Below are 144,179 nucleotides of genomic sequence, written 5' to 3' on the forward strand. Positions count from 1 at the left end.
ATACACAATTTAATTCGATTTGATTTGTGCATTCATATCAAGAAGAAGTAATTCTGCTAAACTGAGATAACACAAAATCTGTTTTACTTCAAATTTGGCTCCATAAAAACAATTTCAATTATTTCAATGATGCAGGTTTTTGCATTGGAATAGACTTAATTTTCAAATTCAAGGAATAAAATTTTTCAAAACTTCTTCTGTAGTAAGACATACATGGTACCTTTAATTGCATTTAATGGAATAGTTACAAGCAACAGACAAAGCATAAAAAACTAAATTTAGCTCAAGAGGCTGTTTAAATTATTAAACTTAACATGGTCTCTTACCTTGTGGTGCCTGGTAACCATACCCTTTTTGCAAGGGATAAAAGGGCAAAAGGAATTCAAGTATAAGCACAGACTTTTGTTTTGATGACTTTCATGTTTTTCAGAAGGTTTTTCTGTGAAATTGAATCTGTCTGTATTTTAGCAGACAAAAAAAAAAAGTCAAATTATTCACAGAGGGCTTAAAAATATTAGAAGATTTTAGCATAGTGTCATACTACTTTTTTGAGAGGCTGTTCAATGTGTAGTGAATCTGGATACCTTTCTGCTGCACAGCCACATCAGTGATTCGATTGCACTTAAAACATTCAGATTTTGCAAACAGCTGGTTTGTCTTTTCTTTATGGAAAGCTTAAGCCACAAGAAGTAGTTAAAGTACCTGTCACAGCAAATAAGTTTTTTTAGGACCAGATTCTGTATGTATTACAAGAACAAAACCAAGCATATACATCACTAAGCAAGGACTCTATCGCAGTGATACAGGGCTGCAGACGTGCCAATGGCTGTACAACTGGGGCCTTCAGTTCAGCATCATGGCAGAGCATTGGTCCCTCCCCTTTGGAAAAGGAAAATGCTCAGCAGAATCTGCCAGAATGAGGTTAAAAAAATTAGAAGCTATTCCCTTCAGACTTCAGTTCACTATAAAAAATCATAGAAATGGCACAGCTAAGAATTTTTGCTAGGATTTCTGTTTCACCTTTGTTTTGGCACTCAGGAAGACTGCAACATTGTGGAGATACGCAGATAGAAAATCTGAAAGGCCAAAGTCCAGCTAAAAACTAAAAAGGATAATTAATCTTATTCAAAGAAAGGAACTTACCCAAATCTCTAACATTCAGTTGGAGGGTAACGTTCAGTGGGAGAGCATAACTGGGGAAAAATGCTTAATTCTGTTTTTATCAAAGTTCTTTGTTCCATCAAAGTGGAATGAAAGGAAATACTGGTTTCAGGAAAACCTACTGATACAATTCAAACTTGTCAATAGAATTCTCCACCTCTAGTACTAATTTCTCAAGATGTGGTTAATTGCAACTATTGACCGTGATAAATAAAGAGTTGTATTGAGACACCTGACTCCACATATACAATGGTAGCATGATTTTGGCACCAACAAGGAGAGTGGAGTATAATCAAGGGCAAGAGCTGTGTCTCTCAGCCTGCCAGGAACTGAGAAAAATAAAACAGAGCAGTTAACACTGGAGCATAGAATCATTGTTGGTTTGCTTGATCTGGTTTTGGTAAGCCAAAGAACATCTTGAGTCATCATTAAGTAATTTGCAATTCACCATGCAGCAACAACTATAGGGGGAAAAATCTAGACATAGCAGCACCCCCATCGAAGAGAGATTAAAACCCAAATGTATCACTTTCCAGAAGTTTGCTGACCCATCACCATCAATTTGAACACCCTCCTCTTCTTCCCCCCAGTATTTTGTGCATAATGGTCTCTAGTCTGTTTCACTGCCATTCTGCTTTGCATAAGATAATTAAATATTTACCGCAGCGACAAATGGAATCCAGATTTTCTAACAAATGAATGTCCTAACTAATACGTTATGAACTCATCTCTGCTCACTGGTTGAATGAATATGCAGGCAGAGCAGACTCAATATGACACAGTGGTTCATCACAAAAAACTCGCTAGGAGAGTCCCTGGGACACCACCAACAGAGGCCCAGCTCTTCCCAGGGCAGGGAAGTGGCTCAGAGCTCACATTGTGGTTCTGAGTATTGAACTCATGAACAAGAATGAGACAGGAGTGTTATTGGTTTATGTGAGGAATACCAGGACTAATTTTGGCTGCTTTATCCAAAAGACAGATGATTTTTTCTTGGTTCTCCACTTCAGCAAAAATAATATTTTCAATTTGAAAAAAACTGGTTTTCAAAAAAAAGAAAAAAAAGAAAAAAAAGAAAAAAAAGAAAAAAAAGAAAAAAAAAAAAAAAAAGCTATTTGTTCCTTTCTTCCTACCTAGTTATTCCTGCTGTCTTTGGCATTTAAGTCTTTGAACCTTATTCCACTTCATTATTGTAAACTGTGCCCTTCCTTTGTTCATTTCTTGATTTTGCTCCTCTTCCCTCTCAAGTAAAAGGTAATTTTTCTTACTGTGGTTAAAAAAATAAAAATAAAATTACTTCTAAATTCATCTTCTGTGTTTCCCAGTAGATGTTGTCCGTTTTATTTCTGTTAGCTGCAGCCTAATTAGAATTTCTCTTACTTAAAGCATGTAAAAGTACTTGAGAGTTTGTTGGTTGTGGTTTTTTTTAAATAGTATTGTATTATTTCTAATGTGCCAATATTCGGATGTTTCTAATAATTTGAAGAAAAGTGATCAGCAAAAGTCAACAGAAGAATATTAAGCATTGTTGTGATCACAACTCAGAGGAGACAGTTCAAAAGCCATTTCATAAAGTGAGTTCTTAGCAGAAGCATAACACAATAATCCAAGCTAAGAAAATAAATATAATTTTAAAAGAACAACCAGACAATAGGTTAAGTTCTTCATTTCCCAGCATTGAACAGTGTTGCTCTGACAGGATCACCAAGACAGCATTTAAATCAAGATAAAACCTTGAAGCTCGCAGGTTGGTAATTAGAGCATTGTGCTGTCTTAGAAAGTTCTTTCCTTCAGACAAAACAGATTCCAGAGCAAAAAGCCCATGCAAGTCTGGCATATGTAATTTTTCTGGCAAATTCAGACTTAGAGCTAGATAGTGAATTCTTCATCTCCACTGTGGTAAGTCACAGCCCTTCTTGAATGTACCACCTTAAGATCTGAAGTATGAAAGATAAAAAAATATGAGTTATTAATTGGGATTACTACTTAGAATCAAACATTAAGGCATTACAATTACTATCCAGTTTTACAATTGCACATTCAGGAAAACATTTTATCCTCTAGCTTTCAGACAGGCTGAAGTTTGCTATTCATAAGGGCCTGAATTTCAGGTAGAACTACAGCATCTGTTTGGTCCAGTTCAGCTTTCATAGTATAGTAGAAATTGTTGGCATAATTGGCAGAAATTAATACGCACTCATGGTCTGTCATTTCTTCTTGACTAGCATTCTGCCATCAACTCAGTCTTACCAGAATTAACTTCTTACTTTTCTTCCAAAGCCTCTGGTCTCTATTCTTTCTCTACTAATAAAAATTTTGTGCTCTCCCACTCAGACTATAAAGGTTTACAGTATTAGCAGAAAATTTTTCTTTTGCTTCTCCTATTCCCACACTTCCTTCCTGAACACACTGTAAATGATTGCAGGTGTCCAGTTCACACAGTAGATATCTAAGCCTATCTAAAATACTTTGTTCTTTAATATACCTTAAATACTTTTGTGATTCACAGATACCTCAAAATTCTGATTCTTGCATGTTTTCTTCCAGATTGTATCCTCTATTTTAAGTCATAGATACTTTTCCTTTTAAAAGTTGTGGTTTCTTATTACTCTTCTCTTGCCTTCACCTTTTTATTCAACTTATTTTTTCTCAGCCTATCCCAGATTACAAAACATAATTTACAAGTGTCTACTAATCCATTTTGTTACATCTCTCTCACGATTTTTTTACATTTATATAAATACCTGTATACATTAAGATAACCATAAATTAGGAATATACGACATCTTCATTCAGCTACCTTTTTATTTTGAAGGACTCATGCCTGCTGCATTCCAGCCTGTGTACTGTGCTACAAAGCATGGTGTAATTGGATTCACACGGTCCATAGCAGTAAGTATGCATTTTCCAAAAGGGTGTCAGCAACTCCCTGGGAACATGCTTGAGTTTTTCATGTTCCTTCTCTATAGCCACACAACTGGAACTAATTTTAGAAAAAAAACAAGTCTGTGAAGCAGTGGAGGTCCCCTCCTTTCACAAAGGGAATCCAAAGATGGATATGTATGGCATCTGTGTGTTTATGACTGATTTGAAGTTTGAAGAACATGGAAGGAAGATATTGTAGAGTAATTTAAACACAGTAGGAGGAATCCAAAAGCTAAATTCTAATCCAAGTTTTAAAAATGTTATTCAGAACCCTGTGCCAGTCATTTAACATTTTGGTTTCCTACTTTATTAGTCAGGTCAGTGAATTTTTTATGATAAACAGCCACTGAAGTGTAAAAAGTGGCTTGAACACATCATTATTTATTCTTACCAACTCTTAATACTCTGAAAATGAAAAATTACACATTTTCGATGGGGCATGTAAAATGACCATATTATAAGTCTCAGCCTCTAACTCCAAAACTTTCTACTTAAATTGAACAAGCAGTGTAATAGAACAACTTGGGGGAGAAAATACAATTACACTTTAATAGATTAATCTTGAAGATACTCTACTCACATAAGATTTCCAATCTGATTTCCAGAATTAAACACCTGAAATTATACTATCAATTTAATTACACTAATTACACTCTATCCATATTTTATGTCCCCCTCCCCATACAAATAATTCATTTTTCAGATTAACTTGAAGAGAACAATGTAGATAAGCGTTGCATATATCATATTATACACATCAAGAAGATGGCACCTAGTTTTCTGGGTTTGTTTTCTCATTAGAAATATAAATATCACCAGCTAAGCACAAAAGTAAATTAGAGGAAGTGCTATCTTAAGGAACACGAGAGTGCCAAAGAAAAAAAAAGAATTATAAACTTAGTGAACTTCAGTATTTGCCAGGAAAGGCAGTTCAGCCTGATGTTGGGCAGGTCTGATACCTTACATCTAGTACTCCATTTTCTTGTCTCCCCAGACCAGAAGTACAGGCTACCATACAATGAAAATGACATGTGCCTTACATAATACCCAAAAGGAGGCCATTAAATGTTAAAATAAACAGAACTCAGTGTTTAACAGATACGGTTATTCTTGGATATACCATGCATAGTTCATCAGTTCTGTGCTATTGCGAAGAAAGTTCATCCAGCATTTAACACATACCTGAATGTTGATCAGACTTCTTTGCTACATGCACACTTTGGTAGAACGACAAACAAGGGATTCTACCTCTCCCAGAACAACTTGGGCTTCTTTCTTTCTTCATGTTCCTGAGTGGCTTACTGAGAAAAAATCAGTTCACTGGAACTTTCCAGTGGAGATGCTCAGTGATAGATTCATACCTTGGCAGTGACATCAGAACAAATAGAAAGTTTTAGCATTACAATCGTAGGGATAGGCAACATACTGTACTTCTGTTGATGTGAGAAATACTTATGTGAGAAATATCTTAATACAGTATCTAAAGATAGTTTTATGTATTTCAGAGTTTTCTTTTAATAAAAAAGCTCCTATAAGATTGTAAGCATACATTTGGGAGAACTTTTTCTTGTTTTTCCTTAGAAGAGTTATATCATCACCCTAGAATACTGTTAATGACATGCTAAAGAGCACTAAGAACAAAAAGGTATTAGAAAAAAACAGCTTAATGGAAAGAGTTCTGATTTCTTGTAGAATTGTTCTCTTAACAAAAGCAATGTGGGTTTTTTTCTAGTGCTTCAAACTTAGCTGTTAAAACAATCAGTAGTAACAAAATCTCCTTTCTTAGAAAGGCTGAAAAGTAGTTTGTGGTAAATCTCATTCTTTAAAAATTTGCTTACACAACACTGTCTTGAAATGTTGATGACAAATGCCTACCCCTTTCTGTTTTCTAGTTAGCTGCTAATATGGAAAACTATGGTGTGAGACTCAACACAATTTGTCCAGGATTTGTCAACACACCAATTCTTCAGTCAATAGATAAAGAAGAGAATATGGGACAATACTATTTATATAAGGATGAGATAAAAAATATGATGCAGTTCTACGGCGTGATGGAGTAAGTCAAGTCAGATACAGTGTGGGTTTTGCACTTTGTTGATGAAGAGCAAAGACACACTTTCAGCAAAAGTGTTTAAAATAAAAGGGAAATGCTGCCTCTGATAAAAGACTATCAAATACGTTATCTGTATAGGAAGAAAAAATAGCAGATATCTATGCCTATTTGAGAGCACTACCTGCACAGTGATATATCCCTTTATGCATTTGCATTTCCCAGCAAAGTCCAAATAAGGAAGTTAAATATAGTGATTTTAGTTTTTAATAGCCTTTGGTATTCCCTCGTGAATTTATTTAATCAAACTTGTTGTGAGATACAGGGTATATAATTTGCACTGAATTTTCACAAAATTTTCAAGTGAACCAAGATAGAAATCAGACATTACAGTCTTGCCAACAAAGGCCAAAAGCAGACAGCTTGGACAGACTGTGAGAACACGACAAGCATAAAGTGATGTTTTTTAACTTTCTTAGCTTCTAACAATTCGCTTCCACGATGCTTCTGCACAAAGGAAATTGTATGACTATGTTGTTTCACCCATATTTTTCTTTATGTAAAATGTTTTGCACCTAGTGACCACAGCAAACTGCATGTGAAATTATCCTTTATGATAATTTATATGTCAGCTCTGCTACAGAAGCAGGATAAATCAACAGCAAAGAGCTGCAGAGGATTGTTTAAGGATTACTTCTGTCCATTTCCCTGACAGAGGGAAAACTTTGATAGGAAGCCCAGTGGCAGCTGGATGTCCACAGGCATTCATCAGAAACTAGAGCAAACAAATGATGATTTGTAAATTAGCCACTTTAGATGTATGTTGTGATTGAGGAGAATATATCTCTCCTGAAACACCCATGCCACCTCTGCCTTTCCTCAAAATAAATTTGTTCAAATGCCATTTTAATTTTCAGATATATACATTTACATTAAGTTTCTTGTCCTTTTTACATGTCTGAAATAACTTTTTTTTCAGCCCATCAATAATTGCTGAGGGATTGATAACAATAATTGAAGATGATACTCTAAATGGAGAAGTTATGAAGATCACAGCGTCCCAAGGAATTCATTTTCAACAGTATGGCCAAACACCTTTTACATCAACAAAGAGATAAATAATTGCTTTTTGTTAATTACTTTTAGCTTTTCTTAAATCAAAAAATTTTTGAAAAGAGTAATTTTGGGGAAAAATATATTAGTGTTGTTTCTAGATGACTGGCAGTGTTCAAGCATTTGCATCCTAATAACAAAGAGATAACTGATAAAATCTGTTGTGGGAAGATGCTACCACCCTATTCTAACTCTATAAGCACTAGTAACAGTATTTATTTAGTAGAATAAACACAGTGCCAAGAAGTATTTTTTATTATCATTTAGTAGTAGGGACCACTTTTTTTCATTTTGGTTGTTCTGATCTACTTACTCCAAGCATAGTTTAGTTGATCTGAGTTTGATCTGACTTACTTTGTTATAACTCTTTTCACTGTCGTGCCTGCTTATTTACATCTTGAATTCTTCAGACCAGGAATTCAGTTCAGAAATCTAGATCACAAATGTAGCCATAAAGAGTTAAGAATTCACTTTCTCTTATGAAATGTTAAATATGTGCAACTTAACATGCTGTATATCATATAAGGAAGTACAGATTTTTAACGTCTTGGATTTTAGATATTTATAAAATATTTCAGAAATATTTTTGTTTTCTTTTATAGATATATATATATGTTAATTTTCTCACTGTATATACAAGGATAAATATTTTGGCATTGATTGAAATGTCTGCTTGTCTATTAAAGCTGATTTTCTAAACATTCAATTTCTTGCTTTCATTGAGTAAAATCTCAATTCAATCCTGAATAATCTGGTTTTTATCATGTTTAAACATGTGCCTTTTGGTTTCACAGTACATATTTTCAAATGTAGCATGTCATATAATAGCAATGAAAATAAAAATTGAGCTCCCTGCCTTCTGAGCACTACTGGACCTTCTGAATCCAGGTCAATCTTCAGCTACATTTATGCAAAATTCTTCATATTTCATGGGTCACATGCCTAACAAAAAAAATTTTTTGCATGTTAATTTAATTTGGCTCATAGCATAAGAATATTTAATGGCTTCTGGGAAAGCTGTAAAGTTAATATTTACCCTTCTTAGGAGTACTGACTTTAATTTCTCTGATTTTGTTACTGAATGATTGGAAACAATCTGTGTGGAAGTCAGGGAGTAATATGTCTGTGGGGAGAAGAAACAGAAACACATGCTTTGAATTACTCATCATTCTTCCAATGTCTCCATTATGTTAATACTATTTTAAAGCCCTTTTTGAACACACACAGGATGCTAACCACACCTTTAGCATCCCTGACAGCTTCTGTATATCCCTCTGTATTAAAAACTACTATCTGATTTGATAGTTTCTGTGTTTGTCTCCTTAAAATCAGAGCATTTTCCAATACATGGCAGAATAGTGTAAAAAGATGTGATGAAAACTTGAAGTCAGCATGTGTTAGTTAGGTCGCAAAGCTAATAATCATCTACCTCCGTGTCTCCTTGTTAAGCCAGATTTCAGGGTAGTCTAGAAACTAGGGAAGATTTAATAGTAATGATTGTACATGCAAAACATGAAAGCACCAGACATCACACTAGGACAGTAACTCAGCAGCTTCTCTTAGTAGCACACTTCAAATAACAATAGGAATATTGTTGATGGTACATTGCTGGCTTGATTGCTTTTGCTCATCTATGCTGCTTGATAGACCAAAAGAAATTTCTGTCAAACAGGGTGGGCTGACTTTCCCAGGGAATCAATGAAAGAGTAAACAATTTAATAATGTTAGTAATAAAAGACCAGGAGACCAATGTATGCTCCCTGAGGAAGAAAACCAGAAAGAAAGGTAAAGCTAATTACAGCTAATCATTTTAGTCATTGCTCAATTAACTTGTGATATTTCACTTCTATAAGACTCCAATTCTATGAATTGGCATTATTCAAAAATTCCATTTATGTGGTATATCAAGAGTCACACAAGAAAAAATTAGATTCATAAAACATGAAATTAGACTCCAGGACACCAGAAAAATCTAAACCTATATCTGGGAAAGAATTTAAATTATATCTTACATGTATAGGTCTTTTTTTCTGGATTAGTTTTGTAACTCGAAAGACAGATGTTTTCAAATCGAAGCCGTACACAAAGCTTCATGAAAGGTGTATAGATTTCCATCTGATAATCTGATAAGGAAGCCTCAGAATCAAATAAACATTTAAACCAAGATAAATCTCAAATTATTAGCACACCTGGAACCTTCTGGAAGAAATATGTACAGTGAAGCAAAATTCTTGATGCAAATCATAATGTGAAAAATAACCATCAAAATTCTACCTTTTAATTAATAAGTACCCCAAACCAATTACAGCTTTCCAGTCTCAGATAGTCTGAATTTAAACACATCTAAGGGTTTTATCTGCACAGGAAGAACAAGTTTACATATGTTTTGGAAGGGTTTCCTGTAAGACTTCCCAAAAAAACTGGAAGTTTTCCAGTCAGAAACAAAGACTGTTTCCATATGTTTGATTTAAAGAAAGAAACACCAGAGAAGCAGTAGGTAGAAAGATGAGTTGAAGGGGGAAAGGGAGTCTCATTTTTTGCACAAAGACTGTTTTGAAACTTCAGTTTAAAGTCTTGGCATAATTCCAAGACTTAATTTATTTTCCCTGAGAGACCATAATTTTTAAGACAACTGTTCCAGTGGTGTAGAGAAACTCAGCCAAAAGGAAAAATAGATATTTTAAATGAGTTACACTAATTGCCAAGAACATAAAATAACAAACAATATTCTAGACTCGTGTAATGATCATTCATTTGGAATGAACACTCAACCCCATGTGACACAAGTTCACTTTTCAGTGGGTCCTTAGCATTTCAAATAGAATTTTTCTTAGGGGTAAAGAATAAATATTACCATTGAGTGCCATTTATGCTTATGATCCAACACAAAAGCCCAAATCATAAGGCATTTCATAAGACTTTCTTGCATGACAGTGTTAATTTGTATCATTTAATGCCTTAATTCAAGGATCTTAAGAAGTACACAGTCTACATAATTATGTGGATTGTTCATTGCATTTTCTAGAGTTCAGAATTACCTGGAATTAATTTGTATTATGAGTGCCAGAAAATCATATATGTATCAATTTTGTTATTTATGGGGTGACCCTTGGAATAACAAATCCTTCTTGTAGTTTCCTTAAATTAACAAAGTCCAGATATGAGGGACTAGACCTTTTCCTCTTGTTTGGAACATAAGCTTTGCAAAGAGTAATCCAAAAATAAACTTCAATAAAACCAAAATCTGATTTCCACTGAAATTGTGAATATGAAACTAATCTTTAAAGGAACAGCATTAGATATCCAAAGCTATGGCTTTGGGGCAGGATGGGGCTCTTCTGACAGATGATGATTTCCTTCCTCCAGTGCTGAACTGCTCTAAACTTTCTACAGGATGATTCTCCAGCTTGAACTTTCCTTTTAGCTAAGTCTATTTGCTTTGCATCAAGACATGCTGACAGTTTTCAGCTCCAGCTCCAGGAATCCAAATGGTGCAATGAGAGTGAAGGATAATACCATATGACTTAGATTTTTTCCCCCTCCAGTACATAAAGGAACAGCTTAATGTCAGGTCAAGTTTAAAATTAAAATAGAAAGAGACAGTAAACAAGAAGAGTTATGCTCTTACTCTTATGGGGACAGTAAACAGGAAGAGAACAGATCAGGCAAAAATAAGGCGCAAAGAGGTTAAACCTGGCACATCTTTAAAATAAATAAGTTAAACCTCACTGCATAAATGAAAGGCCATTATTATGCACTGTGTCCCAAATTTAAAGCTGAATGTTCTCTGGTTTGTATAAAGTCAGTCTAACATATGATTCTCTCAGGCATTCAGAAGACAAAATCAGGATCTTTACAGTAAAAATTAATAAAAAAGCTGATCTATTTCAAGCAATCAGCAGTCAGCAGTGAAGCATTTGAAACAGCTGTATATTCACGTCTTTTTCTTTTTCACAAGCTCTGCGTTAATTCACTGCTGGCATCTGCTGGGCAAACTTAACAGAGATTATTACTACTGCAGAGGTGGAATTAATTTCTTGCTACAAGAATTGCATCTTTTTAGCTTTCACTTATTCAGAGGGTTCTTATCGCTCCTTCTTTCACACAGAAGAGGGGTTGCACAGGACAGGATGATCATCTGGTGACAGGTCTGACATCTGGTCCAGGAATTCTGAATGGTTGAAGGTTCTAGATTTAGCCTCATCAAGCAGAGGTTTATGGTAGTGACATCCAAGCAGAATGCAAAGACCTAATCCCTTCTTTTTCACCCTGACCCTGACAACTCCTTCTCTTCATCTTTACATTGGACTACCTTAAACACAAGCATTTCAGAGGGGAACTACACTCCAGCTACAGCAAAATAGTTATGCTTCTTCAGCAGGCACTGAGAACATAGTCACTTAAGACATCACTCATTTCACTGATTTCAGAGAAACAGTAAGGCAGATTTATTAGTTCACATCATGCTCTATATCAAAGAAACAAAGGCCCAAGGTGTCTCAGCAGATTTCTTTTCGCAATGGAACCTTTCCTCAGCGGCCACAATCTTGAGAAAGGAAAGAAAGAATAGGAAGTCAGGCTCTCAGTCACAGAGCTTTGAACTCTTTACTACAGGACATGAGAATGAGCACACTTCTGCTTGCTTGCAGAAAAAAACCCAAAACATAACATAACAAAACAAAACAAAAAAATCACAACAACACATAGATAACTTTCATTGCACTTTCCCACAATTGCAAACACCCACAGAAGTGAAGAGGAAACAATTTTGGAATACAGGAATGAAAACTCTTCAGAAAAAACCCGTATTTTAGCTCATCTAGCAATTTGGATTTACTTCATTTAAATTACTAATGCTTCAGAATCTTGCACAGCATTTGACCTTGAAGCATAATTTCAGCAATTAAAAATATGGGCAGCTAACGTCATATACACATGAGTGTAGTTCTCAAGACCCAGATGGGCAGAGAATACTGAATTCTCTACTACTTATTCTGGAACAGCTCTTACAAAAATGAAAGACCTTCCTTGTACAAAATACTTCCAGCAATTTCACTTCAAAAAGATACAGTGTTCCTTTATGAAGCTTTTATCCTTCTCTGCATTTGATGCAGCAAATTATTGCTGTTGTTTTGATTTAAGAGCATTTCAACACTTAGTACAAATTAATGCAAGACTAGACAAAATGCAGCTAGCATTTTTTTACATATCTATATATATGTATATATAGATAGATATATCTTCACATATATGTACCTATTACACACTCACAATCTACATATACAGAAGAATATTTTGCTTTAGAGCAATAGTCACTATTTCTGAATGTCCCTGGAGACAGTAACTTTTATAAAAGTTGTGAAGCATTATTTTTTAGTGATGTTTATCTGGTGTCTTAAGATCATGAAATAACCTTAAATCTGTATAAATTACATTTTACTGAGAATTTTTTACCCAGTTGAATTTACAGTTCCATTTTTCTTCTCAGTTCCTGAGATATATCAGAATTAGATTTGGTCTTCAATTTAAACAATCATACATTAGCTGATGTATAACCTTTGACATATTATGGATCCCTCAAATTCCGCCTGCTGAGGTAAATCTATTCACTTATCTATTATAATTTCCTAGATATTATTTTATATACTATCATAGATAATCACAGTCCCTGGAAGGTTTGTGATGCTATACATTGGACACTTCCCAAATATTTCATGACAGAGTCTTTAAAATCGTAGAATCACTTAGGTTGAAAAAGATATTTAAGACCATTTAGACCACCCTTGTGGCAGGACAAGTTTACATTTTTCATATGGATTTTTCTTATTTTTTATGCTGCTAGCATTATAAATTTTTGCTTGCAGAAGGGGCAAAGAAAATGAAACAATAATGCCAAAACTCAAAAATGGCATAAAAGACCATACATTGCCGTTTTATTTATTGAACAGAACTGTGCACTGAATACAACATGGGTTCTGCTTAAAAAGAATAATTAGCTGAATAAGCTATGCTGTTGCCAAAACAAAAAATATGGTCTCTAGGCCGACCTCTGGGACTGTGTTCCTTGAAAAATCAAATATATCATCTGAGTAGTCTCATTTTTCCTTCCCCCATTTCCCATTATGTCTACTATGTCAAACATTAAAAAAAAAGCCAAGAAAAAAGCACAAACATAGAACAAAATGTTCCTATAAAGTACAAAGCTTGTGCTACTCAACTGAACTGAAGATAAGTAATTGTATCTTACATTGTCTATGACATGTACATGGTGCAAACTCTGAAAGAGTAAGGTTCATTCCTATGAACAACAAAGACCCTGTATAAATATTAGTATGGATTGTAAGTTTCCTATTGGCCTCTGTTTTTCCCTCAATTTGTCATTGTACTATACTGTTAGGAAAAAAATTATTTAAACAGCTTAAGGAAGAAAAATTATTCAGTTCTCACTCTACACATTGGAGTGAAATTCAAACTTCATTTCCAATGAGTTTCTTAAAACATTTGGCCCTGAAAACACATTTGTAGCATAAATTAAAATACTCCAGGGTGACAACAAAGATCTGTAGAGTCTGTTTAACAGACATAAGGACTAAAACCTTATTAAACATTGGTTTTGGCCTCTTCAATTAGGAACCGCTTGAAAAGCAACCATATTCATTTTAAATAAACTAAATGTGTTTAATTTCTGTAAATTTTAAGCCTTAGTGCTTCATTTATAACAAAGCACTTTTGTTCTCAAGTTAAATGACACGTCAGCACTGAAACATTTGTCATGCTGGGGAAACATCTGTATTTAAAGCAGGATTTGCATGCTAAGCTTCAGGGAAATGCTAAGATGTCATCAACTTCAGTGAGCCTGAACCAGTCTGCAAGTCAGCTGAATCTGTGTTCAAGTCTCTGTACTAGACAAAAAATAATGGCATAGCATATAGCACTGAGGCATTCACTGCATTAACTGCAAATTGGTCCTGATGGAGTCTTCCTTCTTTGCCCAATCTTTCTGTGGAGACAAGGAATTTTGGACAGCCTTTGTAGCCAGGGAAAATGAAAACTATGCAAGAATCCCCCAAAGAAGATGGAATTTTCTGCCTCTCTCCAAGACCTGTCTCCTACATGGGATTGTTCTCCACCTTCTGGATAAAAGTGAGCTGCATCAGCTGTCTTACCTTGTTAGATCCTTGCTTCCAGTATCCCTAAATTTCTTGATTTCCAAGAAACATTCAGTTAAAAGTCTTTTTGGCCTATCCCAGAAAACTAAAATTCAGCTCCTTCTGAGCTGCAGAATTCTGGAGAAAATGCAGAGGAAATTAATTTACATGGACTTAGGAACTATCCAACAGTAAATGCTGCTCCAGAGCATGAGACAAACTGTGAAGATTTGTTAAGAGTAGTTGAAAATATGCATAAACTGAGTTTTCACTCAATTCTAAATGTAATGTTAATATCTAGCCAAATTGACCACAAAGAGTTTTCCCTCCCCTCTAGGCAGAGGTGATTGAGTCCTCAGTTCTGAAAGTCAAAAGAACAGCATTCCAGAAGAATTGAAAAGAGAAAGAAAGATGAGACTTTGCAGTCACAGGTGCAGATTAGCATAAATCTACCTATAAAGACTGTAGCATTAGAGTATACTAATCTTTCTAAATTTTCAATACTGGGATCTTCTAATGGGAGCTTGCGATCCAGCAAAGATATCCTCAACAATGGTTAATGCTTAATACTCATTGTCCTTGAACTGTGGAGTATAAATACATTTTACACTTCTAGAAACTGGCAAATAACTGTTGATCAGCAGCATGACTACCCTGTCTTGGAACTGGGCTACCTCTATAGTAATACAACTTTGAGGAAAGATCTGACCTGCAGAATCATAGCTATTGGTTTCTAATTCTTTACTTTTTTCTCTTCACATTCCAGTAGTTTTTGAATATTTAAAGCACTCAGAATATATAAGCAGGACTCTAATCACCTTTAAAGCAACTATGACTACTGGATCCTCAATATTTACCTGATATTCAAAAATTTTTCAGGTGATCAGAAACTCTGGCATTGGTGTTTGGCTGACTCTCAAAGCAGAAATGGAAGTTACTAAGAGAGTGAATTTTGATCTGCAAATCTTTGGTTTAGATTTAATATGTATTTATATCCGATTAAAACTCAGAGATTGAAATACAACTGTTATAATTGGATTTCTAAAGCCTAGTCTAATTTTCCAAATCATTAGTAATTCATGCATTTTTGATCAAAATTTCACTCTCTAGTAATTCTTTACAATGTATCTTTGAAAGTGAGCTGCATAAAAGGTTTTATGATCAGACAGATTCAACCAATTCAGTAGCTTTGTTTATAGGGCAGCTGCCAAGATGTGAGTCACCAAGTCAGCCTGTGACATGCCCGCTTGTATAACTTGTATTCTTTGGCAGCTTTTGAGGGGTTTGCATATCTCTTATTGGATACATAACTCCACTCACATATCAAAAAAATAAATAGAGTGATAAATTTGTATAAAATTAGTTTTGAAACTGTACTCATTAAATCCAGTGGAGTTCAGTGTATTTTTTTACATCCTGCACCACCCTCTAACTTGGCGGTCAAAGAAAAGGCAAGAACTTGAAGCTGGTAAAACACAAACTTCTCACCTTACATCAGACTTTTGATTAAAAGAACAGATATAAAATCCATAAAGATAGTGTATCTTTGAGCAGAAGCTGGGAGATATACCAAGCAAAAGGGCAAATTTAATCATTTTTTCACAAGAACCATCGACTTCAGCCTGCTGTATATCAATAGCCAGCCCTATGTGGAGAGAGAAATCACATTATCTCTTTTTCTCTTCATCTACTTAATATAATTAGGGAAAGGGCAGTGCAAAGGGTAATAAACATCAAGCACATCTGTTTGCTCTTTAAGCTTAAGTTGGATGCAATATCAAAAAAATTGGTTTCCACCATTCAGAGATCTGTTCTGCTATTTTCATGCAGTTTCTATGCTCTGAGAGTTGTTTCCTGACTAAATGGCTCAAACAGTAAACACTTTGAGAGATCAGTTGCTTTGCTTGCTCTAACATGTAGAAAATGGTTAGGCTTTTTAAACTTCTGATACATCACAGTTTAGCTCTGAATTGAAAGAGTTCCTGGTCACCAACTTTTTTGCTCCTAAATACGGTTTATCTTGTGGAACAACCAACTCTCAACAACTCTGGCGTCCTGTTTAGGTGGTATAATACAATTGAATTTCATATCAGATTTTAAAGCTTGTCAGATATCCCTATTTATCTTTCTCTGGAAAAGAAAGGAAATGTTTTGTTTGCTTTCTCATATCATTTTGCCTTGGAGGATTCCATTAGGCCAGTTTGAAATCCAGAATATTAATTACCTTATATACACCATTACGTCAACATGATCTGGAGGAAACATATTTTTCTGGGTTTCCTGTTCTAAATGATGTGGTTTCAGATAGAACATTTGATAGTTGAGGACCAGGGCCTCTCTACATGCAGTAAGTTCTTCCTTATCAAGTAAAGCACTGTTTTTAATTTCATGTTGTGTTAGTGACAGGCTGAAATGAAAGTACACTATTTTTCATATTTGACCTTTCCACACCTAAAACTTCATCTTCTTACATTTTGAGGTAGGGCATCTGATGGCCAAGGATGAGAAGGTGAAGTCAAGGAAGCCATCAAGGAAGAGACTCTGTAGAGCCTGAGATCACCTTAGAGGACACAGAATCAGAGTGTTTCCCCTGCTCTTTAGAATCAGACTGATACTGGGTAAGTTTGACTTGAATTCTGGTGAAACACAGATGACTAAACAGAGAAGAACTTGAAAACAAATTTGTCACCCTCTGGCTGTAGATTACTCCACAGCCTGAGAGGTGAAGTGTCAAAATTCTAATGATGTTCTAGAGTATTTGATAACCTCATCTGTGCTTCATTTCCAGCTAAAGGTTGGATCAGACGATTTTGTCCCTTCCAACCTGGCCTGTTCTGTTGTTCTGCACATTGCTTTTTTAATACCCTCTACATGGGCTACATGATGGTGCTTCTGGGACTGCTCATTTTCAGGCCACCATAACACCAACCAATCTGAACAAATCTGTTGACAAATAGCTCATGTCAAAGGGTGGCAAGCAATGGCATAAAGATCCACCGTACAGAGACAGTGTACGGCTAGGAATTTGTCCTAAAGAGAAATCAAGTTTTATCCTTTTTTCCCTCCCTTTTTTTTAATTTCTCTTGTATTCACTGATTATATGCAGCTGCATAGTTCTACTTTCCATGACCTGATCCAGAGGTTTAGAAATTATACCCAGAAGAATGGGCTGCAGGATTTTATCTTGTAATGAGTAACTGATAATACTGTTAACTGTAGTGTAATGGGAAGGAAAAAATACACAGAAACCTGAAACTGTTTGTGAGGTCAGCCTCTGCCTGAAACAGCAGAGATTCTACTTCCATGTGCACATCCTGATGAAAGAAGGGAAATTTCTGTTTACAGTAGAAAAAACCCCAGTGCTGTTAGCAGCATGAGGGCACCACACACAACGTTTTCATTGCTTCTGAGTTACCCTTGGTGAACAGAAAAAAACACATCTAGCCTAGTCTGAGAAAAGGAGGGGTTTGTCTTACATTGGCCTGGAAACTGTTGTGGAGAGGAGGTATCCAACATATCAGAGGGCTTCCTAGGCCACGATCTGCTGCTGCATTAAGGAAACTCTAGACTTGTCAGACAGGGACGGAATAAAATAATCTGAATGCTTGTGTATCCCTTCGACATCAATTCTGCCCAGAAGGAGCTTTGGGGATTTTACTGTACCTGCCCTCCTGACTCCCTTTCTTGGCCTAGGTACAGCAGCAATTGTTCAGCTGATCTGGACTATGAAGCAAATGCATTCCTAGGTGGTCTTAATTATACAGCTTGCAAATCGTACCAAAACCCACATTTCCAGGCTTGGAAAGCAAGTGGGCAAAATGGACTGGAAAGCCAAGGAAAGAACTTACACTCAGAGGACACTGCTGCAGAATTTATGGAGATGCAGCATTTTTTGTGCTTGCAAAAGCAGACAATTTTCAAAATGGAAGGCAAATTACAGAATCATAAAATTATTAAGGTAAGAAAAGTCCATTAGATCACCAAGTCTAACTGTCAACCCAGCTACATCACCATATTCACATTAAACCATGCCCTCAGATGCCAGACCCACATATTGTTTGAACACTTTCAGGGATGGTGACTCCACTACACTCCTGGACAGCCTGTTCCAGTGCTTAAAAATCCTTTCAGTGAAGAAATTAAATGAGATTCCTTTACTAAGGCAGAATTCCTCACACTAAAACACCAAATTCTAAATTAATTAAATACTTTCATACCTCTGATTTCCCTGTGATTTCTAAGAAAATATTGTTTTCTGTGCTAGCATCATGTTGAAAAAGCTTTTATAATTTTTTTTAGCATTGAGGGGAAACCCAGAACACTTCATATGGAAATTTTATTTTCAGTGATAGACACAGTCCTGAATCTTCTTAATCTGTTTCAGACCAGTAGTATTACATGCAATTACTAACTTTTATTTTCTTTTGCAGATGGGAGCTCAGGCCAAAATACTTCTATTTTAATGGTAATGTATGCTGTTTCATCATAGAAAGCATTTCTACCATTATGGCCCTGAACATATATTGATTTTTTCTCAAGAATCCATGACCTCTTTGGAACTGAAACTCACTTTAACCCTGCACAACAAAATGCTGCGACTACCCTATTGTGCAGGGGTAGCAATTTTTTAACTAGTAACTGATACTGAAATACAATTTCTATTTTTTCATATACACTAGTTGTCGTACAAATATCATACTACATTGCAAACAGATCAGGCTTCAAAGTACAATACATTCTAGAAGGAAAGAAACTGATTGGGTAAAGAGTTGAAAGATACTTTCTTTCTATTAATATTTAAAGACATGTATATAACAGCATGTCATACCTTCCCTACCCTCTTGTAAACACTTGAAGCAGCCAGACAGGTTTTTGAAGGTCACATTGCATTACTATGAATGAAGATTCATAAAAAGGCTGAATTACCAAGTTTCTGCTGTCATTTGTGGCAACGTGTAGTAATAAACATGTGACCTGTAGCACCTGTGATTCCTAAGCTTTTTCAAAAATAAACATTAGATAGAGCAATATGTGCGCATGTTTGTTCGGGGTTTCTTTCAGCTCACAGATAATCACTTTTACTACATAGGCTCCATGAGAAAAATGCAACAAAAGTATACCACCTTCTGTTTCTTGTGTAAAAAAAAGAAAAAAGCAACAAAAGTGGGCTTATTGAAAAGTCACTGCTTTGGGGGACATGCTTAAATACACAGGTAATATTGAAATTTAAGATATTGGGTTAAAAGGGAAGAGACAGTGGAATCAAGAACTTGCCTATACCCATGCTGCCCCTTTTCCTTCACTGCCAGATCCTCATCCCATTTGGTCCTGTTACAGGCTTCCTCTCTCAGTCGTTCCTCTACACAAGCCAGCTGCTGGCAAAGTGCCACAGTAATCCAACAGTCTTTGTACCTCACAACATGAGTGAAAACTTTCAGAGGGTTGAGCCAGTTCATATCGCTAGGGAACACTGACATCACCACTGGTGCGGGTCATGGAGGCTCAAGGATGACTAGCAAACCCACATCCTGATCTTGCAGAAAGATGTTTGTAAGTACATGACCAAGCTTGCATTTTCTGCTTCTCTTTCATACATGGCCTGAGGAGAAAAGCCTATTGTATTAACTAAATATTTCATTTCCAAACCATAGATGACATTTGCTGGTTTATGGCTGCTGAAATTTTGAGGGAATGAAATTGTACACTTATATTTTTTTTCTCCTTCAGCCTCAGGTTTTTTTCTCTGCCTTTTAGCTGTTAGTTTGTTACAAAAAAAATCTTTCATTTCTCTGCACTTGTGTGTTCCAAATCAAAGGATTCCATGTATCATTAATTTCCAAAAATTTGCTGGTTTCTGGTACACTATGAAACCATTTTTTAACAAATATGAATGTTGTCTCTCTCACTAGAAACCTTGTCTCAGCCAATGCTACAGAAGAATATGAAAGATCTATGAACCAACTAAAGAAAATATGAAGAGAAAGATTGCAAGCAAAATGCATTGTGAATACTTTACGTTCTGAGATATTTCCATGTGAAATTTATTCTCAGAAGAAACAGTACAGTGTAAAATAAGTAGCCCTAGTTTGAGTAAAAAAGTTTGCTTCAGAAAAATTGCATTCATTATCACTTCTGACTTCCTGTTATAAATTGGCAGAAATTACCTTCTTCGAGTGTGTATGGAAAACCAAAGAAAATTGATGAAGTACTATGTGGTCTTTAGGCAGTGGCAGCCTGTCCTCTCTTTGTTTTCTACCAACAAGTTCTTCTTAGCCAAAGACACAACTAGAGCATGAAAAATGGAGCAGGCAACCTCATTCCTTCTCCTAATTCTTTGCTACACCACACTCAATCCAGGAACATGTTGGAGCCTTTTACTCTGTCCTTGGGTCTATCAAACCACTGGCATTGATCCTAAGCTGCTTTCTCAAAATGCCCTTACTGAAGGAGAGGAACTTGCAGAGGTTAGTACCAGCAGCTTCTGTCTGGGACTGGCAAAGAGATTTAAAAATCTAACTGGAAAACAGAGTGAAAAATGGAGGTCAAAATAAATAAAACAGAAATTCCAAATAACACCAGAAGTTATAATAGAAATATTACACAATGTTTTCTGGTTTCATCTCTTACTCAGCTTGTTTTGACATAGCCCCTAAACCTTTACATGACTAATACCACAACAAAACCAAAACTCTTTCTCTTAACAAGAAAACACTTACCAAGAACGTCTTTATCAGAAACACAGTTTTTTCTGACTATGAGTTATGTAGTTGACCTTCTTCTAGGAAAAGCAGCCTAGAGTCAGAGACACTGAAGCAACTTTCCATCCTTCTAATGTGCATCAAACCACAGAATCATCTGAGTGGGAAGGGACCCATAAGGATGACTGAGTTGAACTCTTCTGTGAATGGATCATACTAATTTTACTTCTTAATTCAACTGATTCAACTTAAACATTTTTCTTCACTTGAATTAAAAATTAACTGCCAACTTTTGTTTATATACTGATCAACACAACTTCTAACCCCCAATGAAATGAAATATGCATTACTTAATTTGCTTGCGTGCTTTCCCCCAGAGTCCACTGTAGGATTTCTGGGATGCTAATTACATCATGATTTTTCTTTTTACTATCCATAATTTTTTGGGGGATCCAGAGAGAGAAATTTAAGGAAAATTAAATACATTGCAGAAAACTCAGTCTCGTAATCACATTCTGCACTGTTGTGTTATGTTTTATTACAGTACCTATTCTCACAAGAATGAAGCACACCCTTTACAATCAATGCTTGATTGTACAGAAATGAATGACTATAATTTACAATGGAGTACTTGAAGCAGGAAGACATTAAAGATTAAGTCCCACCTTCAAGAAGTCTATGAGCTTTCACAATTTTCTTTAAAGGAGATAGTATTTTGTATGGACAAGTGCATATGGGCACTTGGTGGCTATGGAGCATTGTATGAAACTTCTGGGTAGCTCTTTAACCACTTTAACTGTCCTCTTTATACAAACCAGTGCTGCTCTTTGCACCTAGCAAGCAGTTAATTAGTGGAGGAAAACAAAATAGCACTTTCTTTAGGAAACACTGAGAAATGAAACAACCTTAAGATAACCACAAATATCAACCCCTTTCCCAGCTAGACAGAAGATTATTTAACTCTAAGTGTTGTGATTACATATACTAAGAACTTCAATTTGCAGATTGAATTTTACAGAAAGAATTCCTGTAATGTGTAAACTGTTAATGTCACCAGAATTTCACTCCTGTTTGTTTTGGAAGATGCTTTTCTGAATTTAAAATTAAGGCAATTGGTTTGCCCTCAGGGTTTAGTTATTAAATTAATTATTTCCAACAAATAAATATGTGGGAAATAATTAATTTAAAAGACAGAATAAATAGTAAGGGAAAAATGTTTACAGATAAAATACAATTAAAAAAAAAATCAAGAAAAATCAGTGAACTTCAGGAAATATGCAACTGGAAAATTAGATGGCCAGATAAGCAATAGACTATATTTTTTTTGCCTAACATGATGCCAATTTTAATTTGCAAGAATTAACTGTGAAATACAACTGAAAAATGTAGTTGAGTTAAAAAAACAATAGCAAGACTTGCAACTAAATTTTAGCACCAAAAAAAGTCCTTCTAAAGAACATATTTATGGAGAGATTAAAGCATATGCACATAATCTACAAACACAAATGTTAACAAGTGCTTATAAGAAAGCAGTGACAGTACTGTTGGTTTCACTGTAAATAAAAAATTGCCTATTAATCATAGAAAAAATTACCTATTAATCATAGAAAAAACCTTCATAGAGATAAACATAAAATGTACATGTAGAGAGAAACATATATACTATTTTATCTGCACTAAAGAAGAAGGTAGTGTTCTGGATTTTTTTCATTCATTTATTTTCTCAGCAGGGTTAATTTGTTTCACATACATGGTGTTTGTCAGGGATTTTTAATCAATCCTGACAGTTCTTCAGTTAATTATTAAAATGCCTAAAGCTTCTGAATGTAGTTCTTGTAGCTGACATAATAGAAACAGAATTGAAGAGTTTTTCTAAGCAATTTTGTGAACATACTGTTTAGAGCATAGGAACATGGACATCCTACCACATTATTTTACTGTTAAGAAAGGAAATGCTAATAAAAAGTTATGTAATTTCATCACAGATGCTGGTGGAATAGTGTAACATCCTAAAGTTACATCCTAGGTAACATCCTAAAAAATTTAACAGTTAGGAGTTACAAATTCATAACATGCACTTTCATCCTATTGTCCAGATATTTATATGACCTTTCACTATCCCACATGCACTATACTTGCAATCATCAGACTTTTATTTTGTTCCAATATTTAAAAAGGATCCAGGAGGAAAATTACTTCCTGCAATTATGGCCTTAAGTCAGAATAGCCCTGAGCTATATTCCTAATGACATTCCTTATCTGTTGTAATCTTGGCTTCTTGTTGTACACTGGGATTTTTGGGAACACTCTGTATAGTAGTTACTCTAATCTTGTTCTTTTTCCTAAAACATTTCCACATTAAAAAAAAAAAAAAAAAAAGCCGCAATGCAATACAATGCAGAGAAATAAATTTATACTGAAAAAAATCCAATAAATTTGGCAAATTTATCCATTTCAGTCACTGTAAACAGCGCAGATCCTAAGCACCAAAACTGACTACAGTTGGGCAGAGTACACTAGTGGGAATATTCAGCAGCTATTCTACTGTGTTTGGATATTTTTAAACAGAAAAACAGAGATAAAAATTGTTATGAAATCCCTGAAATTGGGACAGCAAAGTTTTTTGTGTTCCATCCTCCTACAGCATGAGGAAAGAAAAAATTAGTAAAAAAGTTCCATGTCTGAAATGCATGCAGCTTCTCCTGCACGTCTAATGAAGCACTCTTCTGGCACACAGGCTTTTCATTTAGTCTCTTTGGATCTTTTCTGCATTAAAACTACAAGCAAGGCAGAGTGAAAGTATTTCCCTCTGATTTATGTAAACAGTGGATGTATGAGAGTACACAGGAATTGTCAAACTTCCATATCCTGTTTCTGATAGCAGTCACTATCACTGTCAGAAGAAAGCAGACAACAGTAACAAGATACTCCTATCAACATGGACAGCTGTTCCCACCCTCTGAAACTGGCTCATGTCTAGAAGATAACTAACATCAAAACAACTGTAAAAAAATACAAATAATCTTGTTACCTCTATAAAGCAGCAGCCTGTTCTTTAGTCCTTTGGCTTTGATGTTACATGAAAATTCTTGACCTCCTAGTGTATTTCCAAAAGAACATCTCATTTCTCCAGCACATCACAAGACCCCATCTCTTACTCAATTTTATTGCCTAACAATAGAAGACTGTTCTTTTTCCCAGGCAAAAGGCACACTTCTAGTGCAGGATTGGCAGTGGCAGCATACAGAAACTGTGCCAGGTTTCTACTCTATAACCAACCTCAAGATATATCAGTGATGTTCAAATTATGCAATGTATTTGGCCATGATAAAAAAACTCAGAATTTATTAGATGTTATTACGCAGCTTTCTATGGAAATGTACTAGCAATATCAAAGTAGATTCCCTCACACTCTCTACTTTCTTAGTGAACCTGGTGCTGATTCCCAGCATCAGACAACACAATTTGGAAAAGTCTGAGGCCTTCTGAAAATGCATATAATTCTTAAGGCATGTGGTGAAACCAACCAAAAGAACAATTTAACTTTTTTCCACAACCCCAGTAGTCTGTTTACCTGTAAGAAGTCATGACTTTTTCAAAGTAATCTCAAATGTGATTTGGAAAAAAAAATTGAAAAAAGAGCTTTTTCAATGTGAATGTTGAGTATTTCCACTGGGAAATCTGAAAAGAAAATTAAGCATAAAATAAGTTTAAATAAGCTTTATACTAACATCATATTTTGCAAATTCATATCGCTTTCTCCATCAAAAGCTTAAAAAATGTTATTCACCGATACCTCATGTTACATGAACAAAATTTCTGGTGAAAAAGTCATCATTTCCTAAAAAGCTTAGGAAAATTTATAGTGAAAAAGTGTTCTTGTATTGAGTGAGAAATAAGAAACCCAGTAGAAGGATTTAGGTGAAACTTTGGAGAGACTTTTAATTTAGTAGTTCACCTTAATACCAGTTTATGTTCCTCTTCTTCCTGGGTATTATCATATCAGATGATAAAACAGCAATATAGGATTTCAAAGTTAACTTTTCTCCTTATCTGCTGCATCCAGTCCTTCTATGCCATTCCAAAAAACCCTAGACAGACCCTGCTGGGTTAGATCATCCAGCTTATCTCCATACAGACAGGGCTTTCCAGACAAGATTGTTCTACAAAAATCTACCATGTTGGGATTTCCACAACTTATATCAAATGTCCCTGTCTTCATAGATATCACTCTCAAGAAGATTTCATAACTTTAAATCTGAATTTTATTTTAGAGACTTCATCCTGTTGTACTGGACTCCAATTCAGTGGATTATACTAAATAATTCCTCATTGTTGCATCTAAACTAATAGCATCAGGACAGAGATGCGGGCCATGTCACAGCTGAGTGTCAAAAATAGAGAGACAGAAAAGAGAGAGGCCACCAAGTGCTCTAAAAGTGAAGGAAAATTTCTCAGAGTTAGTGTGAGATACTCTGGCAACCAACACAGCCATGCAAACTTCCAAAATAACTGACACTGCCAACTCTTCTGTTTAATAAATAATTAGTAACTGACTAATGTACTTTAAATTTCAAAACTAAGAGCAATTTGAAGACTTATTTGCCAATAGAAGGAGGGGGAGTATAATGTTTATATCCTTTTCATGTGGCAGTATCATTTTATACAGAACTTGCTGAATGAAAGTAGATCATAAAAAGAATTTGAGCAGCACAGTTCAGTCTTACAGGATGCTGGATATCTACATTATTTTCTCCGTAAGTATTTTTATTTATTCAGGATTCCCAGAAAGGAGAATCTTACTATGAATCACCTCAAGTCTGTCTTTCAAAAGGCCACAGGAATGTTCCCACTCTGAAATGTACATTTAATTGGAAGGTATTAGTCTACTGTTTAGAGTAGGAAAAAAAAATATTCCATCTGCCCCAATATTAAATTGTCTCGCAATTTTCTGATCCTTTCTCTACCTTGCTAGGAATCTGATATATCTTCAGCATAAAGAAAACTGGATTCTCATTTCTCTCACCTGTTCTTCTTTCATTAATTTCTGACTCCACGTTTAACAACATGAACTTTGTTGTGTTCATGTTGTTAAATATAGGTGTTGTTAATTATTGTCTGAGAACTCTTTATCCAGAAATCCTAAAATGGTTACAGTTTTCCCTAGTAAATTATTCAAGCTGTAACCTTTCCACAAAGGAAGGTTTCCACCCCTACACAGAAGTGTAGTGATACCTGGCAAACCCCGTTATTTCCAGAACATGAATGGGTTAAACTTTAATTTGTTATGATGGAGGCCAGCAGTGCAGAGTCATCCCACAATGAAAAGAAACACCACATTGCAACACAAAGATCTCTGAACACTCTGTACGATCATCAGTGGATATCACGTCAATGCTAATTAATAGAGTTGAGCTCATTTGTAAGAAGGCATGGGGAAGATGCCTCAGCCTGGGAAAAATGCACAGTTTTCTTGGGTAACATACAGTTAACACTTACCAGTTCTACCTGGGAAAAAGAGAAGTGTTATGTCTGTGTACTCAAATCTGAAAGGGAAAGAAAGTTAATCTGCTTGAATGCCACTGAAGTAACATGTAACAAGTAGACAGTGTGAGAAATAAAATTAAAGCACTTGTACAAAGTCATTCAGCTTCCAAGGTAGAAGGATTCCTAGTGCTAGCAGTGGATAGAAATTCACTAATATTACATGATATATTTTATTATTTACAATAATAAAACTCTTTCCTGAAAAGTTGTTAGGACAAAACTATTGATTTCATAAAATCTGCAGCACAACAAAAAGGTAGTAATCACTGATCACAAAAGTATTTACTTTACATATTTTTTTTTTTACAAAATAATATTTTCATGCTCTTAGTTCCTTCTAGCTTACAGATAATTCCACTGGGCTATTTTATGTGGTAGCTACTGAAATACGCTGTCTGAAAATTTTCCATGCAAACAGGTTATTCATTGAAGCCAAAGAGTACCCACTTTTGAATAGGTAAGAAGGGCAGATCAATAAACTCTTCTCATGCAGCACAGTACTTCCAAGTTAATTAGGACAGAAATAGAAAAGACCTTGACTCTGGGTAAGCACTGCTCAGCAATAATGAAAACAATCCTGTGTTATCAACACTGTTTTGGTCACAAATACTAAACATAGCACCGTGCCAGCTACTGTGAAGAACATTAACTCTATCCCAGCCTAAACCACTACACTCACAATCAACAAAGAAGTGATCATAACATATAAAAATTTGTGACAAGATATAGGTCAAATATGCAACAGAGTCAGCTCAAATCCATTTGTAAAGAAGGTGTTATAAGCCATGAAAAGAGGAAAAAAATCTAAGAGGAGTGGTAAACACAGTCTCTGAAATCACTATCTATTCAACATTTTCACTTAAATAAAGTCAAATATTATCAAATTCTAAAGGCAGGCATATACTTCACAGTACTTTTAAATGATATTTTCATGTGAAAGTAGGCATATACAGACACAACCCAAACAGCCATCTCAAGGTTTCAAGACAAACTAATTTTTTTTTGAGAGAAGAGAACTAATGAACATTTAACAGTGCACATGTTGAATTTGAGATATTTGAGCACTGAAAGAGACGACAAATTGCAAAATTATTTCTGAGTATTTTCACCTTTGTACAAGAGAATTCTGTTCAAGAAGACAAATAGGAAAGCTGAGAATAATATTGGATGTTTTTGTGTGTGAATGGTAATCTCAAAGGAGCTACAAGGTCAGTGAGAAACCAATGATGCAGAAGAGAAATGGGAATGAAAACTACAGGTTTTTTTCTTCTTGATTAAAAAAACATCAAACCCACAGCTTAAGAGCACGTATTGAAAAGATTAATTTTGCAGACACCCAGATGACAGGAGCGTATTTTTGTTAAGGAAAGTGTCTGTCATATCTTATTTTGTGCAGTAGGTGTTGGCCAACTTAAATGCCTGATATTAAAAAAAAATTAATAAATAATTTTCAAGGACATGGACAAGCATGACCATAAAAGTACCATCAGTGTTTTCTCTCCTGTTTTTGTTTCTAAAAGATAAGCTGTTGGTTTACAAGATGAAACTATTTTGGCTGGACAAAGAGGAGTGGCCGCCATGGTCTGAGGCACCTCACAGGCAACAGAAGCAGCAGTTGTATGTTCATTAAATATTACAGGAAAAGATGACAGCTTGTGACACATCAGACTAGCTCCCACTCTGAGCAATGTGTAGGGGGAATGAAATTCCTGAGGGCAGAAAGCTCTATCACACTGGATACCAATCGGAGTTTATCACGATACTCTCAAGTCTGACTCTGACCTACTTCTCTCCTTTGACCAGATAAAACCAGTCCAAACACATGCAGTGACTAGAAAACATAAAATCTCTCTGGCATGTGGCCACACCAGCAAGGAAGTCAAAAACATTGCCTGACAGCTGAGCAAAGTAAGCGTCACACTGTTTTTCACCCGAAGCAAGCAAGTTCTCCATGAGCTGGGAGCATGTGGTCAACAGTCAGGTACAGTTCAGCATTTTGTTGTGAGGATGGCTTCAGGGCAGCAGGGGCCTCAAGAGTGTCACAACAAGGAAGTAGGGGGTTCAGAGTGACTGTCACAGAAGGCAGAGTAGCATGAGGTCCTAATTAAAATGATGTGGCAGAGATGCAAAGAGGAGGAGCAAACACATCCACTCTCTGGAGAACAAATTCATTCTACTGTCCAGTGAATCTCCATCAGAGAGACTTCCTTGCTATCTATCTTAAATACTATAAATTAGTGTAGCTGTTATTGATATCCACTTATTCGATATTCACTTATTGATATCCACAAATTCGAGGAAACACCCAGCAAATTTCAAGTGCAAAGAACAGTACTAAAGACTGTGAAAAAAACGCTGCTGCAGTAGCAAAATCAGTAAGGTTTTTTGCTGTATCTTGACAGTAGAGAGTGCCAATATCTACAGCAGTGGCAAATCAACATGCATAAGTCATTGATTATAAAACTGCTGCTAGTATGACATTCTCAGTTCCTTATGTTTCTTCCTCAGGATCTACAGTGAATGCTGGTATGCTGCAAACAAATCTGAAAATGTCTAATAATGTTTATTAGCATCTTCTCTTTATTTCAAAGGATGAATCATCTCTTGGCTCCCTGAAACTCTAAGTTAATCTTAGCCACTCCTGCAATGACTCATACTCACTACTACTACTACTACTATTATCATTGTTATTGTTATTGTTATCATTAATACTATAGGGAGTCCAGTGAGATACTCCAGTCCATATTGCTCATGCCATAACACAGATGATTCATCCCAAAGAGTATATTGCTTGTGAACACTGTATGATGCCAGGATGTATGGGAAAATGGAAACATACAATCAGAAATATGAAATACATTTGTTAAAAGATTAACAACTAGACAAGACCCTTGGTAGCTCCCAACAATATATGGCTGTTGAGTGATTGAGATTGAATTAGAAAATAAGGGCCCTATCGAATTCCAAGGAAATAGAAAAGGAAATCATTACTTGCAAGCAGAACATCATCAGCCAAGAGCTTCCTCATTTGTTCTCTTGCTTTAAGGAAAACAAGGGGAAATGCACTGGGACTTTTAGAGACTAGATTAGTGATTCCATTTTCTCCAGAATTTTGAAGGACATATTGTAAATGTGTGCATACCTGGTAATAAAGGATGATGCTTATGAGCCTACTCTGCTACATATGAGAGGTGCTTATAATAAGACCAAATCAGGATTGGCAGGGCTCCACCACGAGTCTTTACAACTCCAGAACAACTTTACTAGAAACATGTAAAATAAAGGGTGCTATTCCTTAGACCTATGAGTTAAACACCCCTTTGCTTAGGATTTCAGGAACCACAGAAGCAGAAAAATGCCGTAGCATGATCCCTTAATGAACTATTTAGCTTCAGGTTACAAATCTCCTGCTGTGACTCTCATCAAAGTACAGCACTCTCAACAGGTACAAAATATCCATGGCACAGATAATACAGCCACAACACCTACCCAGCTCTAATGACTATATGGTCTACTGCTTCTGCTCTAAACTAACATCCCACTCCTGCAGAGATGGTTTCTTGGGTTTGCTGAATTTTTTTTGTGTTGGGATTTTTTAATTTTTTTTTTAATTCAAGTGACGTCACATTGAATTTCCTCACAGTAAATTTTGCCACTAGGAAACTGAAAAGGAGAATAATGTGTGGGTCCAGCAGTCCACAAGGTGGGGAGATCGTCTGAATTAAAGCTTACTCCTAAGTTTGATTAGACTGCAATGCACAAACCCCTCGGAAGCACTATTCTAATTGAAGTAAGCAGAATATGAAAAATAATTAAATAAAATAACATAATTCTATTCTATTGGACATGGAACTGGAAAGGATAAGAAAAAGTGAAGAAATAAGTTATTCCTGATTCTTAAAAAAAAATCAGGTACTTTTCACTGCTTCTCACATTTCCTTTAGTAAATGAAAAGTAAAAAATTTGCTACTGAATTTAACTCAATTACCAGACCCGATGGTTTGCCTGCATTATTACATTCAATATTTACAAACATAGCTATTGTAGAGGATAAACCTAATTGCTAGTAATTATCCCTCTTCCCTCTCACAGTGAAAAGCAAAGTTTATTTTATTTCAAGAAATTAGCTTCATTAGGTCTGATGTCCTGTCCTGTGCAAGGACCATATGCATATTCTCTCAAGCTCTGCATCACTCAGTAACCACAGAATCATTTAGGTTGGAGAAGACCTTTAAGAACATCTTTTCAAATCCTTGAACTAGCGCTTCCAAGTCTACTACTAAACCTTGACCCCCAGCACCACATCTGTATCTCTTTTAAATATCTCTGGGGATGGTGACTCCATCATTTCCCTGGGAAGCCTGCTCCAAAGCTTGAGAGTCTTTTTGGTGAGGAAATTTTTCCTCATATCCAATCTAAACCTTCCCTGGCACAACTTGAGGCCATTTCCTCTTGTACTACAGCTTGTTACCTGGGAGAAGAGAATAACTCCCATCTGGCTACAGCCTCCCTTCAGGTAATTGTAGAGACGGATGTATTTTTCCTCTACCCCATACACCATGTCCCCTTTTTGAAAAGGCTCTCTGAGTCTTCCTTCTTATCATTTTGTTCCAGTGCCTACTTTTTTTCCAGTTTTGTTGGCTCTTCCTTCTACTTACCAGTGTTTACAAGTGATTTGATTTTGCCGTTTGAAATTCATGTCACCAAAGCTCCTGGAGCTACTTGTCTGGGTTTTGTAATCTAAAATTCCTTTTACAAGCTCTTGAGATTGAAAAGATTCTTTCCTTATAGCACATAGCTTCCCCTTCAAATTTTTTCTCTCTTCAGATGCTTTTGTCATCTGAACAAATGAGAGCATTTGAAGATGAATGAGGCAAATCTGGATTTACTCTATTTATCTTCCTTATTAATCTTCAAGTTTGAAAATAAAGAAAAAAAATATTTCTTGTGTTTTGTTTATCTTTTCCATCTAACTGCACAAAGCCAATATAAATCTGTTCAGCAAAACTGAGCAAGAATTGAGGTGACCTTGACAATGGCTCTGTAACAATTTTGTTACATAGATAACAATGGTTTTACTGATAAGACATTCAATTCTTGTATAGTAATTCTCTGTAAGTGATAAAATACATCACTATCAGTGTTGCATCAGATACAAAAGGACAGCTTTAAGTCTGATTAAAATTCAATGGGCTATTTCAGTACACATAACTATGAGGGACTCGCACTTGAATGCTCTGCGAAGTACTGACACTGATGTGATGAAGTAGTATGTTCTGAAATAGAGAAAACTGAGAATCAAGCAGGCTGGCATTGAGCTTGCCAAGAAATTGGCACCCTTTGTGATTCCGCTCCAGGATGGGGCCTGAACCAATAAACTAAATGAGACAAATTGCTTTCAGTAAAAAAGGTGTATTCTGAAGGCAATCAAAAAAGTAATTTCCCACACAAAGTTCATATCAGTGTTTTCATCAAAATGGTGAGGAATAACTGAAAATCTCCTAGTATTAAACATTAATTCTCTCATCCTGACTTTTAGACACAGTACTGAAGCTCAACCCTTTCTGGGCCACTTCTCTATGTAAACAGTTTGCTCTGAATAATAAATAATCCTGTCTCCAACTTTTTATAATTTTTTAATATAAAATCTCCTTTAAAAGCTTTCACTGGGCAGTGAAAGCTACCTCATTTTCCACAGTATTCCTCCAGTCTTAATTCTAATTTAATTTTTCCTGTATTTAATTTATAAATTTGAATTATTTTCTCTGGCTTACTAACACTGGAATGCAAGGTATATGCTATCTGTCATGCTTGATGTGTCATGTTTGGTTTGGCTAACAATTTTCACCAAGTAAACTCAATGTGGGTTTGTTATCTCTACCTATCTCTGATTGTAAATTCTTCAGGGCAGTGACTGAGACCTCAACAAGGTACTGAAATCTATTAAACAAACATCAGTAGTTAACCTGTACAGTAAATTTCCATGACTTCACTGACAAACATATTACCAAATACTTTTCAGTACAATAATTGTCAGTCAACTAGTGAAATTCCTGAACATCAGAAGATGATATAAATGGACGAAGCATATCAAACCTGTACGATAACCTAGGTAACATAACACAAATCCCACTGGACACCAAAATAATAAACATTTTTGCACAAAGTCACTGGTTCTTGGGATAAATCAAACACATTCTATCTTCCATACTCTGTCAGGTTGTTCTTTCCATCCTCACTACATTTGTGGAGACATATAATACACAAAACATCTGTATTGCTAATCAGTAACATACCTATGTAAAGCACTAAAAGCCTCAACACTTCCCTGAAACCCAACAGATTTGGCTGTGCCAGCTAGATAAGAAATAGGCCAAAAGGACAAAGATAAACTTGTGTAGGCCTCCAAGATTGTAGAATAGATTTTGTGCACAGCTACAACATGGCTAGGTATTCAACAGAGATAAAAACACCATTACATTTTATGTGGTGATGAAAGATGGTTCCTGCTTACTGAAGAACCCCCTCAATTTTTTTTTTTCACGTTCCCATGGCTGTAATCAAATCAAGTTGTAGGAAGCCTAAGTCTTCACAATCTGGCCTTTCATTATTGCTACCCTCAACTTGGAGAAAACCAGCTTAACAGCAAATGAATGGGATTTTAAAACACTATTGAGCTTGTTACACTCTCAGATTGCATTGTGTAGCAATCATCTGGTACTCACACATTCCTCAAAACAAAATCCAAGAAACTTTCTATCACTTCTACTTCAATGATAATTTTACAAACTGAAACCAACAGAAATTGTACAATAGAGATTGAACACACTCTTAATGCTCTATTTGGACAAGGAATACAGACCGTGGTTTGACCTTTACTCTTTTCCAGCCTTTTCAAGTACTTGGGAAAACAGGTGGGGGGAGCTTACTTTATTTAAATTCCAGAAAATTAAATAGCTTACATTTTAAAAATAACATCACTTAACCTTAACAGTAAATGCTCAAGCACTGTGTGCAAAAGCCAGCTGGATCACTTATCAGCAAAGAATTTTTATTATACTGAACAGAGAAAGATATCACCAAATTAACTCCAGGCATTTAGTAAAAATTAAAAAAAAAACCCAACTCCCCAAGTAACACGTAGGGAATTGTTTCAAATCACGGTTTCTATTATTTGAGAGCATTGTACCTTGCTTTTAAGCTTGTAACATAGACAGCAGTTAATAACAAGCTGAGCACTGAATGCATCATGAGGCCTTTAAGAATTCACACACAGATAAATGAGTATCCAAGGAAAGGACCACAGGTCTACATACATAGAAATTCTGACTATACAGTAATGCACAGAAGTCTGTTTTCAAACATTTGGTGAAACAAATTCAGCAAAGAAGTATCATTAACTGTCCAGCTTGCAAGATTCGACTTTATCAGATATTTTCAAAATATAATATGCTCCTTTTTTAGAGTGGTTATATCTTCTAACTACAAAATAAATAGCAAGAAAACAGTTATATTTTAAACAAAGGATACTAAAACCCAGTGGCAATGGAAGTTCTGAAATTCTGTATCACCCAGGATCTGATAAATACTAATAACTACACTAATAAAACATTTAGTAATTATTTTGTAGTCATAAATAGTTAACTTATCACTAATCCTCTTTTGGGTTTTGCAGAACTATTTATTTTAGCTCAGGAAAGTTTTAAAAAAATGCACTTACACTGCCATCTTGTGGAAAGAATCCATTTTCCATTGATTAGCTTTCCTGGATGAAACCCATTCAAAAGGAAATTTCCTTTTCTTTTAGTACACTGCTCTCACCTATCAAACAGGTAACTATTTTTTTTAAATAGGACAGTATCAGTTTAACTTCAACTAATTTTTTCTATATAACATAAAAGTGATAGATTCTGCACCAAATTAGTACTTCAAAGATCAACTCAGATAAAACCAGCAACTCAGAGAGAAAAATATCATATTACACTGAATGCAGCTGTGACCAACTGGAATTTTCTCATTTTCCAGAACCATATTTGTAAAATCCTCCTTTCAAACATATTCTCTCACCTACAAGTTAAACAGCACCTGCTCAGCATCTCAAATAATGCCCCAAATAACACCTGTAAAACATTTCTCACCCTTGGAGGAGCTGTCACTGAGCAGAATTCATGGCCAGAGTGGGAATAGCTCCACTGCAAACATGAAGGAAGCACTTCATCACCCTTTACAGGTTAAAACACACTTCCAGTCCACTGTAGGCTGTGAGAACCACAAGGTATGTATTCTTCACTCAGGGCTGGTAAATAAAAATTGATCAGTTGCAAATGGTGTTACATCAGATAGACTCAGTAAAAGAACATCAACTTGTTTAAGTTTTCATTTTCATGATTCTTTTTTATTTTGAGATTGATGATCTTGAAGGGACCACCTATAAAAGTTAAAAAAGCAAAATACCATAACACAGGGCACAAAACTCTGCAGCATGAACAATAACTGCAGCAAAACTATAGCTGGGATCAAGCCTGAAGTTTTGCAAATGTGCTCTGATGCCTCTTTTTTGGGCTGTGAGTTTGATATATTTAAAAAACATGTATTCCAGTTTTCCACATTTTACCTGGACCTTCTTCCTAAAGCAAATCTTCCTAAATCTTCCCCCATATCCTTCTCTACCACACTTCCACAGGCCACTATAAATATGAATACGAATATGTCTTGGTGCCCATTATATTCCCCAAACAGCCATAAAAAAAATATTGGAATTCTTGAGCTCATTACGATTATATAGTTTTATTAAGAGAGTGTTCCTCCACTGTCCTTAGCAGGAAGACAATTGAATTATAAGATCCTGAATGCCACAAGAGACAATTTTGGTCCTGTTTGCCCCCAAAACACAAACAAGCCAACTTTTGTCCATCATGTATGGAGCAAAGATTACTAGCCAAAGAGGGGTGGGAGACATGCAAGATGTTTTACTTGAGTGAAAATTGCAACAACCAGTGAGACCCTCCTTAATTATGATGAACCATAAGAAAGTCAATTAATAGGCCTACCCAGACCAGAAATAATACTTACTGCTGGGAGAGCAGAGATCTTCTATGTCAGTAAGCAGAGAGTTCAAATATATAGCATAACAATCAGCTGCTATGACACAGTATTTTATGACATTAACAGTGATAAAGAGACCTTAAAATCTTAATAAAATTCTGCCCATCTCAGTGTGGTAGACTTCAGAATGAGAAAAACAACAATAAATTATCTGACTGAAAAGCTGTCAAGGCTTTTGGAGTCAGAATTGAAAGTAAGATTAAAGTTAGAATCATCCTTATGACATAGAGGAGGACCACATGCCTGGATAGAGGTGAAATTCCCAATCACAAAAGTCCAGCTATTTTTTATTTCAATCACATATTTAAAAAACAAAAAACAAAACTCAAGACACACCCAAGTAGTTCTCTATCCACAAGCTGCTGGTTCAATAGGGAACTTTAATGAATTAATTTCTTTTACAGTTGCTAGGAGGTTGCATTAGAAACAAGGACAGTTCTATCAAAAACAAACTGGTTTTATTCTGCAAATATAAGATCATCTTCTGCATAGCCTATTAAGTTGGCCTATCTGTTAAATTTCTATGTCTGTTAAAATGGAGAAGTCAATGTGCTTCAAAACCAAGTGGAAAGGTAAAACTTCTGCTTCCAAAGACAAGTACTACATTAAAGCTTTTAAAAACTGTAAAGCTGCTTAAATGGTTTTGATTATAAGAAATAACTCTAAATGGCTACCTACCTAAGGATGTGAATTAATCTGTACACATACTGGTCTTCTTGCGTCCTCTCTCCTCAGGGTCTTCTACAAGGGCAGCTGCAGCAGCACATTCTGGCCCAAGTTAGAAATCCTCTACCCGCCCCTGCAGCAGATCCAGTTGTGAGAAAAAAATAACAAAATCATAGGAAAGTTTTATGCAATAGATTTGCTGTTTAAATAACTATTATGCAATTAATTATATGTGACTATGATACAGCATGTAGTTATTTTCTCAGAGACATTTTGGGGAATCTACTGTTGTCCAAGATGTAGCAATACCCAAAATAGCCTGGGATTTTTGGCACAAATGAGGAAAGTGAAGTGGAACTAGGTTATGGATGAGTTTCAAGTGAAGATAGAATAAATAAAGGCAGAAATGGGAGAAATTCTGAACTCACCTGTTTATTAAATTTCAATAAATGGTAACAAGCATGAAAATAATTACTTAATAGAAACATCTAATTTTTTTTGAAACAATTTATACCTATAAATGTATATCTGTACATTTGGTCTAAGACCAAATATACTTTCTGAACCTTAACATGTTAGCTATCTCTGTCCTTGTCTTTAGCAATGTATAACATGCTTTAACAGTGTACATAAAAAAATCTTCATCAAATAATTTCCACTTCAAACATTTGGCACCATGTAAATAAGTAGAAAACATATGTGTAACATACCAGCACAGAAAATTGTAGGTCTGCAAATGTGCAGCATCCTCCTGATGGCCATTATTCTGTAGAAGTCCAGTATTCACACATAAAAATTTGAAGATCTATTTTTATTGCCTTAAAGCTGGACATCAGAAACCAATTTAATATTTTAGAGCTTTCAACTCAGCGTGTTTGAAAGGACCAAATCTCCACGAGCAGTTCATTAAGGATTTGATGTTCACAATTTCTCTGTATTATTTATACATTAACCTTTAGGGTATTTTGTGCCCCTTCCCCCCAGAGTATACTTGCATAATTTCTCACAGATTCTTGGAAACTCATAAAAGTTTTATATATGCATGTCAAGATAAAAACCACTTTCAGGTAAGTAAAAGTAGTGCCTGCTCTGAAAAGCTGTAGCCAGCAAGAGAGCTAAACATTTCTAGGCTGTTTTAAGGTCTTGACTTCGCATTTATTTATATGTGTATCTCAGGAAAATTCCTATGTGTTGCTTTTATCAATGGAAAAATGATACACTCAACATCTTCAGTGCTCTACTCTTGGACACTGAACAGTTTTTCAGAATGAAGAAACCAGAAACCTTTAAAAGATTTATTTTTAAGCATTCCTCCTAAAAGTTTACTTTTATTCTGATGAGGTTGATAAACATATCTTGAGCCTTCCAATTCTCCTAAATATTAAATGACTGTGGTGCCCTTTTAAAGAGAAACTGTACAGTTTATTCAGAGTCAGTGACTAGTGAACAAGATAATATTGGCACACACTTCAGTGGTGCAGTATCAGGCCTTATAACAGCAGCCATTCTTGTCTTTTCCATGACTTTTAAATTAAAATTATTTTATAGGCAGTTTTCCCACAAAAGTTTCATTTTTGCACATTAAAAAAAAGTTTTAAATTATCAAAACATTCATCAGTAAAATAATTAAGTATATCCCACAATGTTAATTTATTTAGACACCTTTCAAAATATTTAAGATTACAGTATTTTATGCTCATTAAATATTTAAAGTAACCAAGATAAAAGTTTTTAGACTGAAGTGTTTTTTCTTCACATGTTATTCTTTATTCTTTCTACATACACAAATTTATTTATCTGTTTATCTCTCTTCTTTACAGTTGAATACAGAGAGCTATGAATGAAAAGACAAGACCAAGCAGCAGTGATAATTCACAATGACAATCAACACCCCTGAAAAAAGTTTTCCTTGTGCCTCCCTCCCTTGTTCTTGAATTTTGATTAAAATTTCTTGAGGTGTCCAGAAAATGTGTCACAGCACATTTATATGTCTGTATCACTGAAAGAAATTAAAACATGGTCCTCTTTTGAGCCAAGGATATGCTCATGAAACAGTGATACAAATCAGAAAAAAAATTGCGCAAAAAAAAAATAAACTAGTTGAATTAAGGATTGTATAAGAGCTATGAGATTTTAAAGAAAATCCAACAAGTAATTTCCTCAAATAACAGAACTTTACATTCATACACCCTTACATACCATTCACTTACTATGCAAGGAATGACCTGCCTTAAAGATTTTTACACATAATAAAAGAAGGAGTTAAATCTGTGAGTATTGGTACTTAAACAATCTTATAAACTTGTGCAAGATTGAGATGGCTATAAAAACTCCGTTCATCACTAATAAATCACTCCCTTTCTCTATCTTAATAGCACCATCATAAAACTGAATGATAACAGTTCCTGTCCAGATTTACAGTGATGTAACTGAGGTCAGCACTTGGATCCATATGTTTTAGTGCGTGCTTACCTCTATGCATACCTAAAACTATCAACCACAGAGAACTAAAGAGGCTGCAAACAAGAGAGAATAAAGTTCCACTTATAATGTGTTTGTATGCCCAACACAAAGCATGTGTGAACAAACAGAGAAACAGGTTTCTGTATGGCAGAGCTAGTTTGAACTTCATATTTAAAGGCATGTGCTGAGCAGGGAGAAAGGAAGTGCAGTCTGACACAAAATGACAAACTGACTTTCACTGCTGTCCTGCTCTGCCTATGAACTAGATTGCATAACAAAGAAAGATGTGCGATTTCAAGAGGTCTGTGGAAGAGAAAGCAGACAACCCTGCAGCTCAGTTCCAGAAAGCAAATCAGTCATACTGAACACAGATAGATCAAATCAATAAACACCACAAAACATAAAACTCCTTTGAACATGCACCAATCCATTGCAGAAATGCTATTGTGTAATTTAGCTGGAAAAAAAGCTACAACTTTTTGCTAGGAGCACTGCATTTCATTTCATGTGGGATAATGTAAAGAGTACAGAGAAAGGGAAGGAGACCAAAACTATTTTTCTCTGTACTCTCTGGTAAGGAAATGGGGATGTGATCTTTGTGATGCCAACAGAGACGGTCGGACCATGACCTCTAAAAAGATATTTGTGTCTAGAGCTTATTTCACACTCCAGCATTGTACTGAAAATTACATAGGACATGTAAGCAGAACTTAAATGAAACCACATTAACAAATTCCTTTTAAGTGCTCTAGTTTAACACAAGATAATTATGCTGGTATGCCACCAAGAAGGTCCTTCTTCCATAAGTTTACTGTGAAACTACATTACTACAACCAACAAATGGAGATAAAGTTCACATGAAAAATGTCACCGTTGTTATTATTACATATCAGCTGTTAGATTCTAAGCTTGTTTTAATAGCCTCTTTTTTTTTCCTTATTTTTTTTTTTATCCACAAAGAACATAAGACAACAAAACCTGGTTTGTAACGGAATCTGAAAACACTCCTGAAAGGAAAGGAATGCACATGAAATTACAATTTCTGGAGTACTTATTTTTGTATCCAAATCAAAGCATCTCTGCATCTTGTTTAAAGCCATCTTGCCCAAAATTTTCTTCACACATCTAGAAAAAAACTCTGTAAACACACCTTTCATGTGTGGATAGAGAAAAGCAAACATCAATTGCTTTCAAAAACATTTTTCAAGAAAGATAAATTTTCTTTTGCCCTGAACCATGGTCTTTTCAATAGGTCTTCTATATCTACCATGACTAGGCCACAGATTTAAAGTACTGCATAAAATGTTGTCAAAAGGCACTTCCATATTTCTTCTCAAAATGCATTTTGTTTATAAAAAGAAATAATCAAAAGATCTCCCAGCCCTCCAACGGTTTCCTCACCAAGCTGACATATACCCTTCCACATCAGTTTCTCACAAGCTGGAAGGATTCCAGAAAGTCTCCAAGGACAAATTTTAGAAGGAGGTTCTAGTTAAAATATTGGCAGCACATAAATTTGTCTTTTTAATGGCAACCACTTTACATTGTTTAGCACATTAAGCAGGATTTAAAGATGAATTTAATATACTCACAAACTCTCAGAAAAAGCCTGTGCGGTGGAGGGGGAAAAAATGGTGAGAGATGAAACATAGTCACTGCCAACAGGTCTTGAGCAAGCATTGCATGAGCAGGTGAAAAAAAAATCTAGTGACTGTGAAGAGCTTGATGACAGCTCTGGGTCTGCTCCCCTTATTCAACTGTTTCCACTTATATTCACTTCTGCATCTGTTATATATTATGGGGTGTTTTATTAGCAGCTTTGGACCCTCTAAAGCAGGTGAGCATATGTTCAAAAGACAACTGAAAAAAAGACATTAGAAAGAAAACACGAAACAGTTCAGAGAAAAGCAGAACAAAGTTTGCTCTTTGCAAATAAAGGCAACCTCATTTTAATTGTCTGTGCCATTTGAACAGAGACAAAAATTAGTAAATCAGTTTAAATTTAAATTAAATCAGGAAAAATAGTTGATGCATATAATCTCTGTCAGCAAGGACTGCTCAAGAAGAACAGCAAATATACATACCACCTGCAAGTATCTATCATAAAATGGTATTCCTAAAGTAATTTTCCCCATTTTCCCATCCTTCTCCTTTAAGCAGCTATTTACAACTCACTTGAAATCTTGCCGATTTTGCTCTGTATTTATGTGTTGACAGAAGTCCCAAGTCAGGAAAGTATTTGAGATCCAAGTGCATAGTGGCAGGGAGAAGAGTTCATTCCCCACAAAGTATCTTCCCTGAATATGAATTCGTCAGCCAAGGGTGATGTATTTGTGCTTTTGTTTTAAAACTGTTCTTGGAGGGAAAAAAAAGAAAAATAGGGAAAAAAAAAAAAAGAAAAAAAGAAAAAAGAGAAAAATAAATAAAAAAAAGTAATTCACAGACTTTATCCAAAGTACTTCTTATCTCTTGGGTTATATGTAAATTAGGTTTTGTACAGGTTGTTTATTTGTTTGATTGGTTGGTTGGTTGGTTTAAAATCTATATTACCTAGATTTTAGGTAATTTACCTTAATTGCTGGTTATGAAAATATGCAGGTTTACATTTGGGACTATAAGCAAAGGTATTAAATAATAATGATTCATTTTTTTTCTACTGCTGAAAGTACATAATTCTGATAGAGACTGTGAAGCACTCCACAGTCCAATAAATTTTCATTTCACATCTAAAAAGTTTTGAGTTGCTGCAGAACCATTTAAGCACTTGACCAGCTCCTCCCTCAAAGGAATACAAACATCTGTATTAGAGTGTAGATATATGATTCATTGTCTTGTTTTCAGACAGTAAAGCCAGTTTAAGATGTTCCCATGCATTTCCTCCCTGACCCCAGTCATTCCTTGCTTCCTTTAGGCTGCTTCCTGAAATAAGCCAATTACAGAAAACTCTTGCAAAAAAAAAAATCTTTGGTGCTTTGGTGTTTTACCTACAGTTTAATGCATCTCCATTTGTGATCACAGAAGAAACCACTTTTTAAGTTACAAATACCTACTTATTATTGGAAGGTAGATAGTTTTCTCTTAAAACACATGTGGTGATGATGTCTATAAAGTAATCCAGAGGAAACTGTCTGGGCCACAATGACAAAAAAAATCCATGAAGTTCTGGTCTAGTCATCAGGAAGCTCTCAGAGAGACAGTTTACATTCCATTTGCTTTTCCCAAGACTGCTTACCTTATAGCTGAACATATAATGCAATAAGAAGTGAAAAGTTTTGTGACACAGGAAAAAAACCCACCAAATCACATTTCTTATAAGAACTATTCTACAGACTGGTGGTAAAAACAGTTCCTGAAAGTAGACACGTATTTGCATTCTCACTTGCTGAGAGAACTACTACATGTCCTAATCCATAACACAAAAGGCAAGTCACAGAATCAGAATCATTTAAGTTGCAAACAACCTCCAGGATCATCAAGCGTAACCTTCAACCAATCACCACCTTGTCAACTAGACCAGAGCACTAAGTGCCACATCCAGTTACTTCTTGAACACTAACCACCTCCCTGGTGGTGTTAAGTGGTCCAACGTTTAACAAACTTTTCCATGAAGACATTCTTTCTGGTGCCTCACATTAACCTCTGTTTATGCAGTCTGAGATCATTTCTTCTTGTCATCTGTTACTTGGGAGAAGAGGCCAACTCCCATCTAGCTACAGCCTCCTGTAGTACCCTCTGAAGCTACCACAAGTTGCCTTGCCCTCCCAGGAGACCACAGCGTGCAGGCTGTTTCCAACAGCAACATGTTCTCCTCCGGGAACTCTCCCTGCGAGGCTTCTCTGAGCTCAGGGCAAGCAAATCTGTTCACCCCCAAGACCCTTTGCAGCTCTGTGTTGTTACCCCTCATTGGTTCTTTCTGCATTTCCCGGTTTTCCCTTCCCTGGTTGGTGCATTTTGGATCCTCTCCCCCATGGGTTGTTTTCCTAGTTCCTTCCCTAATGGGTCCCAGTTGCTAGCCCCACCTACCTTAAACCCTATATAGTTCCATGCACTGAGACCCTGTTGCCTTCAGTCCGTGGTTCCTGTTAGATAGATAATCTCTGAGACTGGATGCCTGCCTCCCTGCTTCTGTTCCCGCGTCACCTGAGGAGCTGCCAGAGCTGGTTGCTGTTGGCAACCCTCACAAAAGGGCTAGATCACAGGAGTGCCTGTGCCTTCGGAAGCCCACCATCCAGCTCCGGACGGTCTCCCTGGGGAAGGTCAGGGCACCAAAGAGACCACCAGAAGGTCAGCGACACACTACATTCAGGCAGTCGTAGAGGACAATAACATCTCCCCCTAGTTTCCTTTTCTCCAGGCTAAACAACCCCAACTCCCTCAGCCAGTCCTTACAAGACTTGTGTCCCGGACTCTTCATCAGCTCCGTTGCCCTTCTCTGGACTTACTCCAGACTCTCAATGTCCCCTGTGTTGTGAGGGGACCAGAACTGGGCACAGCAAATGAGGTGCAGCCTCACCAGTCCTCCCCAGTACAGGGGGACAACCCCTGCCCTGGTTCTGCTGGCCACACTGTTGCCACAGGCCAGGATGCCATGGGCCTTCTTGGCCAGCTGGGCACAGCTGACTCATGTTCAGATGTTGTCAACCAGCACTTCCAGGTTCTTTTCCTCTGGGCAGCTTCCCAGCCAGTCTGCCGCAGCCTGTAGTGCTGCATGGGGTCATTGTGACCCAAAGGCACAACCTCGCACTTGGCCTTGCTGAACTTCAGACAGCTGGCCTTGGCCCATGACCCAGTCTGTTCAGATCCCTCTCTATAACCTGCCTGCTCCCAGCAGATCAATATTGCCTCACAAATCAGTGTCACCCAATCTCCTCAGACAGATACTAAACAGGCCTCAGAGGGGGACACCACTAGTCACTGGCTGAGAACTGGATGTAGCACCATTCACCACCACTCTCTGCTCCTGATCATCCACCCAGTTTTTAACCCAGTGAATCGTGCTTCTGTCCAATCTGCAGGATGCTAGCTTTTTCCCAGAAGAGTGCTGTGGAAGACAGTATCGAAGGCTTTGCCCAAGTCCAGGTAGACAATATGCACAGCCTTTCCCTCATCTAATCCTGCCACTAGCCTTGCTTGATCAGTGCAGTAAGTGGGCTCCAAGGACATCTATCAGACCAATCCCCAAGAAAATATGTGTAAACAAACTGGTTGGTTTCAGATAATGACTTGGTGAAAAGCTTCTCAGTACTGGTTAGAACTGGACAAAAAGAGATGTTCAAGTTTATGGAGCTCTAGATTATATGTATTTATATTTTAATATTTCTTTAGAATTCTGGTGGCTCTTGAGAGACAGCTTTGTCCTTATTTAAGTTGATCATCATTTTGTTCAAACTACAGTCACAGTGTAAAATTAAAAGTACAAACAATAATAGCATTATAATATATACTGTCAAATTAATTTTGCACTAATTGCATGCTAGCCTCACAAGTGGAACTAGATTTTTTTCCACTTTTCGTCACTTATTTGGCAAATTTACAGATACCTCTGAAACATTAAATGGGTCAGATTTAACACAAACAACAGCTTGCCACCTGCTGGATGTGGGGGAGCTAAAACATTCAAACTACAGACAGGTATTCAGTCTGTTTGGTCTAACCCAATTCAGAGCATGCAGACTATACACCATAGGATCACACTGGCTGCAAAGGAGTAAAACCTGTCCAGAGCACAAACTAAGACAGGGGCAGAAAGAATACAGGTTGATGATACAAGATAATGTATGAATGAGTTATGGGAATTTAGGCAAGAAAAGAAGAGTGCATAGTCTGTTTAGACAAGATTTTTCACCTTTTGTCAGGTCACTCTAATACCTGAAAAATTTTGGTTTTCTCCAGAACATATTTATTGAGGTAGACAAGAATAATGCATCACAATACTGTCAAAAAAAAAAAAAACCCCAACCAACCAACCAAACAAACAAAAAACACCAAAAAAACCCAAAAAAACCCAAAAAAAAACCAAAAACAAAAAAACAAAAAAAAAAACAAAACAAACAAACAAACAAACAAACAAACAAACAAACAAACAAAAAAAACAAAAAAAAAAAAAAAACACCACACAAACAACCACACCCCACCAACCCACAACCATAATTTTCATTTATTTTGTGGCAATTTTTAACAGGAAAAGTTTTATAATTTTCAAGGAATTTACAAAACCAATTTTTGCTGACTGTGTTAATAGACTTTTCTTGTCCCTTTTTTGTAACCATAATTCATCACCTTCATTTTGACATGCTAAACATTTCACACAGCTGCAGAAACACTGGAAACACTTGTTGCTTTCAAGTTCCTGAAGGTATTTTAAACAAGTATGTCTCAAAATCTCTTTTCATAGAGGAAAGGTCTTGAATAAAAGAGATTATCCCAAGACATATTTGTTTCTTATTCAGAAAGTAACCCATCTTGCTTAGCCAAAATATTCAAATACATTGAATGGATGCTTCAAAATTGTGCTGTTGTGATTAAATCTACATTCTTTCCATAGAAAGACAAGCATTATATTCTTAACAGATGTAGTGTTGGAGTGGTTTTATATTCTTGAGAGAAATTGCAGAGTATGATTTATCACCCTGACTCAAGTGAAATGGTACTGAATGGGGTGCTCTCAGTGAGGAACAACTATTCCAGCTCATTGAAATTCTCTAAAGAAAGCAAAAGATGGTATCATTTCCCTTTTATTCAACAGTTTGGAAAAGCAGTCTGGAGTGCTGAAACCTGCCAGAACTTCTCTAACTCATAGCCTTCCACTTTCTGTGTTAAGCATGGGAATTACACAGTGTAGATTATGTGACCTGAGGCTACACACTGTAATTTTTATCATGTCTAAGGAAGGATTTAAATCTGTGTACAACTTTATGCAGACACAATTCTTCTAAATGATACAGTGTTACTATACAGAAGCACTCAAAGCTAGATAGTTTCAAATCCTTGCAACTTGAAATCTAGATTTCCAACATACTGGGTCTGAATCTCTCTGGCACAAGAAAAAGCTAACCAAAGGATAATTTTCAGTGAGTTATTTCAACTGAGAAATACATCATAGTCTGCAACTGATGTACATAATCCGTCAGGCTTTCAAATACTCACATACTTATTCCAGTGAAATAACTTCTATGGGACCTGAGGTCTTTACTTTTCATATCAGATCAGCAGCAAATAAGGAAGCAAAATTTTTTCACATTACTATGTCTCTCAAACACTTTTAAACCTGACTGCTTTCTAACTAAAGGAGAATAAGTAACTTCCCAAGAACAAATATTTAAATTTATTCCCCCCCTCTTTTATTTTTTGACATTTTAACATTAGTATTTGAGGGGGTTAAGTTCTAGTCAGCATTGCATTAACTGTTGCTCTAACAAGTGTTAATGCAGTTCCTGCCTTTCCTCTAAAGAGCTATAAAAACACAGTACTTTCAAAATTAAGGTAAAGACATAAATCTTGGCTCCAGGTGTTCCTAAATAACTCCATAATCTGAAATGAAACTACTCTTGACCAAGTTTGAATGCAGTATAGACTTGTACTAAGTTAAACTACCTGAAGAATGAGTATGTGAAACAAACCAAAACTTACTGACATATTTACTTTCTGGAAGGCATGTTAAATGAACTTTAATACCAGATTTGAAAATTCAGCTGTAAAATGGGTATGCAAACATGATTAATGAGTGCTGAACACCATCCAGATCACATACTTACTTGTAAGAACTACAGCAAGCAAGTAAAATTTCCACCCTTAAGTAACAATTCCATTTAAATTAGAACAGCAGTTACTCTTCCATTTTAAGCCAGTAGTCATTCTATAGGTGCCATATATCAGAAAAACCTGCTTAGTGAGAGAGTAGAACAGTTTAGTACAACAAACATAAGCAACAACCTTTTCAAATATCATTCCTGAGTACAGAGTGCACAACTTCTTCACTGCCAACCCTAACACAAATCCTTCTGAGTCTGTAACCACTAATCATGTTTCTACTCTCAAGGAATTTCTGAATGTCTCCTCTATCCCCCGACCACCAGTACCACTCACTAGAAAATCCTCCCTCATTATCTTAACTGATTGCTTCAATTAGTGAGCAACTCAGTCACTTACATTATGTTCTATATTTCAATTCCAGGAAAGTAAACCTACCCTGATATACTTCAGGTTTACTTAATTAGAAGGAAAATTAACTTAAATGCTCTGGAGACACAGTGCTGGGTTAGACTGCCTGAATAATGCTGATAAACTGTTTGCCAAGACCTTCCTTGATCAGAGACTGCTTTCTCTGGTTGACAAGAAGCTCAACACGACCCAGACACGTGCACTTACAGCCCAGAAAGCCAAGCACAGCCTGGGCTGCACCAAAAACACTGTGACCAGCAAGCTGAGGGAGGGGATTGTGCCCCTTGCTCTGCTATGGTGACACCCCACCTAGAATGCTGCATCTGGCTCTGGGACTCCAAAATAAGGACATGGACCTGTTGGAGCAAGTACAATGGAGATTACAAGGCTGTTCAGTGGGCTGGAGCACCTCTCCCGTGGAGGAGACAGTTGGGGTTGGTCAGCCTGGAGAAGAGAAGGCCCTGAGGAGACCTTAGAGCAGCATTCCAGTGCCTCAAGGGGCCTGCAAGAGAGCTGGAGAGGGACTTGTGGCAGGGGCATGTAGCAACAGAATAAGGTGGAATGGCTTCAAATTCAAAAAGGGCAGGTTTAATTAGATACTAGGAAGAAATTCTCCACTCTGAGGGTGGTGAGACACTGGCACAAGTATCCCAGAGAAGCTGTGGATGCCCCCTCCGTGGAAGGTCAGGCTGGATGGGGCTTTGAGCATCCTGGTCTAGTGGAAGGTGTCCCTGTCTGTGGCAGATGGGCTGGATCTAGATGATCTTTGAAGTCCCTCAGGACTTCTATCTACATGGTTGAGAAATTAAGGATTCTCATTGTATATTTGTATATACCAATTTAAAAAAAAAATCCTGCCTTTTGATATCACGAGATCCATTCCTTAAGCAACTGGCAATTTCAGTTGTTCTCAGGAGTTTCTAGATAGTGCTCAAAACAAAGAAGCAAGGATTCTTACAAAAATGCTACAAGAGAAAACACAGGTTTTTTGGAATATAAGAAATCTATAGAATTCAAATTTGAATAACATAATGAACAACAGTGTAAAACGTCTTCAGGTTCAGCAATAGTTTTAACAATTAGATATTTAGTTTAAAGTTTTTAACAATAGCACCATTTAATAGAAGAAGAAAAAAAAATGAGACAAAGATAATGTTTTCTGTGGAATTCCAACTTTTTTATTTCCCAAGACAACTCTAAGATTCAGGTTACTATCAGCGGAATATCGGTAATTATAAGGTGACATCCATCACGCTATATAAACAACTGTTAATGGCCCTTCTTATGCTTTTTCCAAGTAAATGAACTATCCCATCTCAAGTCAAGAACAGCAGTTAAACTCTCTTTTGAGGTGACAATGATTATCTACTGTTTTGTTAAAAACAGCCCTTCACCCCTTCTGCCCTATTTGGAAATGCAATGCAAAGTCTTATTTTTTAGCTCTCAGCTTTCAGACAAACCTGAGCTTTGAAAAACTTCTAGAAGCATCTGAGTAGCTAAAAATATGGGCAATCTAAAGGAAATGAACCCATCCTTTGACAAAAGATTGAATTAGCAAACATGCACATTAAGGTAGAGGAAGAAGTCACAGGGAGTATAATGGATAAATAGTGAAATATTAACCATTTTAGAAAGGGAAGGAAATGGGTTCTGCTGGCTTACTACAGTACATAGATATGGAAAGGAGATCAGAAGGCTTCTACTTATCTCAGAATTATTAAATATTTAATTGCTTTACAAGTGAAAACTGGCACTTGAAAACTGAACATTTTGAAAGAAAGCCACAATACATTCAGATGCAGAAAAATTTTATAATATGAAGATAAATAGCAAGGCCTAATGAAGAGTTATTCAGACTGCATAAATTAGGTTGGACAGATCATTCCTAGAAAATTAGGAATAAATGTGGCCTACCAATATATCAAAGAAGTGCTGAAGCTTTGTCTAAGCAAAACCAGTTTTGACCAGGTGTCTCTCATTATGGGTTCCTAGCTTAGCTGAGGGTTAGACCTCAAGTCTCTGCTGACAGATGTTTGAGTAATACTTTATTTGGTTGCTTTGCAAGAAAGGGCTTAAATGATTGCCTTTGCTGACAGAAATCTTAACATTAACTGAATTTGCAGTGGTACCAGTTTCTCACAGGTCACCTGATGCAATTTTAGCTATGTAAGGAGCTTTGAATCTTCCTCAATTTCATCAGATGTCTCTGTGTGGCCCTAAGGTCTCAGGCAGGCAAGTAGTTAAAGCCTAGTACCAGAAAGGGCCTCAGAAACCCAAAGAAAGAGGAAAAAATCATGAAGTCTTTCATACTAGACAGACATCATGGGTAAGTGAGCTGAGTGGTCAGTTTAAGGTGTTTATATTTTTAATGGGAGTCTAAATGTAAAATCATTACTTTCAAGTTAAAGTTATTAGTAAGTACCAAGTAATAAGTTAAGTTACTCTACTGACAGTATGAAATTCAATTCCCTTTGAAGGGTGGTGCACTCAGCCTAAAGTTGCACTGCAATTATGTGATAGCTATGCTCATTCCCTAGAATCCATCAATTATTTCTGTGACAAATGTCTAATTTTCTTCAAGTCACATAAACATTAGGTATACAATACCCTCAAAGGACTCAAAAGGAGAAGCAGAACCCTTCTTCAACATCTTCTTTTGAATGGGATTTTTTAGGCAAGAACTTTTAATATTATGCTTCCAATTTTCTCCATTACAGATCACATTTCATATAGATCTAATATGCCAAAAAGAACCCGATACTTGACCTATGAAAGGTAAAAAAGAAAGGGAAAAGACAAAATTGTTTTGCTGGGCTAAATCAGGAGGAACAAGTAAAGAAAGATATATATGGATATAGAAGTCTGTAATTTCAAAGAGGTTCTGATCATGGTAGACATTCATAAATTTGGGGAATTTTTCTTTCAGACAATTCTCTGAAACTTCTAGAATGACATTTTGTTAAGGGTCAGACAACAAAAAGCTGAAAAAAACTTAAAGAGGCTGTTAGGACAAAGATTTAATGTGTACTGCTCCTACTGTTTTAAAGTAGAAATATCAAATCCAAATCTACTCATAAATGTTCTGGAAGGGGTGGTTATCTTGTGATATGATCATTTTGGCTGATAATATTCAGGCTGTTAAGATCAGAAATGCTGAAAAAATATTTACTGAAAATACTAAGTAAAAAAACAATTTGCTGAAATAGTTCAATGCTGACAAACATTAAACAAGATATATGACAAATCTAACTCTGCAATGAGAATATGAGTATCTTAACTTTGCAATGAGATACTGAATGCACAGTGTCTCATGCCCAGAGGCAAAATAGCCCCTTTGGAAAATATCAGAGATATTACATTTTGCTTTGAAGAATCCAGGCTTCAAACAGAAAACAGAAGACAAGAATGTATATGTGTGATTTATACAGAATCTCAAGCTAACGTCTACCTATCCAAATAACACTGGAAATACTCAGGTTCCTTTCCTATTTACCTGTTTCTGTTCTGCAAACATTGTTTTCATACTTCAAGTTTACTGCTTATGTATTTTGTCTCTACTGTTTCCCTCCAGTCATGCAAATTATACAAATGTAGTCACAATTTTACTCATATGCTTATCTGCAGCTTCCATCGAATATTTTCCAGATTTACCTTTTCTAGACCATTACCTCTCTCATGGCTCACAATCTGCAAGAGCCTGCACAATGCCCCCTGCAATCATTTTAGAAAAATTACCCTAACTGATACTGAATCTCTACCAATAGAATAGAATGAGGTAACAAGAACAGCACTTTTGCCGTGGTACTTGACTAAACCTGTTAATTTATTCCCTCCCTTTTTCCTAGATTCACTGGAACACAAAATCCAGCTCAACAGCTGTGTCTTTCTGAAATTCAAGGCATAAAAGAAAGGTCACAAATTGACCTGACACAGTAATAAACACCACTAACAATTCCTTCTTTACTGAAGGAGGGAAAAATTGCTTAAGGGCAGTGCTATTCAAAAAAAGATAACACACGGGCTTGGAGTAACAGGTATGTTAAAATCCATATCACAGTAATACAGCCAAAACAGTATTTCTGGTATCTCTTAAAGCTCCTGCTTTGGGATATATATATATTTTTTTTTATTTCACATAATCACAAAATGAATTCTGTTTATATTAGAGTATGGCGAGTGTTGATCTTTTTCAACAAAAAACAAATATATGAAAGGAAAATTAGCTTTAGTACTGGTAGCACAAGCAATGAGCTTGCTCTTCTCTCTTTCCCCACTTATATAATCCAGACATTAAATTGAAGAAGCAGTTTCTGAAACAGAAAAGCACAGCTTCAATTTGTAAAGAAAGCAAACTTTAGTAGGCCAGATATAACGAAGGGGAGTAAAAAGGGGAGTAAAAATCCCTTTCAGCTAGTAAATCAGTTCTAACTGAATACACAATAAGGACTAAATGACATACATGCTAATAATAATAGCAAGAGAGCTGGAATCATGTCTAATATGACTCTTCATTGACATTAAGAAAATCTTGCTAGCAAGGGAATAGATACACATTTAGAGATGCAAGAGCTGTAACCCAGAAATTTCTATAGAGATTTTAAGGCCATATTCTTGGATATCTTTTCTTAGACATTCTAAAATATTAAATTTGAGGGATTGTATCTGCAACATAGACTCAATGTTACAAATAAGGGCCCACATGAACAATAAAAATTATTGTTTCTGAATATTAAATTGAATTTCTCCTATAAAAAACACATAATTTTGAAATATTCTCTCTATTGCAGGCATCTTTACAATTTTAAAGATTAAAAGCTTAAGATTTTTATATACAGCTTTATAATTTAACATCTTTATCTAAAGTTCATATTGCTAAGAGATTGAGAAATTTTATGAGGGAAAAAAAAGGCTGATTGTCAGCTTATTGAGAAATTTAATCTTTTCTCAGACACAAGGACCTTGTTGCACCATTGCTCCATTATTCAAAGTTGTTATCTTCTCCATGACATACAGAACTGCAACTAATCCATTTCCTGATAAGACAACATTGGCTACTGTTATCTAGAAAAAGCAGCAAATATCAATCTCCTATGAAAAAGATACAGCTTTAAGGCTAAATTGTTTATATTATAGTAGACACGTCTGTCTACATTTTCCAGTAAAATACACCAAAATAGAAAATATGTATCCTAATTTATATGCTTTATTTAGGTTCTCTTTGGTAAGAGTCAACTTTTAATTTTGTGCAATGACTAGCACTGCTGGAATAAAAAAGAATGACCTTTTACCAAATTGTCTGACTTAATGTCCAGATTTAAAAACATTTGGCTCTTGGGAGTGGTCCTTTGAAGGGCCAGGATGATGATCTTTGTGGGTCCCTTCCAATCCTGTATATTCTGTGATAATTTTTGCCTGAATTACAGGCTTATTTTACATGAAAATAGGATATTATTTCTTAAATCATTCTAAATACTACTTCAATTTTTAACAGGAAAGCATTGAGCCCATTTAAAAACAGAAATCTTGAGTTCAGGTTATCCTTACTTGATTTTACCATTTCTGTTTAAACTAGTATTAATTATGGTTTGAATATTTTATTAGTATTTATAAACGTATTCGTCCCTCCAGTTCCCATAGGTAGACACAAAAACGCACATACAACAGTCACGATGGGATTCATGAGATAATCCAACTGCATAACACGAGCACCATTTAACTTCAGATCCAACATTTGGTTAATGATGTATGTCCAAGATGCTGTCCAAGATGTTAGGACTGGAGACACCAAACTAGCGCTGTGATCAGCAAGAGCGCAGTTACCGCAACAGAGACTGGCATGTTCTGACTCACAAACTTCCTGGGTCCTGTAGCCTGTGCTGACCTCAGCGTTAGCCCCAGCAACAAGTCAGGACCTGAGCTCCTCAGGTTACTGATAACTTAGGAATGCTCATACTGGCTACAGTTAACAATTTTATTTACATGGACTTAGAGTGATTACCTGAGCTACCTTACGCTTCTGAGTACAGCTGTGGTCTAAGTGTTCACATTAAACCTCATTCAGGTAGACAGGAAAAACCCCACTAACCATTCTTCACTCCCTCCCCCTCCCAAACGTTAAATACATAACAGAACAAAAAACTGTTAGCATGACTGTTGGGACTCAAATGGTGATAAAAATGCAAGACATTGTAAATGAGGAGCTAAATGAGTAAGCAAGACAGCTCAACTTAGGCAGACAAAGTTAGCTATGTGCTAAAGCATGCTGCTGAGGTCAGTCAGCACAGGTCTGGAAGGTCTAATACCTAAAGCTCAAAAACCCTCTCTGACATCTGTGCAGTTTTAGATAACCTATCAAATTAAGTTTTCACCTCTTATTTACAGGTTTGTGATTTGTACTAGATTAAAGATCCTGTCATGTTCCATCTCCTTTTAATAATTAAAGGTTTATGAAACCATTTGCTGAAGCAATATTGCTGTCTATCTTGGTTCCAGGGCTAATTTTTTTGCAGTAGCAGGGAGAGAGTGTGATTAGGACATGCAGGTTATTCTGTATCACCAAACCTCATTGCAGAGGGCAGGGGAAAGGGACACTTGTCCAGGGAGAAAGGGCTCCTTCTGGGCTTGGTGAGCATTATACATGGAATCACTCTCTCTTTTGAACCCTTTGGTTATTAATCCTGTTGCTATTACTGTTTTTCTTATCACAACAGTGTTGCCAGTAAATTGTTCTTGTCTCAATCCATGATTTGCCTTTTTTGTCTCCAATTCTCAACTCCATCTCACCCAGCAGGAAAGGGGAGGGCAAAATGGGGTGAGCAGCAGTGTGGTTTTGGAGAGTCTCAGTGGGGGCACTGAACTGGGGAATACGATTCCTAAACCAGGGCAGCCTTAACTGGTGCCCACTGTAGGGCATGAAGAGTCGAGATAACAACAGATCTGCCCAGAGGAGGTTGCAAACAATTTTTATCTAAGCATTTGTGTATTAGGTATGAACCCACTGATCACATGGTTGCTTGGTGTGTTCATATCGATATGGTACCTAACCCTGTCCTATGCATATGACCACCATACTACAGTGTATTTTTCCTACTCATTTGAGCTGGTTTAACTTCAGATGGTTCTCAACATGAGTATACTTTTAATTAAATGAACACCCTTGGTATTTTGTGCTGCTTGATTGTCAGATACATTACACTCTGAAGGTAACTTCTATAGCATTATTTAAATAAAGTATGTCCTGCTGATAACCCACTTCTGGATCATCTGGAGCCTTTTTCCTGCTTGCCTTGTAGTTCCATTTTTATCTACTCCAGAGGAATTTCCTGTGGACCTTACTCCAATAACCAGGACAGTCCTCATATTCTGGGTTTTGATATTTCACCTCTCTGAGGACTTCAGTTTACTTTTTACTCATGACAACTTCTCTCCCTAAGCAAGAAGGGATTCACAGACAACTTATTTTTTATTTATTGCCAAGGTGAAACTATACCTGTACAGCAAAGCTCACAAACCTTACCAGAACACCTACAGATCATTGCTGCTGCTTGTAATACTAGATCAGAATTAGCACATATTTATGTCAATCTTTAAAATTAGGGCAAAACAATCAGAAAATTCACTTAAAATCCAAACACTTATCAAAGACATTCCTGTAACAAAAATACTTTCACTCAAGGCTGAATCCTTTAAAACAACAATGAAATAACATTAATCTCAGTGCCTTCTCAATCACTAGAAAAAATGCTTTTTGTTCTTTCCAAGCTAAAGTAACATAACTATTGTATCCCTTCCCTCTGTATATTTTATATTCAAGACAATTTATGATCAGTGCATGAACACAGTATTATGCAAGTCCAAGTCAGTTTCAAACAAAAAGATTTATGTTTTGAGTATGACATTCAACCACAAAATGCTTAGAGCAATATATTATTTGCTGGTATAGCTTCATGAAAAAGGCTATATATAATGTAGAGAATACAGAAATGTTCCAAAAGTGATTAAAAAAAAAAAACCTACAGAAAACTTGAGTCATTGATGTTAAATTGTTATGTCTCAGCTTAAAATGGAACTTGATAAAGTCTTCAGGCTAGTAATCTTCCACCATATCAGCACCTATTTTTCTGTAGTTTACACAAAAGCACTACTACTTTAACTGAAATTATCACAGCTGCCAACCACTTTTATAACTACAAGGAGCTGGACCCCAAGTTACTACTAACACATAAGCTCAAGTAAGTTCATGAACTTATCCTTAGTTCCTTCAACAGGTTCCAACGGGATGGTTTCAATTACAAGAGTAAAACAGACTACATTTTTTTTCCATTAGCTGTTTTTCCTAAGTAATTCTTAAAGCGGGCATAAACCAAGCCACATCACACTCAAGAGAAAAACAAGGGGAATCTCCTAATTTTGCAGCTGGAGTCAGCAAACAAATTACTATCAGTGTCTTATGCAACAATACAGGGACAAAGGCTATGCAATGCCAATCAGTATGACAGGAAAGGCGTAGTGCATTCTACTTGATCACCTATGGAGCAAATGAACACACACTGCTAAAAATATTGATAGCAATGCAATGCTTCAAAGTCCATGAACTACATTGCCTAGTTTATCACTACAGCTAAACTAAGGTTGTAACAGAATATGTTTCATATCTTTATAATAGTGATTGCCTATTTGAAATATTTTAAACGTGTTACACATTCATGCGTATATATTCCACAATACAAAAGATTACAAAGAATATTCCTCAAGGACTGGGTTTGCATTTGCCTGTCTATTTTATGGTCCTTTTACACACCAAAGAATGGGTTGTGTTTTTTAGGTATTTTTGAACATATGAAAAATATGCCTCTAAATCCAAAAAAAACTGGGCATGGGAAAAAATCCATAAAAAATAAAAGCACCTGTAATAAACAGAGTTATTTCAACTCCTGAAAACTGGCCCAATTCCAAATGGTATATTTAGATTTCCTTTAATCCTATTTTCCATGTTTTTCTCAGACACACATTTGTCCTTTTGTTCATCAATTCAAAAATAAATTAAATAAGATTTTGTGAATATGTACATTGAGACTTTGTACAGCAACTTCTTCACTCCTAGCTCTCTGCAGACTCAGAGATAGGTATCCTTCAGCAGAACACCAACCTGACCCATTCTCTCTCCTGTTGCACAGTTACTTGTTGACAGCACAGCAGGCTGTTCCAACTCAAAGTTCAGGCACAAACATTTGGATGCAATGTCATAAGCTGATCACAGAGCTGATGTGAATGAGAAAAAATAATAATAAAAAAATAAGACCACCCAAAAAAATACCACCAATACCCCTCGCTATTTATTTTCGTAAGAGTGTACTTAAGTCACATCAGTTAAAACACAGTTAGATAACATAGACAGATGGGAATGATCAGCACTGGGAGGAAATCCCTTAAGCTGCCAAAAACTTCAGCTTTGTGAAACTATTCTCAGCATTCATGGAAAGTATTCAAGACTCTCTAACTCTTAATCCCAGTTCATATTTCAACATGCACTCAATGCAAAGCAGCAACACCAGGTAAGAGAACAGACACACAAGTGTGAAAGTTTATGAAGACCTTGCAGTGCATTTTAGAAATAGAACTGCACCTTTGATGAAAATACCCCAGATATAATATTCTTTGACATTGCTTATGCTAAAAATTTATCATTATAAACCTAACATTGGCAAAATTATATTTCTGTTGATTTTGAGTCTATCATCAAGTGATTTTGCTTTATGGCATAAGTTTTCTTTACAATAACTGCAATGGGAAAGGGGAGAGGAAAACCAACACTCAGTGCTGTATTAGAACATCAGTGCTCATCACTACTGCTAATGTTGTGAACCTGTAACTAGAGCAGTTTGCTCCTAGAGAGTAAAAAGCCTCACCACTTCCAAATCAAGCATCTGCTCTAGATTGTCTAAAGAGAATGAGTTTTGCAAAGACTGATACAGCATTTTTGTCTCAGATAAGGTCACACTGCTTAGACAGAGATACTAACTTTACTACTCCTCATTAAATAAGCCATAAGATGCTCTTGGGAAGGAATATAATAATTTTGATACAACTTCTTTTCCCCATCTGGGATGCCCAAAAGTGTTTTAATCACTATCCTTGTACTGACTGCTCATCTGGCATAGGTGACAGAGTGCATCATCCCTAGTACCCTACAAAGACCACAACACAGATCTTTACCATACAGAAATCTGCCTACAGACTACAGAAGCAAAATACTATCATTAAGCCATTTTTGCAGATATAATACTTTTCCTGAGGAAGCATAATTTGCTGTCTGGGGATTATAAATTAGATATTTTCACCACACAGAGTTAAAAAAGATCCTAAAAAAACACCAACTGAACAGAAACTATATGCGGCATAAAGTGTTTGAAAAGATAATTGCAAACAATTAGCAAATAAATACTTCTAAGGTGGAATATATTACAATTGCAACTGTTTGAAATTATGCCTAACTTCCAATGTTAAAACAAGTAGCTGATAGAAAAAAGCTGTTTCAAGCCCTGTTCACTATTGATTAGCAAAGAACTTCAAGCATCTGTAATACAAAGTAACTAAGTAAATTCTACAACTTGTAGCTTCTAATATATTTTGATCATCTTACTTTCCTGTTTCTCCAGTAAAATGAACCTTTAAAAACAATAATACACTTCTCAAACTTCAGTTTGTCCATATCCTCGATTTTAGCTTTTCATTATTAAATAAGCTGCTGGAAGAAGGAAATAGTTGAACAACTTGGGGTTTTCAATTTTATAGCACTAAATAGAGGCAATATTGAATTGCACACACAGAGAAAGAGCTTTTTCTAGCACTCACTGCATTCCCCAGAGGCAATCAATGACAAGTCTCTGTAACTTGAATCAAGTATACTAACACTTCTCATTTTTGCCATGACATCAACAAACAATAGCCATTCCTCTCATTCCTGCCACAAACATTATCAAATATCACAGAGAATATCTTACTGAACATAAAAGCCTCTTTGACTCCAAGGCAAAAAGGAAAAATAAGGGAGAGATAATTCAAAATATTTGACCATAACAACTTAAAGCAGGCAGAAACATTTACGTCTTTGATGACCTTATAAAATTTTCCACAAGATGGTGCTGTAGTCCTATTTTAAGACATGCCCTAACATTTAGAAGTAAACCTCACTTCATTTCATTGCTAGAATAATGAACAGTGGTTTGCAAAGCCTATTTTCAATTAAAGGGCAAAACACATTCCTACTACGTAATTTTCCAATCTTTTTAGGTTCTTTTATTTTTAAACAACTGAAAAAGTAGTCCAATCACAGTAGTAAAAAAAAACCCAGAACTAATTTATATAACATAACAGATGGCCGTAGGCTCTTCTGATTCTGTGTAAAATAATCCATTCATATTCCATATGGTTATAGAAAAAAATCATAATTATTGTTAAAACACAGAAATCACTTTTTAAAGCATGTCAAACAGCTGCTTTTGCCTTCATCTGCAAACTCTGCCCCCCCCAAAAATTCAGACTGGTTTGTAATAATAAACTCCAAAAATCTTTTAAAGTGAAGTATTAAAACACAAAGGAACCTTGATATGATGGGCTACCAATTCACAAAGAGTAATAAACAAATAAATAAATCTGATCAAGCCTCACACATTTTGGTTTGATCATTTGTTTATGGAAGTCTTACATCTACTTATGTCACTAAACAGAAATCTTATTATGGCTTCAAATAATGAAAATGTTTCTTTGTGTACTGACTGGTCTCCATCTGTGCTGCTGGTCTTAAAATGTGTTGGGTAAGAGCACTAAAACACTCAACACATCTCTTGCAGTCAAAGTCTGTGGACTTACTTGCACATTTTAGTGTTTAGAATCAAACCGACCCTCATTTTGTCCATGTTAATGGAAGCCATAAAGTGCTGGTGCTCTCCAGCTCAGCATTTAAACTTATATTTAAAAATAATAATAAAAATAAAAAAAATCAGCAAAAAAGGTACATATTTGAAACTGTGTATGTAAGTTTTTTATTAAGACTTATTCAACAGTACAGATGGTAAGATGGTATGTAAGAATGCCTCTTGGGTGTAATATGCAAGCTCCAGCTGGAATGTTTCCAACAGGATGTAAACCACAGTCCTCAAGCCCACACTTTAAAAAACATATTACTTAGCACACTGCTAACAAATGTCAACACAAAAATACACTGCTGTAATGACTTCAATTTACGAAAGTGCAAGGAGGGGGGAAGAAGCTATTTGAACAAGTCTTTAAAAACAAAAATTTGGGGTGGGGAGGGAAATCAATACAGATGCATGAATAAAATATTTATTCAAAGCATAAAAGCACTGGCGATCGCTACAAATACGATATATTAAGAATTTAATGCTGTACAAGTATACATATTATTTCTGATAACTCTGAAGACCTATGCTTTCAGGAATTCCCAGAGGTGGACACGGTGTTTTGAACAAGTTGAAGGTTTCTTCAATTCTGAAAATAAATTTTGTTTATATACATTTAATAGAATAAGGTACAAAATAACTGACTTGCTTTTAACTTCCTTATTATCCAAAATACTAACAACCAGCATGACCCCATAAGTTTTCTCTCACCCCACCCTTTTCCTCTGCTATTAGTTTCTATTTTAAATGCCTACCATATATCAATAAACCTTAAGTACACAAAGAAAGAAGTAACCCACACACAAAAATCACAGAAAAGGCGAGAGCTTTTTATAGGCCATGCACTTAGACAATAGACATCTCTTGCTAGAGAAACATTGTAAAGCAACACATTTCTCCTCAAGTATAAAAAAAAAAATTATAGATCTCAGAATTAATATCAAATACATCTTACATAAATAGATGTATTTATATAAGATCTTATAGATCTTATATAAAAATAAGTTATTATAATGCTTAGGCTGAAATTGGTTTTACTTTTCTTTAAATAATAAAAAACAGTTAAGATAACATAAGTATTTTTCAGGAGGAAAAGTTGCAAGTATCAGGGAATTTCGATCAGCAAATAAATAATATTCCCATTTCTTATCAAATTCTAAACATTCTTTAATGTCTAGTTAATACTATTAAGAGTACTTTCTATTGCTTTTTAGAAACCAAAACAGTGTCTCATCCCACAAATACAAAACTGTAAGTGGATTTACTATCCTGTAGAGCCATAAGGAAATGCCACACCTGGTGTAGAGACTTTTGAGGTTTGCAACATATGTACACTCTCTGTGTGCCTTATTCCCATACAACTCCCTCCTGGGAAATAAATTCCTGCTGCCCTTTCCTATTACTTACATTTTATTTATCTTTTCCATTCTTTGTCTTATTGTCTCCTACAATTGAAAAGCAACAAAGTTAGTGAAGTCTTCAAAGCTGATACTCTTCAGATGGACTTTCAACTTAAATTCAGAGAAAATGTCTCTTTAAGCACTGTTTACCTATGAAAAGCATTTTTATGGGACAGACCTAGTTTTGCATAGTTTCCTTGTTTTTCTATCAGTATATACAACTAAAACCAATGCTTACTTGTTCTCTTGACCTCAAAGGAAATCAACTGAGCATTCTCCAGTTTTACTTACCTTTGAAATGTCTGTCAGATCATGAGAATTAATGGTCATATCTTTGGGAGATTGATCTGTGGATAACAGTGAACTGCATCCAGACGACTGAGGATGACTCTCTGGCATCTCTTCATTCCTCTCTGTATCTATAGAGAAATGCTCAGTTTTATGTCACCTTTGCCTTTTTGCTCTCTTTTGCAAGGTCAGCTATCAAATAACTTGATTTACAGTAGGTAATAACAGAAGAGAATGCATTGTTTAGAGAGGGAAAAGAATAAGCTACTATGAGAGTCTAAAATAGGTTTCTCATTTTTTAAAACAAGTGTAATATTACACTCTGTATAATATGTATAATATACAAAAAGCAAATTCCAAAGATTACTAAGAAGATTATTTTCTCCTGGTTAGACTAAAACCAAAGCTTATGAACATCTGATTACAGTGCCAAATATTTAATAGTAATTTCATATAGTTTATAATATTTTTATTGTAAACTGTCTGTTCAAACATGTCTTTAACCTGTCTTATAAGTAGCAGATTTTTTTTTTTTCATTTGGAAGGCTGTGATATTCTTTGCAATTTTAGATTTCTATTGTTAGGGAAGAGAACTTAGTATCTTTTAAAAAATCATGTTCCCATACTCATAGCCACTTCTAGTAATGTCATCATCTATACATCATACCTTTGGAAAATACTTGGCTACACTGTTTAGTGTCTAAAATTCATATTAAACTGTTCTAAATACCTAAAATTAAAAATTGTTTATTTGGTACATCGGTGATTTCTGAAGAGTGCTACAGCCAAAAAGAGCCTGAAACGATTCCAAGTACTATATAATTAGATAAAAGAGTTAAGACTGTCTCCATAACTTTTATGCCAAAAATTTCCTGAATTTTAGAAAAACAGGAATAACAAATTCAGAAGAATTTGGGGAATCTGAAAATATGAAAATTCTCTTTCAAAAGCCATCTCCTTGTTTACTTGCTACAAAATCCTCAAGTGTCAGTAACACACCACTAAACTAATCAAAGGAAGTAAACATGTTGCAAGTTTTTTATGTCCTGTAAAATGAAGGTCCCATTTCTCAGACTCCAGGATAAAAACAAGCTTTAACATAACCAAGAACTGCCTTCTTAGTTTCCATGGAAACTGGATTACTGAGACTCCTTTTTTATTACAATTCAAGAGCCCAACACTGGACAAAAACGCCTAGTATGTGAGAATGGAAAATAGAATATCCTCCTTACCACTGGTGGTAGGAATAACAGCTGCCACAAGGGAAACAGGCCAAATGAATGAAGAGAACAGAGGGAGCTAAGGGAGCTAATAGAGCTAAAGGCTAAAGAGCTACCATTGAGGAAGACAGAAGAATACTCATGGCCTGGGCAATGCTTTTAACTCCTTTCCCACTCAAGTCTGCTTCGTTTACTTCTTCTATGTTATCAAAATTAAACGGAAGTTGGAAACAGAAGAAAACGATTTTGTCTTTCTCTTCAAAACAAGAAAGTTTATCAAAGATGCCAGCTAGACAGCTGCGAACCGCTTCAGAGATGAAATACAGAAAACATTTAGCAGTGAGTTGAAAACCAACAAAGATTATGAATTGTGATTTGTATGAGCCACATTAAGAAGAAAACAGCAACCTAAAAGCAAATATAACTCAATTCTCACTTAAGAACAGCACATTTTAAAACATAACTGCTTTCAAGTCTAGATGACACTACTATTTTTCACAGCTTCAGTAACAGCACCTTAATTAATTTGCATCTTTGATATTTTAGTAGCTATTTGTAACTATTATTTACTATGCTATAGCAACTAAATCTTCTCAAGAGTAAATTAGAAACATACAATGATGAGGAGGTTAATTTCTAATCCGCTATATGGTTTTAAATTCAGAGGTGACTAAATTGCAGTTACCTACTTTAACTATTTTAGTCAAGGTCAGCAAGAAGCGTTTAGCGTATTTACATTAATTAAAAGGAAAATCATTAATACTCACCAAGAGAAACTGGACTGCTACTAGAAGTACTTTCTCGATTTATATTGCTGAACTCTTTAGATAAGTCTCTCTGAAATACAAGTTTACTGCATTTTAGCCATACACCCTGTTAAAATCATCTTCTGACTGATCAAAAATATATTTAAGTACTAGGTATGTATGTATTTGCATGCTACACCATCCAGATATGTTGGCACTGCACAAGTATCTTCACAGGACTAAAAAAATTCAACATTTCCATAAGGCCACTTCATTTAAAAATAGTCTATTTAATGGGCCTTTTTTAATATTAATATTGCTGTTCATAAAGAGCTCAAAACCAGGCCAAAATACAGTGCATATAACTTAGTTCTGAGTAGAATGGACAATCAGAATGCTCTTAGCCTGTACTAATCATTTCACCTCAACATTGGTTGCCATTAGCTTAAAGTAAGTGTGCTGCCTTCTGCTGCTGGTTGATACTCAAAAATACAGTCCTCAGTTCTAAAAAATAGCCTATAGACTAACAAATTCATTCCACCTAAATTCTTAGAACTCAGAAGGCTATTTTAAGCTAGTTTCCCAGGCTCCTATATGAGAGAGAGCTCTTAAGAAACATTCACAGTTTAACTCAATCTATCTTTAAAAAGATTGTTCATAAGCAATGAAACAATAGTATTTTTCAACAACTTTCTAATTTCAAAGTAAAAAAATGCAATACTCATCTGGACTTTTTTTTACCAATGAGTTATCATTATGATTTGACATCTCAGTCTTTAAAATATATCACTTTATATACCAGAGTAATAATATCAGCTAATGGGAATACTACACCCAAACAAATGAATGAAGGGGAAATAGTAGGCTTTGTATGGGAAAACACTGGAAAAAACCTGTAATAATGTCTATCTCTTAAAAAATATAAAAACAGAATCTGCACAGACTATGTCTGCTCAATTACTTTCATTGAAATGGATTTGGTAGCTTTCAGACTTTCCCAAAGCTAAATGCACAGCTGCTGCTACTTTGGCAACAGCAAAAAACAGATCTTAGTGTGTTCCTGCTATGTTGGCTAGATGTCAAAAAGTCTCTGAAAAGTGTAAGAGAGGAGTAAGTCTGAATTGTTTCTGTATGTGTGAAGCACGACTTGGATGCAACTTCATTAAACAAAAAAACCAGCAATTCTGTGTCCCAAATGATTATTTCTTAGCAGTTTTCAAATGTCTATTGCAAAACACTTTTGATTACTATGTATACATACATATATAGGCTATATGTATATATATATATATACACATATAGCCTATATGTATATGTGTGTATATATATGTATGTATATATATATACATATGTACGTACATATGTATATGTATGTATATATATATATATATACATATAGCCTATATGTATATGTATATATATATGTGTGTGTATATATATATATATACACATATTATATATATAATCCCACACAGAAACTGTAACTGAACTTGTTTCTGCAGGTGAATTCTTTCAGTAACACACAGCACAGAAACACAATTATTCCACTCGAAATTTCTGAATGATATTTTTGAGAGTATTTTTCAAATACTATTCCAACCATACAAACAACTGCAACAAACATGTTACAGGAGCAGTAATAAACCAAATTTACAAAAACAAAAGAACAAGTCTAGTCTGAAACATGAGCTTTCCCATGTGCTACAGTAATTTCTTGAAAACAATACATTTGAAACAGGAGAAAAACTGTCTATGGCTGTTCACCTGAAGGTCTCTTGAGACCACTGCCAGAAAAAAAAAATTATCAATGGTGCTATTATCTGGACATATGTCTACTGATCCATAAGAATCTGATTTCAGATGGTAAATCACTTGAGCTACTACTGACCTAAACCCTTTTTTTTTAAAGTGATTGAGAATATTCATGCTTAATAATTGAGCTTCAGCCTTTAGAAATAACCTGGTGATCAGTCTGAACACCTGTCCATTTCAAGACTTTGTGTAACCACCACACTTCCAAGGCACACAGTAAAACAGGTCTTGTATAAGAGTATTAGCAAGATTTTCAAATTTGAGGGGTCAGCAACATGCACAGAGTTCCTGGTTATGAATAAATTCAACAGTTTTACAACTGCAAAGAAAATGCAACACCGATCAACTATTTTCCACAAGGGTTTTCAACTTCTGGAAAGTATCTGAAGGATACACGAGATGCATGAGATAATCAAATTTTTGGATTATATGATAAATTTCAAAGTGATGCTATGGTTCCCTGCAACTCAAAATATTTACATGTGTACACATATCGAATTACATAATGTGCCCACAAGGACCTTTCAACAGCATGAAAAATAACCCAGAGTCTTAATGCAGCAAGAGGCTTTATTTGCTATGCCAAACGTAGCCACATCACAACTGCAGTGCTTTTATACATTCAAAAGAGCAATGAATATCACTGGCAAGAAATAGGAAGTAGGGAAATAGAGTGGTAGTAGGAGATAAAACATATTGATTAGGCTAGAAATTTCAATGACCCATAAATTAAACACAGGACTAAAATAAGATAAAATAACTAAAATAAGATAAAATAACTAAAATAAATTTTTGATTAACCCTGTGTTTTCCACTGTGAATGCCATTCATTTTTGTCACTATCAGTTTTAGAGAATGAAGACTCCATGTTCAAAAAACTTCCCTCCATAACTTCAGTAGTAAATAAAATGACACTGAATCATTACTAATAAGAACAGATGGAGAGCTTTGGTTCCTAGAGTATCAAAAAATAGAATTTAACAGTAAAGAAAAAAGCATGCCATCAATTTAATAAACAGCATATACATTCAGATCATATCTTTAAAACCAGTGAAAAAAACACATCAGGAGGCAGAGAGGGCAGAAACATACCAACAAGATTGTGTTTGGGCAGTTTTTGTTATAGAATTAAAAGAGAAGCTAACACACCTTTTTGGATTGTAACAACAGTTCTGTTTCAAGAAGCAAAACTCGATTCAGTAGGTTATTCCAGTCCTTCTCATCTATGATCACCTTTCCTTGCAGTTTCTCTTCTAAAACTTGTAGCTTATCTTCCATCCAATCTAGCTTATGAAGCTTTTCCTGGAAATCTGCAAGTTGATTCTTTAAAAACTCAATTTGTGAATTTTCTTCTATGACCTGAAAATATAGATCACACGTCCTCTAATTTCAAAACAAACAATTCATCATTTGATCAAATGAATTAAGTGCAGTTTTCAAGTTCAGTAACTACATCCTGCTACATTAGAAAATTATTTTTCTAAGAATAATCAAAATATGCCTACTCAGGGAACTCAGCTTGTAAAAGAGGTTGTTGACAGAACTTTGGCTTGAAAGAGACAAAGTACTGATTTTTAACTGATTTTTCATTTTTTCAACTTTTTCAATGTTATTTATTAAATAACAGCTGCATGCTCCTGAAGTATAACTATATTGTAAAAACCTTTATCCCTCTAGAAAAATCCTGTAAAAAAAAAAGACAGCATCTTAAAATAGAAGCTCTTACTTGTTCACATTTAACTTCCACAATATCATGATCTAGGCACAATTCTTCTTCATTCCCTCCCTGTGCTGGAAGGGGTAGTGGACGAAGGTCACCACTAACTTCATTTCCTGAGTGCCGTTCGACAAGAGGCTTCTTTTGAGTATGTTAAAAAACAAACAAACAAACAAAATCAACAAACTGCTGGTGTTATTCGTTACAAGAACATTTCAATTCATTAGCCAAGTAATAACATGTAAGACCTATTATTTCAATATTTATTTAAATCTATCTTATCCCAACTGGTTACAAAATACAGAGAGCAATAGCAGGCAGTTTAATTGTTAAAAAAATCATACAGACTTGAAGGAACTCTAAAACAAATACGCACACTTTTTACCATATATACTGTGTACCTTGTTTCCTTTTGATAAACAGTAATGTAGACATGAATGTCTTCCCTTAATGTAAAGGTTAGATTGCTAAGTGTGGACTGGAAAATATGTTATTACATACAGCAAAATTCATATGCATAGACAGTTCCAACATCAAAATTATGACTAAAACATTAAGAACAAAATCCTTAACTAGGAAGATTAGAATTCTTCCTTTTTCTTGACAACTGTCAGCAAAATAGACCTATGAGCTACGCATTAATTTCCTTTGAAGGCTTCCCTTAGAGAAGCCTTCAAAGAGAAAGACAAGAAATTTGCAATTCTTTCCAGGTGGATTAAATCCGACGATAATATCACAAAACAAAATAAAATACTTAATGATTAAGAATGCACAATTACATGTACACATTACTTGATGTTTTAGTTAAGCTGAAACTCTCCTGTACTAGAGAATTCTTAAAACACATGTATCTATCCCCATTCAGTGCTACAATTAAACAACTAGAAGAGACAGAGAAGACATTCCAAATATTTCCCTTGGGAAGTTTTCCTCAATAAAACTAATATTTTCCTTATAAGTAGAAATCACCAACTATTAACAGGCAGTCATAATCCTAAAAGTTTTCTACAATTTTATTTTGAACCATTTTAGCAGAAAATATTAGGAAAGCTGCCTCTTTCATATGTCAAGGGTGGCATAATGTAGAATCATTTTTACTCATTGCATAATCATTTTATCTTTGTAAAACCAAAGCCAAGAGGAATGCTACATAATGAAAATTTGCTGAACGGATTCAGACAAAAGACCAAACAGTGTGTTGAACACACATGTTAGGCCAAGCACACTTCACTCTTCAAACACAATTTAGCTTCTTTGTCCCATTGTATCTTTTTCCATAGCTCTCCCTCACCCTTGATATAATTCAAATAGAGCACAAACAGCAGCACTAGGTCATTACCACCAAGACTTTGAGATCAACCACTCAGTAAAAGAGAGAGGCAACATCCTCTGTATTTCAGCTATTATTTCAGCCAACCACACTTTGGGGAAAAACAAAGAAACAAACAACAGCCCACCTCAGAACTGGTTTGATTAAGTACTAAAACCTCAATGAATGCAAAAATTTCAGCAGGAGCCTGAGTTGCTACAAATGAGATTAACCTTTGGATATAAAACATGAAAATTATTTTCATACCTTTTTGGAATTCAGAGCACTGCCACTAGGATCAGCAAGACCTTTACCACAATTTGACTGTACTTCAAATTTAAAAGGTCTGATTTTTTTCCTCATTTGGGATTTAACCTCCAAAGTGAACAGAAGAAAATAACACAGGAAAATTTTCAGAATTCCACATCCCACTTTCTAACACCATCACTGACAGTCAGGAATACTTCATGGCGCACACACACAAACACATTTAAAACACTAATGCCTTTAAAGAAGTAAATATGACCCAAATTTATAAAGAACACAGATCTAGAAGTGGATGCCATACTTTTACACTCATTAATGTGTAGCCTAGCCTATGCTAGGTTGCATCACAGCTGGTTATAAATAGAAAAGACAACTTGCACCAGAGCTGAAAGTAAAACAAATACAAAAAAATGTAGTTATGTCTTCAAAACTGACAAATTAAGTATGCAGAAGTCCTGAAGACTTGTTAAAAACTCCAAGGAAACAAAATCCTATAAAATATAAAGACTAGAAATTTCGTGCATTAAAGCAGACTCATACAAAACACACTGATAAAAAATAATGCCATTACAAGTATTGTTGATGAAAATAATCAGATTTGAGAAACAAATACAGTATCATGTTTAAATTACAGAAATTCAACATATGATTTTGCTTTGCCTTTAAATGTATCTGAAAAGTTTATTGATTCACATGTGCACTGTATCAAGAAGTGTAAAAGAAAATATATCACTTACTGTAAAGACACCAATTAGATTTACCTTCATTCTAATTTTTTATACTATAAAATATTGGTAGCTTCATGTCTTCAATGAAAGCATTCAAGCATCTTACAATGGAACTTCATACTAACATTCCATTATTTGGTCCATGACCAATGCTGCATCTTCAAACAGAAGCTGAAGACCAGTTTATCTGCAGCATCAAACATGTCAAAAGAAACTTAAAATAAAGGTAACTATTTGATCAGTACCTTACTAGAATTACTCAACTCCTTATGTTTCTTCACCACACAGTTGATAATGTCACAAACAATTTGCATTTTTCTTTCCGCAAAGCCAAACTGAAGAAACTGCTCTTTTGTTAAAATTGGTTTATACTGAAATTGATCTCGAAGAAACTGCAACAAAATAAGAGTTTACTTCATTTTCAAAATCATCTCACAATTTGCTGTAGAAATGGCATGCCCATTATTTTACTACAATCGTTTCTTTCATTCTGTGCTTCAGCAGTTGTCTTTTCTCATTTGATTATTTTTATATATATAAATATATATAGCTGCTTATTTTAACTAGGCTTTAAAGATACCTCTTCTTCCAGAAACGAAGGCCTTAAGCATATCTCCTCTTTCATTCACATCACTCTTGTAAACTTCAACTCACAGTCTTAAGATTCAAGAAATAAATGACTACAGAAATGAATAATAAAAAACTTAAACTAAGAGCTTTTAAAGTAAATACACAATAAGAGTTGTATTAACCCCAGCAAATGCACCATAAGGTTCCCACAGAACACCCTAAAACAATTTCTCAGATGGAAAACCAGTCTGAATAAGCCACTCTTTCTTAATTCATCAATCCAGCTTTCATAAAAACGTGCTTTTGTGTAGTTCAAGGCTATTTTCAATCAGTTAAGAATTTAATTACAATTTATAAAAGGTTAAGTATTCAAAGACAGTGTGTCAAAATTGCGGTATTTTTCAACTGTGCTTACATTACAATTGTTTGAGTTTCTTGTGAGAAGAAGAACTTTCTTTGTAGTTACGATTTTTGCCAAGGTCACTCCTATAAATTTTATTGTCCAATAAACATTTCTGCGTTCTTCAAAACTAATATTTAATAATATTACTGTATCTGCAAATGTCTCAAAAATGTCACCACCCATCCTTATTTTCATTAAAATCTAAAAATTTGCACACAGTGACCTACTACTCATCTTAAATGCTAAAAGGACTAAAATTCATGTTCATTGCCAAAAACTTTCTCTTTCTAGTAAAGCTCATACTAAATGTTTAATTTTATGATGTTATTCTCCAACCCATGGTTCTTTTGCAAAGAACATGAATAGATACCTTATAAACAGCTTCGATAAAACGCAAGTCACTCTTGGCTGTCAGTTCTACATCACACTTTACCAAAAGCTCTGCTATGCAAGTTGAAAAAGATGTAAAACAATAGCTGATGATTGGTAAAAATGCAGCTGGATCACCTTTTACTAACCTATTAAGAAACAAAAGTATTTTACACAGCAGAAGGTAACAAAAGCCTTTCATTACATGAATTCAAACATTTAACTTGAATAAATATAGCCAGCATGTTATTTCCAAATATCTTTCATTTTAAGGTTTTCTTGGTCCAGGCATCTCTCATTCAGCCATCTTTGCTGCTCTCTGTAAAATGCTCAAAAAAACGTTTTTGTGATCTTCATATGATTTGAACATTGTCGGGTCTAAAGCCCACCAGCATTTCCAGCCCAACAATCAGACTTTTTTTTTCGTTTGTTTCTAATCTTCATAAGATGAAACTTCCTGAAGGAAGATTTGCAAGTACTTCCACAGAAATCAAAAAGGTAAAATTAACCAAAACAAAGACAAGAACAGAAACAAAGCAAGATAGTAATTCAGCTTAGGATTGTTCTAAGGATTGCTCAGAATAGCAAAACTGCATGCTTTTATATTCCAGTTCACACAGACCACACCCCAACTTCCCACAGTTATCTTCTACTTACTTATCACTGGGTGCAATGCTAATACTTATACGCATCTTGCTGTCATTGTGTATTAGCACAAATTTTCACACTGCCACTTACACTGTATAATCCACATCTCTTGGATAATTTAACAAGCGAAGTCCTTGTTCTATTTTTCTTAAACTTCCATTTAGGTCTCCTGTTGCCATTATTCCAAATGCTATTCTTCTTCCAGATTATGAAACAAACATAAAAAATACATCTGTTCAAAAAAATTATGTACACAAAAATTAAAAAATGCAGTAATCACTTAAATTCAATTTTCTGCTAGAACGTGGGAGATGATTACCTGCCACTATCTTCACTAAATTTATTTTCTTGCTACAAAACAAGCACTTTGAAGCCTACAAATCCAAGCAGTGACGAGGCACAGTCACACAGCCTATAAATGAAGCGATGGTCTCAGGAGGCAGTTAAAGCTTACATCTACAGTGGGCTGGGTGTTTGTTATGGGTGTTTCTCTTCTTGTGCTTCTGTGGTGTTTAATCAGCAGTCCTCAAGATCCAGCTCTTCCCATTTTTTCTGTCCTTGTTAAAAGGATTTTCTTCCTACTTAATCATCAGGTTCCTTTGATTTAATCATTAGGTTCTGGGTTATTAGTTGCACTAAACATAACTACACAAGGGTTCCTGTTAAATACTTGGAAGAATTTAGCCAATTATTTGGAAATTGAGGCAGCTATTCCTCCTGCATTGTTACAACATAATCCTTTCTATGGTTTTGCAAGTTTAACTAGCTATAAAGACAAATCTCTAAGAATCTGACATAAAACTGAAGCTCTAATCTTCAATGCAAATACTCACAGAAGACACTCTCACAGGATTTTGTCTGTTCATATAGGCTGTTTCCTAAAAGTATCAACAATCCTTTCTTTTTACACCAGACCTCTGGACATAAAAACTGGTAAGTACTGTCACTACAAAACAGCTTAAGAGATCACAAAAGTAACAGTCAAATTGGTAGCAAATCTTGGGAGGGTGAACCCAGTAAAATAAGGTACATAGCTTTTGTCTGGAGAAATTCGTAATAAAAGTTACAGAGCGTTGGCTATCAAGAATAAAACAGAGCATAACAAAGTTTCAAGATACGATAATACAGAACTTTGAGCAAGTGGCTCAAACAACAACTCTCAAAACTGCGTATGATATTTAAAGGATAAATGTAAAAAACGAAAAAAACCAAAAACAAACAAACAAAAACTTAAAAAAAAAAACTACCTCATGCAAGTTACCAAGCATGCTAACACTGCAAACGTTGTCTTTGAAACGCTCAACAACTAGACTTTAGATTTCTTCTAACTGAATCCAGACTCTCCTGTTGCACAGGGCGGGAGCCGGGGGAAATCGCACCATTACGCAGAGATGCAAAAACATCACTGCCATTGCGGGACCTCGCCGTGGTGCCAGCTGCGACACCCTTCGCGCACAGGCCGCCTGCACACCAGCGAACGGCACAAGGCACTGCGCGTCCTCGGCTGGTTGCCCTGGGCACCAGCGGAAAGAAAGCGTGTCCCAGACAGGACGCGGCAAGGCGGCCTGCGCCAAACTCGCAACAGTGGGGCCGGGGCCGGCTCCCCACCCGCCCTTCCCCGCCCGGGGCCGGCTCCCCACCCGCCCTTCCCCGCCCGGGGCCGGCTCCCCACCCGCCTTTCCCGCCCCTACGATAGCCGGACACCCTCCCCAGGGCTCGCGGTCTCCGAAGAGAGGGAGAGCCCGGGGCCGGGGGCCGGCGCCCGCCCCGGTGCGATGCTGCCGCTCACCCGCGCGGCGGGAGCAGCGCCGTTCCCCGGGCAGCGCCGCCGGGCCCCGGACGCAGACCGAATCTGCCGCCGCCGGAGCCGCCGGGCACTTCCGCTTCCCGCGCGTCCCGCCCCGGGGACGTCACTTCCAGCAACAACAGCAGACGTCAGAGCTGCCCTGGCAGGAGTCGGGGCGGCGGCGGCGGGCTCGGCCTCCCTGCCGAGGCGCCTTCCCTGGGCCTGTCCGCCTGTCCCCGCCGCCAGCCCCGCGCAGCCCCTCCCGCCCGGCGCGGCCCTCGCACGGAGGCGGGCCGGGCTCGTCGCGGCGGCGGTTGGAGCCGAGCGGGCACAGGTAGGGCCCGCGGTGCCCGCCGCGGCGCGGACGGACGGGCAACACGGCCAGTCGGCAGCCGCGGCTCCGGGAGCGGCCCCGTGGGCCCGGGGGCGGCACCGGCGGGCCGCGATCGCCTGTGCCCCGGGAGCGGGGCGGCCGTGCCCGGGTCGGGTCCCGGTGCCGCTCTGCTCGGGGAGGGGCGGCTCGGGGGCCGGCACGGCTGCGGAGCTTCTCGGGGCGCGGTGTGGCCTTAGGCAGCTTCGGCCCTCGGTTCCCTGGGGCGGCTCTGGGCCTGCGGGACGGGCTGCGCCTCCACCCGCCAGCCTGGGTGCCCGGAGTCGGGATTGAAGGGCTTTCACATTACGGGGCGGACCAGCAGGCCTCGGTTACAATGCAGCTGCTATTGAACGAAGCTTCAGATTCGACAGGCTTGTGTAGAAGGAAAGAACCTTTTCCTGTTGGGATAATCGTGGCTGCAGAGCAGCAGGTGTAGGGCTCGGTTACCATAAAGTGAAGAGTGTTTATATCTAGCATGCGTGTTGGTTTTTATTTAATGAAGTAGAATCCAGTACTAATGCAGAAAAGTAATCTAGGTTACTTTTAGCATCCTATCATGCTTGTCAACACTGCAAAAGAATTTATTATGGAGTAGCAAAGTAACATGAGGAAGACGCAATTAGAATTTAAATCAGACTTTGATAGATAGCAGACAGAGCTACAGAACATCAGCGATTTATAAACAAGCTTGATGTTATTTTTACTGTGGTAGTTACTGCAGCCAAGCTGTCAAGAGGTTTCAATTACTAGATAGAATTACATTGTTAGAAGTTTGAAAACATGCATTTGAGTGGCATACTGAATCTAAAGATTAAAAATATATGTTGAAAATAATTCAGAAATATAGTTTTTGATGTCGTTGCTTAAAAAGCTTTATAACAATGGGTTTGCTCATCTTTTGTGATGATGAGCTCTGGAAGCATTTGTTCTGGATCATAACAAAGCTGAAAGTAATTACATGATCGAGAAAATTATATGCGTTCTAGCAAATGGCATATAAGCTGCTGAATAGCTACACAAATAGCAGAGCTTGTGGATTTTTAGCTGCTGGTTCTAGACTGGTTTAAATTCTGACTCATTTTGTTTCTTCTGTGAAATTTTCTTCAGTTGGTCCTTAAAATAGCAAGTATATTTTAGTATTTTTTAACATTATAAAAAGGCTTCTTATACAATTTCTGCAGTGATATCCTCTGTATAAGTATTGAATACCGTATTATCAAGGCTTTATGTTATGCTGCTAGGTAAGAAAGCTTGAAAAGATGCTTATTCTCTTGTTTCTAAGCACTCAAAATCCTTACTGCATTATCACTGAAGTTGTTAAACTTTGTTTCAGTGTCAGTCACTGTGCTACCCAATACATTTTTGTTTTTCCCTATGTTTTATGGTACTTCATTGACTAAATAAGGGGGTTTTTATTAAATTTTGAAGATTCCAAGTGTTCTGAAGCCTAAGGTTTCTTACCTTGCATGGATAGGTAATAAATAATAGATAGATAATACTTGCTACTCTTTGAAGAAGAGAGTTAATTTTATTGTTAATTTTATAGCTCTTCAAGCATGGAAACTTTTGAAAAAATCTTACAGGTTTTTTAATAAGTTTTGTTTTCAGTGTTTTTTCAGTTGCGTCATGAAGACTGATTGCCTGGTCAACATAACTTTGACAGAACTCACTTTACCTGTTCAGATCAGTCCTAAAATTTTACTTGAGTGCTGAGTCTGTCTTACAGATGTTAACAAATACATTTCAATGTATACTTTGGATTTTATGTCCAGCAGGCTCGCAGATGGGTCAGGGACTCTGGAGAATTGCTAGAAACCAGCAATTGCAACAGCAAGGATACAGTGGCCAAGGCTATCTTACCAGAGAGCATGGTAGGAGGATACCTGCTAACAATGTTTCCAATACAAGCCATCGCAAACAAGCCCAAGGCGGCATTGACATCTACCACCTGCTGAAAACAAGAAAATCTAAAGAACAAGAAGGATTCATTAACCTGGAAATGTTGCCACCAGAGCTTAGTTTTACCATTTTGTCATACCTGAACGCGACTGATCTCTGTCTAGCATCGTGTGTCTGGCAGGATCTTGCTAATGATGAGCTCCTCTGGCAAGGGTAAGCACGAAAAAAGTATCACCTGGACATAGTAAAAAGTATTAGATTTTAAGTTTGTCTCAGTAAGTGCTTTTTGTCTTTGTAACCTTAGCAAAGGTTTCCCAAGTTAAATGAGGTTGATGTAGAGGATACATATATCATTTTAAAATGTATTATTCTGGATTTCTAAATAGTGTGGGCTATTACTGGAGATTACTACATACACAAGTGTGCTTGGCACAAGTATATGTGTGTATTATTATATACCTGGTGTTTGAGATAGCATGGGGTAAAAACAGGGACTTGTCTTCACTTTTGTATTAGCTCAAAGCACATCTCAGATGTTTGTATTGTCACTTCTCTGAACTTCAAACAGTTGTCTAGCTTAAGCAAGCAAACCTATGCAACCAAACTTCCATATGGAGAGGAGTGAGAACTCGATCTACTACACTTGTAGTAACTTAGGTGTATCTTTTTTGGAAGATGGTTATGGAGGGAGGAAAGAAAAGGTTACTTTTTTCTCAAGTGAAATTTCTTCAACCTAATACATGAAACACTTTAATGTATAACATGCAGAATTTGTACATCTGGGAAATAAAGAAATATTCTTTCAGACAAAATAGTGTGATATCAAAATGTAATTAACATGTTCTTCTGTATTTTATATTTTACACCACTAGGAAAGACTCATTAAATCGTACTTATGTTTTGAGTAGATGGTCAGCAGAACTTGTAACTTCTTTCAAAACATTTTCTTCTCCCTTAACTGACAGCACTGCTACTATAGAAGTTGGGTTGCTGTTCAGGTTGTTTCTTTTCCTTTTATTATGCTTTAAATCTCCCTCCACTCATCTATTTCCTTGCCCTGCTGCGTTTGAATTAAGCAGCTTCTCTTCCTGTCATGCTTTGAACCTAGAAAAAGGATAATGCAGCATAACTTCTTAGTCACAATTGTTCTGCTATATTGATAGGAAACCAATTCTAGTGAAAGGTACCAGTAAGCTTCTAAGTTTATCAATATATGCATTGTACTCTTGCCATCAAGTCCACCCTAAATACAAATAAATTCCCTAGACAAAAGCTTGAGGATACTAGAGTTTCTTAATTGCATGCAGTATATATGCTTAACATGTGGGGTGGAAATATTGTCCTTGAAGTTCATTCTGGGAAGCAGTTCAGTCATTTTTTATGAAATCCTTTCAAATACTCACATTCATACCACGTTTCTTTTGGTAATGAAAATGTGTCCTGTTTTAGCAATAAATAAAAATCTCAATTTGCATAATCTCTGTAAAAATCTTCTCATGTATGTTTAAGCTTTGGCAAGTGCTGTGGTTGCAGTTCCAGACTCAGTCCAAATAAGACCCAGGTTCGAAAACTGAAAACAGAATCTTTGCCATGTCTGTCTACCTGCTGGGTTCTAAACTTTGTTCTTAATTGGTTGCAAGGGGGGTGTGTTGAAGCAGAACTTCCAGTTCAATAAGGAATCTAGAGTGTGTAAAAAGGGGATTGTAGATGGTATCATCAAAGAAACTGAGATGAGGGACTGAAACTAATGAAACTGGTTTCTCCAAGATATGGAGTCAGATTGGAATAGAAGGGAAAGAAGCTTAAAAGTTACAGAAGATAGTGGGATGGGACTGGATCTAGCCATTAGGACTGTCCAAATAGTACAAGAGGAAGAAGAGTTGGGTAAGGAAGGACAGATGAGGAAAATACTGAATTAATGGCATAATTTTGTGCAGATATGGTGTCCAATTCACTGCACAACTGGAGCACAAGAAAAGAAACAATGTTTTAATCTGTCATAGTATTGCAGGAGAACAACTTGTCACTGTTTTGCAGTGTCAAGGTCCTAGGAGTGCCAGAGGTCTCTGCTGTGTGGTTGGCATTATGATGCCATCTGCTTCGATATCTTTTGAGGTTACACTCAAATACACCAAAACCTCTATGAGAAGAAAGCATTAATCATATAATTGAAGATTTTAGAAAAACATGGCAAAAGACTGTTACAGCAACCTACATCTAACTTTACCTATAGTTTGAGTATTTATCTTTGCAGTGTTGATTACATTTTGCTTCTGTAAAATCCATGAAATTCAAAAAGGAATTTTTATAATAGATTAATTCTATTTTCATAGGTTGTGCAAATCCACTTGGGGTCACTGTTCTATATACAACAAGAATCCGCCTCTAGGATTTTCTTTTAGAAAATTGTATATGCAGCTAGATGAGGGCAGTCTCACCTTTAATGCCAACCCTGATGAGGTAAGTGAACTGTTGCTGACAGTAGTAAACGATATATATGTATACACTAATTATGATTATTTTTTTGTAATTGTAGCCATACAAAAACAAAGTTTTAATAGTTTTTTTGGGTTTTTTTTACTGTAGGGATGGTTAATACTGAGCTACAGCTGTATTCTGGTCTTTTTTTGAATATTTTACCTATGTACATCATTTACATGACTTGCCTGTTAAGTGCTCTGTACAATTCTGTGGATGCCAGAAATTCATAACCACGTATTAACTTAGGAACGAGGCAGATATCCTAACTGAAGAGACAGTGGTGAACTGTAAGAGCATAACAATGAGCTTACATATATAAAAATGTTAAAATGCAGAGTATGAGTTTGGTTCCACTTTAGGCAGAGCAGGATGAGTCCGATTACTTCTATGGCAATCACATTTTCTTGTAGGGGATTTTTACCTATTTCCACTATCAAGGAGCAAATCTTGAAATACAAAAAAGATCTGCTGAACTATTCTGAGGATCACTTTGATTTAATTTCTGTGGGTGTTTGTTGAGCATAATCTCTCCTTATAGAACAACATAAATTTATCTTAAAATAAAAATACCCCGTGTCAAACTGAAATGTTTCCATTTACAAATTCATGTAACTAACTGGAAAAGTCAGTTTCTGCTTTCAGTCTGTCACATTTCAAAGAAGAAAACAGTTTGAGAGTAGACAGCTTTTGCCTGGGAGATAGACAGTTAATGCCCAAGTGACAGAGAGAGTCTTTTGTATATAAAACCAGACTCCTGCTTCATGTTTCCTAGGAAAAGAGTGTACACAGTATTGAAGAAAAATGCTGTTAACTTCCTGCATATAGTTATACATACACATATAAGTGGTAATTTAATAAATCCAAAGTAGAAAAAGAATTGAGATACGAAAAGAAACACTTCTGGAAGCAAATTTCACTCTGCTGATATGATACAGAAAGTGTGAACTTGTGACCATGGGGTAAAATAAATAAAGCAGTTCTATGAATCATTGCAATAATGTGATTTCGTTTAAGTTCTTACTTTATCTCATATTCTGCTTGATTAAGAGACCATTACTTTAATCAGTCACAAATAGAGTATTATGTCATTAGAACTCTGCCTTGAACTCTGATACACAGCATCAAGACATCAGCACCTGGCCACTTGAGTAATTAGTATTATTTTTCTACAGAATTTCCACAAATTTAGTAACAAATGTAAAAGTTTTCAGACGAGATGCAATATTTAGGTAACTTACGTGTTTTCAGTAATATATCAAGTATATTGCTAGCAGCATTGTCCGCCCACATTTTTCTTTGTATTTCAATTTGTTTTAACATAATTTTTCACTTAACTATCTCAGTTTATAATATTTAACAATAGTTAAAGTAATCTTAGTATGTTTAAAGCATTTGGAGAATATAGAAAAGGCATTTAATAGAAGATTCATTATTTTTAAAGGAAATTAAGATATACAAATTGGAGCTAACTTACTTAGCATACCTAACTTAGGTATTAACTTTATTATGCTACTCTTCCTTCTTCATTGTGGTTATATTTTACAATAGGAGTACAAACACCCTGCTTCAATGACAGATGAGAACCTCAGGGTATCTCCTAAGGTCTCTGTTCCTCTCTCCCTGTGGAGCACCGTAGCCTGGTAGGAATCATTCAGGGCCTGAGTTTCAGGAGAATTCACAAATACTGTTGCTTTTACTGTTTACAACTGTGATATTGGCAGAATTATTATTATAAGGACACTGTGACTGGAACATATGATATGACATTCCACTATTACAAATTGTGTCTCCGAATTTCCTGCCAAACTCTGCTTTACATTTGATAACAGACCTGATCAAATTACTATAAAAATAGGAATACTTACAGCCACAGGAGCAAGATTCTCCAAAGGACACCGCCCATGTCATGAAAATGGGTAACCAGGCTCCACAGCAACAGCTCCAGAGCTAGCGGTGGCTCACGGGGTAGGGAAGAGCATCTACACACTTTGTGGTAGGATTCTCTGGTTAGCCATTGTTGTGTGCATGGTGTTGTGATCTCTGCTGTAATTTAACGTGTTGATTGTGTGCATGAGCTTGCATAATTCATAGCAGGTGCTCACATTCTGCTGAAAGGATGTGCGTAAACTCGACACGTAATCTGAAAAGAATCTCCAGTGCATGTTTGGGTTGGGTTTTTTGGGTTTTTGGTTGGTTGGTTGGTTTTGTTGTTTTTTTTTCATATGGCACCACCATTGTAGCCAAGATTTTGGAACCTGGTTTTTGTTGTTTCTTTGGAGAGAGGGGATGGTTTAGTGTTAGAGTTAGCACTTGAATATAAATATCATGTTGTTTAATCTGCCTCCCTGGTTTCTGCTGTATTTTATTTTAAAGAATGTATGGTGTATGTGAAATGTTTCTCATATGGTGCTCATTTAATCTCGTGTGCTTATGACTCAGAATCTGTAGGCAACCAGAAGTTATTTCCCATTGTTTTGTATTCAGTTTCTAACTCCCTACAAAGTATTTTGTCAAGTTTATTACGTAGATCAATGCTATGTAGCTAAAATTGAAACTGCAGGTACAAACCAGAATCTTTTGGTCAGGAAGGAAGATCTATTTTTTTGTTTCAATCTTAATGGTTCTAACTGATCTATTTAATAGATCAGTTATTTATTTTTATGAACCTTGTGGAAGCTATAGTGTACCAAAACTGTCCCATCTTTAGTGAGGTCAGGATTTCCTTTACATGGCATAATAATAAATATAAATAATAGTAAGACAGTGCTTATACTAAGTCTGTCTTTCCACTCTTCTGATTGTCTCATTCTACAAGCTGCCCTTAGTTTTTGACAGGGAGGCCAGTTTTTCTGACCTTTTCCTGGTTCTAAATTGTTAGCCACTTCTATAAAGCTACCTTACCTGACTTTTAATTATAGATAGTCTGTAGATGATGGAATGTTTACCGTGCTGTATTTCTAAGCAAAGTTGTTTGCAACTTACCCTATTTCATAGTCATCTACTAAGCAAGCCAATTTTGAGATGCATTGATTTATCAGTCTGAAGAATATTTATGAGTATGTATATGTTGTAGAGGAAAGAAATTCTTTTTTTGTGATTTATCAAAAAAGTTGGAAAGGTACATTGAGCTGAAACGTTTTATAATTTTACATTAAGATCAGAGTGGTTTAATCGTGCAAATTAGTAGTTATGGATTTTGTGTACATAAAAAATATTTCCGCATTCTATTTGCAATTTTTGCCATCATAAATTCATATCACTGAGACTGTATTTTAGAGACATACAGTGAAAGAGACACTATTTGAAATGTGTGTTACATATTGTGTCTACATCTGTCACCAAATGACTTGATTCATAGCTTAGTAAACATTTGTAAAAATTTGCTTTATACAATATAAATAATATAAATATCTCATCAATACCCTGCATTCTTCCAGAAGATGCACCATTAGATATATTAAGGTAGTGTACTTGCCTAGAAAAATGGGAACAACAATACTATACATGTCTAATTATTTACTAACAATGTTGATGTTACTTAAAATCACCAAGAGAAATAGAGACCCTACTATACTGGATACTGATTCAAAAATTTCTATGCCATTGACTTAGGATATGTCTGGTTGGTTTTGTATGCATATCTAAATAGAGGTGTCAAAGGCAACTACAAAAGTTTTAATGTTGACTACGGTGCTGAAATGCCCAGAAAGTACTCTTAGCAAAGAAGATAATCAATGCAGAAATGGAACCAACTCTGAAAAAGAAAAGTTTTCCATTTTACATATCCTGTATGAATGTAAACAAATCCAAGGGCTATTGGAAACAGGTAGAAAACAAGCAAGGGGTGTCAGTGCTGTAATAGAACAGGCTGATAAAACAAGCATTGTGTGCCTGGAAAAAAAAAAGAAGCCATTGTAAAAAATAACATACAAAAATATAACAAATGGCTTTTGTTGTTACTATTAGTTTATGCTTAAAATTGCATATATGATTTAAATTAACACTTCCATACATTAATATTTTATCTTGAGCTGTCTGAAATTCAGAGATAATATGCTTGTCACAGAGCAAGGTAGGCAAGTATCCTTAAGGCATCTTTTCTAATTCTCTAATACTAAGAACATTACAGTGCTCTGAATTAGAATTAAAAACTACTGTATGTGCTCATTCTGCAGTGTTTCCCAAGTGTTAAAAAAGCCTCTTCAGAGCTGGTAGTTTGTGGCAAGAACAGGCTACCTGACTGCAGTCAAATATTTCTTAAGGGAATCACCAGCTGATTGATAAATAATCTTAGCATAGGTTTTAACAGTGTGTAGGGCTATGTATTTCAGCCAGTATATGTGCCACAAGCGGCCATTTTAGCTACCAAAAGTGATTTATTTGAAGCAAGGGTTCTGAGAGGTTTTCAAGGTAGTATTTACAGTGTTATGAAAAGCAGATTCAGCGACATGTTGTAAATCTTGTAAATAAATTTCATTTGCTGTGAGACAAAATTTAAGAACTTAAAATAGAAATCAGGCTTCTACTGTTGCAAAGTGGTTTTGATAGCTTAGGATGAAATAAAAAGCAGCTAAAAATAATGGCATGTAGTGAAGTATATTTTATTTATACCCTGTTTAAGGAGCTGAGGAAAATGCATTCACAAGGAAAGATATTGGCAAGCAGTAGGAGTGGTGGGGGAAAAAGGAATTAGTGATAGAGAATAATAATGCAAAGACTTTGTAGCCCATCAGATGAAGATCCTACACTGAGTAACAAGCTAGTGCATGAGAAAGAAACTGCAGCATTTACTGTCACAGAGAAACCAACCCATTGTCTATCTTAAAGATGGTGTTCTTTTCATCCTGCCTCTACTATGCCATGCCAGGTGTTTTCTGGATATGTTGCAGAAGTGTTTGTTAATTGCAACAGGAATACTACTCAAGACTTCCTCACCAGGCTTCAGTTTGTATTACCTTAAGCTAATACTTACTACTGAAGCAAAAAATAAATCTCATTAACTCGGGATATATGTAAAGGAGATGCTCTGCTGCTCATCTTACATTAATTGCCAAAATCCTTGTTATCTCCCTTTTTTAATTTCTTATTTAGCTCTGGTTCAAGAAAATATTTAATATTATGTTGTCCATCTATATTATGGACAAACTGAAATATGGTCTAATTTGGACTGAAATGCAAGCTGATAGAGTACTACATGTTTCATTGTCATCCTAAATATGATTTTTTCTTAAAATTGGGGCATAACACTGCTAGATGTTATGTTTTACCTTTCTAAGAGCCTTTATATTTTTATTTATTTTTGTAAACCATTATTTTAACAAAATAAATGTATCTTGATTAACTGCTGTTTTCTATAAATATATAAGCAAAAGCTATGGATTAGTAAAAATAGCTAGTTAATACTACAGGTGTTTCTTGGCCTTTAAATTGTGAACTTAAATGTATATTCTAACTATTTTCCTGCTTGGCGCAACTATGACTTTGTTTTACTAAGCCACTTCACAAAATGTTCCAAACCTGCACTCAATCCTTTATTTCTCTTTCACACGAAATTCAAGAGCACTGGGAAGTTTAGTTTATACAGTGAATGACAGGTTGCCCCTACATCTTTGTAGCAGTAACGTAAACTAAAAGGGCAGATTTAAAAAGTATTGTCAAGTTTGATATCAGAAGATTTATGAAAAAGTATTTCAGATGTATTTTAAAGGTAATTTAGGTTGTGGCCTTGGTACATTATTCTATACAGAAATGCACTGTCCTACTCATTTTACATTTCAACGTTATGTTATAATCAAGATATATTGTACTTAAGTATTGTAACACTTCTTTGTAACAAATGCTGAGAACTGCTCCCAGCCCCTGCCAAACTGAATCGTAAGACCTTGGTTAGTTATTCTCAGGTTTAGATTTTTTGCTATTGAAAAGTGTGAACATTTTTTAAATCCATTAGTTGGGGTTTGATTTCTGAGGTTATAAGGAAAGTAGTTTTATGCTTTGGGATGTTTCAGTGACTAGAGAGAATCCAGAATACCACTGAAATAATTTAAATTTGCTGTGTTTACTTTATAAGAAATGTGTGTTAGGCTAAAGTGTAAAATTCCAGAAGTCATAATATGAGTATAAATTATACACAATTCTGTATTTTTAAACTATTTTTATGTTAGGCATAGTGTTCTTATTTATGTGTATGCATATTTATATATGTTGATACTTACCTATGCTTTGAAATCAGCGTGCTTGTGTTTATTTGCATTGCACATTTAAACAAATGCATTTAATGCATCTATTTGAATGTGATACATTGTATACATGTGAGAACATTACTGTTTTAATGAGGGATGTTAAAGACTAAACGCATTATGGCTAAGATTTTCTTATTTGCAAAAGTGAAATTACCAGTTATGATCCCTGCAACATTTAAAATACTATTACAAAAGTAAAAAGCTAAATACTGATATACATGATAAAGAAATTATTAAAGAACCATCATGCTCATTATGGGATTCATAATTAAAAAATTTCTACTATGACTATGTGTAAAATCTCAACCATAACACTAAATTGTTTCTTTGCATTTGATTTATAATTTTAGAGTGTATACTGCATGCTGAAATGTGATTTAGAGGAGGAGCAATCATTCTGAAAAACAAACCATTTAATTCCTAGGATTTCATTCCTACATTGTGAAGTACAATGCTTGTTCCAAAATATGAATTATGAAGTTTAAACATATTTATGTGTACATGTATTTTGTCTCAGGGAGTCAACTACTTTATGTCCAAAGGCATACTAGACGATTCACCGAAAGAAATAGCTAAGTTTATCTTTTGCACAAGAACACTGAATTGGAAGAAGCTGAGAATCTACCTTGATGAAAGGTAATTCAAATTTCACTTAAGACATTTTCTATTGATTTCCAATGTACAATCTTATTTGACAACATTTTGAACGTAGAGATGTCACTTCAAGGATATAAAAAGGCAAGAAAATACAATTAGGTAATGGTTCTGCTAAATCTGAACAGTTACTCAGTTCAAGTATTTATGTGGCTGTAACACTTAATAAGAATCCTCAAAAATACCACTTATAAATAATAAATCTCACATCCTCACAAAATCTTACATAGATATTTTGCTGCTTTTTTTGACATTTTTTTTCACTTTCTTATGGGTGTTACTCAGAAAAAGTAGTTCTCACTTTACTAAGGGGTGATAGCTTTTTAACTAATGTTGGATCGTCTGACCATTACTTGGTTGTCTGATATTTCTTGATTGGAGGTTGCACACACCTCATGAGATGGAAGGGAGCATCCTCTTGGAGACATCAGGTGCTGCAGAGGGGAGCACTCTCCCTGCTGTAGCATACTGTTCTGTCTCCCCAGTGTTTTCTCATAACGTTAGGTTGGGGTAGGGCAGTATAATGAAGGAGAAGGAGAACAGTAACTGCTCCTGAATAGGAAGAACAGAGGGCCAACAACACTTCTAGCAGGAATGCCCTCATGCTTCTCATCCTCTGCAGCCTGTACTACTAAAGGAATAAAAGGAGTCTGTAGTGTTATCACCACTGGCGGTCCTGTGCTGTAAAACTTCACATTTATCAATTTTTTAGACAAAAATATAAAACCATTTAATGGGTAAGATTGCAAGTTAACGTTAGCAACTCCTAGTGCCATTTATCTTCCCTTCATAAACAGTATAATCAGATGCTAAAAATAAAAACTACTTTTCTAAATGCTGAAATTCACAAGCAAGCTAAAAATCAGGTTAGACATGGTAAAATATTCTTAGGTTCACTTCAAATTTGCTTCCAAATTTTTTTCAACTGTCTCTTGCACATATGGTAGTATAGATGTGGTCTGAGTCTTTTATATGTGTCTGTGTTCAGTGCAAAACACTTGAGAACATCACACCCTGATGGCCAACCATGAGCAAATTTTGCCTAGCTGAAGCCTGGTTTTAACAAGACACTCCTGTAACATCATCTACTTAGACATCAAAATCTGTGACATGCATGAATCTATTCCATTTACTGTCATTTTTAATGGTTTTGTCACAGTGTAAAGGAAGCAAAGCCTCTATGTAGATGTTGATTGAATATACATATAAATTTTGAGTTCTGATTCATGTATGTTTTTATAGTATTTGATTACAAATAGGCAGTGAATGTGTTTATATTATCTTTGTGCTGTTAGTGATAATTTTGCCTTTTAGCAAAAACAAAAGCTCATACTGTTCTAAAGCTCTAATTTTTATTTTTAAAATCTACACTTTTTCATACTTAAACAGTTAAAAGAAACTTTTCTAATAATGTGGGTTTTTGTTCTACCAGGAGAGATGTTTTGGATGACCTTGTGACGCTGCACAACTTCAGAAATCAGTTCTTGCCAAATGCACTGAGAGAGTTCTTCAGACACATTCATGCTCCTGAGGAGCGTGGGGAGTACCTTGAAACTCTCATAACAAAGTTTTCTCACAGATTCTGTGCTTGTAATCCTGATTTGATGAGAGAGCTTGGCCTTAGCCCTGGTAAGCAAAAATGAGCAGTGGATCAGTCTTTATACTTCTGGATGATGCTATTCATTATGATAGCTTTCAAATCAGCACCTTAACAAGTATTTTCTGAAATTCAGTGTAGAGTCATCACTCCACATGTGTTGGGAAAAAAAACCCAAACAACAACAACAAAAAAGTACAGATTCTTTTTTTTAGCTGATTAGTTGGGTTTATTTTCATATTCTCTTTCCTTCATTTTTGTCTGCACTTTGAACATTTTTTCTTTTTTGAAGTTCCTCTTGCAGAGTCTTACACACTTAACATTTTACCTTGTGGATAGTCTCATAGAAATGAAAGGGAATATTGGACCACATTCAAGTTAACAAGCATTTCTAATTGCTTGGAGGAGGCAGTTTTCAGCAGTGGAACTGCTTACATATTTGAAAGATAAGCTTTTGTAGGATGTTGGCTTTAATTTACACAAATTTCAAGAATCTGTTTAAATCCAAGTGTATAAAGCCCTTAGTGGTTTTTGGATTATGTAGAAATAATAAGAGATTTGTAAATTCTCACTTGGCAGTGTGCTAACTTTTATTACTTTGGAAGTTGCTGTATTAGATTTGATTTCACTGGGATACCCTTCTGAGTAGTTGTATGTGTATGGATATATGTATGTGTGTGTGTATATATATGTTAAAAAAAATTATGATCCTAGATGATAAGAGACCATGAGATTCTTAGGGAAAAATACTTTTAATGATCATAGTTTCTTTTTTAAACTTTTTTATTTATTCTCTCTTGTCTAGATGCGGTTTATGTACTGTGTTACTCTTTGATTCTACTTTCAATTGATCTAACAAGCCCTCACGTGAAGAACAAAATGTCAAAGAGGGAATTCATCCGAAATACACGACGAGCTGCACAGAATATTAGTGAAGATTTTGTAGGGCACCTTTATGACAACATCTACCTTATTGGCCACGTGGCTGCCTAAAAGCACAATTTGCTAGCACTTAAAATTTGTAATTTTCAAAAACTACATCAATTCAAGATATTAATTATTTTGTAGAGATGGGGATTATTTTAGTGCTGGTCATTCTAACCTCTGTATGCAATCAAAGTTTGTGTGTGTAAGTGTGTGTATGTGTAAAGTACCTTTTCTATTTACTGTGGGAACAGAAGGAATTTTTTCATATTTTTTTTTAGTTTTGCACAAAACAATGCCATTAGTCTGACACAGCCATTTATGAATGTTAAACTGACATTACAGTCTAAGCTGAAAAAGTGGTGAATTTGTGCATTAGATCTGCTTGAAACTTTAATAAGTTCATTCTTTTTAGAATACCATGTAATGTGTATATATTTAACTAAAGAGATTTATAATCATAATTATTTTATTGTAAAGTATTTTAACTAAAATTTCTCCTTTTATCTCTTAAATTAGTGTTTGACTTTCGTTTGCATTTTTTTACAATGCTGACTACCTCAGATACTTAAGTTAGAGGAACATTGGTCTGAATACTACAATAAAGTTTATTCTAGGAGATGATAGAATACTTGTAAAATATCTAAGCTGGTATTTTATACTATATTTATTAACTTGAATTAGCATGTTGAGTGAATCTGCTATTCACTCAGTTTTAAAGATTACAGGCTCTGGTTTGGGTGAACCCTGATGTCATACAGGGGTAGCCAGGGGAAATCATGCAGTGTACCGAGAAGTTTATGTTATTTGCATACATAACCTATTTTGCAGATGCTGGTTTTTGGGAAACAATCACCTATTCAGTGCAGTAAGCAAGAAAAAATCTGAACAGAGAAAGTGGTAGGAGTGGATAACGTGTTGCTGCTTTCAACTGATTTCCTCAGTCTAGAAGTGTCAATGATGGAAAATGCCTCAGCAAATGTGTACCAGATGACTCGTTGCTAAAGCTGTTAAAAACTGACAGTGCAAGATTAGAGCACTGACTGTGCAAGATGAGAGAGCTCTTTCAGAGTCAGATATGGAATTACTTTCTAAATCTATAATGTAGCTAGATTTTAAACAGCTCTAAATTTATGGAAATACTTCAAAAATTACTTGATCAGGTTGTGTCTTGACATTTTTTAAGTGTGGAGAATATTAGCAGTGGAACTGCTGTGCATGTGCAGGAATTGAATAAGGATTTGACTAGTTTTTGTTCAGACAAATCGTGGAGCAGTTCTTTTCTTAAGTTGACATAACACGTAGTTGAAGTAAGAGCTGTTCCTGATTGTTTGTTTACATAATACTCAGCTATCAGTAGCATCTGGATACATTAACAGGTATATTTATTCTTTTTCCCTACCATACCATGAGGTGAGGTGGAAAGGTATTCTTAATCTGTGAAACAGAACTAATATGAGTTTTTATCTAGAAAGCCTATTGCAGAGCCAAGAATTTAATTCAGCAGTGAACCCCTCACTGCCATGCACTTTGCCTATGCTGCTGCTTTCTGTTTGGCAGAAACACCTAGGCAGTGTTACGTTTGTTTTAGATGTGAGAAGGACAGTTCATACAAGTGCTGCATAAATGGTGGGGAGAAAAAGATGTAGCTATTACTGCTATGTCAAGTGTTTTTAGCTCTGCCTCACAAACCAAAATGCATGCAGAAAAAGTACTTTTTTGTTATGTGACCTTTAATTGAGTGTAAATGCCATGGCATTTATGTAGCGTACACAGCCAAAGCCAGGAGCCAGCAGTATTGCAGCCATGTTCCAGACAGGTTTACAGTATCACCTGCCTTGCTCAGGATAACCACTCTTCACTCGGTGTTGTTTCATGTATTGCAGAAAGTCCAAGGATGCATTCTGCAGTGGTCAATTAATCTCAAACACAAGAGTATATGGTACAGTGGGGAGCTTTGTTTAAGGCACAAGTATCTGCTCCTGTATTACAAAAAAAAAAAAAATGGAAAACTTCTAACATAATTTGTAAAACCAGCTATAAAGGGCAAGTCTCTGGGCTCTTTAAAGTTATCTGGAGACAGCAGAATATAGTTTCCTAAGAAGCACTCCTCAAAGGTTACACACTAAAAGAAGAATTAAATGAATTTTGAAATTAGAACTTTTCTTGTTAAAAATATTTCCTCTTCAAACTACAAATGCAGAGCAAGGCTTGATTCTCTTCTGACTTATGCTTATGTTGACATTAGTGATACTGGGTTTGATTTTGCACTAATAAGAGAGTATGAATTGTTAGTCTGCGTTTCTCCTAATTTCCAGTTACCCTCATACAGAACAAAGCCTCCAGGCAGACAGAACATGTTTTTTCTGGAGTAGATGAGCACATCTATTAGCAAGGTTTAGAATACTTCAAGGCCAGTGTAGCAGCCAAGAAGATAAATTAGAAACAGGATGATACAATTCAAGTTTCCATAAGACAAGTCCAGGGGAAAAGAAAACCCTAATGACCTGCAGATAACAGCATCTGATCTTCCCAACAGGATTTTGAACAGTGTTAGAGGATTAACACCCAACTCATGCTATACATTACATTACTAATGCATAGTGGAACAGAAAACAGCAAGCACAACATGCCAAGTGTGAATTCCCTCAGAGGCAACCACAAAACAACTAACTAATACAGACATTTCTTCTGTCTTTTTTCTGGTTTGAGTCTAGCTCTAAAGTGGCTGAGAAGGAATTTTTTGCATTTTAGCAATCTAGACTTTACATGAAGTTAAAAAATTTTCTGTCTTAAAAGGAGAAAAAAGGTCTTAATAAGATGTCATAGTGCTCTTAAAAAGAGACAAAAATTGTCTTGGTTGTCCTCCAAAAACTCTTTAAAAAACCAAAGTTTTGGGCAGTGTTTTCTTCAAAGCACTTGGAATCTCCACACACATTTTAAAATAAACATACTTCATTGATCCAGTTGTCACTAAATGATTTGATGTGGAAATAGCTGCTTGATCAAGCACTCCAGAAAACTTAGGTAGAGAATCTCAAGCTGAATTACGTGAGCATGATCATGCTTATATCTGCACAATGATGCCCAAGCTATTGTGACTCCACCACTCCACGCCCTTTGAACTTTGGCCATGTGGTGTTGCCTTAACTATTAAATGTATGCTCTCAAAGCATACACAGCACTGAAAGAAGAAGTGAGCCTGCAGCCCATGCCCTTGCAAACACTCTCTGTTCTGTCCTAAAAGACACTGGAATTGTTCTGAATGAGAACATTTCTGAGAGTGTTAACTTCAGTATACGCAGATGTGACAGAAGGAAATTTTTTCTGTTCATGTCAGGAAAATGAGTGTACCTGTGTCCATGTGTCACACAAATGCAGTTCATGTGTGCTTTTATTAAAGTCTGAGGCTCTGATTGCATTTTTTTAAAGAATATGGCATATATTAGATATGCACATGGCTTAGCTGTAAACAGCATCTGATAGTATCTGTTTTCTCAAACTCTATTTCTGTCTGGAATACTTTATATTCAAACTCTAAACAACATATTTATACAGCTTTGACTTTTTAAAATAAATCAAAGCTGCTGCAACATACAGAAGCCCAAACAAATACAAGTTTGAGACATGTTTGTCGATTTTGAAGAAAATGAGAGGTTTTCATTCAGGAAAAAAAATCAATTTGTTCTTTTTAACCTTTCCCTTCTACCCCTCACAATGGAAAAAGAAAAAATGTAAACAGTTTCAAAATACAGCTTTAAGAAAATAAACTGACTAGCTGGACAAATAAATGTTACTGTTTCTTCTTCAGTATTCTGCAGTTTATTAAGGTTCTTAACATAAACAAGTTTATCAATGGAGTCGCTCTTTTTTGAAGTAATAGTTTTGTTCTCTGTGTAAGGAGAGACTTGAGTTGGACTCAGTGATCTTGGAGGTCTCTTCCAACCTAGTGATTCTGTGTGATTCTGTAAGGATGTCATTGTTCAGTCAGATATTATTAATAGCTCTGTTTTTAGAAAACAAGTATTATTTTAAGCACTTAAAACTGAGGAATATTACTTGATCATGTTAAAATGTCAAAATTATAATAAGTCTGTGGGAAAATCAGATTTACTTGCCCTCTATTGAATTCGGATTTTTTTTTCTTTTTAAGTATTTCATGGATGTATTAAAATTAATAAACATTAAGGCTGATGACTTGTTCCCTGCCATTGTAAAATCTCCCACTCTAAGCTCAAAAACATTATTAAAATGGGCAAAGAGCTGATAAAAAGTAATTCCTGTGTCTCACATTGGCACATTATGGTTTTATTTGCCTTAAAGAGAAATACAAACTCTTATAATCTGCATGTAACAGTGTTTTGAGTAAGATAAAGCTTTATGTGATAATCTAATATTATTTATGACATGTTTAAAGTTCAGACTTGCCATGTGTAATTAAATCATAATAAATAGCTAGGAGTAGTTACAGAAGTGTGTCTGTAAAAAACCAAAAAGAGATCACATTGCTCTTTCATCACCTCAGTGTTTTTGCTAATATTAATGTTAGTAAATTTGCAGTTTTTCTTTCTTATTCATGTAAATATGCTTAGAGAAAATATTTAAACGGAATACTTCCATTTCCTGTGTGAAATTTACTTACATTAAAAACAAACTTTCTATACTTAAAATTTTCAGAAAACAAAAAGCTTCAATTCACTGAAAGAAAAAAGAGGCTCTTAATTTTCAGTTGTTTAGTTCACTCATAGATCCTAATAGAGAAAATAAGCAAAAAGCACTTTTCAAATTCCTAGCAATCAAAAAATGCTAAAAATTTTTTAAGCTTAAAAACAGTGTATGTGTTCCTAACAGAAATCAAGGATGTTTTTGTGACAGCAATATGGTCGGGATACCAGTTATTTTCAGAGAGAGTATTCGTTTGTAAAAGTTAGCTTTCTTCTTGGCAGTGTTGGAGTGGAATGTTGGATTTAATTTAAGATGATTAATGAGATTTTGTCAGACTCCCTGCCTTTACCACCACTGCAGTTTGTCAGCACAACAACCTGGGAAACCCGGACGCCACTCTGTCGCCCAAAACTGCTTTCCAGGAAAAAATAAACCCGAGTAACTAGTGCCAGGTATGTGTCGATGGTATTGTCTTTCAGCTGTTGAAAGTTTAACTCTAAGCTGGGACATTTACACATTCTGAGGAAGTGAACCTCATTTGTTATTTCAATAGTCCATTTTTGACAGTGGATACCAGTGTAAACTTAAATTTTTAGAGCAAGCGTAGCCATTTTTTTAACCTTATGGAAAATCCTGTAATTCATGCAGAAGAGAAATACTTTAAAAACGAAAAAATATGTATCAAGGCTTATTTAGCTAAGTTTTTCTGGAGAAAGAGCATCTATTCAATCTGTATATTGTATTCTGTTCAGAGGCGCTCATCCTTTAAGGACTATGCATGCCAGTAGCTTGCTGAGTGGCAAGGAATGTCCTGTTTGACATGAGGCAGATGCATCAATGCGTATGCCAAGAGCCAAAATATGACAAGTTTGCAATATTTCTCACATATGACCATAACATAAGCAAATGAGTAGTTATTTTGAAATGTAAGGTTGATATTGAAAATTACTTACAATTGTCTTCTTTGCTTTCCTTGTGGAAGTTTGTTCTATTGATCTACAGTTGGAGCATTGTGTTTTCTTACACGTGAAATACTCAAAAATCAAAAAGATTTTTTAAATTTCAAAAGCAGCTTTCCTCTTCTGAGAAAACATGCCTGCCTGTGCTGTGCAAGTCCTCCTGCAGTCACATAATTCTGTATCCAAAACTGACCTTGCATTCACTCCTGTGGACCCCTTTATACACCAGTTCTATCCAGTAAGTCAGCAGGCAAAAAATCCTGCAGGCTTCACAGAGATATAGGTGGTGAAAAAGTTTCTACTGCTCTGCTGCACCAGGCAGAACATACTCCTTTAGGGGGCATGATGACACATGTATTCTTTGCATTACTTTTTTCTTAGCTATTTTTTATATGTTAAAAGAAGTATTTTCACAACTGCAGCTTCCATGTCTTCATATCCAGAATTCAGGCTTAATCACATGTAATAGAACTGAACTAAAATATATTTTTATAACTGGACAACTTATTGAACTTACTTGCCTTCTGCAGCATTAATCACCTGCATGACAAAACAAACAAAATCACGGAACTTCTTTACAAGTGCTAAAGAAGTGCATCTCTCAGCATGCTTCTTAGGAACAATCAAGATGCTGTAATTTTTCACATTAGATGTAACTTCTTGTTTCTATATTCCACTTAGAAATTTATATCAATAAAAGTATTACTGTTCCACACTGTCTGAGGTCTGACAGTACAATTCCTGGTTTGTACCAGCAAAAACTGACTTTTTGGGGTTTTTTTCCCCATGGAATAGTAGAAAAAATCATATACTCGACATTCATCTATCACTACAAAAATACAATAAAAAATGCTTGGATTTTTTTCCCTATAAATAACGTTTAGATATGTAATAAAATGCAGAAGTCATATGATTAGTAATCAGCTTTTCTTAAATTCCTTTTCAACTTTTTAAAAGTAGAATATGATTTCCCTTTATGGGTATTAAGTCTTCACAATGTGTGTAGTGTTGCATAACATATACTGAAAATCACAACACTTAAAGGGCTAATTTGAAGATGTAATGGAATATAGACATTATTCTGGCTTCCAAGATAAGATTTTATTTGAAATCATAAAGACTCTGAAGTGTATTGAAATTTTTTTTAAATTAGTGATATTTAATAATATGACATTAAATTGTCAGTCATAAATCAAGGTTTATAGCCTGAGTCTAAAGACTCAAATTAGTAAAACAGAAAAAAGTGAAGGAAATCTTTTGTGATGAGACTTCATGAAAGCTAAAAGTTTATTGGTTTTAATGCAGATCAAGAAAGAAGTTTTGAAGAGATGAGATTGATGGTCTCTGTAAGAGATAATAATACCTGGTCCCAGCTGCATTCATACCTCATTCTCCCACTTTCCTGCAGTAACATAATAACTTTTCTGCCCTGACCAACACATCTGTGCCCCTCCACAGCTATCCACAGGGAAGCAGAGCAGTCTTGCAAACTATATCTCTTCCTCCCAAATTAGTAAATAGGGTATAATCTGATTATTTATAAAATATAAAGTGTTCTCTGTAATTTCTTCACAGTGGTTAAATAACATAACCAAGATAAATTAGCAGTTAAGATGTACTCTCAGTGAGTATCTATATTTTCAAGGTACAGACAGTTCTATTATACAAAAGCAACAGAAAAAGAAGCCCATGTTGCAAAATGTACAGTTTTATGTCAATAACTTCAATCCATTCCAAAATCATCTGCAAATTAATTTCATGAATACCAATTAATGATCTTTAGTCTGTTTTAGAAGTTGTTCACCACAACTTTGATCTAAGAAGAATTTTATGTAGAATATGAGATAATACTTGGAGAAACTTATTTAGGTGTATGTAACTTATTTAGGTGTGCCTTGCCACACACCTAAAAAGTTACACCCTAGTAAAGGTCTTGCCCTGCCTCTGTCAAAAGCAAATCAGTAACTCGAGGGAGATTCAGGATGACACTGGAAGTAAAGGCTTAGAAGTATCTTTAATGACTCACTTTCTAACAGACCTGTGGTCTCAACACACTGTTTAAGATGATATGTGTCAGTGTGTGACTATACCAACTGAAACAAAGCAGTATTCTCACATCTCCTTGGATAATGTGTTCTCAATGAAGAAGAGGATCCAAAAGCAGGACTTTGGAGGCTTTATGCTTACTACAAATAGTGCTAGTAATACTGTTAGTTCATACAAGTAGTGCCAAAAAGCATTTAAACTCGGAGAAAAGAGGAATAATAAAATTCAATGACTACGATGCGAAGGAGATCAATAAAACAAGTAGCAGAGTCCCACCTGTACAGGTGCAGCACTATATTGGTGTAAAGGAAAAGGTATCTCAGTTTTAGGATGCAACTATATATATTAGATTATAACTTTAATTTTCTCAAGCAGTGATTAAAGTACCCATTTGGCTTCACCGCCTTCGTAGCCAGTTCTCAGTATACAGGTATACCTGTAATTAATAATAATGCAGCACAGGAGAATTTGTGTGTTAGTAAGCTGATGAGGTAACCTGTCTGCTGTGGCAGGCACTTCTCACAAACAGCCTTTGCTGAATCAGTAGCATTGTACAACCTTCTGGAAAGACATTTGCCATATTGCAAAGTTTAGAAGGAACAGTCAAAGGCAGAAGGAAGCCAGGTAATGGGGTGGATGGAATGGGGTTGTTGATACTTTCAGATATATGTATTGTGTATTTCTATCACCCGTTCTGCCTTTTTCACTTTCTTCATTTCCAGAAAACTTGGTTATATCAGTCTTGACAATAATTTAGTCCAGGATACAAAAAACAAACAAACAAAAACCCACTCCAACAAAACAATCTGAGTCCTTGATCTTCAGGTACTATTTTAATTGTTATTTATTTCATGTACTCTTTTAACTGGAAATTTTGAGTTGATACATTTATCACTCATTGTGTCTGTCTTACACACTACAAATCAAGGCAAGTTTCTGTGAAAGGACTCCATGATATATTGAATATATTTCATAATATATGAAAAATAATACATTGGATCCACAAGAATAAAGCTGTGATTGATGAAGCATTTACTTATATGGTTATAAGCATAAATTGTTATTTGAAAATGAAACTGCCTTTAAACAAGTAAGTGATCCAATCCATTTTAAGCACAAGTCCTTAAAAGGGGAAGATGTTAGATGTAAGCACAATCCCTATTCTGCTGACCATACACATCTTTAAACACATTAAGTTTCTGAGAAGGCAGCGACACAATTATTTTCCAATTATTTATATTTCTAAGACCCAATCAGCTTGGAAGGTCATCACCAAAACCCACTCTCCTGACATGAGTAGTTTTTGGCTTAAGCTCCTCATAGGATTTGTTTAGACAGATAACAACCACGAGTGAAATGACCAAATATCAAGTTTATTCTTGATATGAAAACTTAAACAACAAAGGAAGTCATTTAAAAAAGTTACAATTATTCCTGACAATAGCTGCATAGACAGACACAATGCAACACAGACACAATGGCTTTCCTGAGCAAAACCAACATTGTGGTCCTCAGTTTTCCAAGCTTATTTGGCAGGCTTTACCAGTTGCAAAAAGCTCCTCTTAATGTTTTCTTCAAGAGTGTAGCATTCTACTCTCTGAACATTATTGCCCAGGCTTTCCTCAATGTTCGCTATGCAGAAGAAGGAGCCCCAGTTTGGATTATAGCAGCATAAGAACAACTCTCAGTTCCTGCAGTACCAACCAGTCCTGTCTTTCAGTAAAACTCCTAATTTACAACAGCACAGAACAGATCCTCCTCTTTTAAGTCCAGAAACTCGATTATCTTTCTCCTATCGTGATATGCAACTATTCTTTCCTCATTACTGTGATGTTCAAATCTGTTGCACCCTTCATTTTATGAGTTCACACATATCCTTTTACAAGAAAAAGACTCAGTGTCAGAAAGAGAGACACAAACTCCATGCTGTGCAGAACTCTTATTATCAAAAGACCATTAAAAAAACAAAACACTGTGCCTTTGCAAGGACCTATCCCTAGACAAATATATTTAAAATTAAAGACTATAAAGAATACTTTGCTGATGAGAAAATCTGGTAAACTCATGTCTTTCACGGATATATCTATTGCATTGTATTTTAAAGTGGCCAGGTTTCATGTTTTCAGCCACATATTCTTGAAATTGTCTCTCTGACTATAAGCATAATTTAAAAAAAAAAAAATCTACTTGCTTAGACACTTTTTTCTTTCCCTTTTCCAGTATTCCCCTTACTGGTATTAAAACATACCATGTAACATAACTTCTTAACAATACCTTCTACTTTTCCACTGTGATTTCCTGACTTGTCAGAATCTTTCCCTTAGGCTTATAGGAAAAAAAATGTAACTACTCCAAAATTGACGGAGTTTATGTGTATATATTTATGCCTTGTATATGTCCTAGGCTCCTGGTCTGCTTGCTTGTCAGCATGATTGATTGACTGTGCCCTGAAGTTGTTTATAAAATGCAGCAGGGCCCGTATTTGTACAGATCTGTACAAACGATTTGTACAAACGCCCAAAGAAAATCCAGCGCCCGGTGATCTCGCTGTTGGCTCCATTCCTGCAGCCTCAGGATAGGATAGATAGGAGTACTGTTACGGTGGAGCTTATAACTAGTACCGCTGGCGAGCTGCCCTTCCTCTACCTCCTCCTCCTCTTGCTCTTCGTCCCTGGGCTGCAGCGGAGCCCCCGCAGCCTCAGGGGTTTGCACAGTCGCCGGCCGCGGATGGTGGCAAAGGTGCCCTCGGGGACTGCCAGGGCCACAGGGAAAAATTAATCAGCTTGTCCTTGCTTAGGCTCTGAGGAGGCGGAGGGGTGGCCGGGGGGGGAGTGAGATGGGCTTTGTTTTTCCTTCTGTTTCAGAAGGGTCCCCTGCTCCCCCAGAGCGACAACCGGGTCACTTCATAGCCCTGTCACCCGGAACAAATGTAAAATGATGAAAAGTAAGATGCCCGCGGATTGAGAAGGCTTAGTCCAATGCTTTATTTATGTTAGAGCCCCGAGCCGAGCCCCGCCCCGCCCGTCTCCACCTGCCACGACGCAGGGCCGGGAGGATCCCCTCCCATCCGGGGGTCTTTTCCATTTGGATCTCATTATCATCATTTGCTCCTAGTACAAAGGGGATTAAGGTGATTAGAATGAAAATAATTAAATGATTTTTTAATTCATCCCTTTACCCAAGGGGAAAGAGAGGAAGAGAGGAGAATCTACCTGAAGAAACAGCGATAGGGGCTGTGATTCCCTTTTGAAACGAGTAACTCTTAAAGGAACGGAAGGAAAGAGGGGAGCCCTCGCAACTGTCAAGTGTTTTCCAAACATTAGATTAATGCTGGCCAGACCTTTGTTGTGACGCGGCCCTACTGTTTCCAAATGGATTTTCAAGCCTGTAATTGTTAAGTCCCAGCACTGAATAATGAAATCAAAATAAAAGCAAAAAATTCTCAGACGCTTTGTTGTTATTTTGGAGGTGGGGAGGTGAAAAATTGTTTCAGGGATAGAGCAGTTTATTTCTTTGTTGTTGTTTGTTGTTTTCTTGTTACAAGCAAAATTTCTCTATTTCATTATTTGGAATACAGTCATATTTCTGATGAAAGGATTTAAACATTTAAAAATAACAGACTGCTTTTAATCTGACCAAGGGATAAGGAATAATAGTTTTGTCAGCTTCTTTTTCAATGAAAGTGCTCAGACAAAACTGCTTATATCCATAAGTGCACTGTCATACTTTGTGTTCATTTAGGTATCTTTATAAACCTGTACCTCAGTATTTACTGTTTTTGTTTGCACGGAAAAATTTTAGAGATTAAATCCAAGTCTGAGAAAAGGCAAAAAATTCAAAGGTTAATTAGTTACAAATGGCTTTGCTCTTTCTCGCCCTCTTTTTTTTTTTTGTTTGTTTGTTTGGGTTTTTTTTTGGTTTGGTTTGGTTTTGTTTTGTTTCGTTTTTGTTGTTGGTTGGTTGGTTTGGTTGGATTGTTGTTGTTGTTTGGGGGGGGGGGGGGGTGTTTTTTCTCCAAGGTAACGTTAACATTCCAGTGCATATTAAAATACAATTTTCCATCTGGGGAAATTCGCATGAGATATTTTCGAAAACAAGAGGAGACTGTCTTCCCAAGGACCGTGGTAGTTGCTCTGATGGTCGTGCCATCTGATTTTCCCAGCTGTGCCTCGGTACGTGCCATTCCCGCCGCGGAGTGGGCCCGGAGGCAGGACAGGGACTGCCGGCAGCACTGCCACAAAACCCCCCCTCCGCCTTTGCCTGGAGAGGTAAAGTTACTGCAATCAGTCTGTTAACTTCAAATGGGCAGAGACAGCGACGTAATATATCCCTTCACAAGTTACAAGGAACTAAATTAAAATTTTAACCCCCCTGAAGGGACCGATGCTGATGGAGGAGGAGAGCGAGCCGGACATATGCAGAAAATGCGAAGTTTACAGCCTTAATGCCTCTGCTACCTGAAGGCACAGCACCAGAGCGGGTAATTCCTTTTACTAATTACTTGGCAATAAGCAGACCAAAAAGAAAATCAGGTGGGAAGGACTTCAGGATCTGCAGGAGAGAGTAACATCCCTGTGCTCCCTGCATACTCGAAAATCCTAACATAAATATTGTGGATGCTCTGCTCTCACCGGCTCTAAACAGGTCTGCCCACAGGCAACACTGCGGTTTGGTTTTAAATGTTCTTTTAGAGCTGGAAAATTGCTCTGCGGGGTGCTGTTATTTTTAAAATAACAGATCTTTTAGGGTGAAATTTAAGTATAGACCTTTCTTTGAATCAACGAAGAGGGGAAATCCCGCTTGTTGTCAAAAGTTAATTCTCAGCTATTAGAAAAATTTGTAACTTCAAATTTTTTTTTTTTTCCTCTATAAATGTTATTGGTCTGCTTTCATAGCTGCTAAAAAAATTTACCCGGCAAATCGAAGGCTGAAACGCGGCATTCATCTGACACGAACTCCTTTAGTAAATATTTGTTACTACCGCGCAGCGCCCTTTGCCCGCTGGCTCTCGCCGCCAGCCCGGCAGTGTAATTCCTGCCCACCGCCGCGGTCATTAAAGCCAAACCCGCGGCTGCGAGGCGCTTCTCAGTTACCAATAAAACCTTTACTGCGGCTCGCCTCGCACCGTCTTCGGAGAGCGCGCCTGCAGGGCCCGGTGCCGGAGCGCTGTTCTGCCTAATGCCTCCCTTCCTGATCGCATTACCGGCCGCTCCCCCGGTACTATTTATGGGCAATAAAAGCTCCTCACGCCCCGGCCGGGCCGGGCTCTCCTCCGGTCGAGACGCAGAGCAGGTGACCGAACGCGCGGCTTTTCTTTTTCCCCTCTTCAATGCCAAACAGAAAATTTCTCGACTTTCCTCGCCTTCGTTTCTTCATGAAGTCACGCGTGGCTCTTCGGAGGGGGCGTGGAGTGTCCGCGGTGGCCGGCAGCGAAGGGGCGGCGGGGCCGGGCAAAGCCGAGCGGAAGGAGGACGAGAGGCGGAGGGGCCGCGGGCGGGAGCCAGAACCACCGGGCCGAGCCGGACCGGGGAGGGCCGGGCCCTCCGCGTCCCCGCACTGCTTCTCCCGGCCGGGCCCGTCCCTCCGCGGGGACACACCGCTGGCGCTCCCCGGGATGCCAATAGCCACCTCCCCACGGCAGGTTCGCGCCGTTCCGAAAGCTACGAGAGGAGAGAAAAAAAAGAGAAAATGAAAAAAATTGACATATTTTTAAAAATCACAAACACATACACACAGAAAAATTCCCACAGCAAAACAAACCGCCAGTGCAAACAAAAATTCAAAACAACAACACAGCCCCAACAGAGACCAAATCTCATTTACCTTTTATGGGCGGGAAGGTTGCTGTGATCGTCCCTTCTGGCGGGATGGGGTCTCCCCGGAGGTCCCCGTGTCCCCTGGAATGAATGACACAAGGCGCGGATCCGCACAGCTCCCGGGCTGGGCCCGGCCTCGCAGCCGGGCCGGGCACCCCCGCCCCCGCCATATAAGGGACTCCGGGATAGCCCCGCAGGACCCGCCGGTGCCAAGCGCTGTCCCCGACACTTTGGGTCACCCGACCCCGCCTCGGCTCCTTAAACACGGGGAAACCCTCCTTCTCCAGCAAAGCCCCGGTGGGTTTGGTGCGCTTTCTGTTGCTGGGGTTTTTGTGTGGGTGTTTTTTTTTCTCCTAGGGTACGCACCGAGGCTGAGCTCAGCCAGCCCTCCCAGCCAGCCGGGGCTCCTCGGTCACCCCCAGGGCCGCGGGAGCCCCGGCCCTGCCGAGGCGAGGGTCGGGAGCTCGGCCGGAGCGGCGGGGCCAAGACGCCTCTGTCTGATGGTGTAGGAGTCAGGCTGGATGGAGTCCTCCCTTATAGGGACATTTGATTTAAATCTGCCTCCGGGGAAATGCAAAAAAATAATAGGGAGGAGGGGGGGCAAAAATCAAAAGAACGCCCAATCCGAAAGCTGACAGGAGCTACAGACACTAAATACGTGTAGGGATGGGAGACAGAGTAAAAGTAAATAAATCTCGGTTACCTAATTGAAAGGCAGAAGCGAGCCCTTTGTGTACACAGGGCTTCAGGGAGAGGAAAGCCAGAGCTCGGTGAAGGCGGGGGGAGCTCAGGGGCTCCCTGGATCCTGCCGGCGGGAGATTTACCTTCGCCCGGCCGTCTCCCCCATCCAAAGACAGGCAGAAAGAAAGAGAAAAAAGTGCTAGGAGAAGCCCAGTCAATAACTGGGGCGAAAGGCTGAGCGGCGCGGAGAGCCGTCCCGCTGCGGGGAGGGAGTCGGACTTGGCGCTGGGAGGAGGGGCAGCGGGATGTTCCTGCAGCGACAGGGGAAAACGGGCAACGAAACTGGAAAGGTGCAAACAAACCTGGTGAAGAGAAACAGCACTTTAGGAGTTTTTCTTTTTAAGCGAGGTGCCTTGGCAAGTGTATTTGCACACGTTTCTCTGTCAAAGGATCGAACAAGTTGCATTCAATTATCTGTGGACAAAGCTGAAACCTTGTCAATCCAACTTAGTATGATCATTGACTGGAAAAAAAATTTCAAGTCTTCTTGGTGTCTCATGTGCAACCACAAGTTTTTCTCTGTGCATTTATAATCAATGCCCAATAATTCCCCAAATGTAAAGTATAATGAATATGATCAAACCCTTTCCTTGGAACTGTGAGTTTATTCACAGTGCACTTGTTTGAAGAATTTAGCTCTTCAGCTTGAAGGAGTGCATAACACCAAAGGATGCTCTGCACACATGCTTTCATGTAAACACACAGAAATCAATCTTATTCGTTCACAGTAATAACGACTGTGATTACCAACTCCAATTTTATATCTCTTAGGTTCCCCACATGAAAATACACTGATGATCTGTCACTTGCAGTTTTCAGCGTTACTACCACATGCAGAACAACTCTCAAACATTTCTTTTCTCAAACGTGATCTTTCAGGTACCCCTCTCCCTGGTATCAAGAGGAGCCTTTCTCCACCAGCCTCAAACTTGTTTGCAACAATTCAGCCTCTTCACAAGTCAGCCTCTTCCTGGACACTGATTCCAGCATCATTTCCATGAAAACATCAGGCTGGTAACTCCAAAGATTGTACAGCCTGTTCATTCATTTGTTTCAGTTAAGAAAATAAAACAGTCTGTTAACAGATCCGTCCTGAAACTTAATGTGCACACATACGTATTTCTAGCAAATATTAGTACTTTTTCTGATACCTCTCTTGTACATTGTGGATGCAGTCAGAAGTGTCTTGTACAACTGGCGTGGAATATTCTTGGTGTACAGGTGCATATCTAGGTTGAAAAGGCCTGTCTAGTGTCATCAATGTTATCTAGAGCCATGCACACACTGCTAATCAGATGGTGAAACTGCAGAAAAGCAATGGCCTCTCAGCTTTCTCTAGGCCTTTACAAGTGTGACTGTAGCAAGTCTTCAGAAAAATAACTATCATCTTCATCTACTGTCATAATTTCCTATCATCTTAATTTTCCAGTTACCAGATACAGTCTTTTGAAAATGCGCTTTTCCTGTGGAAATACAAAGCTGATAATAATTTTAAAAGGTAATTTAGTTTTAAAAAAGATGTCCCCACTCCATTGAGATGTAGAACTAAAAATATTTAAGGTGACTGTTTAAAATTTTTAAAAAATATTCTTCTTACTCAATTTCTCATATTCCCACTTTTTAATTAAACTTTTAAAATTAGAATGTGAATTTAATTTTCAGTTAATTTATAAGATTTAGTTATGGAAATATTGTCAGACTATTTGATGTACAGACAGCTATAGCCTAGAAGAGATCCCACTGGTGATGTCCAGTCCTCCTCAGGGAGCACAGCAGCAGTTGTTCAGTAGTTAGCAACATTAATCAGTAGTCTACATCCCACAGTTTAAAGCAGTGAATAGGTAAGGTAAACACATATAAATCCTCATGTCTTAGAGAGAAATCTTGCATTAGTCTGTCATATGAAAGGGCCAGAAAAAGAAGGTGAAGAAAGCCTTTTGAGGCTCTATAGTCAATGTGGAATGTTTCCACACTAGTGCCAGCACTAGGTGAGAGAGTGGCTGAAGCCCTGACTGCTGTGGGTAAGAATGAGCTCTTTGGGCAACTGAAAAGGGCAAGGTCAACAGAACCCTCACAGCAGACATTTTATGCCACAGGAAGAAGTCAAAGGAGAATTGGCTACTGGTAGGTAATTGTAGTGTCAATCTGGCTATCAAAAATACGTTTGCCACCTATTTTTCTGGAAGGCCAGTCAGATTAGCCTTAAGTCCCTATTAATGGTCCCAGGTGGTCTCTTACTGCTCTGTGTGGTGCAATGACAAATCTGGGCACAGGACATTGCAGGAGGTTTCCTGAAAGTCAGGAGCGGGTTTTACTGCGTATTTCTCAAAGTAATCTGATCTGCTGCCTCATCTTCTAAGTAGATACCATTGTGATTTCTCTTGCATCTGCTCTACTGAAATATACAGGGAAAGGGATAAAATTTTGAGAATTAGCATGAAAACCATTTTAGTGGCTTGACAGTCATTGTTCTTGTTTTCCTGAAGGCAGAAAACCTCTTGATTTGATACAGCACTTACCACCTGGATACCGGAGGGCTTATTCCTAAAATGGTTACATAGGAATTTGCTAAATAAAAGGACACAGCCCTGCCCTCTGTGTTTACACTGGCCGGAGGGTTGTGTTTTATCATCTAACTTCATTCCCACTCTGGACACTTGCTTTCTGCTCTGAGGTGCAGGCACTGACATTTCTTAGCCAAACTGAGACCCAAGATCATTGCCTGACGTTATATTGCTGAGAAAGCCAGGGGCAGCTATTTCATGTCTCAGCATGTAAACTGGATAAAACAGAGGAAAGTGAGGCTGTGTATGCCAGAGAAGGACCGAGATGCTCTGTGGGTGTGGAGCTGTGTGAAAGCTTGGGCAGCACCAACAGCAGCTGGACAAGCAATTGTGGCCCTGCTTTAGGAAAGAAAAGCCAGAGTGCCAGATGGCAGTCAAACAGAAGAGCTGAGATCTAAACAAAAATCTTAACTAAAACAACAAAACAAAACAAAGCTGTAAGTAGGCAAGAAGCCTTTCAGAGTAACACAGATTTCATTGAGAGATATTAAAAAAAAAATGAAGTTGCCTGTGGTGTCTCTTGCTTTTTTTGAAAGGGCACATTTTACAACATACCTGCAACCAAAATACCGTAAAACATTACCTAGCTTATTTAGAAAGCCACTAAGGGGGGAAAAAAGCTTTCTTCAAGGGAAGTTTGATGTGCTGTTTAGCCTGCTCTGTCACTTTTCTTGTCTCTCTTCATAATCTCTATGCAACCCAGAAACAGCCTATAAAAAAGAGAGACCCTCTGCTTGTTTAATTACTTCCTGAAAATTTGACAACTACTACTTCGGTCTCATTGGATAATCTACTTTTAAATTACCTAGTCTTTCAAAGACAGCATAATTTGAGTACATTTGCTTCCCTAGCTATACATCATGCCTATCAAAATTAAATGCTTCCAACATACCAATGCAGTGTTTTAACATTTCACTTCTGTAATATATTTAACAGTAGATTTAACTTTTTAACAGATTTTCATACCTTTAGTAGTAAAGCACAGTTAGAAATGGAGTATTTTTTTCTGATGACAAAGTAAAATTATGCAAAAAATTATAGTAGTTTATAAAATGCAAAGCTTGGTGTCAAATTTTGTGGTAATTAAAAGGTTTTTCTTTATTCCTGCTTAAGACAGAACCTTACTAGTGCAACTAATTTCTGAACAAAATATGAACTCATGCATAACTCATTGAGTTTGCATTTTTGATCTACATATAATCAAATATTATAAATGTTATCTCAAAAAAATTCATATGATTTTCCTCTGATTTTTTAAGACTCCTTTTTCAAAAAAATTAAAATTATTTACAGAAATTTAGAATAAACTGTTCAATGTTCTCTTTTAGCAGACTATTCAACTAGCCTTTTAACCAGTGAATATGTTGTTTTTCTGTGATCTGCGTGATTATTTCTACTTCTATATCAGAAAACCCAAAATTACCTTAACAACACGTATTGATTATCACCAAAATATGCAGTAAGCACGTACTGAGGGTGCAGTCTCTGCAGGGTGTGTGTGTGTTTTCCAAAGCTGAAAGACTACCCCACACAATACAAGGATTCCTCCTGTAGAGAAACGGGAAGTGAAAAGCAGTCACAAAAACAGACCTTCCCCCCAGACATTAGCATGGCTTTTGAGCATTCTTCTCTCAGGAAACACTGAATTTGAGGTGGTTTTTTTTTTTTCCTTTTGTTTGTCTGTAGTGACACATGTCAATAAGCCCTATTTTTACATGAGAGTAGTTTCAATTGCAGGAATGCATGCAGATCTCATGGTGGATCCTGTTGGTACAGGCACCACATGTGTGTGTATGCATGCAAGCCAGGAGACTGTCTACAGCACATGTGCAGGTCAATCCAACATGAGCAAAACCAAAAGCAACAGAGGTAAAGGAACAGCACGTAAAAAAAAGGAAAAATAAGGAACCCCTCTTGCTTCTAAATCATCACAAAGACTGCAATATCCTGTTATCTGTTGTAGTAAATTCATACACAAAAATAAAGAAACAAATGTTGCCCTTCTGTGAAGGGAGATAATAAAAGATTGATTCTTCATAAAGGAAAAATAAAAATCCAAACAGGAGAGAGAAGAAGCACATTGTTTTAAGCTATACTCGAGAAAAGCACAGACTGACTGACATAACATTTAAGCAGCCCAAATCTCTTGATATTGTCTGTTGAAATCATCTTAGAAGCAAACACTACAGACATGAGATGAAAGGCAAGTAAAAGCCACTGTATATCTGGTTGCCACGAACTTGTTCTTAAACAACTCCATTGACAAAGATAAGATTTCTGTGCTGATCTTAATTTATTTTTTCCTACTAGAGAGCTAAAAAGGGACTAAAAAACACCAAAGGAATATACTTTTTTGTGGGGTCCATAACAAATGCATTTTATCTTAAAGAAAGAATACTACTCTCCAAGGGTTAGTTTTGATTTAAATATCTATCCTGAATGGCTCCTTAACTCTGTTACTGTGGTTACCTAATGGTAATCAGGTAGATATAAGAAAGACAAAAGTGTCATACAATATTAAATGATGATAAAAGAGCAACACAACTTCAGACACCAATATTTTTTAGTTTAATGTTAAGGGATTAGAATCAGTTTCTACCTGTTTCTTAAATTCTAGGGTTTGATTTCATTGATTTATGAGCTCAAGTTTCCTCCTCTCATATTCTAAACACATTTACATGTTCAGGAATTAGTAAAAAATTACAAATCTTATTAAAGCTTTTGAAACTTTCACTGAAATACCATATAAAATAGGATATAGTATGCACAAATAAATCTTCCTCCTTTCTCTATTCCAGATTTACAGAAAAATGTGTGAAGTGAAAACTGATACACAAGAAAATTTTTAGGCACTACTTAGAGAACTCACAAGAATAATCTTTGGAGACAGGAATATTTGGAAAGAATGACAGTAAACAACTGTGTATAGGTTAAGAAATTTTAAAATTAAGGCTGCTGAACAAAATCATTAGAGGGATATGCCTGTGGTTGAACTCTCACGATCCTTCTTAGCCCCCTGAATAAGTCTGGCCAGCAGTTCCCACTAATATTAGTGGAAGGTGTCCTGCACATTTGAAAACTGCAGTACTTAATGAACTACCTAAATGAGGTGTTTGGTTAGGCAGAGGGCACTTTGAAGGCAGGAGTAACTCTCCATATCCTAAATTTGCACACACACTTTCAGTGTAGTTGATCTGCTCCCGTGCACAGTCGATGCTATTTGTTTTGTGGGTAGTGCAGTAACAGTTTTTACTGTTATGGGTTATTCAGGTTGGCTCTGCTTCCAAATATTTTATTTTTGTTTTATTTTACCGTGTTGATCAACCTAAGTTGGTACAACAAAATCACAAACCAAAACATGATTGTTTATTTGAATGTAGTGGATTTTGATTGTAGTTAGTTGACTTTGCATAATCACTGTCAAACTTAGAAAATAAACTTCAAATTTTCCATGAAAATATAAATTATTTATTTATTTACAAACGCATTTTACTTACTATCCTATGTTTGCATAATATCTAAGGTCAGAACAGTCACAATAGAATTAAATCACTCTTCTGAATGAAGCCATGCTCATCCAGTGATTTATAAAAACAGATTAGATCTTAAAAATCAATCATTATAAATGAAAGAATTCCAGGCAACATCCCACCTGGAATTAATATCTAATTAAGTCCTACAATCTCAAAAGGAAAAAATAAAACTTCTTTAGTGACTTATGCACTGTACTTGGCATTTTCAACTTTTCTTATATAGAAGCTCTTATATAGTAGCTGCCACTCAAAATGTATACTTTTGCTTCAGTATCAGCTTTCAAATTCATGTTACACTGGGTATCCCTTTGAAATAATAACTAGCCATTCCTAAACTTCTGATCCATCTTAAAAAGCTTGTACTAAAATTGATTTTCCTATAGAAGTTTTATCCAGAAGTTCTTAAAAATACCTGAAAAAATAAGTTGTTCTCAAAGTGGTTTACAATATAAATAAATAAAAGTATAAAAAGTGGAAATTTCCTTTTTTGTCTTTTGTATGATCTTGGCTTTTTCTCAAAGTGTTATAATGTCATTTGCTATCCTCTCCTTAATGTTGCAGGGCTGCTACACAGCAGCCGTGTTCCTGACATAAAAACAGTTTTCTCCATTTGAAATCTGTCCCCATTACATGCACAATCCTCAGGGCACGGCCAAGGTGTGAAGCCTAGATTTAGTCAAATACATTTCCCAATGATCATGACAGAGCCAGCATTTTCTAAAGAAAGTACTTTTGTAAGAGATATAAAGTTCCTCTAGAGGTAGAGTGCCATGAAGGTAGAAACAACTCAGTTCCTTTAGTCAGGCAAGCATTTCTTTATCCTTAGAAAAATAAATATAAAAATATAAAACAAAACAAAACAAAACAAAACAAAATAAAATAAAATAAAATAAAATAAAATAAAATAAAATAAAATAAAATAAAATAAAATAAAATAAAATAAAATAAAATAAAATAAAATAAAATAAAATAAAATAAAATAAAATAAAATAACTTTGTAAATAAATGTCATAAGCTCTGTCTAATATTGGGTGATTTTTTTGTAATCTGCAATAAAAAACCCATTGGGTGAGGTTCCTCTTCCCCTTAAGGAATTTCTTTTTACTTATTTCTTTTTGACTTTGAAAAAAGGTAAGAATTATTTTTTTAAATGACTGGCTGCAGATTAAAATTAACACTGTACATTTCAATTATTATCAAATCATCAGGGAGCCAAAAGAATGGGTATCCTTTTAATTAAAATATTTTATCAGATAACCTATGCCTCTAAGGCCATATATTTGATTTTAATTAAAAAAAAATTCTGCTTGTGATCATTGTTCAGAATTAATATACCAAATAAAATATGGGAAGAAAGGAGGTAAAGGGAGGTTATATAGTGTTACCTGATAAAAGTAGACAGTAATATTTAAAATGAGGTAAGTGTTACACCGATTTATGATGTATTTTATCTTCTAGAGAAACCCTAGTTTATCGTAGCGTCGTTCAGTTCGAAACGTCAGCTGTATATCTTTCTGCTTTTGAATGGAACTCTAGGTTGAAAGGAAAAGGTTTGCAGTGACGTGATGTATAAGCAGATCAAAAGCTTGGCATTTTTTCTGGGATAATTCGCTTTGATACTGAAACATTTTTGTTGTCATAAATACATAAATATTATAAATATCTTATAAATATCTTGAAAGAATATTAATTAATAACACTTAACATGCCTCTCATCTTCGTGGTGCTGTACAAACATCTATGAATCAGAAAGGATGAAATGTTCCTTTTGTTTTAGTCCTCACTCAAATTATCCTGTAAACATCCTCATCCCTAACCCAGTAAGCACCAGAATTTGTATTTTTTTTGTTGTTGTTTCAAAATGAAAACAAAATATCTTCATTCATACTTTGCTTTCCTTTGTATCCATAACATATCTCTATCAGGAGCCTTGCCAATACAAAAAACCCCCAAACAATCTAGTTTGTAAGACAACAGGGCCAAGAAAATCAGCCTTTAAATTCCACACTTAATCTAACCACTGAAAAGCAAGGTAGCAGCCCAGCACCAGGCTAATCTGAGTGTTACAGCTGGGGAGCACAGCAAGGAGAGCAGAGGTGGCACTTGGCATCAGCTCCATGCTCTGCACGAGATGAAAATGCTTTGGCTTTTAAGGGCACTAGTGATTGTTGCATTAATACATTTTATTAAACTAAAATTATATGCTAACCAGGATTCAAGAGCTGCTGTGACTGAAGGAGGAAAGATGTCACCAACCTGCAGATAAGCAGGATTTACCTTCTTTCAAGGTAGCAGTTCCTGCCTTCCATTGGCCTCAAAATACTGAAGAAGCAATGAGATGTCACTTCTTGGTAAATGCTCACTAAATACACTGTGGGTTCTCATCTCCTAGGATTATACCAGTTGATCATTTACCATCCAAAATCACAAAAATCATGGATTTTAGGTGCTAATGCTTGAAGGCATTTAACCATCCCATTTCTCTGTGCATACCCATATATCCAGTGGAGACCACATTTCAATTTTCTTCATAGATTTTGTAGTATACACACACTTTGAAGAAATCAACTGAAGGAAAAAAATATGATCACTTGTACTGTCAGTGACTTATTTTGCTCTTTGTAAGCTAAGTCAGTCCCCCTGAGCACCATTGTTTATTTCCATTTACAGAAATTTGTAGGATAATGTAGAGTGTAGTCTAAGGATTAGCAGCCTGGCACAATTGTCAGCACAATTTATTAAAAAAGTCAGGCTGAAGTCTCATGATCTTCCACTTTTCATCCTTTAAAAACAACTTTTGGTCTAGGTTAGAGCATATTTATTCATTATACTGTGTTAATTTTTAGCTCTCATAGCTTGTTCTGAGAGTAAATGAGATAATAGCTATTTTAATCTATAAGCTGTTAACATATTTGCCTCATGAGACTTCAGGCATCTGGGCTGTACACTTTAGTATTAACATCTCGGATGTAACTACAAGAAAAGAAATCGTTGTTAAACCAGAAGGATTTGTTTTGTTTTCACTCTTAAAAACACCAAACAACAACAACAACAACAAAAAGGTAAAAAAATTCCACACAAACCTCAACAACAACGAAAAATCCCCACAACAGATTTTTCCAACTAAAGAAAAAAAGAAACTTGCATAAATCTGCCAGGGACTCAGCTCACAATTTAAGCTCATCCTGGTGGCTAAGGGATTAATAAATAACTGTTGAGCACTCATTTACCTCCTGGGGATTTAAATTAACATAATTTAGGCAGCAGGGTTTTATTTATGCATACACAATCCCTTAGCTTCTCATTACATCAACTTGTTGGATCCACTGGGCCCATTCCAAACCAGTCAAATGCAGAAGGAGGGTCTCCTATCAGCTTAGAGTGTTTTGGATTTGGCCTGTTGAAGAAAACAGGTCTTGAAGACATTTTCAGACTTTCTCTTGGAGAGGCTCAGATACCCTGGGAATCTGGAACAAATTCATACATTCCACTTTAGGCTTTAATTTTTGTCTGTTAATCTTCCACTGGATGGCTTTCAGGTTATCATCTGAATCATCTAGCACACACCCAGGTAGATGCACATGCATGGATACACACAAACATGTAGAGTGTTACGGCTTATGTAGAAAGTTAAGCATTTGCTTTTCTGTTTCCATTTCATGATTCTGAAAAGGAAAAAAAAACTTTACTTTCTTTAAAGCTTCCCAGGACAAAAAAAGATTCTTGAAAGATACAAATCAGAGCAGTGACCAGGTTTATTACTGATATGACAATGAAAGAGGAGGCATCCCCTGAGTCTCCCTTCAGTGGGTTCACGTTAGAGAAACATCTCTTTGTCTTCTGTTCAGTAAGTTTCTATCAAGCTAAAAATATATTTAGAAATTTATAATACTCAATGTTTCACTAGCAACAATTTACAGTTTATTAAAAATATTAAAAAGCAAAGGAACAATAAAATATGTGTTCGTACAGGAGCCAAATTACTATACCTTTCCCTTTCTTTTCCCCATTCAGAGACAAACATTATTCTTTTCTGAAACACTTTGCTGCCCTGGTGAAAAAAAGAGAACAAATACATTCACAGGGTCTCACTTTTCTTTTGTTCACTCTCTTAGCAAACTGACCCTGGAGTTTTGGCAGCTGAGGTATATGGAAAGGAAGTTTGCAGACAAGCCCCTCTTTTGCCAACAGGAGTTGGGTGGGAGAAAAATTTGCAGACCAAATTGGTCCTTCATAATTGACTGGGGTATACAAATTATAAGGGACTCCAACATGCACATCAAAAGGCACCATGAATCACCAGGGACAAGGATAATTTACTCTGCACAATTCTGAAAGGAGAGTTTTGACTGCCTTTTAGCTTTTACTATAACACACTCTTTCTCTTGTGTTTTTTACTATTTATTTATTCATAGTGTCCTCCAAACCAAAAAACCCCACGAGCCTTCAGGCCTTTAGCACTACAGTAGCTGTCGTCAGCCCCAACACTTTATCACCTGTGCTTTACAGAAGGTGAACCTGGAGCACAGAGCCTGCCATTGACCACAGTCAAATGAGCAAGTAAGAGACCTAAAAATAAAGCTTCTTCTCAACCCTCCTCTCAACCAGCTGCCAGGGCTCTAGGTGCAGATCTATATATTTCCAGTCACATAGTGTGCCCTTAGAATCAGAGGGCAGCAAAGAGCCTTTCTCATTTAAATCCATTGCAGTTCCAAGAAAGAGAATCTTTGATTTGTTTGCTATGCTTCCCTTGACATACTGCCTCCAGGGCAATGTTCAAAATGACCTTACATAACAGTTTACATTCATAATCCATCACTGCAGAGGGAAATCAAAACAACAGACTCGTTCCTGCTTCATTATGAAGGGCTGCTCTTGTTCTATGTTGTGTCCTTGGGAAAGAACCAGTGTTGAAGTCAGATTAGAACTACAGAAAACACACAGAACACCCCCACCCCCAAAAAGTAGCCCTTGTACAATGCTTATCTACAAATTAGCTACACCTTGGTAATGTGCATTTACAAAGTAGTTGCAAAAATCAAGTGGCTGAAAAATTGCTAAAATAACATTTCTTAAAAACTAAAGACCTCTTAATGCTTTTCAGATGACAAATCTCACTGAAATGCCTCAAGAATCGCTTTCAGAAGGTTCTAAATATTAATGTATGCACATATTATGCCATTTTTAAATGTAAAAAATAAATTTTTTTGGCAAAGACTACATTTAATACAGATCTCTCTTCCAAATTCTTTCTTCACCTGTCAATGTAATATGTCAGAATCTTGCAAAACAATGTGGTTACTTACCAGAACAGATGAAATCTCACCATCTCTTAACTTGAGGCTGACAATGAAAGCCCCCTTCGTTTTACTTGTCAGTCCAATTAAAAAAAATATTCTTACCTCAAAAAGAGAGTGAATAAACAAACATGGCACAGCAGGTTTAGAGATAAGAACTCAATGAATTGATAAAAACCTTGAATTCTGTAGTATTTTTTACTATCACCAGATCTAAAACAGTTTTGCTAAACAGCTCCCCTTCTTTGGTAAGAGAAACAAGGATGGAAGCTGTACAATAACCTTCAGTGCTTCTTGATAAATAGCAAAATAGCTCAGTGGAAATGTTCAACTTCTCTATGATTAAAAAACAAACCTTTAATGTAGTTTTTGTTTACTGTGTCATAAGTGCAGCGTTGGAAGTTGTTGCCAAAGAATCATTGGAACAGGCATCACTAAGGCAGTGTCAGACGGCCAGCTCTTTGAAAATGGTTCAGTTCCTCTAGTCTTATGACTAAAATAATATGCAGTGGCTCCAGCCCGAAGCCTGGTTAATACATCTGTCCAGAACACATAATTACTTGGTCATAACATTCCCCCGGCCACCAGCCAACAAACCAATCAGCATTTCTTCTTAACTCACTAGAATTTTTGCTGTGTCAAACTGTTTGATCTCTAGGTAGTAAAAATGCAAAAAATGGAAGGACACTGCACTGGAAGGTTTTAATTTAACACAGTTTCTCATGGAAATTAAATCTGAAGAGAAACATGTTTTTGTTGACATTGCTAGAGTTGAGATTTTTTATTCTGCTTTGGGAATGATATTGACATATTTATCTTGCAGCTTTTTTCTTATCTCTTCACCAGCTAAAATTCTGAAATGAAATCTCCCTTTCATTAATTACCTTCACAAAAACCATCACGTTTATGAGAAAGTTAAATGACACCACCAAATTTAACAGGCCACGGTGTGTGTAACTATCAAGTTATCAACTATGCTTGATTGTGTACACTGTGCCTGGAAGTAAAACTGAAAGAGATAAAAAAGTTTGTATTTACACAGATAATACTATCCACCGCTCTCTAAGTTTTACTTGTGAGTGCATATGTTTAATTTTCTGAAGCTTAATTTTGCAAGCTCTGGTCCAGTTCCTGAGGCACTTTGCACCTATAAAAGCTTTATATTTACTTCACCAGAACATAGGTTCAGGAGAACAGTAGTGTTGTACTTGCTCGCTATAGCATGTGCCAAAACCACACTCAGGACAGCACTCCATGCAGCAAGTCAATCTTTTCTCTATGCAGATATGGTATTTCTAAAATAACAAAATAAATTGCTACATTTTCTACAGTGAAGAATTTAGGCATCACACTCAAACAAGCAGCCTTAAAGAAACTGCTAATTTCCAAAGACTTAAAGGCGCTACATGAATACAAATAAAGAACAAGGCACTTTTCCTGTCCTCATGATCAATTAGTCATTTGCTCTGGCAAATAAGAAAACAACAATTTCCCTAGTTTCCTTCACAAGATTTCACAAGAGCTACACCAGATGCATTTACATTTTTTTTATTTTAAGAGTAGTGCATGGGAGAGGACAGTAAGGTTGTCCAGTTCATCCAAAATGGAAGACTGGAAGGAAGATGAAGCCCTCATCTGAATTCTGTTGTAAGTTTTCTCTCCCTAGGTCACAGAAAGAGGAAAGACTGGGAGAATCCCTCTTTCAGAAGGAACTAGGATGTGGTTGGAGTTGATTTTCAGAGAAACTCAATGGCTTTCCTGTCACAGGCTTTGCCGTTTATTTCCTACTAGTATCAGATCTCAGATTCAGCACCTTATCTGTGCAAAAGTGGAATGTAAAACATCCAAAAAGCATTCTGAATTCTTGGCGCAGTACAATACAGGGATAGTTAAATATTTCAAAGTCCTAGACATATATAGTGTTAATAATAATATAATGCATTTCAACATTAACAAAGATTGTATGCATTTAGATAAAGAGAATCTGTGACAGAACTGAAAAATGGTTAATTATAACCAAAGGATGCCAAGGAATGGTGGGGTTCTTATAATGTGTATCAACTTCTACTTGAAATCACCCTTACTTTCCTGAGTCTAAACATTCAAACTGTTATAGTTAAAAGCAAAGCCAACTTTCCACAACATTTTGAGCAAAATGGGAAAATATTTTATAACTTTTATGCTCCAGAGGATACTCAGAAAATATAAAGACTGATGTCTTAAATTTAGAAATGCCATAATAATATTGTGTGAATTCATGTGGTCTACCCGCATCAGTTGCCTCTTCATGCTAGTGTACTTTTATCCAGCTTTAATTCTATGATCCTGCATTAGATTTTCAATAGGATTCCTGTATTATTTGGTGAAATCGTGATAGAGCATTTTTTATGTCTTCTGCATTCATTGTGTCTTTGACCATTGCACAGAGGAGTGTTATTCAGCCTTGCTATAAATACAAAGCTATGAAATTCATGTATATACACCCACCTTCCTGCCTCACACCAAGCTTAATGGAATACTTTGCAGATTTATTTTCATGCTACCTTACTCCTAAGACCCCTGAAATGACTGGGGTTTTTTATCCTCATAGAGAAACAAAAAATTCATCAGGAGAAGTCATAAATTTGTAAGACAATCTTCACATATGTAGTAGAGTGAAAAGTTTGGCTGTATACATAGGTTCTCAATGTCAGCGCTGAACAGCTTCAGCAGTAGTATTGAAGGCTCATTTCCCTTGGAAAACTGGCTACAGATCTTTCATATTAGTTAAAAGAAGAAATTATGAAAATAAACTAAGTATCTGAATGAGAATATTAGCATTTGTATGCTTTGCTGTTTCCCTCATCAATAGAAATGAAAACACTCAAAAATTCTCATGTGTCCCCTAAATGTGTCTTTGCCACATTTACATAGATAATGCCTAGATACAGTTTTTTTCTGAAATGTTTATTACTCCTCACAGCATCATAAAATTTCAACAAATCCCACTTTGCCAAAACACCAACTAACCACTGAGATATCCGTTACCCTCTCCACTAGCAGTGAGGAGAGGCACCTGGAATACAAATTCCCCTCTGGAGATGCCTTTCTATCAGTTGTGAAGTTCAAAGCTAACATAGGTGAGGGGTAAGGTGAAGGTAACCTTAAAATTTTCTCAGCTAAGGTTACTTCTAACAAAAGACTTGATTTCCATCCTTATGGGGTGGTGGGGTGTATCCAGACCAACATCTCACAGGATTTTGCTTTGCTGAAGCATGACAACCACAGCAACCAGGATTTTCTCTTTCAAACTCTGCTGCCACTCCTTCCAAAGGCAATATTTATCCTTCTACTCAGAAATGAAAATGAAAGCTGGTGTGTGACAAAATGTACAGTATGATGCAAAGCATTTCATGTCACTGCAAAAACAGCTTAAAGCCAGCATGCCAGTGATGATATCATTCATAGACAACAGTTAATTTGGAAAGTGGAAGGGAGAAGCCAATATCTCTAGTGTGATGTGATTTTGTACTGAAAAGCTCTCCCATGAATGCACATGTGCACAGGAATGGAATTGAAAGTACTTAGTTTGGGGACTGAACACTAGAAAATGTACAGCTGTGCCACTTTCCATTGGTTAGTAGATAAGACAATTGACTTTATTCTTTAACCTGTTATTGAACCTCTATTTACATTTCCTGATTTTTGCAGTCTTAAGCAGCAAGCTCGATACTAACAGTGCTTTTTTTCCTCCTGGAATATGCATATTTTCCAACACATTTATCATAGTTTGCTCTGGTTAAAAAGAAAAATCTTTAATTAGTATTAAAAATACATCTTTGACTGAATCCAAGCTACAATGTAATAAGTAACTATGTATTCTGGATGAACTCTAAAGAGCTTCTTACTGTTATATATTCATCCCTTCACCAAGACAATCCACTGTACTTCAGGCAGTATACATATATTTCAGTCTGTGTATATAGATGCTGTATATATTACTGTTTCCTTAAAATAACAAGCAGAGTTATGAGAAAATATAAAGAATAAAGATGAAAGACACAACTGCTTAGTTTGGAAATTAAACATAAATTAAGGTGGAAGAAATTCTCATTATTTACTTAGGACCTGATCCAAAGCTCTTTAAAGTCAGTGGAAAGAACATCGATTGCATGAGGATTTAAAATGTGACACTACAGTTGAATGCTTTGAGAAAGTGTCTGGGAAAGCAGCACCAAAAAAAAAAGCCTACTCAGAAGTGGGGAGGGAAAGGGCTTCCTGGATTATTTTATTATTATTTTTACCTGCAGGAGTGTCTTGATCTCAGCTTACAAGGACATGCATTGCTTTATTCCATCTGTGCAGGAGTGAAGCATGCTATAACTTCGTTGCACTGGATCAAATGTAGGAAAGGGCTAGAGCAGGAAATAAAATACCTGGGGTAATAGTCACATGAGCACTGCAACTAGGGGAGGACACCTCAAAGCAACCATGTCTGTGACCCCTAGTGAGGACTCAGCCCATTCTGCAGCTCGGGGCAGCAATCCAGGCACCACAGGTTTGGGAGCACCACTGGCACACTGCACGTGTCGGGAGGCCCATGCAGCAGAAGCCAGTGGAGATCAAATAAAATAACAACTGAAGAAAAGTCACTGCTAATCAGGATTTCCAGCATCCCCTCCATTACTTTCTAACATTCCCACTGATACTAAACTGTGTACCCAAAGTACAGGATGAGACTTTTGAGTTTGGTTTTTCTTCTCAATGAAATTTTGTTTGCTGGCTCTTTTGCTTTCCTGTCTTTTTGCTCATACGTTTGTCCTTTGGGAAATTTAACTAGAGGGTCGGTTCTCCAAACTGATGACTCCACCCATTATTCTGACTGGATATTAAGTTATCATTAAATTTAGCACACTGCATGACTGAAGTTCAGATATTATTTTTTGAGCACAGACACTATGGAGCACCTACACAGAATACTCCTATAGCAATTTTAATATGTTGGAAAGCATAGAGCATTCCATTTGAGTTCCAGGACAGAGAAAATCTGCATTGAATGTGTGTAATACGTTTGAATGTAAGTCTCTAAAAATGCACAAAATTATTGGATGGGGACAGGTTTTCACATACTTTTTCCTATTCCACAACCAAAAGAGTGTTAAAGCCAGTGCTGAATAGTCCTTAAAAAAATCCCTCAAAGCTTTCTTCTCATTCAATATTATATTATTTGCTCCTTGACTCTTGCACTCCATAGTAATCAACCTAATATAACCTACAGCTCAGTGAGACCTTGTATAGTATGTAGACTTGGTCCTATAATTCCAGCCAACAGAAAGTATGATAAAAATAGTAGTAGAGAGACCATTGATTGAAAAAGTCTGATTCTGTGTAATTGTCAGAGAACCACAGAATGAAATAATTATTAAAATTTACTTTATTTTAATTATGTTATCATGCTAAAATTTTCCTGCTCTCTTTTGGTTGTAAGTCATCCAAGGAAAGAATAAAGAAGGAATTTAGTGTTTGCTTGTAAAATCACTAGAAATCGAAACCTGAGCCAACTGAAGTTTAACAGTAAAGAGATTTACTCACCACCACATTGCTACTGTTTAATTGTTTATTACTTTGAAAATGTACTCCCAATAGTAACATTAAAATCTGGTTCTAAGCCAATCCAGGCACATAAGGTAGAGCTGGAAAAGATCCAATTAGTTTACAACAGCACATTTTGCAGTGTCAAGCAGCAAAAAATTCCTTTAGATTCAATGACATCACAATATCTTGTTTAAATTAAGTGTTGAAAATATAAACAGACTTCAATAATTTTTTGTCTTTTTTTTTTTCTTTTTATGTTTAGCCTCATCATAGTGGAAACAGCTTCCAGTATATGGATGAAACTAAACAGACACAGTGATATTATACTGGGAAAACAAACTCCTACCTTCAAGAACTTGTGCCCACCTTGCTGAGTCAGTTGAGAAGTTCAGCAGATTAAACTTCAGCGACCAAATTTAAAGAAAAAACTCACAAAAAAATGTCAGCAATGCAAAACAGGTGTGGGGAAACCAACATCCACATAAAGGGCAATTTTCACAGGAAATGTAGGCTGTTTGACTGCCAATTCTATTTATGGCATCTTCAGGTTTCTCCCTGTTGCTTTCATACCAGAAGTATCAAGATTAGTGTTTGGTTGCTCAAATCAACTCCATGCCTTTTTGGAATGTTGTAAAGCAGTCTTCTAGGAGACAGCTGTGACATTTCCCTCAGCTCTTGATCTCATAACTCTAGTTACAAACAGAGACCATGTTCCTTGACTCTGGTAACAATTTCTTCCCCAAAATGTTGGTATTAGCACCTCCACCATTTTCACTACAGTGGATCAGAACATGGTGGCTTGTACACTGTATGAAAAAAGCAAGCCATTCTTTGAACATCCATTTTGCTCCCATGTTAAAAAATGTGTTAAGGAGTTCTTTGTATAATATCATGTTCTACAGTGTATTTCATTCGACCTATATTCTGGCAGTCATTCCTCAATACTTTTCATCGAGCTACAGCTTATTCTCAAAAAGCTTCTTTATTCTAGCAATTTTTTATAATAATTACTAAACTACAAGACAATGTTATATTTATTTTTAGGCCACATTATATTTTGTGAAAGAACTTGACCTTTTTCTTAACGGCATCACTAGACACATGGCAGTATATGAATGGAATGTAAATATATGTAATTATTTTACCCATTTTTTAAACCATGATGTTCTGAGTGATCTCAAACTGCTTTCCAAACTGGTCTGTGAATTACATGGCTTAGCTGCTAAAACCACAGAAGAAACTCCTGTACTACAGAACGGACTAGCACAGCTTTCTTTTCCTGGTAAAGTGTGTTTGTTCTGTACTATCAACAAAATATTGTATTTCACAATACAGCACTCTTAAGAATACATTAGCAAAGACATAATCTCAGTCTTCCAGCCAAAAGGCCCTCCAAAAGCCATTTAGAAGGTAGTATTGTATTTTCTCTTGGTTAATACAGTATTTAGGGAGAGTATTATTCAAAAGGCATCAAGCAGGAACAAATGTCTCTGTCTTCAAGTCCCAGGAGATTGTATGGCATTAAGAGAAATTTAACATTTCAAACTGCTTCATTAAAATAAATTCCTATAAACATGTATTTAGGATTATAACAATGGAGAAACCATTCGGAACAGAAAAAGACTGACAGAAGGAGTCTTCACAGCATCTGCTGACTTTACAGAAAACCAAGATGAAGATTCAGGAATAAAGAAGGGCAAAAGAATCACAGTATATGGTGGAATATCAAATATTGAAATACCTGCTGAGTGTTGTCACTTTAAAGCAAAAATAATTTAATTTTTATTTGACTGGATAACGCAAGTATCTTTGCAGAGATGCACCTTCATTTTTATCCATGCTTCAAACACTCAGATCAAAAATCATGGTCATACTCTTCCTGCACAGAGTTTGGTGGAACTGCCCTAGAAGGTTACACAGACTGATTAACAAACATCCCACAGCTGCCTTTGGCTGTCCCAAATGGCTTCTGTGCCACTGCAAATGAAGATGTTTAAATCTGTGCTAGAGGGGACCAAGGAGTCACCCAGTACTGATGTAGAGTCCTAAAATCCTTGTTTTCTTTCTCACCTAGAATAGGCATAGAGGTTGGAGGCTGATGACCTGCAACATAGGGTTTTAGGTCTTTCTTTTAGCACATCATCAAATAATTAAGAGTTAAAAAAAAAAAAACAAAACCCAAAAAAAAGCACATTTTCAGCTGCTCCTATAATAATCTCATTTCCTGGTTGACAGCTACTGCAAAAGTCCCCCAAAAATCAGACTTCATACTGCTGCTGTGTCCTGTGGAGTGCTCCATATCAGAATACAATCCTGTAAAGAGCAAACATCAAAAATAGTAACTTTCTTTGGATTCAGTATGAAAAGACATCATACTTTATACATCCCAAGAAAGCAAAATGTTGGAACAGAGTGCATACGTACAAGCATGTAATGTTACAGGTCTGATGACATGCTCAGAGATTAGTGCATGCTTGTGCATTTGTGTTAAGCCTTTGAGTTTGCTACCCATATGATAACTAGCACAAAAGAGACTTCAAAATTGTGATGAACTTTGTTTTATTTATATATGATCTCCGTATTTTCCTGTTGTTCTTATTTAGAAGATACACCTCTGTTGCTTCCGTGTGAGTTGCATAAATCAAAGATGCCAAATAGAGGCCAAAATGACACAACTGAGCGCTGAGACATGAAAAATACAGTCTAATATTTAGTTCTGCAAGATTTTGTTCTACCCAGTTTCATCCACAAAGAAACCAATGTCATGAATTTAGGAAGTAATTGATGTTACACGTGAGTTCAGGGCAACTGTGGTCTGAGGGGAGACAGAATTTTCTGACACCACATCCCTTGTGTAGAAGTTATATTTATTATCTGCATTCTCCTTGAGATGCACTGTGTCTTTGAAAGCAGAGGAAAGTACATTTATTAATGTTGCTGTAAATAGCCCCAGTCATTCTCTTTGCTGTTCTTTAGCAATGAATCCTATTTTGATACTAAATTTAAACAATCTCTGTAAGGGAAGAAGAGCAGAGTACAGCAGAAAAGGTAGAAAGTGCCAAGTTGGAGGAAAACAATTTGAAGTTATCTTTCTAACTTAACTCAGAAAATCAGAAACATAATTTAAATCTGAATTTCCTTAACAGTATTAAGCAAAGATAAAAAATTCCAAACAAAACCACAGAATATTAGGGACAGCCTTTGTAAGATGCTTCCAAAGAAGCATTTGCCAAGCTTGTACACTTCTTGCCTAAAAGCCCTCATGTTTACACAGATCATGACAGTGCACACTCCACACATAACAGGAGCTAATTTTTCATTTTAATCAGCTAACACATAAGATAGAACTCCAAAATGACAAGTTCATGTGCGTTTTTTTTGTTTGTTTTTGGGTGGGTATTTTTTGTTTGGAGTTTTCTTTGTTGTTGTGTTTTGGGGTTTTTTGGGGTTTGGGGGTTTTTTGGGTTTTTTATAACAAGAGAAGACATAACATTGAACTAAGTATTTCTCACATGAGGAAAAAAAGATCATAAGAAAGAGTTGGCCAGGAAGGTCAATAATAAGGCTTTTTCAGCTTCATTAAAGTCAGGTGCAGTTCACCCAAGATCTTAATGCATCAAAGTGGTGTTCTAGAATAAGTATGATGCACAGGACAACAGACAAACATGATTTCAAGGATGTAAATAGAAATTAAATCCTGAATATGCTATTTTATGAAAGAGCTCATCATGTTATTTAAAAGTTTTGTTCATAAATTGATTTTAATACAAGAATTTACTACGGGAATTAGAATGATGATTGAAGAGTTTTGAAGGAAATACATTGTAATTCTATGAGGAAACAGACACAAAATTTACTTCATCTTCTTGCTTGCATGGTGGTATCTCAGCTATTTTTCAGTAAATATGCAGTTTGGCCAATTGATCAAATAATTCTTTTTTTTTTTCCTACTGTAAATAGAAACTTATCTTTAGTTAAGACAGTCTCTTCCCTTTTTTCTGGTCCTCCTTTAAATTCTTTTTTTAGTCCCCAAAGATTAGGACTGGTTTCAGTCCAACCTTATGAGAATCCTTTCATGTTTCTTGTATTTGTGTGCAGTAATTACATAAAGATTTTCTTAACCCTTACCCACTGATACCTAAGAAGAATTAGGAGCAGCTTTTCCATGACTGAGTCCAGTCAGCTGTTCCTGCAGACCACTTTCTAATGGTTTTTAACCTTGTGTCATTTGGACTTCCCTCTCCAAACAGATACATTTCAGTAAGTGGCTCATTAGCATCACACAGGAGAAGAATCCTTTCTTTTTTTCCTTTTAAAACCACCATATCCTTAGCTATCTATCTCTGGTGTTTGTACTGATATTACAGCCACTTCAGTAAATTGAAGCTCTTCCACAGATCTCTACTCCAAATCAGCGCCAGCCTCAATTCTTTGGCTGAGGCAAATGCCAGACATTGTTTATACAGTGGTAATCAACATGGTAAATTTAGAATATACCAGAATAAATTATGATAAATTTGCTGCCTCAGGATAAAGATAACATATGGGTAGAGTCAGTGGTTATCTCTTAAAAAAGAGGAAATTGATGAACAGACATTTTTTTTTCCTTCCAGGCTATCAGAATAAATGGGGCTTTTTTCCCTCTGGGATTTGTAGAAAAAGAAGATGGGACATGTGGATCTCATGAACTCTGATGCTAAATACAGCTACAACTTTTGAAAGACTCTCTTCCCTATATTTCAAGTTGAACTCCAAGTTCATTGCTTAGCATTAAGAGTTGCTTTCTTTCTTTCTTTCTTTTCCCCCTGTTCATTTCCAGAGGTCAGGAAATGAACTGTGTGTCATCAGAGAGCAAAGCAGTACAGAACCCAGGGGGCCTGATAGCAATGGTGCTTTTTTTCTCCCCACCTCAGCAGCTTGACTTGCTGTTCCCAGAGCGGGTTTCAGAACCATCAACTAGTGAAAAATCAGCGGTGGTTTTGGTTTGGGAGGTTTTTGGTGAGGTATTTTTTTCACCAAAGAAAATATAATAATAAAAAATCCATAACACATCTCTTCACTGAGAGTGGGACTTCACTTTCCTTCTAAAACTTAATACTTGAGAGCTTTTTTAGTAAAGTGTATTTACGGGGAGATGAAGTTTCCAGAAAATACATATTTCAAATGCAAACTCTCTTCAGAATAGACCGACATTTCTCTCTCTCTGTCAAATACTTGTACAGGGCCCAAAATTTGTAGAAGCAAAACCACATTCTTGTGCCTAGCGTGTGACTTTGGCAAATCATCTGGGTAATGAAGGCAATTAGGATCTAACTAAATACTGATCTACTTGCAAAGCGTAACAGTCCTCTTATAGACATTAGCTGTCTGCATCAGGACATTTGTGTCAGTAAAATACTGGAGCTGGAATCCACACACAGTCCAGTCGGTCCTTTGTTGAACCAGCAGGCAGAGTCACCTTTCTTCAATTTCATTTTCAGCTTCTGCCTTTCAGCTTCACCTCTGCCCACCTTCAACTCCACCAAAATTTAAGTATGTGTTTAAGTCCAACAGGCTTGAATAGGATTTAAACACGTGTTTTGCCTCACTAAAGAGGAAAGGAGTTACTCATCTGCCTACTCACTTAGATTATGCACCTTGCTGGATGGGAGACTTCACGTCCAGTACTGAGAGAAGATGTGATGGTGGAGGCCTGAAGTCTGATACAATAATTTGTCCATTCCCTGGGTTAAAGTGAGGACAATGAGCAGATCTCACAATCTGCTTCATCTTCCTCTTGATATATCTTTTGAGCAGCGGCTATCCCAGGCAGAACCCAAAGGAAATGCAGAAAGACTGTGTTCCACAGAGTTACCTAGGAGATAAACTACACGCTGCCATTTGGTAACATAGGCATCTTAGAAGCTGCTGTAATATTAACTTCCAAAATGATAAAAGAGAAGGAAAATTCCATCATCATGTCTGCTTTTGTTAAGTAAAATAGTCTTTCCCCTTTTCTCAGTTATCCTAAACCATTAAGAAAATATTTGCAGCACACAACATGGTCTGGTTACAGTAGCAGGGGTGTCTGGTGAGGAGCTGCAGAGGACCCAGTCATATTGCTGTGCAGAGAGGCACAACTTGCCTGAACTCACCCCAGAGGGCTGTGGTGCTGAGTATCCATACCCTGTGCAACCCAGAGATTCACAAAAACCCATCATCAATCACCGAGCCTGTTGGAGAGCAACTAGGAGCACTTACTTCTCAGTATCTCAGACTGTTCAATCTGTTCCCACGTGCCTCATTCTCTTTTTTGTTCACTCTCTGCAGACACACAAAACATCAGAACGTTTCAGAAAGATATTTACAATCTCAGGCATCCAAGTGACCAGCATTTCCCCGTGACCTTCTCACCCCATCAGTGAGCTGTCGAGCTTTTCTAGGTTATGTCCTTACAGAAATGTTTCTTAGGTTTCTGCAGCTCAAACACAGCCATTCCAGTGCTTGCACACAGAAAGTTTATATTTGTCTGGGGTGCCCCTGCTCTGTGGGAGCAGGACACCAGTTACCTGGCACAAGTACCAAATCCCGTAAAGCGCAGTTTAATCTGGCAGCACAGAGCACTGGGGAAACATAATATGTGGCTGAGCTGTAACAACTTCACATTTCCATTGATTCCTGTCTTTATCAGGGAAATTTTTCAATTGGCTACCATCACTCCTAAAACTGAGGTGTTTTTACTTTTTGCCATATTGAAGCACAACAGACGAGTTTAAAGGCTTGAAAAAGGCTTTTTCTTGTGTAAACTGAGAAAAAATACCCTAGCATTTGACAACTATATTTCTCATTAAAAAAGAAAAACCAGAACCCCCCTTGAAATACAGTCCACCAACAAAAAAAACCCCAAACAACAAACAAAAAACCCAAAACAAAACAAAAATACCCAAAAAACCACCAACCAAAAAAACCAAAAAACCAAAAAAACAAACAAACCAAAAATAAACAAACAAATGAAAAACCACAAACCCACCCAGAGTTCTAATTTACTCAGAAAAATAACCAAAATGTGATATAAACAAACCACTTTAAGTGTGCTTCAAAGGTGGTTATTGCATTAGCATAAGCAGGACATTCAGCAGAAAAAAATGCCCTTAAAGAGAATAAAAAACAAAAGGAAGCAATAGGCAAAAAAATCTGCTATTAAATTTATTTTCTTACTAAGTCATGTTGGATAAACTTTGAAACATTTGAAAAAATAATGCAAGAGAACACTGAAAATTTTCCCTGCGAATGGACAATCTTTTTCTGATTCAAACGTTTGTGTGGATACACATATATCTAGGTAGATAAATCAATTGTATTTAAGTAAGAAAACAGGAATTGCAACCCACTGATGGTTCTTACTGGCTCTATTTTCCTTCCGGAATTGCTGGAGATACTACCTTTCCTAGGGACATCAGCTTAGCTCCTGTCCTGCAGCTGCCAAGCAAGCATGGGTGCAGGATTGACAGACAGCCCTGGAGTACTCACTGAAGAGTACTGTCTCTTCCATCAGCTGTGCTCATTTTTTAGGGTGGAATCATTGTAATTGCTCATTCTGCAATTAGAAGTTTCAGTGTGAATAAGCCACACTCAGTTTGAGGAATGACCACTCACACTGGTTTCCTGTTCTATTTTACTGCTTGAAACGTGGCAGAGACTCAAAGTCTAAACCCAGTATGGGGCGTCCTCAGCTTAACTGAGGTAGATCCTCTCTTAAGAGGACAGGCTGAACCTCCAAGAAATTTCAGTCTTTCAGAGGGATTTACAGAGACAAAAACCAGGTAAGTGCTTTGCTCTTTCTAAATACCCTCCACAAACCACAAGACAGGGAGTACAAGTGCCACCCTGGAGCAGGCTATTTTATAGCTGGGCAATTGAGGCAGAAGAGTATTTTTAAAGTACTTCTTAAAGTGCTTTTAAAGTGTTGAAAATCTGAGCCTAAGTGAACTGGTGAAGGTTACAGAGGGCTGAGTGTGCCTGAGTGTGAAAATTAATGCATGTCTCCAAGTTCCATGTCAGGCTCCTAGCAGTCCTGTTCTCAGCCAATTTGTGCATTAAAAATATTCAGAAAAGTCTCCATTTGTAGGAAGTCAAAGTTTCGGGCAATTTTTGTGACTGAAAGGCATACCAAGTCCAGGGGAATGAATCATTCACCAGAAAAGAGAGTTAGGTGCATATTCACAAAGTAAAAATAGAATATATATCAAAGCCTCCACACTTTTTTCCATTCTGTACTTTGCTCCATAGTTTTAAAATGTGTTTAAACTGAGTGACCACGTATGCAAAGGAAAACTTTACAAGCAGATAAGTCTTCTAGAGCTGAGTGTCTGCCAAGGCAAAAGTGTGTGGTTTATTTTAAAAGGAGGAGTGGTTATCACTCAGAACACACTATTTCTGTTGGAGCAGGGAAGGCAAAAAATAATCCCTATGATTTTTACTTGTCATTAAAATAGGACTTTCAAGAAATGAAATCACATTTTTTTAGTCTGTACTGAAATAAAAAAAATTACAAAATTTTATAGAGGAAAGTTTTTAACACAAGAGGAAGTATATTTTGAAAAACTGTTTCATGGAGAAGTGAAACTCTGATACAAGAAACTCTTACATACAGGTGTTATGTATTATAATCTACATTACATTACTGTACTATCCACATGAGACCAGGTACAATGAAAAACTTCTGGACTTTATTCAGGTTTGTGGGCTTCAATCTAATTTAATTTACAGCAAGTCTTACCTCCACAGACATGAGTACCTCCACTGGCTTCAGGGAAACCACAGACTTTATAGTGGCATAAGTTTGAGGTATTAAGGCTTTTACTCATTTCTATTTTAACTCTCAGATGTCAGCATGCAATGGTGAAAGCCCATAAATTTTTTTATATTTACCATTATCAGCAAAAGTTAAAGAAAACTGAAGACCTTATATTTCTTACAGTTTATCTCAATACACCCTGTCATGACCAACATGAAGTTCTATTTCTTTATAGAGGAGTATAAGTAGGTTTTGCTCCTGGGATAAAAATATAACAATTCAACAGAAATCAGCAAGACCTTCAGGAGATTAAAACTCAGGCAAGACAGAATCAATTCAAATCTATATCATCTGTTTCAAACAACAGCAGCAACGAAAAGCACATTTGTATAAACTTCTCTTTTTCAAAGCAGTGTTCATTACTAAGGTACTGTATGGTTCTTAATTTATGTCAGCTGGGGGATGTCTTTGTTTCTCAAAGATTTTTTTCCTTTCTTTTAGCCCGTACAATGAGAAAATTTAAATTCGTGCTTTCCTTTTTGTAACGTCTGAAAAGTTTAAAGAATTGCACCTCTCTCTCCTGTCGGTTCACGAAAGCGTTTTCTCCTGGCAACTGAGCCAATTTCGGGAGCCCGAGCGAGCGCACAGGCAGGGGAAGGGCGTGAGAGCCACTAGGTGGCAATAGAAACCCCTGAAATAAACCTGTCCTCCTCACAGTATTTGTGCTATCCAAGAGCTATTCACTTCAACTAAGAAAATGGTGTATCGAAAGGAAGAAAACAATATTTCATACTGGTCATTAACCCCCCTAAAATTTCAGTACAATCTTTTGTGGGATTAGTAGGAAACAAGTGGTTTTTCCATGTATTATTTTAATTTCTGCTACTTATCTTCGTATTTTCTCCCAAGATCATTATTTAACATGTCATGCAGCAAAAAAATATTTCCAATTATGACTTCAGTCTTATTGAAAATACTGTGATCATTTCAGTTGTTCTTAATAATTTTTTTCACTCTGCCATAACTATAGAAGTCACATGGCAATTATTTTCTCAGTTTGAAAAGCATTAACAGACTTAAACTACTATTCCCTTAGCTTGTGATTGTATAACATGCTTTTTTTTTTCTCCCATTCTAAAATCTTGGTGATCCTTACATGGGAATTAAGAAGAAAAGTATTCTTGAAATTAGTTCTGAAGTTACATTTCAAAAAGTATCTTAAATTAAGATATCCTTGTTTTAAATTCAGTACAAGTGTTTCTGTTCTGAAAAGTTCCTTGTTTGTATATGTGGACTTGACTACTAAAAATTTCACACGAGTAATTTTCAAAACTTTTGAGTTAGCAAAACTAAAAGTCACATATCAATGCTCATGCACATTATAACAGAATTAGGATTGTGGAGTTCAGACTGCAGAAAAATATAAGTGAATGAATTTGGTGTTTCCATTTTCAAAGCCTAGATTCTTTCAATTTTAGCACCTCTTCAATGCTGCTCTTGCATATAATTTTCAAGATTTGTTTCTGTATGGACAACAAAACCTCCTGCAGTGAACTCCTCCTTGCCATTACCATGGTGGTTCAGCCGAACCCTGAAACTGGTACCCCAAAGTGCCGGGGCTGCAGGCAGGATCAGCACTGCTTTCTGTTTGCTGGTGGCCACCGGTGCTCTTGATTTAGCTTTTCCTCCCTGTTTCAAGGAGGATGGGGAGGAATCTGTATATGTAGTGCCACAAGACAGAAAATTGGAGAGGGCTGATTTGATTTCTGTCCCTCCAAACTCACTCATTCCCCTCTGCTTCATCCCTTCCCTTTGCACCGGTGGGATCTTGGGGTTGTGATCCTCTGTTAACATCCTTGGATGCCAGCATTCCTCCAGGGGAGTGCCATACGGGGGAGGGAAAGGGTAATGAAACTAAAATTCAACTTGAATCAATTTCTAAAGGAAAAGAGAAGAAAAGCAACTGCTCATTAGGTATTCTGCTGCTGGAGGGTTTTCTAAAATAAGTTCTAGCAGACACAACAAATTATCTCCAAAAAACTAAATGCACTGTGGAAAAACTCAGATAGCCTGCCAGGAAACATTCTTGTAATTTCTTGCAGAACAAGTTCATCAGAACACAAATCCAAACACTCCAGTCAGGGAAAATGTTGTGACAAGCTCAGGTGTCAATTGTGCCAAAATTTCACACATTAATCTCTGAAGGGGATAAAGGAAAATAAATTATCAAAATTTGAAAAAAATTATTCCAAATCTGGATTTTGAAAACTCAACCTGTTTTCTGTTTCCAATGCCATTTACTTAACATAGAAATGCATCTTTTTCATTAATATTTTTGCCTACAGCTTTAGTATACTGAGAATCAAAATTAAACTTTTAGTAAAATAGTAACATATTCATAGATCTGCACACAAACACCACCTGACATCTTCAGACTTTCCCTATAAAATATGACTAAAAATACATTTAAAGAAAATCAGGTTTAAAATTTGAAGCCATTATTTTCCTGTCTTCAAGTGGTGCAGTCATTCACTTTTTGTTTTCTACCAGAACAGTTAATTCTAGGGAGGATCTGAAGGTGACATAATTGAGTAAGTCATACTTTATTTAAATAACAAAAAATGGGTAAAAGGATGCCGTAAACATAGGTATATCATTTTGTTTCCAAATATTTAAATAAAGTCTGAAGTATTCAGGGTGTGACTCATTTTTCTTGTAATCCTCTACATTTAACATTAATAAACACAGTGCAAGAGGATCTTTTACATATCCTTCCTGCCACTTCTTTTTTTGCTTAGTCCTCCTAGTTGTTCAGGTCTTGTGGTTATGGAAATATACAACATCTAACAATGTGAAGGCAAAAAATTATTCATCGAAATTACCATAAAAGTGGTGAATATAATAATAGATTGAATGCTAGAAATGTTGATTTACTGATAGGTTACCGAGACAGAGTAGCAAAACCCCATAAAACCAATATTTTCTCAGATTTGCATCAATCAGCTTAAAAATACACATATTTGACAAGAGGACGACAAGTCACACAAGGAGCTCTTGTAGACACAAACTCATTTAAGTCTTCAAACAAGGCTTGTAAATTCATTTAAAGTGTCACCTATAAACAGCCTTTGTTCAGCCCATGATACTCTCCTCTGTCTGGGAGCAAAAAGTAACTGATCTAAGAAAAAGAAGGTTCTGATTGTTAAATTGAGATCAGCTAACATTGTTAAAAATATCTCATAATTATGCCCAATTCACACAACTCAAAGAAAGAAAAAAGAGGAGCAAGGTAGTGCTGACCTTTTATATTAGCATGCCTTTCAAAATGCTTCAAAAAGTAGAGCCTATTATCTCATTTGCTGTATTCACTTTGTTCTCTGCCAGAGCTCTTGGAGAAATTGGGGTAGAGGGAAATAAATTCAAGTAGTTCTTCACTGTTTTATATTTAATCACTGTCCCAGTAGGAATTCCTTCTTCCTCAGACCTGGCAGGAAACAGAAGAAGAAACAGAGAAGCAGAAGGAGCAGTTGTTCTCCAACCACCATGCAAGGATGTTCCATCTCTGTGACAATTAGAGTGATCTCAGGTGAGGAAGTACCTTCCTTCCACAGGTAGGGATGGTGAATGGGTGGTTGAGGAGTCCCTTGCAAATAGGAGGTTTTGTCACAGGAAAAGTGTTTGCAGATCCAGCACATCTTCCAACATCTGATGTTTTCAATTTTTAAACAAGTTTATGTCATTTTCTGCTAGCCCAAAAGGTGAGGAGCTTCCTAATTTGTGGGAGATTTCTGAATATGTCTTCTCACTGAAAAAGAAAAGCTAACACTTTTTGCTAAAGTGGATAACTCACAGGAGACAGGCTAGAGAAGGATACTGAAATCTGAGCTCTGAACAGCTCAGTAGAGCAAGATCCCCAGTCTATAGGTTTTGATGCTACAAGCTAAGGCACTTTCAGAGGTGACTGCCTTACCCATCCACCTGCTTCTCTGCTTGGAGGCAAACCCTCCTCAGAGCAGTGCTCACCTTCTCAGCTGCTGCAACTCACAGCCCACCATGCTAACTAAAACTAAGATCAAGCTGGTAGCCAGCTCCAGCACACAGCTCGGGAGTATGGCTGACAGCACTGTGGATTTCGTAGGACCCCTTGCTGTGGTCTTCTCCTCCTGACAAAAAAATGAAATTTAGAGACCTCTTTGCTGTTAAGAGGATTGTAAAGGTTTTGATTTCTTTCCACTAGAGTCTGAGAGTTGTCATAAAATGGTGATATGTTCTGGAAGTACTGGGGTACAGGTGGGTTTCACCCAGCTACCGCAGAGCATTCTGCTTAATGCCCTCCATGCTTTTGTGTCTCTTGAAGTTATTCTTGGAATAATATCCTGGCTGCTCTTAAAAGGGTTTGTTATTTTCTTCTTTGCATTCGGCATAAAGCAAAATGCACTTAACATTTTATCCTGTTTATTTAAAAGTTTATTAATTTATTATTTTTTTCTCACCCAGAAAACATTCAGAACATTTCTCCAGCTATCTCTTCAATCTTTCATTCTGTTCTTCAGGGCTGGCCCAAATAAAGCATATGACTTTTCTTGAATGATATGGCCTTTAGTTCCCACTTATTCTCAAACACATTTCTTTTCTGCTTTGATTTATGTGAAAATTAATGGGATGACAGCTTCCAAAAGAATTATCCAAAATCTATTGTAAATAAAGATTATTTTCAGCTGAAGAGATTGAGTGCATTCTTTACATTGTCATTCCTATCTAATGCAGTTCTTTAAATAGATGAAATTAAATGGCATAGTTGCAATAGAAGAGCAACTAAAATATGTTGTTGGTTTTCTGTTTATGTTGGAGTGAGCAAGACTTGGGAATTTATACAAGTTCAGATATGACAAAAGGATCATTTACCTGTGGAGAAAAGGAGACATTTAGAAATAGTTCGTCATCACTTTTAGGTAACTCTTTTAGCTGTTGTTGAAGAGCTAAAATATCACATATACAGCATACTTATAATTTACTTTTGCTGAGATACCCATTAGGAATGGTTTCACTTGGTGGTAGACCATATTTCCTGAAATTACTTTTGAAGAAAATTTTGCAGGGGAGAAAATGTTAAAGTACACCCTCCTTTAATACAGATACTTTCCCTTGACCAGCTTTTCATAGTTCTTCTGACTGGTTTTGGCCTGATTTCCCTTCACATATGAGTCTTGCATTTTGCATCCTCACAGTCTTTGGTGCAGTCATGTTTGATTTACATCACTTGAGACCAAAGGTGGATACCTGGGTAAAATCCAGGCCATGTGGAAGCCAGCAGCAAAGCTTCCACTGACTCTGAAGGGGCTAAAATTTCATCCTTTTCTGTGGGAACAAAGGCTGTCCCCTGCTCCAGCTACCCCTCATACCCGGGAGAAACTTTAGCACCAGATCATCAGTTTTGCAATAGTTTCACAAACTGAAATAGTCTGAAATATTTAAAAAGTGTAGGGAAGGAAGATAAATTATTTAAAGATAAACTAAGTAAGTATAGGCTGAACTTTAGAAAGGTAAGTTTATAGGCTGGCTGTATGGAAAAACATCCTGACTACACATTAATCAATCCTCCATAGGAATATTAAACAAGGCCAGCATTTTCAGGCTCAGATGCCTAAAGTTCAAGTCTAAGACCACATTTAGGAATTTGCGTTTAAGACTACCTGGCTTGAAAACTGTGATTCTAATCTGAATTTTTCTCTTCTTGTTTTCTGGTGAACTTCACAAGCAAAAGAAAATTACTGACCTGACTGAACTCCTTACTTTATTATTTCAAAATAAATTCTGTAACAGAACTCACATGATTCAACAGAACTTTCTCAGACAGTTGAATAACCACAGCTGATTCTCCAAACAACAACATGTATGCATCTGACTTAGGAAAATAGATCACTGCTGGGAAAGTACTGCAGGGAAGCAGGAATAAAGGAGAACTATATTATCATTAAAGTTTTACTTTTAATCTTAGCTATATAAAGAAACACAGAACATGAAAGCATTGTAATAATTCTCTGGAATTATGTGTCCTGATTCTTGAGAATAAATACTATTTTATATCTCCTTTTAAAAATATACATTAAACATATTGTCATAATACACCGTATTAAAGACATTTCCCATTTTAATAATAAAAATAACTCATATTATTTTGAAAGTTGCAAGATGTTAACATCAGATGGGAAGCAGTTTAAAAGACAAGTGCTAAAAATAACCTTTAAAATACTGTGTACATTGATGTTTCAAAGATGAGTGTAAGTTACACTTGGCAAGGGTGTTGGATCCTTTCATACGCTGGATATGTTTAGCTTTGGTATTTTCTTAACAAATGGTTAGTATTGGGCCCTGTGTCCCTGGAGGAAAGACATCACCCTACAGTGACATGTTTCTATACAAACATACTCAAACCAAGGTCATCACTCACCTTCCTAAACCCTCAGTAACACAGGCCAACAACTTAATTTACAGAGAGAAGCTGTATGAAGTGTGGGACTAGCGGATCCCAGGGTCCGATCAAGGTCTGCCACTGAATTAAGGGAACAGATGGAGTGGCTCAAGCTAGATGAGAATTTTTTTCCTACTTCATCCATATATTTTCACATGCATCCCTAACTCATGCTTAACCCTTTCTCATCTGAGGAGGTACATAAGCTGAAAGACAGGAATGTCAATTCAGTTTGCTTCCACACAGGTCCAGACATTGTCTCTAAGTTGGTGCCCAGATACATCAATGAATTTCACGACAGTTTGAGGCTCTGACCTCCCCATTATAATTTGCAGAATAGCTTCCTATAAGCAAACTTGCCTGCTCAGATTCTCTTAATCAGATCTTAAAAAGAGCAACAAGATCCAAACCAGATACAGTTTAGCCATGATTTAGATTCCTCTCTTTTTCTTATTCGTCTGTTATATCTGTCAGATATATATTTGAGTTTCCAGACTATATGATACTGCATGCTGACGTCCAGTGGTCACTACTTGAAAGTGAAACTATCAATCTGAATTCTTTTAAGTTTACCAAATTTTCAAAATTATAGCTACAGACAAAGCAAGACCAAAAATACATGAATTACTAAAACCATATTTCCTATGCCCAACTATAGCTAACACAAATGTCTCTTCCCACAAGAAAGAAATGAAATTACTCGGTGATTAAAATACACAAAATTGAAGTGGTTTGTCCTTCTCAAATTGAGTTTTACCTTTAATACTAGAGAAAATTAAAAATCAAAAATCAAAATTCAAAAATCAAAGTTGCAATTTGCCGGTTCAATAAGGATCAATTATCTAGGTGAGTCTGCAAGTTTTATACCCTAACACTGAACACAGTAATCTCAGCAGTTCCATTAGATACGATAGGAATAAACTCAGTTTTGGGATTTTGCTTGATCTTGGCATTCAGCATGCCATAGCTTTTCTGAAGAGAGTGATACTATTTGCTCAGCAAATATCAGTGATATAAAAAATCTTTTGTCTTCTGTGAAGATGCTGCAATCTTTCACAACATGAAAGAGAATTCCGGAAAACAGAATTCTGTAAATAAACAGGTAAATATTGGCCAGTTGCTACATTTTTATATATGTGCCCTTTCACAGGAAAGCCTGGTGGTATAGACTTACAGTGTCTGATTGCACAGAAATGGAGGGGTTGCCATGTCTTTCTTTATTCCTGTAACATCTGCTACTGGTCATTGTTACAGGCAGGGTCTTAGATCTAATCCAGAATGATTATTCCCATGTCCTATAACTGCTGCCACAAATGAAAGCCATAGCCTTTTCCCTTCTCATTACTGTTAATTATGGACACCATTTATATACATTTGACCAGCATTTTTATATAACGTAGGATATGGTTATCCGACAACTATAACATAATGGTGGACATTGTTGGAAATTAATTTTGGAATATTTAGTCAGTCTGATGTGCCTTACAAAGGGACATAATTCTTCAGTCCTGTCAAATTACTAATTGTCTCAAATTACTTTGTAGACTTACTCAGTTGCGAACATTTGTTGAGAAATCAGAACCCTGTCTGTCCAGTGCACATTACGAAAGATAAGTAATTTTCATTGGCAATGGCCAGGCAATCCTCCCTTAATTTAGTCAATATTGCCACTAGTAAGGAGTTATTTACCTCTCAGGAACTGTACTTCTTTGAAATGTGTTGTGCACATGTAGTCCATTCTTGGACTGTACGTGCTCTCTGTGCCTGAGCTAGCCATGAGCACGCCCACAATAAAAATGGACTCCATGTGGACAATTACTCAGTGAAAAGAAAAAGTTATTTAGGTAGTAAAGCCAAGGAGCAAAAAATTAGGAAATGCCAAATTTACTGTTGTCTGTGCAGTGGTGACCTCGGTGGAGAAACGCATTATTTACTGTCTCAGTGCAAGGAGTTTAATTCCCTTTCCCAAGTAAAGGAACAGCCTCTATCTTTTAAATGTCTTCTTGCCAAGTGCTGAAAATACATGTGGCTCACACGGTGCCAGGAGTAGCATTTTGAAATTACTATTGCAAACTCAAAGGAAATAGCTTGTATCCTGTGGGGGCAGGGGGATAAAACCCCTGGAGTAACTTTCACTCCCTCTCTACAATTTATGTTGCCTTGATTTGCATTCTGTTGTTTTTCAAATACATAAGATTCATTTTATATGGATTTTCCTTCCTTGAATCCTGCTCACTAGCTTGATGATCTGGTGCATTCTCATCCTCTGAAAATAGGTTCTCTGGCAGGACAGGGATGGGCCTCTCTTTATTCTGTATAATACTATTGCTCTGTTCTACTGAGTGAAACCCTTTTCTAGACAGGAGGTAGTTTTTTCACAAGTGTTTTCTTCTGCTCCATCTTACTAGGATTTTCTCCTCTTAATTTTTATTTTTGTCAAAAATTTATCCAGTTTTTACTGAATTTATATCCCCATCTCCTTTTGCTTAGCTGATTCCCTCTACATTTGCTAGCTAAAATTTAAATTTAATCTTTCCTTCTCCCTTTATTCCCATGCCTGGCTGTAGCTTCTTGAAAGACTAATGTTATTTATGATAGCACCTACATAAGGAAGCTTGGGTGCTTTTTCACTTACTCCTTATTCACCATGTGATAAACACAATGTGAAGACTGAAGTCAGTGGTAATATCTGCCTTGCAACACTGGGTTCCAGTTTTCTGGCAAGCTTCCTCATTTTCAATTACCTTAAGCATAAAATAAAACATTCATATGTATAAGTATATATACATATATATGAAAAGACAGAAATAAAGATCAGGTTTTTTTTAGAGTAGAATATTCTGAATTTGGTCACAAGAGTATCAAGAGCAAACATTCATTTTGTGTCTCGAGTACTTAAAGAGAGAAAGAACAATGTTTAAGGCAAGATTACCATAAAAATGTAAAAAATCTGAACTTTTGTTTTTTGTAATTTGTTTTTGTGACTTGAGAAAAGTGTCCAAACAAATAGATAGGAATTATAGTCATTCTGTGTCGACACAACTGTCCCTTGCATGTGTTCTCTTTGTGTAACTGATGACATCCACTGGCACAGAAATTCACATGCACAGGCCCATGACTCATGCTCAGTTAAGGCATGAAAATGCCATGCAGTGCCACCTGAACTTGAACCAAGGACATGTAAGAAAAGCTAGAGCTCAAGATGAGCTGTTAGATCATCTTGTCTAGTTATGTCACTCTTTTTTAGAAGGCCCTGCATTTCAGTCAGCTTCTTATGAGAGGAGTGCAATTTGAGTTAAAGCAGCTAATGCTTTCAATTAGGAATACAGTCCCCTAAAAAGCTGGCTACTTTTGGCTTAAGGACAACAAGAGAAGAAACAAGTGTGGAAGGTAACAGTTCATTTGATAGAAAAATCTTTTCTCCCCGTGAAGGAGCTAGTGTCGTAAAATCACTTTGCCTGCCAATACTTTTTTTTTTTAATAATACAGATTGAAAGTTTTAAGTTTCTCATTGTGAGACATATTCTTTGGAATATCTTTATATTTTAATATTTTTTTAAGTGGAAATTAGGATTCATTTCAGTCTTCCATGGTCAATATTGTCTCTGCACACACAAAAATTGAATAGTTCATTTCATCACAATGTTTTCTCAGAGTGTTATTCTTTTGTGTGTTCATTTTGACTCCCAAATCTTTTGGGGCAACCATTCCATTTCAGTACATAATGTCCTATTCAATACATATTTCCTATTCTGGAAATACGGCTAGTTGCTAGACTTTTCTTTTAAATTTTGCACATTCCAGTGCTTTTGTATTGCGCAAGAAAAACAACCTATAGAGAGATGCTTAGCAACCATACAAAAATAACTCCAGCACGGATCAAGAGAAGAGATTTCCCCCCCCTGTAATTTAGGGCCTTTACTTAATTATTTAACAACTATCTGACCATCAACTTTTAATTGGGTAATAAAAGGACTTTGTTGTCACCTTGTGAGACTGTCAGTAGATAAAATAGGGCTTTTAACTCTGAGATTAAAAAAAAAAAGGAAGAAGCTGACCTGGACAATCTTATACTACTTCCTGTGACTATTGCTTTTCATGGAATATTCACCAGAAGACACAGTTAGGATCAACAGACACTTGATTTTTTCGAAATTGTCACATTGTCTGAGTGTTCTTGGGGACAGCCAAACAATCGAGGAAGGGTCCAGTCCTGGGGCATTGTGAGTTCTCAGCTAGTACTGGAATCTAACTAACGAAGGGAGCAATGTTTTTTCCTAGTTATGGCTTTAAAGTACATTTATCATGCAGCTTATACTCTGGCAGAGAACCCATTCCTAATCTGTTTTAAAACAAATAGATTGTGTACAGCTGTCCATATATCCAAGGCAAAATGATGATTTAATGTTGATTAAGAGAGAAGGCCTTTGAAGTGAGTGAGGCAGGAGCCCATAGTATGTCTCTAGTGATCATTATCAGTCTTTCTGTGAAGGGTAACTTGGTGCCAAAAGCGCTTTCCCCAAACTGGCTGAGGTGGATTCAGGAGCAAATGCTTTGTAAATTTAAAAAGACCTTCTCATTTGCAGGCCTCTGATGTCTTATTCCTTTAGCTGTATTAATGTCTGAGAATAAGCAGATGCAGTCTTTTTCACCAGTTAACTACAAAAAGGGGCAAGGTCCACTGCTCCACAGCGCTGTGGGCATCACAAGAAGAGCAGCTGAGCATTCATCCTGCAGTAAAAGCAAAGAAAAGGTGCTGGGTTTGTCTGATTTCCTTTCTTTCTTTTTTTTTTTATATGAACAACTGCCTTAGCAAAAGAAAAAAACATTTGGATTTAACTTTTTACAGCTAAAAGCTTTGGTGAATAATTGTAAAAACTACACAAAAAGCACACAGGTCCTCTTTCTTTCTCTCTCTCTCTCTTGCACTTCTTTGTCTCACATTACTGACCAAACACCAGCCACAACACGTGTGAGTATGTGGGCCTACACACAAACATTTTACATTGCACACACCCACACACACAGACTCACCTCGCCATCTGAAGCAAAACCACTGGTAGGTCACTCAACTCGCATCGGATCCGTCTGTCCATCTGTGATTTGGCTAAAAAATTCACAGCAGCAGGGACAGATAAGAGCAATCCTGTGTTGTTTCATTCTAACAGCTGTAAAAAATTGTAATTCTCATAGAGCTGAAGGGATGACGGCAAGAAAAAAGAGACAAGTGAGAAACTGTTTCCTTGGCTGACAGGATTTTTTAAAAATTTTCCTTAGCTGAATTTTCAGTCTTTTAGAAAAATGCTGATTTTTTTTCTCATCAAAACAGAAGGAAAAAAAGGAAAAAAAAAGATTAATAATTAACTTGAAAACAATCTTGTCATCTCAAGTCATGGGAGTCTATATTTTTACAAAACCAAGAAGCCATTATGGTCTGTTTATTTCTTAGCATTCCATAAATAGTCATCATGTATGCTCTGCATGAACTGTGCTTACCATCAAAGACTTCATAGCTGCTATTTATAGCATCCCCATTACTAACATACTTTCTCAAATATCATGGTACTAGGTAAAGGCAAAAATATGATTTCAAGCATACAGTGCTCTTCTGTAAGTATAACCAAGGCACTTTTTTCCCACTGCCTAGAAAGGACATTTTGCTATTGACTTCAGGGGGAGGGTGGGGAAGGAAACCAATCCTTTGATGGAGAAGAGTTTTGTATAATTGTCTGTAATTTAAAAATTATGTAAATGTTTTACTGTGACAGCTGCCAGATTGACAATTCTGGGAATTTAAGTTGAGAGCAATAGCATGGGTTTCTCAACATTGCTCCATTATTGTGTTGCAAATCATGCCAGGAGGGAGATATGTCTTAAATATACATAACCAAGTGCAGAAGAGCACTTCTAGACCCATATTGTAAAATCTTAATTCTTTCTCAACCTCTTCCTTCCCAAATAACCAAAACCAGACAAGTTTTTTGGCTGAAAATATTTTGTTTAGGGGTATTTTCATGAAAAGTTGAAATGATAAACCATAAAAAAACATTATATGAAATTTTCAGCTATTCATATTCTATTTAAAACTTTTCTATAAAATCTATGGATATAAAACTTAAGATTGTTTTATCTCTTCTCTTTTTAATGTCATTGATTTCTCAGCTTTAGTTCTTAATCTGTAACAAAAACCATCAAAACATGGAAAAACTTGCCCTTTAATATTATTTTCATATTGCTTTTCAAAGCAGCTATTTTGTTAATGTCTGGCTATTTCATGGCAGTGTAAAGTGAGACATGGATAATACCACATCAAAATCTGGTTGGTGACAATCTCCTGCAAAACCTACAATTGTGAATTTGACTGCTAAAAATTTCAGTGGAAGCAGAATTGCAATGAAAAGTCAGATCATTCTCCAAGCCTGCTTAATCCTTGACCTTGCTAAAACTGATGAAGGTGGCAATTAATCCCAATTATCAAGTTCAGTTTTGTGCAGTGTACAATGTAAAATTTATTTAATGCAGTTTTTCTGATAAATTTGGCCTTGATTTGGTTGCTGACTAATCAGCCAGTGTCTCTAGCAAGGTGCCATTGTTAGATTTAGTAAAGGGAATTATCTGGTTTAAATACATATCCTTCTGGTTATGGAATGGCAGTCTGTAAACATGCCAGTCAAAAGTGGGGGTTTTCCCTGAATCTTTTCTCACCAAAATATCAGGACTTTTTTAACAATTCAGTGAGAATGTTGATTTTGACATTTTCCATTGCTTGCACGTTTCTCTCTTGTTCCAGAGGGCAATAAAAATGAATGACCTGCAGGTTTGGGGTTTGTTTCTTTTCAAAAAAATGTGACACTCGGCGAAACATCCATGATTGTGGAAAAAATAATTTTAAAATATATAAGAACCCCATAACAGCTTTTCTACATTACAGCTTTCTAGTAATTAAATACATTAAGAAAATCTGCAAAGTTATTGTTTCACCATCATAGTTAAGTATCTCATGTAGGTCTAAAGCATAACTGGCAAAACTTAACAGAAAGACCTCAAACAAAAATGTTTCAAGACATAAAAATGGGAAACCTGCAAACCCTGTGCAGTTCTGCCAAAAGATCTGACTCTACAAAACTGTTTTACCATTTTTTGCCTTGATCAGTTCTCTGGCAGTTGTGGGACTACTTATCATAGTAGTATACACAATTCAACCTATGTTCAGACTCCCTCTGTAACTCTTATGTGTAATTAATTTAGTCTATTTTTTTGTTTTCATGTCTGTGGCTGAGGAGCATCTCATTCTCAAATTTCACATTTCTTAGCTTGCTTAAAAAAATATTTTTTAAAGTCTCACAATTGTTTAGTATTTCAATTCTCTGAATAAGTTTTGGGCTAAAAGTTGGTCCCATATTAAGCCTATATGGCATGCAAATTAAAAATACTTATTTACAGACTAGATCCTCACAACAGTAATAACAGCATAATCACACAGAGTAAAAACCCATTTAACTTATTTAAAGGCAGCTTAAAAAGAAGATTTGCTCATGCTTCAACTAAGAATTGGCAACTTTGGTCTCTAAGAAAAATACCTGAATAGATCATTGTAAATGGTCTGAATGGCAGCTCTGTGCTTTAAACCTTCTGTTACTCCTCTGTCCCCTCTGATGTTAAACTGAGTTGATCTAATTTTTGCAATCCAAAAAATATGATAGTGTTTTTCCATGCACAACTGAAAGAGAAGCTCACTTTTCTAGACAGTATGGTTTCAAGATCTCAGTAACCAGCATTTGAAGGAATAAGATTAATTAGATCTACTTATGGAAAAAAATACATGATCCGTTCTTTAGTAAATCGTTGGCCAACATAATAAGGCTGACAACAGGGTCCCTCATAACCAGAGAATCAACTAATACTGAATTAATTAAGAATTAGTAGAGTGTGGAAAACTCTGTGACCTTCACCAGAGACTTCAGTTTCTTTCAGGGAAGAATGACACTGAGGATATCAGGCATGAATATAAACAGCACAAATAGAAATGGTTATGAGTACTAAATAATTAGAATCAGTGTGGGACCACCACCAACAAAAAACCCAAAAGCTTACATGACTGTACTCTGACTTGCAGAAACTACATAATGCAATCACAAATGAAATACCAGAGGATTGCGTGAGTCTCCTGAGAAAGGTGGAGTGTAAAATTTCATGCAGGATGATCCTTGTCCGATTCTCTAAGGGATTTTTATCTCCATTTTCTCTTTTTCTCCCTTTTGCTATTTATAGTGTCCCAAACATACATCTTATTCACATAATTTTAGCTATGCCTTGGCTGCTAAGTAGAAAAGCACATAAAATATCTTAAGATATTATTCTAGTAACTTCTTTCGCTATATCTGTGATATTCAGAATACTACCAATAAATCTGGAAAAATAGGCGGAGGTATGTTGGTTACGAACCAGTTAAAAAAAATGAGCCAAAAATAACATCTGCACCAGCAAATCTGCACTGCTTAGCATACGGTTTTAATTTTAAAATATTTACTCCTAGATTTTGAGAGCTGTGAGAGCTTTTAGATGTGTGCTTCTCATTAAAAAGATGCTAGCAGATAGTGTAGGCCAAATATTGGCTCTGGAGGAAGAAAGGTTTGGAAGAGACCTAATATTAGAGCACGTTTAGTCATTGATATTTTTAGGCAGAAATCTTCAGTCCTATCAGAACTCACTTCAAGAAATGTATGTTAATAACTGGACCTCTCCCTTGAATTTTTGTCAGATAAGTGTTTAACTACCATATTAGCTGGTATTTGAATATCATGTGGTAATTAACTAGAGCTACACCAGTTTAAGGTCTGGCTTAATCTATTGTTATATGTTAAAAAAATATCCTTTAAATGCAGCATTAAGTATTTGAGGTTTTAGTTACTAATGCTGGCAAATAAGACTGCCTCTTAATTTCCTTGACTGTGACTAGCTTTTCAGGAGAGGTAGTTATTTCTAGAGGTCCCGTATTTTCAGGCATAAGAAGCAATACACTTCACTGTGAAGAGGAGCAGAGCAGTGAGACGATGTGTCCACACCAGGGGTAGGGCGGGGTCATCATGTGTGAATTTGCACCTCTTAGTCCAAAGCCAAAACCAGAACTCTTTCTTGTAGTTCACAGGAGCCATCTTTGGAAGTGTTACTCATGCCACCAATGTCTTGACAAGGATACATCTATTTGCTGTCTGTTGCACCTCTTTCAGCATCAGAGACTTTGGGGCCTGATTAATTTCTCTATTTTCACAGTGGCTTCAGTCTCTTCGTGACAGTAATGAAAGTCATACAGGACACTCCTTAATCTTCCAAGAGTTTCAGCCAAACAGGCAATCCTGAAATATTCCCTATTATATTTTGCCCTTGACTTAAATGGCTACATTAGTACGTACATTAGGCACGTTTACTTTAAAAATTCCTCTGAAATACCTAACATTTGTGTGCTGGGTTGCCGCCTGCCTGAATCACTATCCTATTACTTTAAAACATCTTTTTCATTAAAACAAAATACGAGAGAAGTAAAAACAAATTGACAACACTATAAAAAGATTTTATGTGATTGGCTAAATTTAAATATTTCTTCAATTAAACTTTCCTAACTTTTTGGTGATTTTGTTTCCTTTTGGTTGTATCTAGTTTTTCTACAAACTGCATATTTTTTTTAATTGTCCAGGGATAAAAGCTGTCCAACAACAAAAAAGGCTACATCTGCCTCAACAGCAGACATATGAAACCTGTGTGACAAACACAATCATTAAACAATCTGATTTTTTTGTTGGGAGGGTTTAATGCTGTAGGGTGTAGTATTAAAATGTAGAATTTGATAGTGTGTCTTAAAATTTTAATGATGTGTTCATGAATATAAAACATACTTCCATCAGTGACTTTATGACTTCTCCTCTGCATAATTAGTAGTATCTGTTTTATGAGCTTACTGTTGTTGCCTTGATCCCATGAAAATGTGAAACCACTGTAATAATTTACACCATTCCAGTGCTTTAAAGATACAAGCTGGAATTTCTTCCACTTTTCTCCTTGCATATACCCTTGCATTTATCAAAACAGAATATTAAGTGGCCTTCTTGAAAGGTGGGCAAGAAAGAAAAATTCAAGGACAACAATTAATTTTAAACATTAGCTATAAAAATGTATTTGTTGCCTCCCTTAATCTTTGTTATCTTCTGTTAAAGAGTAAGATGAGTTTCTCACTACAAAGTTAGTGCATTTAGGTGAATCATTGAGGAATGTGCAAAATAAAATGTGACTACCAGTGAAAAAAATAACTATTCAGATGATAACTATTCTATAATCATAATCAGCTAACATCTGAACTATCATTTATTGTACGGTCTCTCTCCATTCCTCCTCCTACAGATGTCAGCAAGCACTGGGTCCATATAAATAGTCTTTGATTTGTGAAAAGGAATATGGCATTATTTTTAGACACTTGGATCGAATATTAGGCAAGAAAGGCAGCAGTTTCTTCTTTGGTTTCACATCTGTAAGTCAAGGCTGATGCTGGTTAAAACAATGATGGGTTATTGTGGCATTTAACAGGGATGACTAATTAATCTTCCTCTACTCAAAGAAGACAGTGAGGTTGAGAGCCGTATTTGCAGACACGTTCTAAATGAACACACATGCTCCTGGAGGTTACTGAGAACCAGAAAATATGTCATTGTCAATGTTTTGTGCAAGGGCCATCCACAGTCTGATTCTGAGTTGATTCCCTTCAGAATTAAAAAAAAAATCCTTTGGCCGCCAGAATTTCCACTTTCAGTCCAAAAGGTCAAGTTTCTAGGGAGTTGTGTAAATACCATTCACAAAAACAAACAAAGAGATAAAAATTAATGCTGAAAATAGACGGAGACTCTAACGATGTTTTGGTAACACTATTGACTATAGACCTGGAAGCCGGCTGAGTCTCTCCTCATTTAAACAACATCAGTTTCCTATTTCTCTAGGAGGGAGAAACATAGATTAAAAAAAATGTACTCAGTGGAAATCAGCCTTTCAGTGAAAATTGTGTAAAAAATAATAAAAAAATATTCTTAAGGAATTAGTCTTAAGTTATATTTGTAAAGAATATTATTAAAGAATAAAAATTATTTTTATTGTCTGCTAATTTAATTTCCTTCTAAAAAACACTGATTTGGTCTCTTGAATGAGGGGGGCTTACCATCTTTCTCTGGAGGTTGTAAATGGAGATGCATCATTGTCATAGGTGTTCTCACAGGAGTAGCACTTCTTGCTACACTTTCTAATAATCTCTTACCTCTTTAATCTAGATACAGTACATTAGGGTTTGAAAAGAAAAGTCATTCC

At 36.4% G+C, this 144,179-nt stretch overlaps 4 protein-coding genes across 8 annotated transcripts in view; 2 read left to right on the forward strand and 2 right to left on the reverse strand.

The window, feature by feature from the left end:
* HPGD (15-hydroxyprostaglandin dehydrogenase) overlaps positions 1-8,683 on the forward strand; it is a 26,563-nt gene extending 17,880 nt beyond the window's left edge. The window contains exons 5-7 of the mRNA XM_063402186.1: positions 3,977-4,053; positions 5,979-6,142; positions 7,116-8,683. Of these exons, the coding sequence (XP_063258256.1) occupies positions 3,977-4,053; positions 5,979-6,142; positions 7,116-7,254 (380 nt within the window). The 3' untranslated portion in view covers positions 7,255-8,683. The remainder of the gene's footprint in view (positions 1-3,976; positions 4,054-5,978; positions 6,143-7,115) is intronic.
* A 50,373-nt stretch (positions 8,684-59,056) lies between these two features.
* On the reverse strand, positions 59,057-72,343 carry CEP44 (centrosomal protein 44). Of its 4 annotated transcripts, none has more exons than XM_063402190.1 (11): positions 72,224-72,343; positions 70,525-70,666; positions 69,788-69,935; positions 68,690-68,836; positions 67,717-67,824; positions 66,150-66,278; positions 65,573-65,782; positions 62,633-62,702; positions 60,649-60,776; positions 60,365-60,402; positions 59,057-59,546 (listed from the first exon to the last, which is right to left on the reverse strand). In XM_063402190.1, exons 2-11 carry the CDS (start codon positions 70,611-70,613, stop codon positions 59,459-59,461), a joined length of 1,155 nt encoding a protein of 384 aa, XP_063258260.1. In that variant the 5' UTR covers positions 70,614-70,666; positions 72,224-72,343; the 3' UTR covers positions 59,057-59,458. The 4 variants fall into 4 exon arrangements, with proteins under 4 accessions (XP_063258260.1, XP_063258257.1, XP_063258259.1 ...); XM_063402187.1 differs by having other exon boundaries at positions 66,150-66,281; XM_063402189.1 differs by having other exon boundaries at positions 66,150-66,281; positions 70,525-70,629; positions 72,224-72,322.
* On the forward strand, positions 72,291-86,905 carry FBXO8 (F-box protein 8). 2 transcript variants are annotated; one of them, XM_063402192.1, is made up of 6 exons: positions 72,291-72,554; positions 74,366-74,705; positions 76,826-76,952; positions 83,733-83,851; positions 85,302-85,498; positions 86,272-86,905. In XM_063402192.1, the coding sequence occupies exons 2-6, from the start codon at positions 74,377-74,379 to the stop codon at positions 86,457-86,459; spliced, it is 960 nt and encodes a 319-aa protein (XP_063258262.1). In that variant the 5' UTR covers positions 72,291-72,554; positions 74,366-74,376; the 3' UTR covers positions 86,460-86,905. The 2 variants fall into 2 exon arrangements, with proteins under 2 accessions (XP_063258262.1, XP_063258261.1); XM_063402191.1 differs by having other exon boundaries at positions 72,420-72,554; positions 74,369-74,705.
* Positions 86,906-92,995: 6,090 nt separating this feature from the next.
* On the reverse strand, positions 92,996-101,844 carry LOC134552500 (uncharacterized). The gene is made up of 4 exons (XM_063401184.1): positions 101,769-101,844; positions 100,580-100,919; positions 99,884-99,957; positions 92,996-99,720 (listed from the first exon to the last, which is right to left on the reverse strand). The coding sequence occupies exons 1-4, from the start codon at positions 101,842-101,844 to the stop codon at positions 99,305-99,307; spliced, it is 906 nt and encodes a 301-aa protein (XP_063257254.1). The 3' UTR covers positions 92,996-99,304.
* Between the last annotated feature and the right edge of the window lie 42,335 nt (positions 101,845-144,179).

Source organism: Prinia subflava, chromosome 7 (genome assembly GCF_021018805.1).
Source record: "Prinia subflava isolate CZ2003 ecotype Zambia chromosome 7, Cam_Psub_1.2, whole genome shotgun sequence".
NCBI lineage: Eukaryota > Metazoa > Chordata > Aves > Passeriformes > Cisticolidae > Prinia > Prinia subflava.

Excerpts from the sequence above, each read along its gene's own strand:
- CEP44 (XM_063402187.1), bottom strand. The coding sequence starts at position 70,613 with ATGGCAACAGGAGACCTAAATGGAAGTTTAAGAAAAATAGAACAAGGA. Across the intron at positions 67,825-68,689 it reads AGTTGAGTAATTCTAGTAAG|GTTAAATCCCAAATGAGGAA; the intron begins GTACTGATCAAA and ends TTCACTTTGGAG. Across the intron at positions 60,403-60,648 it reads ATCTGACAGACATTTCAAAG|GAGACAATAAGACAAAGAAT; the intron begins GTAAGTAAAACT and ends TTTCAATTGTAG.
- FBXO8 (XM_063402192.1), top strand. The coding sequence starts at position 74,377 with ATGGGTCAGGGACTCTGGAGAATTGCTAGAAACCAGCAATTGCAACAG. Across the intron at positions 76,953-83,732 it reads TTAATGCCAACCCTGATGAG|GGAGTCAACTACTTTATGTC; the intron begins GTAAGTGAACTG and ends ATTTTGTCTCAG. Across the intron at positions 83,852-85,301 it reads AGAATCTACCTTGATGAAAG|GAGAGATGTTTTGGATGACC; the intron begins GTAATTCAAATT and ends TTGTTCTACCAG.
- LOC134552500 (XM_063401184.1), bottom strand. The coding sequence starts at position 101,844 with ATGCACCTGTACACCAAGAATATTCCACGCCAGTTGTACAAGACACTT. Across the intron at positions 100,920-101,768 it reads ATCCACAATGTACAAGAGAG|GTTTGTTTGCACCTTTCCAG; the intron begins GTATCAGAAAAA and ends TCTCTTCACCAG. Across the intron at positions 99,958-100,579 it reads CGCTTCTGCCTTTCAATTAG|GGGACACGGGGACCTCCGGG; the intron begins GTAACCGAGATT and ends CATTCATTCCAG.